The following is a 116734-nucleotide window of genomic DNA, read 5'->3' as shown; positions in this document are numbered from 1 at the left end:
GGTATTCTATAGAAATACATTCTATAGAAGCACCTCTAGACCCACAGGTAGCCCAGGGTGGCATTTTTAGAACTGAGCGAGCAGTTACAGCGGGGGGAGAAAAAAACCCACTAAGGCAGTTTATATGATGTTCATCACTTTCCCTCCAGTTCCTTCTTCCACACTCTTGAAAGCAGGATCTTTATGCACATTAGTATTAAAAATAGCTGTGACTGGGGATATGAAGATCCCAGGGAACAGCAGGAGCAATACGTGTCTCTCCAAGTACCTCTTGTCCTGCCCTTCCCTAAGCTGAATGAGGATGGCCTCTTCAGGGACCCAGCCGAAGCTGCGCCAATCCCAATTAATTCAGAATCCACTTTAGAAGAGCTGGGTGTGCATCCACTACATCTTAGATAAAGCAGTGACTGCTTGTGACAGGCTGCCCTCATACAGAAAATTCTTTTTCAAGGTCAAATGGGGTCTTCCCTAGAAAACGGAGGTGGTAAAAGGGCTTGGAGGGTTCTTCAGAGACAGTTGGAGCTTGTCTCATAAAAGGTTTTATTTATTTCACGCATAAGTTTCTTCCCAAAAATGTTACTCCCTTTGCCATACTTCTGCATTCCCCAGGAGGAAGGTGGGAGAAACCACACCTTTGCAATTCAGAACCAGACCAGGGCCAGGGAAGAGGATGGCAGCAGCCTCGTGTCTCCAGGGGCCAGCAGGCGCAGCCTTGCTGTCAGTCACCAGCGCTTGCCTCCGACAAGCTGCAGTCCTGAGTCCCCTGGGCTTTTGTACAGCAGGTAATTACTGCCTGGGCCCAGGAGAATGGCTCCCTTGATGCTGCAGCGCTCAGAAAATAAGGAGCCCAAGCTCCGCAGTGACATTTATGGGATGGTTGAAGAGGCCCCAGGAGCTCTATACACTGAATGGGGGATTGGGCACACTCAAGACCAAAGCCAAGCCGATCAAGATCAACTGAAAAGTTGTTTTCCTGAACTTTGCGCACTCAACGAGGCACAGGCAGGCTGTACCAGCAGTGCCCAGGTGCCCGGGAAGCCCACTGGACTTCCAGTGAGCAAAAAGACAATGAGCAAAGCCCAGGCTGTGCAGACGAGTTGGTCAGTGCAATATTCGTTCCTAACACACTGGAGTACCAGCAGGAAATACTTACTGGGGTAGTGCGGAGCCATCTTTCAGCAGCAAAGGATTAGGTACAGATAAAAGGCAGATGTGCGCAGATTGCTTCTTAGTAGCTTATTTGGCTAAAATTCAGAGTATGACCCCCCCCAAAAAAAAAAATCAGGAAAAAGCTAATTACGTTTTTCAATATTAAATCTTTATTATATACAAAAATATTTTGTTGGGAATTAACAGAATTTCACAATTTGTACATTAACGTTTTTTATGTTCGGCTGTGTTCGTTGTGAAAATATTAGCTGTGAAAAAGACAATGGGGGTTTTAGAAAACAAGTCACAATTTAAAAATGTCCTATGTATTAGCTGACTTTATCAGTATGAAGTCAGAATGCTAACAAGTCCCGTCTCCTAGGCCTGCTCTACAGTACTGTATTCAAACAACAATTAGGTACTAAATCATCTTCAGGTTTACACTAGAAAGTTTAGCTAACAGTTAAGATTTTTTTTTTTTTTTCAGCTAAAGAGAGAGTATTTTTTTTTTTACAGGAGAGCAGTTTTTGAAGTTTTACAAATACCAAATCCAGTTTAATTTAATACACTGTAGAAGAAAAAAAAAACCCAAACAACAAAACACAAGAGCTTCCCATAGGCAAAAACAGTTTTGAGGAGAAGCAAGGTAAGGAACGGCACGGTGACAGGCTTCTAATACACACGGAAATCCAAACACTTAACCAAGATTTTTACAGTTCTTACCCCAGTGTGGGAGAGCAGCAAATTTTTCTGTATTTTAAAACCTAAGGAAGCGCAGTCCCCCTTTTTACAGCACAGAACACAAGTGCTACACACAGGCCATGTATGATGAGGGCGTGGGGGTGAGGATGCAATGCTCAACATGCATTTTCAACGGGGTTAAAACGCATTTCAACTGTTATCTCCATATATAATTGTGTACAAGACCTAAACCAACAAAAAAATCAGTCAAATATTTTTCTTTGCAGGCAACAATGTTGCTGCTGCCCCCAGAGCTGCACAGAGCAGCCTCACTCATTTTGCTCTGCGGTTTGTATCATGTAAGAGGTCAAAGAACAGAGAAGTTACTTGGGTTTTTGGAAGAGGTTTTACTATGTTGTATGTAACTCTTGGCTACTTACGGAGCGGATCAGCCACGAGGACAGCTAAACGTGCATGGACAAGCATTACCATGGAGCTAGTGACATTAAAAGGAAAAGGATAAATGGGAGAAAGTGTTTCCAGGATTATTCTGACTACAGTAGCCCAGCAGGTTGGCCAGTAAGTATTGCGCATCCAACCACTGCCTTGGCAGCAAAAGGAACTCCATACCCAGCTAGCATGGGAAAGGGTTAAAAGTATCGAGAACAACATTCACATTTACTTCAAGTGTAATTTATTCTACAAAATACAAATATTGTTGAGACCCTGCTGAAAAAAATAAATCTATTTGGAGGTGAAACTGCGTAACAGCCTTCACCGAGTGTTCAGGAGATTAAAGTGTAACATCTTAAAATTCTCCCACCGTGGAGAATGCAGGTAAATTAGCAGATACCATCTGAATTACCTGTGGTACTTAGCCCTAAGTTTTATTCTTCTGCGTGTGTGAGCACACACATGAGTGTGCTTTTAATATGTTTGGAAGCCAAAGCTGCCTCTGACAACTGGTTATTGTACAAGTGTTTTCACTCTTTTTAGTGTCTGTCTTGGGACTGAAAACAGTAAGTTACAGCAGTTGAGAATCCCAGACAATGCCCATCGGTAACCTTGTTAAAAACACATGAAAACCAAAAAAGAGAAATTCAGCAAAAAAAAAAAATAAATAAAATTGGGCCAGGACTTCACCACCTTCAGTAATGACAGTCCACCAGAGAACACAAATGAAAGTACCTTTAGCTACAGCAATCCTTTTAGCGGCCCAGGAGAGGTTTTGTGTAGGGACTGACGGCTGGAGGGCATGAGTTTAAGGCAAGAGGCCTAGCAGACTACAAGTCTTTGTATCCAGTAACCACTACCTAGACGAGGATAAATTGATTTCTCACCACTTTTGCAAAAGTAGTATCATGAAGTTTGGCAAGAACAATACGGTACTTTAGCTCTTCAGAATTTGGGTGAGGCAAGAAACCCTGCATGAAGCAAACAGTCCATATAGATGTTCGCACGACAGATGCACCAGACCTCCACCGGTAGTTGGTCTTAAAGCTGTACCTACAGGCACAACGCGTGACGGGGAATCTACTGCAGTAGGCACTATGGCTGTACTGAGGAACAGCGTCTGCCTCAAGTTCAGTCTGAATGAAGAAGCAAGATCAAGAACGCCCGGGTGGGAAACCAAGGAATAGGAAAAGGAAGTTTGAATTTGTTTATGTTTACAGTAAGAGCTCCCGTAAATACAGGTAATAACCCACATCACCCGATTTCTGGAGCGCTGCTCTACTTGATCACTCCTCCCTGCTCCATAAGCACAGCAGAGGCAAGCTTGGCTCTGAAGGGGACCTAGCCAGGAATTTTCTATTTCAAAGAGGAAAAAAGTTTCCTGTTTCTTATCTAAGTCACCTTCTTCAAAACCAAACCAAACCCAGACGACTTCCTGAACACTGAGCTGCAGGCAATTCGTACAGCAAGTCATTTAGGTACGATTTTAGAAGATGCAATGAGTTAGAACTATACAGAGGATTGGGAAAAAAGTGTCCCATCCAAGTGTCACATCCAAGATGTGACAGTTTATATAAACACAAATTCAGAAGCGATGAGCTGATCTGCCAACACGCTCCACAAGGCTTTGTAAGGCCAAGGACACAGAGCTGCCCCGGCCGCAGAACACAGCACAAGCTACGGATACTGCATCGGTTATAAATTCCATTTCCCTCACTTGCGTCGGTCTTTGATTCTCCTCCAATTTTACCTTCATTTTATATTTGCAGAACATTTTTAAAGACCTTTATAAATCTGTGCAAGATGACATACCCCATTATAATTATCCCACTAAACTTTAATTGAGTGCATGTCGTCACACGATGTAGAGCCTAAAGCAGACCTGCTAGTGTAACATCTAGAGACGGCAAGGTAATCACTTGGGTACACACGCACCAAAGTATTTACATTAAAGTTGAGACTGGTGCACACTTAAGGGAATTTTTTGGTGCATTTAAGGAAATAACTTGTGGCTCTCGGCATACCGACCGTACTTCTATGTATAACTTTTCATTCACAGGGCAACTACAGTGTTTCTTCTATAAGTCTCTATATGTACAGAATTTTACAGCACCTCATGCACTCTCCAAAACAGATAGAAATTACAGATAAATATAGAATTTTTAGATTGAAATATCTGTATATTTAGAAAAATATACATTAGTAAACACAATAAACCAGGTAGAGAAGTGTACCAGTTCTAAAGTCTCACATGCAGGTACATTTCTGGATTAAGTCATGGTAGCTTAGTCATGAGCTAGCAGACGTGAGCATTTTTTGTTTTACCATCCACATACATACATATACACAGACAACTATTTGATAATTTACTTTTCTAAACTACTTACATATTTATCTTGTGATACATACCACATATCTTAAACATTTAGCAGCATCTTCACCTCGCTCAGACACACCTATTGTTATCATTAACAGTCAATGTAAAAAGTTTTCCTGTTAGTATCTGGAAAATGAATGTTTAGTACAGAATGAGAAACACAAAATCCTACTTATTTTAACTCCTCCAAACTACTTCCGACAGCTGTTATCGGAAGTATTTTCACTCACTCAAAACTAGCCGTCCATAGTGTCTTTCTCCCCTAATTGCGTAATGTACAGGTCTCTACCGAACATCTGATGGAGCACAGCCGGACAGGTAGAGACTATCAGTCACCCCTGTGTGTATACTGAAATGGCTCTGTCATTCTAAGAACCTCAAATAATGCTCTTTTAAAAAAAAAAAGTCATTCTCACTTTAGTCATCCTACCAGTTAGTGACAAGCTAAGCAGAATATCTGATGAAAACTGGATTTTGCTGAAAAACAAAACAAAACAAACCCCACCACCACAAAAACAAAACAACCCCTCTCCCCCATCATCAATACCTGCCACTCCGAACTCTCAATTTTCAAGGTTTAATAAACAGATGCAAGGACTGTGCTGTCTGGTTTTGTTTTGCGGGGTTTTTTTCCCTTAGAACCTGAATGCGGACATCCTATTAAACCCCGCAGACATGTTGACACAAATCTGCGTACCACCTAAGCAAGCCATCTTCTCTTACTGCGTCAGAACTGCACTTCTCACTCCCACCTACACTGGCCCCGGCACACGGCCAGCCACGAGGCTCCACCCTGCAAACCGCTTCATTTAAAAACCCTCCCTGTGAACCTGCGGGGAAAGCTGAAGCTTTGGCAAACACACGGCGATTTGGAGATTGGTAACTAGGGGGGCTCTTTTGCCAGTATCCTCTCTGGGATGGAAACAGAAGGAGTAGAGAGGTTTTCCCGACTAAACCTTGGTGCCCAGTTTTCATGTGTTTCATTTGTTTAAGGAAATTTATAGGAAAAAAAAAAAGATGAAAATAAGTGATATGTGCAATATAAAGTACTACGGTGTGGAAACTGAAGAATCTTCTCATTCCAGTCATTAGGGAAGAGTGAGCGCAGCCCACTTTTGGCATCACAAATAGAGTATTTTCTAACTCTTAATGAAAAGGCATCGTATCTGTCCGGACAGCACATCTTACAGCACGTGTAGGTCTCCTATTACACAGTACACAAACACAGTTTAGTCACGTTCGGCATATAGCGCCAACAGCAAATCATTAAAATGGTCGAGCAACAGCTCCGCTATCATTGCTGCTACATACAACACTCCATCCTTTTCTCAGAGCCGCCTCTGAGCGACAGGATCACAGAACGTGGCTCCTGGGAAAGGAAAACGAAAGTCTCACGCTGGTGCCACATTTAAAAGCTCTGCTGAACTTAAAACAAAACCAGAGAAAACGCATCCTGAAAAGTATAACAATAAAACACAGTAGTGGTACAAATTTTCCGTGGAGAATTTCAGACTCCCTCTACAAGACTGAAATCTCAGTATTAAGAGCCACAAAGATTACCTGTGCTATACACAGTTTCGACTAATGTTTTCCACGTACACTGGGATCTCAAGCCCTCCCTGCCCCCTTCCCCCCACAACAACTAACTTTATAGGATTTTTAAAATCACCTGTAGCGTACAGGTTTGTCTGAGACTTACACTTTTCCCTATACTGCATCAACTCCATTTTTCTTTTCCTTGTGCACATGTAAGTCTTTAAGAGCCCCCAAAGCAATACTGTTTTACAGTGCCTAAGCCGCTCTTCCTTCAGAAATAGTTCTGAGGAAGCTGCCTTTTGATAGCATTCCATGTCACACCTTGGTGGTGAAAAAGAATTTGGAAGCCGGGTGCCGGTCACCAGATGGAAGAGGAATTAAACAAATAGATGACTTTGGTTTAGACACCTAACCTGGTAAGTGATGACGCATGTTCCTATGTACAACAGCTGACATTGTAATATCAAATATTGTCACAAAAAGAGCTAGTCTTAGCGACGAGCTATATTTTCCTTTTGTTCTCGTTAAGCAGAAATTTACATCAGCGTAAGTTTTGATCGATGAACTTCAACCTAATACAAATTATATCAATGAGCCTACTAAGGGGAGAATTGTCACTAAACAAAAGGAAATATGTCGTAAAACGAAAACGTATAAACAACACTGCTTTTTAGCAGGAAGCTTCCAATTCACAAGCTATCTAACAAAAAATGCAATTAAAAACAATTAAGAACAAAAAGCACAGAAATTCCATTACATCACACTCATAAGAATACAGCAGTTGATCACACACAAATATCCAAAAAGATAATATAGAACCCAGCTAGATTTCACAGGAAATTAAGCCACAGATCACTACACAAATATCAAACAATGTCCTAAGAAAAGAGAATGCCCGCCCCCATTTTTTTCTTTTTTTTTTTTCCTAAAGCAATGTGTTTTTGCAGGTGTGAATAAATACTCCTAAACATTAAGCGTCACTCTACAAGGCTCCGTGTTACCAGGTTCTCTCTCCGGCTACTTGACCGTTATTCAAATCGCACTGAATTACCTTGCGTACAAGCTCTCTAACGTCAGTACTTCACCTGTACTGGGTGAACTGGTTGGCTCCCAAGAACAGCCTAATAAGCAGCTTGCAAGGGATTGCTTTACGTTGTTTCAAGAGGAACCTACACAGCAGTCGTCTAAATCAAGCGACGTCAAGAATTTGTGAAACATCAAGAATGCACCAACATTAAGCCGAAAGAAGCCGGAGCAATGGAGCTGGGTGTTGGCTGCTGCTTTTAAGATTGAAAATTCTGCTCCCATGAAATTATTATTTTTTTAAGGAAGAAAAAAACCCCAAAAGAAATTAGTGTTCCTTCCTAATAAGACTAATAAGACTTTTGACCAGTTAAACACTGACGTTAACAAGTTTTACAAAAATTGTTTCAAGTATCCTTTTTTTAATCACAGTGAAAATGTAAGACCAAGACGTAAATGTTGAAGTGAATGACTGAAAGTTTCTTAGATGAAAAAGGCAAAGGTACTAAATCAAAACATATAAAAATGCTTAAACGCATTTCCTTCATGTGATATGAATAGAAAGGTTATCTGTAAAAAGTTAGAAAAATTAAAATAAATTACATATTTAAGTACACTTTCCCTTCAACTTTTTTATAAAAATTCAGAACAGTGTACTGTTGAATATACACAGAGTAAAAATGCACAGGTGCCGTAGGTTATCGTTGGTATCTACACAACGTCACGTTAGCATATTTGCTGCAGCTGATTTTATTTGTTACTTAAGCTCCTCTTGAGAAATCTCAATATACCCAGCTAATTGGGACCCACTGTGGCTCCAGCCGCAGTCTCTCGATGGCAGTCTGGAGCTTCTCGAAGGCTTTGTCCAGGTTGTCATTTACAATGGTCAGATCAAAGTAGTGGTTGTAGGCTCTCTGGATCCGAGCACTTTCATCCACGGTTTTTTTCAGATCGGTGTCCTGTTGAAGAGATGTTAAAGATTACTGAGAACAAAAGACTTGTCAAATCCTTACAAATATAGAAGCATCTCTTCGTCACGCACTGCAACTATTTAAAGCTATATAATGAATATATCTTAAAAATAATGAAAGTTTTTTTTTTTTTCTTATGGTAAATCCACAAAAACCATAAGCTAAAATGCATTGAAAGGGCTGAAAATGTTACGTGCTGGGCCAATAATATTAAATATGGCCACCAAATGTTTGCAAATCTTGCAGTTTTCAAGAAAGTCAATAGAAGCACATGAACTTGGGTTGATCTGAACAACGGGCAGTTCATCATTTTGTACGTGCAACTGACGATCCCATCAGAATAAAATGAATTCTTTAGGAACGACTGAGTCAATCAGTTACGTAAATACATTGATGCCCTTTTTTATTTCCATGGAAAGCACCCAAACCCCCAAGAATTTAAATTAGTACGAAATGAAAGACAATGAGAGATACATTTCTAGCAGAACAAAGCTCTAGAATACCCTATTGCTTTCAGAGGCTACATTTCAGCCCTGCTCACCTGCCATCAGCTCCCCATTTGTAAACTACTGCTGCATTATTTCAGTTCTGACATGAGCTGCAAAATATGCAGGAAATTTATGTTCCTACATTATGAAGCCTTCATGAAGTGCTGCCACTGAGCAGTTTTTTTATGTTTCGTTAATCCTACATTCTTAGAAAATGCCTCTCCACTTTTGCACAAAAGCAATTTTTTGTAACCGGTTATGAGATTTGTCCCCTTGACCATATTTATTTTAATATTTTCAAGTCCTGATACAGTTGTCAATACAAAAGCCAAAATGAAAAAGTAAGTCTGCGAACAGCCTTTCCTTCACAGTAAATGAAGGAGACACGCAAATGTAGCACCACAAGAGCCAGAACGTAATACTTTAAACTACATTGGTTCTTCATTTGTTCAGGAAGTACAGGAATATGAAACAGGAAATCACACTCTTTCTACGCATGTGTACAGATATGATTTAGAATCCATAAAGATACAGAAATGCATATTTTAAAAACTAACTATCCTCTTTATTATTCATAAGGACAAGGAAAACAAAGGCAAGGAAGTCCCTTAGGGAACAGATTATTAGGAAATACAGGAATTTACTATTATAGTTGTCTGGACAGTTTTAATCTTGCCTTCTTGTATATGCATCACAAAATTCAAGGTTCATTTGGGGCAGGGAGGAGGAAAAGCCAAGCACCCACAGAGATACTAGAATCTCTAATAGCCAGAATCCATGACTAGATTCTGGACCACATGACGTTCTCTCATGTGGTTAAGAGAATGGGATCTCACAGGTTTTGAAAAGAAAAGAAAAACAAAAAAGACTAAAAATCCCATATTCATTTAGTGGAAATTAACCCACCCCCATTTTATTGCTTTGAATGCCTTATCAGCATTATACAAGGTACTGCTACTATCTAAGCTGTAGCACTCTTGTGAGTTTCCGCAAACCAGGGCTTTTCTCAGATGGGGCAGTTGTGCTGCTGAACACAGAGGACGGGTGTCTTAACTGCTCCGTCTGGCTTTTTTTGCTTTGGTCCTGCAGCTGGGAAGGGTCATGCCCATACAGAAAATGTATAATTTGCTGCGCTGCAGGAAGCATGTCTCATTTCGCTCTGCTACACACTGTGTCTCAGAAAAGGAGAGAAGATCTAATGAATAAAATGTGCCACTTCGTTTTACATGACAAACCCAAGGAACGTAAGGGGCAGAGAAGCTATTCAACACTTCTTCTGGCAGCTCCCAGCCACTCTCACTGCAGCACATGCTTGTGGAAACAAGGCTTAATTGCGTTCTGTGGGGGTTTTTGTGTGTTGGGGTTTTTTAGTTTGTTTGGGTTTTGTCTTTTTTCACTCAGGCTGCAGTATCTTTCCTAAGGATTAGAGATTCCATTTTTAAAGCACACCTATATAAGACAAACCTGAAGAAAACATTTTGAGGGGGAGAGATAGGGAAAGTGAAGGAAAGACATTTACATAAAAGAACAATTCCCACCATCAAATATCTATGCAAATAATCAAAGGTGACACTTCCCAAAGAACACATTAGAAGTAATTTTTGTAATCAACACTTCTCTGTAAGAGGTCTATTTTTAAGAAAGAAGCAATCTGCCTTATATATAGTATTTGATTAACTTCTACTAAGTAATCAGCAAAAGCATTGCCTAACTTTTCTTAGAGACATGAATTTCAGAACAAATTCCATCTAAAATGAAAGTAAAAAAAAAATACATCTAAGAACATCCTGTTCAAAGCAAACTAAACATGAAAAAATCTGCTTACAGTGAGAAGTTTGGTTGTAATTCCAGCATCTACCACAGCCTTGTGCATAGCACGCAAAGTCTCCAACTCTGGCGCAGCAATAAACACTACATAGGGCATGAATTCTGAAGTCCTCAATATTTTCAGGGCCTAGGAGCAAAGAAAAAGAAAAAAACCACATAGTTTGAGAGTGACTCACCACGTGTCCCCATTACTCAAGGGGCACTGCAAAACTAGTCTGTTACAATGGGCAGAAACACATAAGCGAAGATTTTTATTTCTATTTTAGAAACTCCTATGCTGCCTTTTGAAATGCTCAACATCATTCTTTCCTTGGCTAAAAAGATTATTTACTCCTCTGCAAGACTCCTCTTCCATACAGAATCTAAGTTGTTTTTAATTCCATCTTTCTAACTCATTCCAACTCAGTGCCACAAATGCAAGAACCCAGTTAATACTGTAATCTCGAAACCAGATAAGAAGCCTTCAAATGTAAAGGCAGATCTCTGCAACGTTACATTCCTACACTTGTAGTGTAACATTATAAATGATATACCTGTGGATTCACGTCCAAGATGCAGGTCCTTCCTGTCTGAACAACTTCAAGGATGGAATCAATTTTGGTGCCATAAAGATTTCCTTCATATTCTCCATGCTCTAAATATCTGCCAGCTTTGATATCCATCTCCATTTCAGCTCGTGACACAAATCTGTACGCTTGCCCATCCTTTTCATCATCCCTTGGCTTTCGTGAAGTAACTAAACAAAAAAATTAAAATATAAACTGAATGTTTTCTTTTTATATTTGGAATACAAATAGGACACCGGGCTGCCTATGAAGTTAGGGAGAGTATAATACACATTAATATACAACTATAATTGCTCCATATACAGATTAATCAATTGCTGTAGTGCAAGTTTCCAAACTGAGCCCCTCCTGTTCCCTTTATTTTTATTCTTTCCTGTTGCTTACCCACCCATTTGCTTATTTCCTTTCTATTACTCCTTCACACCATATACAATGCTCTTTCATATCTTCTTTTTGATTATTCACTTAATAAAATAGTTATTTAAGTGACTTGGAAATCAAATGGAAATTTAACTCTCAAATGCCAAACGTACTTCCGAAAATGACTGAGCACACATCAAAATCTGCTCCAACCCATCTCCCAGACTTTAGCACACACTTTGCCCTGTTATTCGGGGTAGAATTACCTGAGCTAGCTCTAAAGAAAATCAGCTTAAATATCAGAAGCCCGGCCACCGTAGCACAATTTTAGTGGAGTGCAGCTAATGCTGCCTTCCAGGACAACTTACCCTTTTTAAAGCAAGGTAAATTCACCGCAGAGAGATTAAAGCAAATAATTAAGTAAAACATTAGCAGCTATCTTGGGTATTGGCTAGACTGTGCAGTACAGACATTATTTAAGCAAGAAAGTGAAAATAAATAAAATTTAATAATAAAAAAAATCAGCTTATTACCCACTTTGCTGTCCTATTGTCATATTATCTGCCCACTACTTGCATTTAATTAGATTTGAACTCTAGAATATATTAAACATAAGAGTGAATGGATCCCTTTGTTAATACTTGTATCACCACTTAGTGCCGTATCACCACTTGGTGCAACTTGGTAACACAAGTGGAAAGCATTCTCCCCCTTCCAGTAATTCCTATCAACTTCAGCATTACAGAAAATGCACGTTCCAGGAGAAATGATCTTCTGAAGCCATTAGCAATAAGCGTTATTACTAGAACATCTAGTTTTAGCCAAGATTCTATAGAAAGATGAAAACTATAATTGTTAATACAATACAAATAAATCTTATCAGTTTGAAATAAATTCTGGAGAATGAGCTTTAACAGTTTACAGCAAGAAGATGAGTTCGGCTATCCATGCTGAAGAAAAAGAACACAGCACCATCTGATAGATTAGAGCTCAACACCAAGGACGTGCTTCTCCCCATAGCAAAATGGATCCGATTCAGCCATTTAAAAAACAAAAACAAAAAACCAACCCTCCCCCCACATATTCGTTTGTGAATAACCATGAGAATTTTCTTCTGATCAGAGAAATCGAGCCCAACTAAGATTACTGATTATCCTACTTAAAATCTAAATCTAAAGTAGAGAGGATATTCTATGTACAATAACTATGTACTGCATGCGCATGAGTAGATTGTCAGATTGATAGGTTGGAAAAGTTAATTTTTATGCCTTTGAAGGGTGTTCAAGAGCTCCAAGCGAAAGCATTTTATCACTGCGTTGCATTACTTATATATATTTAAGCATCTATATAGCATTTTAGAGAAACCAGTAATTCTGAGGGCTTTTTAAAAAGGGAATAAAGAATTTTAGAAGTAATAAAAAGTTTCTTACTGTTTTGCCAATATAAAATAATGAGATTCACACAGGGGAGGATTTCTTTAAAAAGTAGCCCTGAGAAGTCAACATTGTTATCAGTCACACATACCAATTCTTAGAGCCCTGGCTGGTTTTGGCGTTAGAGATTCAGCAAATTACAGAAACTGGTTTTCTCATGTTGCACAATTTATCTTTAAGACCTGTCCCTCCTCCCCTATTATCAGATCTACTCCTTGCCCACTGAAAACAGAAAGGCACAGACTGGTTTTGAAACTGTGAAAAGCAGGTTGCAGGAGGAGAATAGTAAGTAGCTAGGGGAGATTTCTCTGGTCAGCAGTCATACTGGGGGGAGTTAAAAAAAATAAAGATCTTGTGAATGAGCAAAGTAACTATGTGGAAGGAAGGCAAGAAAAGAAAACTTCAGTGAGGGAGGAGGTTTTTTCTGAACTTGACAGGGAGAAAAAGATCCTGGGCTTGAGGCTAGATGTATTAAAACATCAGACTATCACACAAATCGTGGAGATCACAAACACTTCAGTTTTACTGGAAGTTTGTTGCTTTTCCCTACATTTCTAATACTGAAGTAACAATTTATAATACCTAGGGTGCTTCTACAGATGGAAAACTAAACAGCAGACCTGAGAAACTCCACTGGCTATTCATCACAGAAGACTACAAGGAAACTTCTAGAATCCCCTCAGTAACTGATGCTGACTTTCACTGAAGAAACATAGCAGACTGAAACACTGCACATGCAAAAATAGCTCTTCTGCAGCATCAGTAACATTTAATTGCTAGTTGCAAATATTTTCACTGTCATCATATGTTAGTTCAGTTGTCTGAGAAGACGAAGAACCTTTTTCTTTTCCCACTCTATACAACTTTTATACTGTGACAAAATTACTCCTACCCTGAATCACTGGGATAAATATCAGGTATTTTCCAGATAATCAGAGACTCACAGCAGGATATTACAATAGGAATGGCGACAAAACTTACATGGCACTGTTGTTCCAAATCTGGTAGGATTCAGTACTATAAACCTGTTCTTCAAACTCCTTCGCCCCACTCCTTGGGCCCCAATTAAGACCAGTGTCTTCCTCTGAAAAGGAGGCATTTTTGCTACTTCCTCATAGATCTGGATTTCATGACGATCAAATTCTATATTGACAAATGTACAAAAATAATAGTTAATACACAGTCAGTACTTTAAGAAAAAAAATTTAAGCAGTCCTGCTATATATCAACACACCACATGTGAATATAAATAGTACTCAAAGGGCATCAAGTCTGATAAAAGCTTTCTTGCTTTAAATTGGTATGGGAATAAACCCCTTCATGGACAGCATAAGGTCAGATTATTACCTTTACTTCAAAGGAGAAAATTTGACATTGAATCAGAATGAGAAAACTGTCATTAACAATTAGTGAGCTTTCACAGAATGGTTGAGGTTGGAAGGGACCTCTGCAAGTCACCTGGTCCAACCCTCCTGCTCAAGGAGGGCTAACTGGAGATGGTTGCCCAGGACCGTGTCCAGATGGCTGTGGAATATCTCCAAGACGGAAGACTCCACAACCTCTCTGGGCAAACTGGGCCAGTGCTCAAGTCACCCTGATGGTGGAAAAAGTGTTTCTTGATGCTCAGAGCGAATCTCCTGCATTGTTGCTTGTTGCCTCTGCTCCCTTCACTGGGCTCCTCTGAAAAGCGCCTGGTTCTTTGCACCCTCCCTTCAGGTATTTATATCCGTTGATGAGAACCCTCCCAAAGCCTTCTCTTCTCCGGACTGAGCAGTCCCAGCTCTCTCAGCCTTTGCTCACAGGAGGGATGTTCCAGTCCCTTCATCATCTTCATGTGTCCATGTATCTCTTGCACTGTGGAGGAGCCCAGTACACTTCAGGTGTGGCCTCACCAGTGCTGAGTAGAGGGGAAGGATCACATCCTTCAGCCTGCTGGCAATAAAGCTTTGACTTTTTTTTTCCTTCTCTTTTAACTCACAGTTTTTCTGACTTCCACCTACCAAAAGATGGACTCAGCACCACCATATCTCCACTGGCCACTATTGCTTTTAAACCATAAAAACCACCTGACCTATCAAATTTATAATCATATATTTTACTGCAAGTCTTTCAGCTCTGGAAACACTAGACTCCGCAAGTTTAGAAGCCTAGAGAACTTTGATTCATATGTAATATTAAGAGATACCTGCATTTCTTGTAGTGAGATACATCATTTTTTTCTTTTTTTTGCTGCTTATCGTTCCGCAGAAAGGCCCTAGAAATAAAAATTGAGACAAACTCATAATTTTTGTTAAACGTATTTTTCCAAGGCTTATTTACATTAACATATTCAATTTAACCTTATTAAATCTACAAGGACTATTGTAGAATTTTATATACTCTATGGCAGAAGATCACATCTATTTTCATACACATCAAATGGTATGGTAAGAATCAAACACAGAGAAAAAGTTAATTTTCCTAGAAAGCTTTGTAAAAAGCAGCAGAAAAATCCATCAAACATGTTTAATTTATTAACTTTCAGTGAATACTATAAAAATATAATTTAAAAGAAAGAGAGCTAATTCTTATGCCTTTCCCACCTCATATAGCTTTTCATCAGCAGGTGGCAAAACTGATTCAGGTATCTGCGAAGACTAAGCATAGACTTTAGCCTTTGTCCTTCAGTCAAAGCCAAAATATAATAATCAGTGTTTCGCAATATTTTGTGTATTCTCACACATTAGTTTTCTAGTATCTGTGAAGGCAGGAAAAGCAAAACAAATGGAGGCAGAGAAGAATCTATGCCTGAAATTCATTAAATCTCACCTGAGTTGTCCCAGTCCCTCCTAACAAAGGCCTTTCTCTTCTCTTCCAAGAACTGGCTAGGAATAAGCCCCGCACTTCCTCCTTCTTTGACATGACTAGCCTGGGGGGGGTGGGTGCAGAAAATCACAGGTTACTTATCAGAAGCATTTTTCTCATCAAGGTGGTGTTGAGTGACTTTCACACTGCCAGAGTTTCTCAATGGTAAGTATTGATGCATTTTACTTTTTTTCTCAGTGGCATGATCTGCATAGCAATACTTGCAACTCACTATATTGGTTTAACTCATTTCATTTTTGCCACCGATCGAGTGTTTAAGATTGATTTCCCCTGGACTCCCACAGGCTACAACTGGAGAATTTGAAAAGCAACACAGAAGACAGAATGCAAGCTAAATGTCAAACTACTCCAGAGTTTTGGAGTGTCTAACTCCTGAAACTAATTAACTCAGCAGTAATAAATTTTCTGTCTTCCCTCACACTTTTTAGTCTCTTTCTGTTATTACTGTCACTGACAAGCAACAGAATTCAGCAACGGTTGTTGATGTATATTCAAGTATTTTTGTTGCTTTTAAAGAAGTCATATATATATTGCCCTCAAGTAACAACTGGCTCACTATTCCTTGTTATCTAGCAAAAGGGTGAGCAATTTAAGGGTAGAAAGGGAAATTAATAGTGCTAAACTCTTTGCCTAGATTGCCACTGCCACTTGCAATTTTGAGTATCTGTCTCAGTTGAGAAACGTTTCTTACAGGACCACTTGTCCCACTTTCAAAGGCACTGGTAATGCTTAATTGCATGTATAAAGTCTTACAAAAAATAAAGATAGGGTAAGACTGGATTACATTTCTACTGAAGGACTGAATATGACCTTAAAGCAGGGTGAACTGTTCATACTTGAAATAGTGCCAAACACTTGGATTATGAACATGCATGTTACAGCTCACAGACATCAACCACCACTGTGGAAATAAAAGATACAGCTTCTCCAAATACCTATGTCTCACCCCTCTTCAAATCCACAGGGTTAACTCCCCTCTCTCTCCTCAACTCTGAGCGCTCAGGACAGGGTCCACTTCTTCCACAGCCACTGCCAGGGAAGGCTTACCACAATTCACAGTCAACCTAAGACTTTCTGCTAGGAATTGTCCACTTAAACTGATTTTAGAATGTCTAGGCTTATGATGTAAGAAGAAAGACAAATAAATAGCAGTAATAGGAAAATGAGTGTTACATATACAATTTATACCATTCAATTTTCTCTAGTATTTCAACCGTTAATATCTAGAAATTAACAGTGTAATATATTGCAGTGTAAATATTTTTTTGCACATCTACTGTTACATGGAAGTAGAACATAATTTAAAGAGTTTATTATTAAGGCAACTAGTGAAACTTTTCAGGTTTATATTTTATTTTTTTAATCTTTTTACCGACCTGCCACCAATTTGGATCTTCCCGGTTTACAATCTGAAGAATTTCTCCTTTAGAAAATTTCAGACCTGCTTCTTTGCATGGGATGAGGTTGTCATTATATGGATTGTAATCAAAATGACACTTCACAAAAACCTGAAATATGTAAAAATTTACAAAGCTTAAACATTATAAAATACGTTCTTACTAATTTATCTGTCAAACTGAAGTAATGTCTTTACCTACAGCATAAAAGGTTTGACACGATCGAAGTTGCATTTGGCGAGTAAAACACAATCTATGGGAAAAACTGGCATATACCAGCTGAGAGAATAGAATAATCAGCAGTGCAAACCTTGGCTCAAGGAGCTTCATGATAAAAATAAAAAAACAGCTGTTCTATTTGGACAATGTATTACAAAACACTCATTTTTGCATTTTGGTATATACAACTCAATTTGTATTCTGACTTTAAATTACTTAAAAATATAAAAAAATCTCAGAATGAGAACACTGTATTCAAGGCTTGTGGAATCTTAAGAATTGATTTCACCATGAACTCAGTGTTTTGAAACAAACAGGATATGCGACTGCTTGGAACTCAATTTTGATGCAGGGGAAGAACCAGTAAGTTGCACCAGCAGACTGGAAACATCTTTGACTTTTTCTCTACCAGGCTGGGGGGCAAAGGAAGCAGCCCACCTGCCCCAAATAGAGCCCATTCCCTCAGCATGTCCTCAATGTAAGCATAGTCTATTATAGTCACGGGCATTGAGACCCACTACCTGAAGGACTGTCTTGTAAGGTGTTTCAAATGCACTGATTTAGAGCAACAAGTTACTTCTGCAGTGGAGAAACCAACTGCCTGCAGCAACAACAAAAGGATAAGCAATAGCCACCATGCAAGTTCCTCCTTAAGTCAGCGAGTTCAAGCTCATCCGTTGAATTCAATGTGTTTCTGAATTCTATGAAACAGATTACTTGGACACTGATCATGATACCAACACATGCAGTTCACTGCAGTTTACTGTGATTGTGACTAGGTCATCAGAGGTCGCAGGATGTCAAAGAAACTGGCTTTATATGTAGTAAACAAATGCTTATCAATCTTAGATACTAATTAGAATTTTTTAAGCAGGCATACTAGGCACGGTATTAATCTTCTGAATAAACCCATTTCCAAAATGTAGTTAAAGGTGAACACAGGTATCTATATTTTATCCATCCTGCTAGCATTAAATACACAAAATAATCAAAACATGTCTAATCCAAAATCTTAAAATAATCTTATGCAATAAAGTACCAAGCAGAAGCACTTTTGATAGAATTGTTAGAAACGTGCTACTGACCTGTTGAGGAATAACAGTATCTCTGTAGCTGGGGAGAATCTTCAGAGTGACACTGCCACTAATATTTTTCAGCAGTTCCTGCAATTCCTTTGGATTGTTTCCAACCTCATGGCCATTCACCTCTTTAATAATGTCACCTACGTGCAGAAGACCTTGTCGATCTATCATTCCGCCATGAAGAATTCGTGCTATTACCAGATCATTGTTCTCAACTCTAAACGTAACACCCTGAAAGAGGTACATGACACCCAGTTTACCATTGTTTGAATTTCAATTTCATTTTACCATTATCTCAGGCAAAGATATACAGCTCTGGGATATTCTATCCACCCCAATGAAAACAGACAGTAATAGTTACTACAGCGTAAGAGTCCTTAATTCACAGATAATCGCCAGGTGACACAAAAGTACTTTCAGACAAGGTTTTCATGCGAGTGAACAATGACTGTATTGTTCTTGACTGCATGCAATACTGTCATTTTCTATCAGGACCAAACAGATGTTGTGTTAGTCAGTTATGCTAGCAAGTCATTCAGCCTAATGACTGCTTATTCACTATCCCATAATTTTTTTAAAGAGAACAGGATGGACAATATACAAGTATCTTCTTATTTCAACCTCTCCATACTGATCCTATCACCCACTAAATGACACAACATTACGGAAATAATTAAAACATAGAAATCAGGCACGCGCAAATGTTTTCACTTGCACTTTTAAATTAAAGACTTACTCATCTTCAATTACTTACCAGTGGTTCTCCTGCTCTTTTGTGAATTCCAAGGATACGAATAGCATCTACTGGAACAATCTGGTTGTTCACTGAAGAATTATTGACTTCTGGGCTAGAAGGAGGAGAATCGTAACATTTTGAAGCCACAATATCATGTGCTTCCAAGAGTGACTGCAAAGGAACAGAAAAAGCCTTTTTTAAAATGATGAAATAACAATTTGCAAAAGGATTTAGTGCTGAATAACCACTGAATCTGCCCTTTTGGGATCAGATCATAAAACTCTTAACTTCACATAGAATGGAGCAAAAACTGACATTCAAGTACTCACATGGACTGATAAGCCTACTGTCCTGGCAAATACGCTCTCTTTTGTAAATACAAATACTTCTCACAGAAGTATAGGAAAAACGTAATGAATGCGTCAGGAATGTGTGATCATGCAGGGAAGAAGATGGAAAAAAGAGTACCTAATATTGCCTTTCACCTACTGAGACAGTATCTGAGCAAATGATTAAAGTAAACAAACAACCCACTGCAAAAAATATGAAGATAACTCATTATTAGATACTTGTGTTTAATGTAACAAAATTTTCCTCCACGGTAATTTGGATAATTACAGGTATGCAAGGATTTCCAGCAATCTGCAAAATGAGTGCTTTCTGCTTGCATAAAGCCAAGGCAGAATTCTATGACCAAATGAATCTAAGTTGACAGAATTAACTTTCTGGAAGACAAGAGCTCGGACCTTACAGTTAATGGTGTTTTCACCAGTCCACATACATAAATACAAAGCAAAAGGAGGAGATCCAAATAAGTATAAACATCTTTGCAAGGCAATGAAATTTAGACTTGATTTTCTCATAAAAATACTTTAAGATTTAAAGAAAAGATTTATAAGACAATACATACAGGTAAAACAAGATCAAACTTGTGAAGTTCTAGACAGTGGAGACTTTCTGTCTTAAAGAGGAAAAGTGGCATCCTATAGCCACCATATGCGGTAGTTCAAGATAAAGGATCCTATAGCACAGAGAGTCTCACTGACAGATACAGAAAGAAGAAAAGAAGCAAATAGAGGAGATGCCTTCTAGGCCTCAAACAACATAGCTTTGTTTCAAACAGTGACCTGATGAGATACGGTCTTAAGTCAGATCACTGACTGGTGTCAAATAAGCAGCTAAAAAGAGAAGACACCATAGGGACCATCACTGATAGCGACATGCACATGCCAGAGGAAGACAGCAAACTACTAGAAAGCAGAGCAAGTGAGCTGAAAACATTTAAACAAATCTGAAAAATTTGCAATGCAGTCTGCTCCATCCTTCTGTAAGCCACCTCTGACCTAAAAGTTATGCAACCTTATTAGTTTAGTGCTAAGCTCAACATGCAAGCCCTCAAAGTGTCACAAACCTGAACAGTCATTTTAATCTGCCCATTACACAATGGCCCTGCTGAGACTTCAAATTGAGGTTAGAAGGAGGTACTAATTCACCGATGCTGCCCCTGCCATTAAGACTGTAAAGACAGCTGCTTATTGTGGCTGCTCTGATACTGTGGACATAAACCAAATCAAATTAAATAGGAAAACCAATCATTTATTAAAATCAAGCAGCTGTCAGATGGTTGCAATTTCTAATTCTTCATTATCCAAGACACATCCAATTCAGAAACCAGGAGAACAGATCTCTCTCTCTGCCAATGTTTGCAAGCAACATCTTTGGATCTTTCTACATTTCCAAAATGAAAACAACTAGCATCAATTACACATTTTAACGCATTACCACTGACAAAACCAAGCAGATACACCAGCATGATACTTCCAGTTTTCTCTTTTGGTCACATGCTAGAACAAATTGTTCCCAAACTTTCTGGCCACAAACCACTAGATTTCTCATGGAGCCTTACACATAACCATGCTTGTAGAGCTACCTGCCCTTAATAGTCATATAATTTATGAATTATAATCTGATCCACAGTCAAAAAAAGACTACTAATCTAAGAGTATGTGTCATCCTTTTCATATTAACACGCTCTGTAAGATTCTTCATTTCTTAAATCTGATCTCATTCCGCATTCTGACTATTTATTCACTCAGTTTTATGGATAAGCATGAATTCTTTCAACTACTACTTAACCATCACAAAATCTTCTACTGGCTATTTACATAACGGCTGAGTCACAGAAGGATTATCAAGGACTATCAACATTTCTGCCCACAATTATAAAAGGTTTCTTTAAGAAAAGTAGTTATTGGTTTCCTAAAAGAAGCCATAGTTAATTTACTACCTTCCCATATCGAACTCTCGGTTCTGAAACTCAGGAATCTATACCAGTTTTACAAGACTGTTTCCAGCCAGCCAGGTCACAGTATATATGGTCCTGAAGAACCCTTAGACAAAGCCACCTGGCAACAGAGGCCATGCGTCTGTATCCACTGCCAGACTACTCTCCAACATTTTATGTCGCTCAGTTACTTTCTTATTTCAGTAATACGGTTGAGTGATCTGAGAAATACATTTGCATGAACTTTACTTGTTTATGGTTTCAGAAAACGTAGTATCTTGTGCTCCTGCAACTCCAGAGCTCCTCTCCAATCTCTCCTTTCCCATACTGGTGCTAGAACACTTATAAAACCACTGCCAAAGTCTGCAAAACAACATGGACTGAATAATCAACAACCATAAAATGGTTCAAAGTTTCCTCCATAAAGCATGTAAACAGGATCAGCTGACTATCCAGGACTGGGTAACTGTAGAGAGGATATCATGGAAAAAACAACAAGGTTTCTGGAATAAGCCATTTAGAAGAACTCTCTGCATATCACAAGAGATATCCCACACAATGGACATACAGTCCTGTGGCAGACAGTACGGCCCCTTTGTGCAAAATACTGTCATAAAGTAATCCATAAATTTAGAATATATTGACTTCTTTACAGTAGTTTTCTGTGGCTATTCTTATTTGACAGTAATTGAAAATGCAGTAAACAGAGAAACATGAAACATCCAAGGCCCGCTACAGTGCTGAAGCCAAGTTCAAAGTCAAAGTTTGTTTTTCCAAAAAAAAATTCTCAGCACAATCTGTATATGTTATTAAGCATTGCCTGCCCTATATGGTAACTTTCTCCAACTGTGATCCAATGGAACAATTAAACTACCACTTGGGGGCAGGAGTTGGGGGGAATACCTAAGAGCAGAACAATCTATGGTCTTGAATTCAGGACTCATTTCCTAACATTTCAGGCCTCAAAAGTACTTAAAATATTTCTGTTCCTTTTTTATGCACTAAATATGTGCTAGTCTTCTCTGATAACACCGTCTAAATATTAGAGCTTAATAAATGGAATACAGGCCCCTAATGTACATGTGAAAAGAATACATTTTTAAAGGCCGTTCTGGAAAAGGCAGGAAATCATTTAAGATCTTAGAGAAATCAGAGGGGCTATTAAGGAGGCATGAACATGTGGGAAAAATAACCCTATAAATTAAGATCCATCTAGGAGAGAACTTAAGATCACTTTCTAAATGAAACATTTTCAAGGTATGATTAGCTGTTATAAAGCTAACTATTAGAAGAAAATATTGGCTGCTTTTCAGATTAAGTATTTTATTGCCAGCAGAATGTAATATTTGGGATGAATGGCTTGCATAATTCTTGGAAAGGTGAAAGTAACTTAACAAGTTCTTCCATAAGCAGCACAAGTGATTCTTCTGCATGTTTAACCCCTCCAGCTGTGTGATACTTTCAACTCCTCCCTCTTCCCTGAAGGCAACGTCTCTTCCCATTCCTCTCTTCTGCTCTCCAGTTACTGTCTGGTAAGACTTCCTATAGCCTTTTCTATGCACTATATGTGCCAGATGGCTCTTTGATACCAACTGGCCTGATGGCTAGCCAGTACTGTGAAACTCAGAAGAACTTAGTATCTTCCACACGTTGACCCCTTAAAAGTTCTGTTAAAACTAAAAAGGGTAAAAAGTAGAAGGGAAGAAAAATATAGGAATGAACGGAGAAATGAGAAAAAGGAGGGAACAGACAGTCAAATGTAATGTATAACCATACATGCACCTGTAGTCCAGAAGCCAGTCCCTCCCCACTGTTCTTCTATAAAAATGTGCAAAAGAAATTAAGTTCTCTAATTCAGTATTTTTGGCACTAAATGATAAATTCAAATAAGCTATAGCACTGATGACTTGTATACCACATTTGATACTTGTACTCCGAGGCAGGTTACAAGTGTAAGATGATGCCTTGATAAAGCGGCACCATTCATTTGTAAAACACAGAATCTGCCTCTAAAACAGTTACATAATAGTGTCCATGAAACTTTAAAAGCGTCAAGTCAAAGTGGCTTGTTTACATATTTACTGAACTGGAGAAAGATGCAAATTACATTTTCTATAATTACAAATGACATTGTATTTTTCCTTCCTTCCTTCCTTCCTTCCTTCCTTTCCTTCCTTCCTTCCAGGTCCCTTCTTGCAGAGTTTGGAACATGCCTCCTCACACCAAATGAGGCAGAAAGATAGCACTTGTCTCCCGTGTATTTAGCTAATTTTCTGTTTCCTTTTCAGAGAGAGAGAGAGAGAGAGAGCGCCTCCTCAAGTGTTAGAAAGAATATTGTATGCATATTTTGGCATGCAAATTTTCCTAGCAGCTCTTCTAGAGAGGTCATAACTACAATATCAGTTAAATAAAAACACTTAATCAAAACTATACTACTCTGGCCTCAGTTGTCTTTGTTGCCTGCCTCCAGCTGGAGAATGGAAGCACAAAATTAAGGGCCAAAACCTACAAATTTTAGGCTTCCAAACTGAATCACATCAGATCTACTTTGAAAAAGTAAGTAGCTAGCTGCTTTTTGCCTGTATGCAGCAGCCAAAACTGGTCATTGTTTCTGCAAATGAGACTCACAACAGGCACTTAAAAATAAAATAAAAAAAAAACCCCAACAACTTAAAGCTGTTTCGGATTTTTTTTCCTCTTCCTTTCACACCTAATTCTTTCTGTACCATCCAGGTTTTGCAGCAAATGAAGTAGGGAGCTCTAGAAATGGCTTACTTCTCTTAAATACCCATGACTCACTCAACAGTATAGTGAAAGCAGCAGCACACAATCTTGTTCATAGCATGCAATAATCATCACATGAATTTTTAAAATGGGTTCCAAGGAAGAGTCAACAAACTGCAAACCAGTAAGTCTGATGTTGATACTAAACAAGTTAGAAGAGTTTCCATAAAAACCAGAATGATTAGCCAAAACAGATCACGGGAAAACATCAACACACTTTATTAAAGGGAAGTCATGAAAGAGTAACCAAGCATGGCAGCAAGGCAGTTACAGTTGATAATATAGATCAATTTCCAAAAGGCCTTTATCAAAGTCTTTTAAAGAAACAAAGCTACTATAGGATAAGCAGTAAGGTTCTCAAGTAGATGAAAATATTGGTTAAAAGACAGAAAAAATAGGGCCAGGAATACAGCATTATTAGTTTTCACAATTCATGTCACCAAGTGCAGACTGGTCAGTATCAGGTACCGATAGAGACCACCCAGAAATGCTAAGGATGAAGCCTTCAGGGAATTGTTATGGAAACTCCAGACATATAGGAAGTAAATGTTTGTCCAAGATTTATAACAGAAACTCCAATGGATTTTAATACAATGAGTTAAGATATTCCTGAGGTGATATCAAAGAATAAAATCATGCTCATTCTTAACCCCACTTGGCTTCTGCTTTACCTTTCATTTGGAGTAAAATCCTACATATTAAAGTTTGCTGCTGTTCAGGTTTTATTTCATTATTATTATTAGATCCATATGCGGACACTGATCCAGTTAAGTTGGTAATATACAGTAAAAAGATGGCACCTGAAAATGAGGCTCCTTGAGTATTCCAACCAATTCTGCAATATTCTCATCTTTATTTACTAAGGGACTGATGTCTTCAAGAATTTCATTCACCAACTCCAGGTTGTTGTCACTGACAGCCTCAAGTTTAGAATCTTCCAGTCGCTCATGAGCCTGTAAGTTTAAATATATGAGACTATACTGTAAATAAGTTTCAATTAGTTCCAATTTATAAACCTTTAAAATAATTTCTTGGTGCAACCTTTAGCAGGAGAGCCAGAAAAATGACATATAGTACAATCTGTATATTTTATCTTTGTAACTGATGAAGGATTTTGCTTAACTACATGACCCAGCAAACTTTATAAGCAGCACCTTTCAGAGATGCTTGTATGTCCTTATTTCCTATAACCTCTATGCTGTATACACCAAATAGTCCTCTCTCAATGATATAGTGCCTCAGACCTTTTCTGCTTCAGAACCCAGTACAAGTGCACCTTCTAGAAGAAGGACAAAAAAGGAACTATGGGATCTGCTCAAAAAAAAAAAAAAAAATCTGCAAGAGAAGCATTTACCCCAGGCTCCTCCCATTCAAACACCTTCAAAACAGCAAATTCTAAAGGAAAGTCTGCATAAGTGACGGAAATGTTAAAGAAAAGTCTGCAGAAAAGGTGGCTAACAGTATCCTGAGCTGCATTAAGAAGAGCACTGCCAGAAGGTCAAGCTCTACTGGGCACTGCTGAGGCCACACCTGGAGTACTGTGTACAATTTTGGACCTACTGGAGAGAGTCCAGTGAAGTGCCACGAAGATCATGAAGGGACTGGAGCACCTCACATTTGAGGAAAGGCTGAGTTGGGACTGCTCAGCCTCAAGAAGAGAAGGCTCAGGGTGGGATCTCATCAGTGGGTATAAATACCCGAAAAAGGACGGAGCCAGGCTCTTTTCAGTGCTTCCTGGTGACAGGGCCGGAGGCAATGGGCTCAAACTGAAACACAGGAGTCTCTGTCTAAACATAATAAAACCCTTTTTTCCACTGCGAGGGTGACTTGAGCACTGGCCCAGTTTGCCCAGAGAGGTTGGAGTCTCCCTCCTTGGAGATATTCAACAGCCATCTGGACACAGTCCTAGGCAACCACCTCCAGGTGACCCTGCTTGGGCAGGGGGTTGCATGCCCTCCAGAGATCCCTTCCAACCTCAACCATTCTGTGATTCTGTGATAACTTTTTATCTCTTTCTAGAGCTACTGCTGCAGACGTAATCCTTTCCTAAACACTGTGGATACTTAAATTCATTGAAAGGTAGGAGCTTTGAGCTGCAAGAGAAACATCTCATTAATCTGAATGCTTCACTTATTTATTACAGGTAGTGCTGTATCATAAAATTAGACAATAACAGGAGGCCAAAAATAACTAAGATTCTCAAAGCACTCAATTAAGAGTTATTTACAACAGCATAGCAACAAGAAATTCAAAAAAGAACAATCACTTTGTCATGTAAAAACACAACAAATAACAGATATATTTGTGAGTTGTGTATATATACTTCTCATATATATAATTTGAAGGTATGCACACATATCTACTTTCTTATTAGCGCTTTAAAGCAGATATTGTAATAAAATTTTGCTAAAGCCAGAAAACTTCATTTCCTGAAATTATCTAAGTATTAACTTCTACTTCATATGTATAAAATGGTATTTCTGCAGGACTGATGATCAAACACTGAAAAGGCTAACTTAACATAGAGAAAGACATTTCAAGCATTCCCAGACACCAACACACACAAACCAAATGACCATGATTACAAAGTCATAAGAAGCTTGGCACCTACACACATTCTACTTAATAAGGGAATGCTATTATATACACACTACATACAATAAACAACATCCTTCTTTTAAAGTTTACTTTTACAGCAAGTGAAAACACAGATCTATTGAATTTTAAACATACTCCAACTGCAAAACCTGTGTAAGATTAGAGAATACAGGTTACCTTCTTTCTCACTTATTTTCTTTAAAATACTACCACTAACAGAGAGTATAATCTAAATACAAATATCCTCACCCTTCACCCAAAAATCCAGGCCATGTATATACTGGGAAACTGGAAGTTTATCAGTCAACAACCTCTGATACTGTAATATGTTGAGGAGTTGCAGGATATGGAGTGGTATGAATAATTAAAAAAAAAAAAGGAATACCTAACTTAGATATTGCAATTATTTTTTTTTTTTTCATTTCAGTTCATCATTTCAGAAAGAGTGATACTGAATTAAGTCTTCTGATTCACTCAATATTTATTACACTTGCCATATGTTCAAATAATAAGGCTTCTGCCTTCAACAGTCTGACATCCTAAACACTGGTCTCAATGTTTATAGATTACTCTCAAGATGCTTCCTTGGTCTGGGTTAGGCATTCAGTTGGTATGCTGTATGCTTTGCTACAATACTAAAAGCAATATTGTGACTGTAGAAAAGAAGATAAAGTTTTGAGGTTCAAAAGAATAGTTAACAATCCAGAAGAAAATTTTGATAAGACAGTTCAGTAGCAAAACTGAGTAAAATTCATGCATGTTGCAAATTCAACAACTGTTTTCAAAAAAGCATAACAATTCTAAAGGCTAGTTAGGATTGAGCATAAACATCAGTAAATGAAGGAAAATGCATTTTACAGTGATTACAGTACTTCCCCTTTCCCCTACCACCCACTAAAGAATGGAAAGGTACAGTAGAAGAACCCTATCTGAAAAAAAAAAAAAATCTGTAATTTCTACTTTGATGCCTTTATTCTAGACAGAAAAAGCGTCAAATGAACTTAACACAATTTTAAATGATTAGCCGAACTTTGTATTGCAAAATATTACAAACTAACTACTATGCTTATTGCATTGACTGAAAAGAAAAAATAAGCTTGTATGGCTCATGGCATGCTTCCCTAAGTTTCTTTTTGTCCTTTTTGGGATACTTTACATAATGATTAGTCTTAATAATTGACTAATAAAGGAAAATGAAAAAGCTTTTACATTTCTGGCCTGGTCTGAAATGAATCTCCTTAAATAATCTGACCATCTCAGGGTCCTGAGAACTGCCTATTCTGTTAAAACTATCTATTCTAACAGAAAAAACAGTTTTATGTATTTTTAAGAGACAAATGGATGCACATGTACTACACATACTTCCTGAAATGTGTTGTTGTTTTGATCTTGTCCTTATTTAGCTCTGCTGGTTAGGACTGAGTTTTTGGGTTTAATTCCGAAATAATTACAAAAGAAAATATGAGTGAGGTCATGCCACATGAACACAATTAAAACCTTTCACATTCTAGATAAAGGAAGTTAATAGTTAAGAGTCTGTTTCCATTACAAGCACGTTTTTACATCTGCTAGTCATTAAACTCCACACAATTGTAATTGGCCATTAACGCAAAAATTCCTGATAGGAAAAAAAATGCTTTGCAATGAACATTTACTTCATGATAAATATTAAATTAAAGGTGACATATGCAGCAGATACAGAAGTTGGAAACAACTCTAAGTAAGAAAACGCTTTTACTTACTCCAGTAAATTTAGTATACAAATCTTTCCCTCTGCAGTCATCTCACTAGCAGATGAGACACATCCATTATTTTTAAGTTTATTACTATGCAATGTCTTCCACTTACAAGCAATTTTTTTGAACAGCTCAACAGAAGTAAATTCTTATATGAATTCTTATGAGAAGTTTTCCTCTCCAGATCTTTATACTGAGCAAAATCCCTGCACAACAATCCTTTAGCTTTACAGAGTATTTCATGCTTGCCCAGAGGGCACTGCTTTCAGATGTCTATTCATATTAAAGAGACAGCTCCATTTAAACTAACTGTTTTTTCCTCATGAAAGGAGATTATTTTTATGAAATAAAATTAAGAAAGAATATAAGCGCTGTGCAATATTGACTGCATCTCCTAGCGACAAGATCAGCTACATTTTAGTTATGGAGTCCAGAGATTTTTTGTAAGTATCACATTACATATTTATAATTGATTGCTACCATCTATTAATAACAGATTTTCATAATGCAAGACCAAAACTAAGGATAGTGCTTGTCTCAGAGAGGTGACAACCAATGGTCACCTAGCATTACTCTGAGATCCAGAAAAGGGCATGGAGAGAATATTTCACTGGGCTGATCAGAACATGGTTTTGAGCCAGAGACAAAACCAAAACTTGTTTATGCCATGGGAGAAAGAAGGTTATTACTCTCACTTTTCACCTTTGGCAAAAATGCTGAAAGTCAGCAGGCATATGGGTTTTGCACACAACAGTGGTCACGAGACTATGTTAAAACCAACTGCTTCTAATTGCAAGTATTTTGACATTTTCTTTATAAATAAAGTTACCACATTATTTCTGGAGTCTCTAAATTTTTCTTCTTCCTCTAGAATCTTCCATAGAACAATAAATCAGCATGTACAGAAATTACATTATATCAAATTTTCACTTTCAAGAACTCCTTCAAGTCTTTTAATAAGACGTACCGTCCATAAAAGCCATTGTTAATAACTCAATCCATACTCAATGTTCACCCAATATTTTAAAAGTGAAAATACTTCCAGATTCTACTCAGAGCAGCAAGTTTAAATACCTTAGCAAGTGATCTTACAATAGGGTTTTCCATAATTCCTTTAAGAAAAATCAGGTCTATTTCTTCAGCGCCTGTTGATGTCGGCAGATCAGTAAGGTTATCCAGAACCTGCTGCATGACTGCTGACAAAACAAAAACAAAAATTAATTACTGACCAAAATAGGCTTGCATAAATAGCAAATGTTCTGCGAAACACAACAATATTAACTTTAGAGATGTTAAGAAGCCAACTACATCTACTGAGAGCAAGTGGACAGAATGCAAAAATAACTTTTTTTTGTTTGCTTGAAAGATGGACATAAAGGATCTATCCAGATCGAGAGGGGTGACAAGTGGTGTTCCTCAGGGATCCATACCAGGACCAGTGCTGTTCAATGCCTTCATCAATGATATATACAGTGGGATGAAGTGCACCCTCAGCAAGTTTGCAGATGACACCAAGCTGAGTGGTGCAATCGACATGCCAGAGGGATGGGATGTCATCCAGAGGGACCTGGACGAGCTAGAGAGGTGGGACCGAGCAGACCTTATGAAGACCAACTAGGCCAAGTGCAAGGTCCTACACAATCCTCAATATCGATACAGGCTGGGGGATGGTGTGATAGAGAGCAGCCCTGCGGAAAAGGACTTGGGGGTGATCGTGTATGAAAAGCTGGACATGAGCCAACAGTGTGTGCTTGCAGCCCAGAAGGCCAATCGCATCCTGGGCTGCATCAAAAGAACCGTGGCCAGCAGATCCAGAGAAGTGATTCTCCCCCTCTACTCTGCTCTCGTGAGACCCCACCTGGAGTACTGTGTCCAGTTCTGGATTTGAGGGCTGGAGCACCTCTCCTACAATGACAGGCTGAGAGAGTTGGGGCTTTTCAGCCCGGAGAAGAGAAGGCTCTGGAGAGACCTCATAGTGGCCTTCCAGTACCTGAAGGGGGCCTACAGGAAAGTTGGGGAGGGGCTGTTTGCAAGGGCAGGTAGCGATAGGACGAGGGGCACTGGTTTTAAACTAGAGCAGGGTAGGTTTAGATTAGACATTAGGAAGAAGTTCTTTACAATGAGGGTGGTGAGACACTGGAACAGGCTGCCCAGAGAGGTGGTGGAGGCGCCATCCCTGGAGACATTCAAGGCCAGGCTTGATGAGGCTCTAGGCAATCTGATCTAGCTAAAGATGTCCCCGTTCACTGTAGGGGGGATGGACAAGATGACCTTTAAAGGTCCCTTCCAACCCAACATATTCTATGATTCTATGGTTCTATACACCAACCAATTATAAATTTTACAGCACTTGTATAGGCAAATGTCACTGTTTTTAAAATAAACACATAGTTCCCAACAATTTTTTTTAACCAAAAATTTGCTTCCAAGGAAACTTTTACCTTGGGGACACTTATGTCCATCCCCAGCCATCCTTTACAACCAGTTCTGACTTACTGCCCTCCAGCACTAAGTGTAGACAGTGCAAATGCTAACAACAACCTGGCACCACATCACACTGCAATGGGAAGTATATCCTACAATGCAAAACCTATCGTGCCTGCCCAGTACCCTCAGTGAAGATTTTCCTGGCTATCTACAGACTCACAGAGAGAACTGCAGCAACTTGGGTGAGAATGATCAATGCTGCCGAAGAAAAAGTCAGAAAATCCTACCACCCCTGCTGCCTTGTCCCATGAAGTCATTGAGGTGAGTGATGAGAATTTATTTTATAACCGTGTGCTTCAGCCCTCACGTTTAAGTTGAGCAGAACAGATCTTTTATGTCAGACAACAGGTTCAGCATGGTCACATATTACAGATTTCCTGTGCATTAGGGCACGTGCGCAGCAACCCTCAGCTGGGATCACATCAGCTAGCCCCAGGCTTGCAGAGATGAACATGTGCCAGTTTAGGCTGAGCACAAAAGGGGGCACCACTGGAGACAGTTATGATGTTCTTCGCGAAGTAAATGGTTGTTCTTTCCCTGTTTTTCAACATATGACTAAATATTCTTATCTTGCAGTATTATCTTAGTAGTACATCGTTCTTGTTTTTAACTGTATTCTTTTAAACTCCTGCCAGGTTATGTGTGCATGCTCAGACAGACACATACACAGATATACTAAAAAAAAAATAAAAATAAAAATCTTCTGTTGAGATCCCCAACAAGCTAAAAAGCATTAGAACAACCACTGTGTACTGCAATACTCCCCATGTTGCAGAGCAGCCTATATATCAAGACAATTAGAAAGCCTATATGCCCCTTCTCCCACACAGGAATTTACCCTTAACTTTCCTCGTTGGTTTATAATGAAAGCTATTATGAAACACTACACAGTAACAGAACAAACAGCATTTCTCAACACCTACTTTCTAATTTCAATTCTCCCTAGAAAATTCCATCCCAATAAAAAAATTTCTGGCCATTCTTTCTGTCAAGTGGAACCAACTTTTCAACAATCAAATCATCTTGTGTGCCACATTTTAACTACAGCAGTGTATGTCAAAAGACTACATTTTTAAAAAATATGTTTCAACCATACTTCTCGCTTTCAAAAAGTAAGTCTTCTGTGAAACCATGAGTAGGAGGGAAAATGACACTTACTTTATGCTTGCAGATTGTGAAGCAATATTATTTCTACTTTATAATAGACAAAGTGCTGTTAGCAATCACACATTACATAAAGTCACCAAATCAACGTGTAAATAGTCCACATCCTCCTCAAACTAGGTATGTCCTATATCTTGACTATTTCAGCTGCAGATGCAACTGCCTTGTTTCACGTTTTCTCAAATCCCAGTTATAGATTCACCACTCTTAATGCAGTCAGTATTTGCAGAAGTAGACATATGTTTCTAGCCAATTTACGTAGTGTACTGGGTGCTGCATAAATGCTGCAAAGTAATAAGCTTTCTTTACATTTTTACATTTCTAAGGGCTATGTAAACTGTTTTAAGGGACTTTAGGTTAGTGCCTTTGTTCTTATAAATAATCTTAGTGCAAATATAAAGCTTCCTTCGAGTCAATGCATGCATCAACTACCAGTTGCAATTCCAGCACTTGATGCTGACCGAGGCATGCATAATAAAGACATTCCTTATATACCACCATGTTAATAAGCTGTTTCTTACATAAGCCTTTCAGAATTCTGCCTATCTTAGAATGATCAAATTAAAAAAAATGAAATCTCTACATAAAAACTTTATTATCAAGGAAAAACTGTTGAAAGCAACATTAAGCTTCACAAGAATGACTTTCAAGCTTCGTGCAGCTAGACAGGGTATTTTCAAATGAATGTCTTATTTAATAAAGGTTTCACAAATCCTAGCATCAAAACTGCTTAAGTATATTTTATCATTCTTGGAAAGCAAGCAAACACCTTTATCAACATGCAGAATTCAAAAAATTCACAAAGGCAGACTTGCATCTCAGGTGATCAAAACCATCTGTTTTCAGAAATAGCTACCTATTGCTGCTGTGCATCTGATGGTTGCCTTCTCTCATGGCACAGCCGTCATGGCAAGAGTCTTCTTAGCTATGAATAGCATTGCCTCAATATTAGGAAGAAAAACAAAAAGGCAGGCATATGTAAGTTGGGATAAGGCACCTTTACACACCCTGGCTTGTTTAAGTTTGAACACAATGTGGGTCTCTATTGCCTCAGTGTAGCTCGTTCCCCATCTTAAGGGGAAGATCTTTCTAAGTAGTTGAATAAAAAAAAATACTGTTAAGTACTCCTTTATTTTAACCAGCTATAAAGTTAAGTAAAAAAAAAATTGCACTAGAGAAAGCTTTAGGAAGCTGCAGCAAAGTCTTTGCGCCTATTACTTAGTACATGGTAACTAGAAACTAGAGCAACGTTTGTATGCTTCTCTATGTTTCACTGCTTTACATTCACCTGGAAAAAAAATTCAGAACATGACCAAATGTTATTTCTCAAAAAGTAATCATGAGCACCTTCCAACAGGAATTATGTCAGCTGGTTTACTTAAAAAGAACAGACAACAATACATGGGTACTTTTTGTGACAGACTAGACTAAGCACCTTAATTTCAGTGTTTCACGTTTATTATGCAAGTCATGGGCCAGCTTCAAACATTTCATGTGAAATGCTAATATTTGCTCACATGTGAAAATAGCTTTGAAAGTCTATGCAACATATTGACCTACATACACCTTAGGTATTCATATGTGTACTTTCAAACAATTTGATTTATCCAAAGACAACTGGAGGGGGAGGGGAAGGACAACACTTTGGTAATTGTATTATAGACCCTCTTTTTACGGATCTATTCAACAGGCTTTTGTTTATTCGTTTCTAGGGAAAAAAAGTCTTATTAAAATACAAACAGCAGGAGATATGTTGTTTCCAGGCTTAATTATAATGATCTTTCAGAATAATGTAGATACTCATGGAATTTCAAGTACCAGTCTTTAAAACAATTTCCTCTTTTTTTTTTTTTTTCCTGGGGCAAAGCCACCTTAGCTCTTTTAGAAAAGTATCTTATCTTTGAGCAGCAGGAATGAAAACTGGAGATGTAAGTACTCACATAGGAAAGTTTTACTTAGAAGATCAGGTCCTATCAAGCGAGAAACAGATGGAACTAAGGAGTTCAGAGACTACCAAATCTAAATACCCCATCAAAAATTGCCTTTTGAGCCTCCCATCTCTTCTCTGGCAAACATGCCCTTGAAATGTTGATAGAGGTTACTCACTGGAAGAAGAAAAAAAAAAAAAAAAAAAGACAAAAAAAACCCAAACCTGTAGAACTTGCATATAAGTCAAGCACACAAGAACTAAGGACTACAGTGACCAACCACACAGCCTGGCAAGCAGTGTATAAACCAGGCTTGTCAGGAGCGCTCCTTATTGTTGGATACTTTGGTCTCCAATAAAAGGCATATGCATACTTTTCCTTCAGTGGAAAATTAATTGGGTCTCTCTTGCGTCTCTTGTCCCATCTTTGAGAGGAAACTGGTAATAACATACTAACGTTGAAAGCTCTAACATGTACCTCTTTCTCTCTCTGAAGAGAGGCTTGCTTCCACACGGAGAGACCCATTTGGGTAAAATTTTACATTCTCATTGCAACACAAAAGGATTTGCTTTCTGAGGACAGCATGAGATAGACGTGGTTGACTACAATGGTTAACAAAACCATCTAGGACCACACACATTACAAGAAACACCTATTAACAACAGCCTCCAGACAGAACAGGAGGAACTGAGCCACAGAAACAGGCTCTCAGTTGAGGCAAAGTGTTGAAGTAATGGGATTATTAGGAAAAAGTGACAACGGAGCCAAGTTTGAGCTGGGACTCTGAAAACAAAAAATCAGATTACAATGGGACACCCTCCACTTCAGCCCCTGGCTTTGGTGACAGGGAACATACATAGAATTAATTTCCACAGTCAATTTTCAAAGAACATCTTCATAACCATGTAAAGCGTAAAGCCTCAAGCTAGACTCAGCAGGAGCATACTGGTCTGCTGTGTACATACACTGAACAATTTAATCCTACCATGCGTATGAGCCCATACTCAGAGAAACTAGTTTGTCATTTGAATCCCATATCAAAAAGAGAGAGAGATGTTAATTGATCTCTATAGCAAACACAGTGCATCCTGAGGCATGAGAATACAGAAATCCTACTTATGAATACAACATTTATTAACCAGAATTAACTCCTTCTAATTCACATATAGCTCTTCAGACAACCAAAGGATGCTTCAAAGGTTTAATCTACATATCGTACCTTACCATAGTAAATTCAGATCAAATAGAAGTAAAAGATACTATGATAACTCTTCTCTTCATGTATTTATAAGAAAAAGACAGGCTTTCACCAAGCTCTCAATTGTGACTCTTCTATTAAATCTGATTTTACTCTTTCTTTCAGTGCCTAATTCTTGTCTACATTAATTCTATGTAAAGGAAAGAGGAAGCATACATTTAAATAAATTTTGCAGATTTGCAGACAGAAGACAAACGTGTCACTCACTGGGGAAAATCAAAGCTTTCCAGAGTGAATACCTTGCACCGAGTTTTTTAGCTCAGTTTCATTTTAATAGTCTCTAGGCTTAAAAACTAATAGGAATTAACAGAAAATTATGTATAATGTATTTAAATAAATAAATGCATATTTATTTCCACATGACCTACTCATCCGGATAGGAAGGTATAATAAATATCTCAAGGACTAGTGGTGAGGCTGGTGCTTCACACAAAGTCTAGAAAATTAGATTAAACTCTTCTTCCATAAACTTTGGAAACAATGTCTTGTGTGATTTAAAATCTTTCCAAGAGGGATATATCCAATAGAAAAGTTTCACAAGACACCGAATATGCATCGACAAAAGAAGATTAATTTGTAACTCATACAGCCCTTAACCAATGACAGCTATTTAAATTTTTTCCATTTGTATTCATGTTCTTAAAAAAAAACGGATTTAATGCAGGCAAAAAAAAAAAAAGAAGTTATTTCGCATCGGCCACTTTTCTCCCCAGTTACAAATGATAACATTTTTGCCAGCCTAGGTGTGAGAAAAGGAGTACCTATGAACAAGTTAGCATTCTGAGCTAGTGCAAACAAGTTCATTCACTAACAGACTATTGACCAAGAATGCACAAAACACTGACAAAGCCCTCTGTTACTACTGTTAGAGTAAGTTTCAGAAACCAGGTTTTAAGATAAAAGTCTCTAGGAAAGCATTATGCAGTAAGCACATACAACATTATGTTAGTGTTGACACAGCAGAGATCACATTTAGGAATACCTCCAGAGAAGCACTGTGAAAGTGATGTACAATTGCAGTTTAGTCCCTCTGCTCCTCTATGCTAAACTACAAAACAGTGACATAGTCCCACATAAGGTATTCCTACGTTGCTTATTGTAGTAGGGTACAATAATATTCGGGCTCTCAAGCACCAGCAGACTTTGCATCTACATCACTGTGAGGTTTTATCCAGGCTATTTGACAAATAACTGCCAAGCAGGGAGTTTTGGGACAATGCAGCTATAGTGCTACTGATAGCCACCTTAACTCAAACATTTCTGGGTGGCAGTCCACTGTAACATCATGTAGGCACATTTTCTAAACAGGACCCCTTCCTCATTCAGTAAATACAATGCATCTCCTCTAGAAAGACTGTAACACTGATTAATGAAGGAAGCTGTTGTCTGCAGCATGCATACTTTACTGACTGCAGAATCAGAGAAATGAACAGTATATATGGAAGCGAAGGAAATAAAGGAAGAAGGAAAAGTCTAGTCGATAAGAATGAATGCTCCTCTGGATATTCAAATTCTACTCAGTGAATTTTTGCAGGTTGAAAAGAAACAAAATAAAAGCTTAGAAATGTTTACTGATTTTTTTTACATCATTTTCTCCAAGTCTCCTGGCAAGCCAAGATCGAGCTATTTTAGCATAACTATAAATAGAAGCTCGAGCAGTCCCTACCCTTATCAAACCTAGCTCAACTACATCTTACATGCCCATTTTTCATGGCTCTCAAGGTCACAAAAGCTATGGGGAAGAACGAACAACTCTTCCCCAGCCCAAACGCTGCAGCCATGCTTCTTTCAGGCTGTGAAGTTTGTCTAAAAAAAGATGAAGCAAAAATTTTCTGATGAACAGATGGACCTCACAGCTGCATCTTTTGGAAAGAAAAGCACTATTTTAAAATTATTTCGGCAAAGATAAAAAGGGAACAAAACATCACATCTCCAAACCCAGCTGAATTAAAAGCTTAAGTCTTATTTAAATTTATATATCATGACCAAGAATAAGATACTGATAAGAGATATACTAAAATCCAGTACTGAGAAAATTGTGTTAGACTTCTCTTTCTTAAAGGATTGTAAAGAAAAAGATCTCCATTGTAAAGTATAAAGGCAATTAACTTAACTTGATGCTCACTAACTAAGCTCGAAGCTTTGAAGATAAGCCTATACAGGTGCTAAATATTACCAAGTTTTCTGATGATTTTTAATTAGAGAAAGACTGCTGCAAGCTTCAGGCACAGATGACGATTAACTGAGGAAGCATACACATGCACACGCACAAATATGCTGAATATGTCTTTTCTGACAGAGAGAAGCTTCTCCTATAATGGTTTAAATTGTACAGGTCTAACCCCACAGCTGAAAGTTCTCTGCAGCAAACAAATGGTAGGACAGCAGAAACCTGCATGGCGATTCCTCTGTTGTAGTCTGAGGCACCTAATGAATTTGCATCTTCATTATGATATTTGTGCCACACTGAAAGAGGCAGCAGGGCTTAAGACGCCTTCTGAAAGGCTCAGGAGATGCAATTATTTAAAAAGAGAATTCACTTTCCCATTTTTCTGCTTAAAGAGTTTTCATGCTCCACTAAAAAAAGTAGCATTTCTTACTGAATTACAGCATATATAACTGTTTGAGAGTAATTGGTTAAAACAAATGATTACTAAAAAGTAAACATTTTGCTCTGAGGGGTACATTCAGGAAAATAATTGGATCAAGTTATGAAAGGTTACCTTAAGTGGGAAGGGTCCCCACAAGGTCTCTAATCCAACCTCATGCTTTAAGAAGGGACAGCTATGAGAGCACACCACGTTGCTCAGCAAAGTCTTGAAAACCTCCCAGGATGGAGAGAGTATATAACTTCTCTTGGCAAACACTTCCACTACTTCCTAACGATGAAGCATCTTCATTATTCCTTACCTACGGCCTGTATTTCTCTTGATTCCATTTATGTCATCTGTCTCTTATCCTCACTGGAACAGGTTGCCCACAGTTGTAGAGTCTCTATCCCTGCAGATATTTAAAACCCAATGGACACAGTCCTGGACAACCTGTTCCAGTTGATCCTGTTTGAGCAGGGGGCTTGGGCCAGATGATCCGAAGAAGCCCCTTCCAACCTCAATGATTATGTGATTCTGTAATTACGTCCTGGCATGCTTCATTCAGATGGAAAGCTTTATTCACTTGTACTACTACTGTTGAACATTGCTATATACCCTTTCACACCATGTAAATACTACCTTTAAACAACTACCGAAAACTCATATTGATCCTATACTGAAAGACAGAAATCTCCACTCTTTCTGTAACATAAAAGGCTCCAGTTTAAACCCATAAACACCATGAGCTCAGTTATGGATGCTTGCACTTCCCCAGGGCGACTCAGGCAACATTGAAAAAGCTATGCTACCAGCGGTCATTTTGAGCTAAATGTAAGAATTTTCACACCATGAAAAAAAAAGAAAAAAAGAAGACCTATGACTCCAAATAATTACTTACTTAATTGATACTACATTGCTAATATGCTGTTTTACAGCTTCTAAATACTATTCATCAGAAACTTAATAACTACAGTAAATCTTTGCTGAACAACTGAACATCACAACTGCCAGTTGCCAAGAAATAAATAAATTTACTTCCACAGTTTCTGAAAACTTTACACATTGCCCTAAATATATGAAAGTATTGCTATAGCAGACTATTTGCATTAGTCTTCCTAAAAGGTAGTACTAAGGAATCAAATTTTGAAACCAGGTCCATTTCCTCTCTAAATTGTGTATTATACAGTTATGATAAGGCACATATTAAAGGAAACCACAACTTTTCCTCTTGCTATTACAAATGTTCATACGTTGCCATTTGGAAGAAATAATCTTTGAGGAGATGTTTGAAAAAAACTTCAAAACATAAGCATATCTCTGCACCTGCCAAGTTGCACAAATATTAAGACCAAATATTCCAGACATTGAAGACATTTTAACAAGTGTTAAAGTAATCCAGAAATCTCAGTCTGTTGGAGGCAGTGGAGGTCAGTGGAAGGAAAAGGAGATCTTCTATACTTTTGAAAGCTTATACCTATAGCCCAGACAAGTAGGGCCGTATATGTAAAAGCTTCCATTGTAGGAAAAAACGTAAGTGTTCCAAGAGAAATTAAAAGCAGTATTGTGCCTCAAATTACAAGCAGCAGTTACATTTGAAATAAAATATGGAAGGAATTTAACGTCAAAGCTTCAACTACCATACAGCACTAACTGGAGTGTGTAAAAGCAAGTCAACTAAAAGCTTTTTAAAAAGGCTGAATTAAATTTTTTTTTTTCGGTAGTGCTCGTTCTTTTCAGCTACAGGTATTAGGAAAGTATGCATTGATGTCACACAAAGACTACTGTATTTTAAATGAATACTAGCATATGCCTCAGGAGAAATTTCAATTTTGGCTAACAAAGACTGTACTCCCTTAGTTCTTCAGCTACTTTAGTAATTCAGGTACTAGAGGATATTTTCAAACCGATTTCTAAAAGAAGGCAAAACACATTCAGTGGATATGCAGTCTAAGATACTACTTTGTACCAAAAGTTTCAGTACAAATTCAACAAGTTTCAGGACGTATCCTGCACTCCACTCAACTTATATAATAGGCTGAACTTACTGGATCACATCAATCATCTTCCCTGGTATTTTGCAAGGAACAGCTGGATGAAGAAACTTAAATTCTCTGCAGTCACACAGGCAATTAATGCCAGTATTTATGAAGTCCAAAATTCCAGCATAACAGGTGCAACAAAGTAAGCACAGCTTTTGAAGTATGCCTTTCTCTGTATCTTTAATTTTTCAGCTCTAATGCACACCCTTCCAAATGAATCAAAGCTTTGTATCTCTGTATTTCTGTCACAGGACTCAAAATTGTTTACCTGTTGAGCGGTCACAGAGTCTGAAGACAGCGTAACTGACTGACAAAATACTAACAACTTAAGTAAAGACAGCAGTTATATACCCAGGAGCAAGTTATACGTAACAAAAAAATAATTCAGGTTATTGTACCACTTTTATTGGTGGAAAAGTTGTGGTGAAGACATGCAGAACCATCTATACAATTTTATCCCATTGATAACTTTGTTTTAAGGCCAATTGGAAATCAATAAAGAAATCTTACTAAATCAGATGCCTTCTTCATACAAGTACTAAGTTTAGACCTGAAAAAAAAAGTAGTCAACACCCTTCCAAAGGGTCTACTTCTAAGAACAGGCACCCCAGCAGCAACAAAATGGAAGGTTCAGCTTCTGTTATGAACATGTTTCTTTAACCATTCACATTTTCATCTAGGCACACTGTGCAGGCATATTTTCAAAGCAGCAAGCTAAAATTCACAATGACTGTAAAGTACTCTACTGTCAGTGTAAATGTCATGGCTCAGACCAATACTTACAGAGCTATTTTGTAATGTGGTTTGGATAGGTCTGCAAACAAGACAAGGTACTTTTAATACACAAAATTGGATACTCTACTGCACAGCAAAATAAAACCACCATGCACCTCCAGAGACCCGTGATGAATTCCATCACTAGAGATCTTGTTGGTTCTACTGGAGTTTGTATCTCAGGGCTGCTTGCATCCTTCCATTTGAAAGCATCTGATCACTCAACAGTATACCAGTAGCAAATCATCAAAAAAATCCACACTTCAGATACCTGTGCGTTTCCTTAAGCTTGGTTAATAAGAAACATACCTGAAACAATTCTTTTGCTCTCTGTTTTTAACCCAAATTATTTACAGCTAGCAAACAATGCCTCAGTTTTCATTCTTCCAAAATAAAGAGGGCAATTTCTCCTCTCCTAAATAATACAGATGATTGGGAAAGAAGCAAGCTTGGTGTAATTCCTGTGTACCTCTTCAAGTCTGCTTGAAATACCTTTTTTTCCAGTATTAACAGTCAGAATTGTGCAAAGTATATCAGACAAGAGGTTCATAAGTGCCTTGCACAACATCATTAATACTTCCCTTTCTACTGACACAGATCATGAGATCTGTTTTGACTTTCTCACAGTTACATCATACTGTCAGCTCAATCTACTGGTCTGTCACAACAGAATATAAAAGATCATTCTGCCTTCTCCAAACATGAAATTTGGAGCTGAACAAAGTGTCCTCTTCCTTAAGTGCAAAACATTACATGTATATTTTGTCCCGCTGCTATTGCTCTAGGCTTCCAATCAGTTTTTGGCACTTTTGTTTTGATCCTCTTTTGCTTCAGTGAAAATGCTTAGAAAATGAATTTCACCAAAACCTACCTTTCATCCAGATACTACTGCTGCTTTTAACACTACCTCCTTCCACAGCTTTAAGTGTAGAAGACACTGAGGAATTATAACAATTAAGAATTTTATGATGAAGGGTTTTGATATCAAGTGAAGTAAAGCCGTACTAGCACGTTCTCAGATTTATTCATAACAACAGCAGAATGCTTTTTTAAATGAAAGCATACAAACATGGCAATTTCAAATTCCGATTGCCCCATTATGATGCACCCACTCCAAAAACTAAATCTATGCCCTTTCAATACATCACACCCATATATTAGCATTTCATGCACGCCCTGTTGCAGATTTCGGTTATCGTGAAGTATTTGTTTCATTATCACTTCCAACCTAAAACATCAGAGTATTTAAATTAGATCTGCATCAATGCAGACATAAAAATACTTTTATTTGAGGTTCTATTACAGATGCCACACAAGCTCAATTCACATGCAGAAGACAAATGCAAGACAGCTTTTTAGAGCGCAAAATAAATTAAAGCACTTTAGAAAAGATTTAGACTATCTCAACACATTATTTAATAAAAAATTAAAGTGATTCTACCCCATTTTTCTAGAAGGAAAAGGACCCACCATGCAAAACTTCCACTGGGAAGTTTTCAGAGTCTACTTAATTTCACTGAAAGTCTTCCTCTGCACCACAACTTACAAGTGAAAAATTTAAGACAGGAGTGAAACTACAAAAATTATAAAATTTAAGTGAAATTGTCTTTGGCCCAGGACCTCAGTTTTCAGTTTCACATGATCACCTAGTACATTTTCCAGAAGTTTCATCTGAAGTTCATTCCTAAACTCTAATGCTCCCACTTCTACTAAACTAATCCCTCTTATGCAAGCACTCCCCATCTCTGCCCAAACAAACTTATTAGGAAGCTGTAAAAACAAGTTGCTAAATTACCAGTGTTAGAGTTCAGGGTGATTTACAATAGAAAAAAAATAAAAAAAATAATGTTTTCTTAACTACCCTTGTCATATGACGCAGTTCTTGTTTACTCTGAGGACACAAGGTAAAGCCTTATCTACAAAGAAAATTTACCAAAACACACTTGGAATGTTAATAGTGATGCAGTGGATAGAAAATGCTTTTTCCAAATTTCTTTGCAGAACAACATTGCTGATGTTTTTAAATGGTGAAAAATGCCACATAAAACCTTAGTATTTTAATACAGAGATGGCAAAACATGATGGCATGTTAAACGCTTACTTGACCTACATGAATGCCCAAAATGCATCTCAGACACTGGTAGGAGATTCTAATCTAAACTTTTCTTTCAATTTAATGCTGTCAAGATTGACACAATTACTTGTTCATTATCCTCAATAGTTACCTTCCTTTAGTCCTTTAAAGGGTATGTTCAAGAATCCTGGAAAAGGAACAAAAACATCACCTCAACACCCAGATTATGAAGGGAACTGAAAAATTCTGTGGAGTAAGTAACACTGCACTTAAGTCTTGCGTTTCACCTCCCAGACTACTTCCCCACAATATGCCATCAGGATGTATTGAGGATCACAAATTCTTAGTTAAAAGTGGGAAATTTAATTTCAGTTTAAGAATATCTGGGCACAGTAACAGGGGTAAAAGTTATTTCTAGTGGTCTTGGGACAGTTCGCATTAAGAACTACACCTTTGTAAGAAAATTACCACTTTGAATATTCACCACCTTCACTTCCAAGTCAGTTTCCAACTTACTGCTATGAACACTGAATGACAATGTTCTGTGTTTTGTAAGGTGGACACAGACACAGAAACTGCAAAGGGTAGTTTCAAACTTCAAAAACAGTATTTTTTTGAAAATGCAAACTTCAAAACAGTATTTTGCACTTGTACCTGTGATGCATAGTGGCAAGTTTGAAATTTTCTACTCTATTTCCTCAGAATACCAAGTTTGGTTTCATTAAATTTTGCCTAAAAACGTCTGAATTTTCAGTCATGTACCCCAACTGAAGCAAAACTTTTAAGTAAAGGCTTACAGTGAATAACTTGCCATCAAATAGTTACAGGTTTTCTAATTAAACAAGTTTTAAACATCTTCATATTCAACTCTTCCTTTGGAAAGTGGGATTCTAGATTACAGAAGCTCAAGGACACATTTGAAACTTCAGAGTAGTAAAAGGGCTGCAGTAAAAGACAGGGCTTTTATTTCATGCTCAGAAATATAATGATCAGCTTTATGTATAAACAAAAATCTTGCTTCCAACAACTATTGACAGCTTCATGCCCAACGTCCAACAAATGTGCTTAAATGAAGTACAGCTTACTACCAGAACTAAAGATTAAGTGGGAATTAGAAACACGTTACATGCCCAGATATAATACGCTAGTATTGTACCAAGCCTGCATCAGATGACACAAAAGCACGCAGAGCCTAATAGCTGCTGTAGTGGAAGGCAGTCATCTCACTTCGGTTTATTTCTCTTCTTTGATAGCAATAACTATTCAGGTACATACTTCCAGTCACTCATATTACACAAATCACTCCCTCAATTATTGTTCCACAAGCCAAGTTCTGCATGTCTTCAGCTCAATTATTTTCCTTTTTTCAAAAGAAATTCTGGAAAATGCAAAGATAGCTCAACTTTTCTTCTTAGACAGTTCACACCACTGCAAAATTTAATCAAAGAATACAGTCTATCAGGGCTTTTTATCATTTTCTGAGATAGGTAAATGGCTCTAATAGCTGAAAGTAGAAATGCTTAAAACTACAACTTTTACTTGTATTTCATTATCTCTTTTATAACATGTTTTCTTGAAAAAATGAGGCCATGATGGAACTTGGCTTTTTGAGTACATCTGAAACATGACAAAGTAAAGAGGGGAAAAAATTAAAGAAATGTTAAGATCTCTTTTTTCCTAGACTCCAATTGCTGGTTCTTAAAAGCAATTCATACATACCCTCATATGCTAACTCTCTTCGCCCCCGTTTATGGTGAAACAATAACAGCCACAGACTCTCTTGGGTTCGACCCAAGTCCTTTGTTCTATTCTTTTCCCCACTGCATAGGGGTCTCAGAGAAAGAGATGGAAGAAGAGAGGAAGATGTTAGTACAAATAGTAGCTGATTGAGCCAAGAACCTCATGGGTTTTGGCAATGGAACCTCTCAGATTTGCACAAGTTTCTAGGCCCAGTTACTTGCGTATCGGTAATCGGAATTACTTGGAAGATAATGCCACCAACAGAAAAGAAGTGGAGAGGACTCGCAAAATAGCCTATTAAAGTCCTCCCATGTACAATCACAAATGGCATGTTAGGGGCCATGATTGTTCTCTATCCCCAGCCTTGGAATTCCACTGTAATAGGTAAATAATTCCATGTTTCAGCTTTTCCACAAGAAGGTTTTACAAAGTCTGGGTCCTGACCTGGAAAAAGTAATTGCTTTGCCGACCATCTTCACCATGGCAGTAAAGAGGACTGTCTCATCACACTAAATGTGTTCTCAGAGCAGTCAGTCCCATCCATAGTAGTTTCTGCTTATTATACTCCCCATTAAAGTCCTCTTTACCAGAAGAGTATTGGGCCTGAGAGATACATAAAAGGAGAGCAATGTACCCTCCTATGGATAAATTGGTTCTTTAGACACAACTAGCTTTAAGACTGCAGAATAATTTAACACGAAGCTACCTTCAAGTTCCCAAGTGAATTTAAAAGGGCAATGATGTCTTTTTCCATATTGTTAAGATACCCAACATTTTCTGGGTATTACAAGGTTAAAAAACATTCACAACATTCAGAACTACTGGCAACAGAGAAAACAAGTACTATCTCACCAGACAGGTCATACAGCACACATAAGGTAATAGGAATCAAATAGATAGTCATTGGCTCATGCAAACTCAGCACTGAAGTCAAATGGCCACATTCTTCCTCATAATTTTGAAAGGTTTGAAAAAAAACAGTCTAAAAATACATTTTCAGAAAATCTAAGTTCCTTTTGATAAAAAGGAAATCAGACTGTTTAGTTGTTTTTCCAAATGATCAGCTATATTTCTTTCAGTTTCCGCTACATTGTTTCTGGAGACATGGCCCTCAGCATACCTGCACACATTCCACTTGTCATGTGGTGCAAGAGCAAGTCTTATAGTCAGGACAGAATCAGTTGGCTGTCTCTCCTCAAAGAGCAGCTGAGATTTTTTTAAGCAGCCCAAGCTTGCACTTCCCTAAATCAACAGATCCTGATAGCTCAGCTACAAGCATCCTACATGCCAGCAAGGTAGCATGCTGGACTTTAGCTTGCTTTTTGGTCTAGTTGGGAAAGGGAAATAGCTTGAGGAAACAGATATAAAGTAAACCACATGCAGGGAGACTGCCAAAACACCTGTCCTTGGACAGATCCAACTGCACACTAACAAAGGTACAAGCTCAGCAGCCTGCTCGTAGCCAGGCAAGCACTCACTGGATTACTGGTCTACCTAGTAGCATTAATCTGCACATAGAGATCCATCAGAAGCATCAGATCTTCATATTGAAACTTCCTTTGGGATACTCAGTTTGGAAAAGACCTTAGCAATAATAATAGCACACTGCTTGGAAAGGTGTCTTTTTATTTTCATTAATATAATATCATTTCCATAAATGAAGCTTACTGATGGCACCAAGTATTCCCCTACAGAAACTTGCCATGGTAGCAAATCACAGAAGCAGGAATTTGTGTTCAATGACTGAAGCAGTTCAAATATGAAAGAAGCTTTCCCAATTGCAGAAATGCTGGCAGACTTTCTGTTTTTCTAAACAGTGTCAGGATTTAAACACCACATCACTTCTCAGCATAAGTTTTCAGACCCAGACAAGCCAACTTTCACATGGAAGGAATCAACACTTGCTTTTTAATACCAGAGAGACTGGTTTGAATGAGATCTTGCCAGTAGTTCAAAAAAGCCATCTCTGTATTTAAAAATTTTAAAAATTCCTTTCTCAAACTAATTACCATCCCCCTTGTCCAGAACAATGAACATCAAGGGCTATGAAGGAAAAAAATACAATCAAGCATGCATCACATTGGCTCAACAGAGGGTTAAATTATGGCTGAAAGAGTAGAGAATTAAATAGTTTAATGATAATATTTTTATATAGATTCTAAGTACTTGAAATTCACAATGCAGTTCCGTAAATTTCACATGTGCTCAAAACTGTGATTTTTCCTGTCCTTAATAAATTAATTGTTAGCATAGTGAGCAAGTTTAAGCAGAGTACACCAATAAGCCTTGTAATTTCCTGGTCTCATGTGCCTGTTATACTTTTCTTGCTCTGACAACACCTGTAAACCCATACTCTGGGTCCACGTAACTCCTCTTGACCTCTATTATACATACATAACTACAAGAAGGGAAAGAAGCGTAGGAAGCAAGTGGACATACATATATCCAAACTTAAGATGGGACATGTGAACTATGATTCAGAAACAGCAATCTGGATTTTCACTATCAGCAATAAACTGAGTTTTGTACCAATGGATTTTACACCTCTTCAGACTCATGAAGTGTCAGTCTTCTCTGTCCTTACAAGTCATGAGTCCAAATTAAATTAAGCATTACCAAATCCACTGACTGCCTCAAGACAAACAACAGAGTTCAGTTATCCTCATACTATTGCTGTGTATGACAAATGTCAAATGAGAATCTCAAGAAACTTATTCGATCTTAACGCCAAGAGTAGTCAATGGCCTATATTCAGTAGTATAACACGTGAAAGAAGAGTCCAAACTTAAATACAAACTGAAAAACATTTTCATCCATTCTGAAGACAGTACTGAGTAACAGCAGGAAACTGTAGAACTCTTCCCCTAAAGGATTCTCACCAAAGACTTACATATAAAGCACTGTCTGTCAGTTTTCCCAGTTCTTCCATCACTCGGCACAGTTCTTGTTCTAGACAGATACCTGAACCTAAACAAGTATCTTTTTGTGAGAAAGGAACATTCATACAATGTTCTATGAGAGCATATGTCAGTTCTCTCTTGATTTAAAGTACCAGGAAGACTATCTTAAGTGCAAGACTTAATAAAATAAATAAATCAGTAAAGTAATTCTGACAGTCTTGCTCTTCAGTTATGGGGCTTTCTAAGAACAGGTGGATACATGTTTTTCTGTATAAGATGACTGAGAAGAAGCGCACAGTGCAGCATAAATTTGTTAGTTCAGCAGAGCTGCAAGACTCTACTGTAAATCTGAAGCATGGAAATATCACTACAACTGCATCTGAGACAGTCTTGCTTTCCCTAAAAATTTTTACTTGAGTCTACAGTGCTAACACTGAAGCCAATACAACACACAGTGTTCTACAATTTTTGAGGAAGGGAAATAGATTCTGTGAAAGACACATACTACAATAAGAGCACCCCCCCCAAACAAACTTACAAACACAGAACTTCTGAAACCTTGTACAAAGATCCCTCTAATAGAAGAACTAGATGCTTTTAATCCTTTGAAGGTTTTTGTTGGATTATATTTTGGGGAGAAGTGGAAAATATATTTTAATGAGTTTAATCACCACTGAGATGCAAAAATTCAAGACGTCAGTGTCAGATTATCTCTCATGGTTTCTTTGCAGTCATCCGTTTTGTACATTTCCACATTACACCAACCATCATAACATGCATACACACATGCACATACACTCCAACATCATTTTTTAAAATACTTAGCCAAAATTTAAATCCTACCACAGACAGAAAAGCTGGTCATCTCTCCAACAAAGAAAGAACAAGAGTAAAGTTTTGTTTGAGGCCCAAAAGCCCTGAACACCTGTTGAACAGTGAACTATTTGGCAATCTATTGAATAAAAGGCAAAAAGAAGTCTGGAAAGCAGGCAACACATTATGATAAAGTTAGAAAAACTAGACACAGCAAAAGAAGGAGCTGAGAAGGAAAAAGAAAAACTGTAAGATGGCTTACAGCATCTTCCAGCTGATGGCCCAGGAACTACACCTGGCCTGTCATTTTTGCATACTAAAAGATAGTGCCTTCACCATGCTGGAAGGGATAGTGTTTACACAGGACTGCCACCTGCTCCACCTGTCTTCACGTATATAGCCTGGCACTTCTACCTGAACGATGACATTATGCTTACTACTCCTTCCTTGATGGGAAAGAGAGGGAGATTCACAAAGCTGAGCAGGTTCAACTTGCTACTTACTCATGGTGCTCCTTTTTCAGCCTACTGCCTAAAAGTTCTTTAGACAATATTACAGAGAAGCAGGATTTGCTAAAATATTACTGAAATGATTTAAGTATGCTGCAAGCAGGTAAGTAGTCCCAGTGACTTCAAAGTTAAGGCATCTGTTAAAGTTGTTTTTTGGGAATTAGACCAGAGAAAAAGAGCAAAAAGGAAGGAAGTGACCTACTTGAATGAAAGACTCATTCTGAGGTTTATATGTTCAGATCCCCTCAAAAGAGGCTGACGAGGTATTTGCATATATTTCCTTAAGTACAAACTGTGAAATACCATATAGTATAACTCTTGATTAAACCATTTTGTTCAAAAAGATTATTCATACCCATATATACTCAAGATTTTTTCCAGTATCCTTCCATTCACTGCTTGTTTCTGTTCACCCAAGAAAGTACTACTCCCGTTTCCTAAGTATACCCAAATGCTTAAAAAACAGAGACTAAAACCAAAACGGCTTCTTAGCTGCATTAAAAGGATAAGTAGTTTGATTAGAAGCTATCTGTGCTATAGACATTCAGAGATCTAACATGTTTAAATTCTATTTTAAAAGATGGCCAGGATCTAGAGTCCTGATGACTCTTCACTTCTTTTGCCATTCTTCATCTTGTTAACTCAGTCAGACCTGCCAATGAACTCCAAAAACTACATGATAAAAGCTTTAACAGGATTCTAATTTTGGTCACAAATAACTAAGTATAGTAATTCTAGCTAATATTAGCTGAGATTTATGATGCATTCAACATCTTCAGATGCACAAGAGTATTTTTGGGCATCACATGAACAGACAATATTCAATGTACACCTGGTAAATTTTACTCCTCTTTTTTCTCCTGTTTCTGTACAAGAAGGATATGAGTGCTGCACTTTATCTCAACTTTCTTCCAAAGGATCTATTCCTTCAGCAAAAGAAAAGACAAGTCTAGACAAGTCTCACCTTCAAGACATCAGAAGATCAAACTATAGCTGGTTTTGAGAATGGAAGTTAGATATGCCATTGTCACTTCTCTCAGCAAGAAGTACCAACAGAGGAAGACCTGCCCTCCTGGTGCAATTTGGGCTAAGAAAAATTGGTCATTTTTTTCTGAGCTCCACTTACTCGTTTTACCCACCAGCACCAAAATCTCTTATCCCAAGAAGAAAGAGCACCGCAACAAGCCTAGATCAAGTTCTTGGTAACAGAACTGCTTTTACTTTTATACACTTCCCAACTTATATCAAACCTGAGAACTTTTACATTCCACTTATTTCAAACTAGGGGTTTTCCAGTGACTACACTTGTTGTTCAAAGGTAATAAGAAAGTCACCTTGAAAAAATATCTTTTGTAAACACTTTTAGAAAACTATATTGGGACACTGCTTCTTTATCACCTCTTCAACTGACTGATGAAGGGACCAATCACAAGAACCTTGACTTTTACCAACAAGTGTGAAAAGATGAAACACTGAAGGGCAAAGGCGAAAGAGCTCTTTATATCTCTCTGAGTCCTCGTCATCACATTCCCAACAGGTAGCAGAAACTATTTCTATAGCACTATGCCTCTATTCTGTATCGCAGTCGCTTCTTGAATTCTGAGATCTCCTATCAAGCTGATTTCACTGACCAAAATACATCTCCTGTTCACCATTAACACAAGATGGTGTAGAAGTCCTGACTCCATCCTTCTTACTTGCATCAGAGGACTGAACCAAGAAGCTTAAAAGTCTTTGGGTAGTACCATAATTTTGGAAGTGTTTTCCAAGTGATACTGAATATAACAAACTGCTAGCTACCTGTAGAATGACTGAAGTGAGTGAAAGATGAGCCAGTTGCTACAATTTGTTCCCAATTATGAGTATAGATATAGGACAATGTGAAGAGGGACTTCGGGAAGAATGTTTTTCAATCACAGCAATCTAAAACAGATCACTGTTTCCTTATTATCTATGCATTTCCACAGATCAGCTGAAGACCTGTTTCCAAGCACAGAATACCATACTGTGAGTCTGACTTGAAAGAGTATTTCTATTGCTAATCTAGAAGTCTTTCCTTCAGCTTCAGATGACCACCTGTTATCAGCACGGACATGTAAGTTCAAAGGGAACTAACCAATCCCAAATTCAAACTATTAAAAGAATGTTTTATTTTAAAAGATGGGCGTTTAAAAGAACGCCCATTACAATGTATCTTTCTGTGTTTATTAAAACCCCACACTGAGGGCAGAAGAACCTTTAAAGCCACACCAAGATCTTGGCCAAGGCTAGGTCAACCTTACACAGGGTGCCTATGTAGGAGATGGGATCAGAAGGAACACGTCACACAGCAGCAGTCAGATTTCTGGAGAGCCGGTAACTATGTAAACAGGCATACAGGCTCCAGTGCTTGGAGACTGAACATCTATTTCTGCTGTTCCATCTGGACCCATCATTAGGCAGGGTGGAGCAATGGCCAACCAAAGAACATTCCGTGGATATCCTGGTCAGTCTGACATGCTTACTAAACTACACATGTGGGTAATCATTAATCTGCTCTATTACAAAGCAAGAACTGCTACCAGTTCAATCTTCACAGTAGTCTACAATGATACACATATCACATCTCAGTTACCAAGCACTCCAGAGAAAATCCATGTCAATTATTTAAAGAAATTAAAGAGTCATTCAGTCCAAGGATGAGTTTCTCATGTTTAATCGAACAGATCTCCAGTGCACAGTAGCAATTTCTATATGAATACTAGTCCATGAAGAATTTGAGACTAGTTTTGAAATGGAAGCATCTTGAATAGTAAAAGCACACAATACAAATTACATAACGCACAAACCTCATTTGGTTCAAAAAGTCTTCAAGATAAACATTAGTTGGATTCTGGGAGATTACCTGTGGAAAATACCATGTATGCTTACTTTTGTTTTATACTTTCCTAGACAGCTTATGGATGCTAGGCTTTTTGTTTACGGACAAGTGTTCTGTTTTTTAAGAGACAGATATACATATGTGTACGTATATATGCAGATGCACTCTTAAGACATATATATAAAATACTATACTTCATTAAAAATGCCTTCTTTTTATTTATGTATACATATATCTATGTATGTATAGTCACGCACACAAACAAAAAATATTTTTTATTAAGAGCTGTTAATGGATAACAACCCTGTTCAGCTCAAACAGGTAATATCTCAACACAGAGCAAGATCACATCAAACAGGAGAAAGGTCCTGATGCAAGGTCTTTCTTCAGTGCAATATTAGGGAGTAGGAATCTTTCCTACAGGTAGCCATACCCACAGATGCTTACCTGTGCCTGTTATTTTAGATGTGTTTATACTGGCTCCCTAGTGACTTGTAGAAAAGCAGAGAAAGATAAAAGGTGGCAAATATGTCATTTTTGTTGTCAACAAGGGGAAAGACTTTCTGGAGATCTTCAGTCTTATGCCTTTAGCATTATCAGTTGTTCTGCTGTCTTAGTTTTCAATCCCCTCTGCAAAGCAATTAGATCTTTTTGGAAGTTGTTAATGTGCAGGCCCAGGGCAATTACATAAGATGTTATTTTAGTCGTGAACAACACATTAAATTTTGGATTCTGCCACTGTTGCAGATTAGCACAATGAAATTCTTCACCAGTTTGTGGCTAATGATGTCTAGGCACTTGGGGACCATGATATGCTTCTTTATCCCTTTCTGAAAGCTGAATTTAAGGCTATCCAGACACTAAATTTTCTGGACGCAGCTCCTCATGAAGAGGCATCCATGCCTTCTGTCTTGAAAATCTGCTCAGAGATAGTGTTAATAGGAGCTCCTGATAGATTCTGAATGGTTTCAGAAGTTGCACTGCATGTTGGAAAAAGGATATGGAATTAGATGGACCTTTGGCCTGACACAATCATAGTTGTTACTGTTTGAAAATACCATATTAAAGAGTACACAAATACTTTCAGGTTTTTAATGGACTCAAGCGTTATGTAGCTAGGCTGCAGGACTTCACTGACAATGAAAGAAACAAGTTTTACCCATTAACGTATGTAACGCTCCTGCACTGTCATACCAGATGACAACTACAGAATTAAAATTAATTGTCTCTACACATATCCTGGCTAGTCTTGTATTCAACACAAACAGGAAGTCATGTCCTGAGACCTCAAAACACCAAAGATTTCCTTCTGCCTATTTCAAAACAGCATTATATTCTCAAACAATGAGGTTCACTTACAAATTCATCTCTGCAGATTTCTTTGATCTAATGCTTAAGTGCATAGCTACTTCTTAAAGTATGTAAATTCCAAATAGGAACAGACCATTATATAAAAGCATTTGCATTTTGGAATTGTGTCCCACCATGGTTCAGAGAATTGCCCTTCCTGCTGAAGTTCATGAAGAAAAGTGGGAAAAACATTTTTTTCACTGTAGTATTTCCCAAGACTAACTCTGCTCCTCTGTTTATATCACACTGACTGGCTTTTTGTCCCAAGATCTTGCAATAGAGGTAAAATGTACTAACTTGTTTTATTCATGCAGCTTACCGCCAAACTGCTTGAAAGGTTTGCAAACCCAGAACTCTGGAAATACAGATTTAACAAAAACACTGCTCTAGCTAGACTTACTTAAATGTCACAACTGAAAGATTTAGTGTGCTTACTCTCTGCTTATTAAGTAAATATTTCCAGTATTTACAAATTAAGAAACTTTGCAACTGAGACTAAGTGGATACAACGTAAGCTCCAGGAGTAGAGCAGATATCTACCTGGAGAAAATAAAGTTACGGGTAAAAAAAAGTTAATGTCAACCTTTAAAATGCAAGTATTCTTAGCTATCCCAGTCTAGTAATAAGGAAGAACAGTAAGCATTAAAAGTGATCTGAATTTTGAAGTAATTACAGAAAAATAAAACTCAATGTATTAACTCTCCCTGGAGGAAAAAACAGAGTAATCTAATTCAAACTAGTCTATGGCTGTCCAGAGAGATTACCTCTGGAAGTACTGTAATTTTATTTGTAAAGTAAAATCACTTTTGCCTGGGGTGTGGAGGCCCAAGGGATTTTTTTAATTTTTTTTTTTCATTTGAAATGTGTAAAAGCTTCATAATGGCATGAATACTGAGGAAATAATTTTGTGTACAAAAGTACACATTCTGTGTAACCGTCTTTTTTGGTGATGCTAAACAGATACGTGTAACCAGTAAGAATACCAGATGTCGAGCATGAATGGTCATATAGTTCCACTTTTCCATATAGTGTCCATACATTCTAAGCTAAGCAGCAGAGTGTTTTTGAACTTCTTGCAAAAGCACCTCCTGACAAATTTGTGTTTAGACTAATCCTTATAATTCTAACGAAAAAATTCCTACTGGTTTTACTGAAAGTTTCTCTGTATAGGTTTTTGCCAGTACCTTACAAATGAGAGTCCTTTAAAAAAAAATAAAACACTATATACTTATGAGCTCTAACTTACTCAGTAGTCCACATAAACTGTTTTAATTCAACATCTCCAGTTAATATCAACTGGACCATTCTGACAGTCTCACTGATACAAAACTGTCTCAAAATAGTTTTGGTGGCTCTATGGAAAAAAACAAGATGTGTGGTCAAACAAGGCCTAACCTTAAATCTTATCTAAAATAAAGGACTTCACTAGGAGCCAGAAGCTCAAGTTTTGAACAGCTAAAAAGAAATAAAGTGAAACAATACCAGAAGCTTGGAATCAGGTATGAAGCATTCACATCTCTTGGAAATTTCACATTACTTACGACAATATATCTTGAGACCTTCCACCTTATTAGGAATCCAGCTGCTGAACAGTTCGCCTTTCTCTTTCCCATTTCCTGTTCATTAGTACCAATGGAAGTACTTCCTTACGAAGACTCCTGTTTAACAGTTTTACTGTTCCTGCTTACAGCTGTCCTGAACTGTAAAAGCATGGAATCTGACCTAAGACTGAGAACTGTATGGTAAACTTGGTAAGAACTACACGTTTCATTCTGCTGCTGTTTAGTTAGTCTGTGCTGTTTGTAGAGCTATTTGACAAGATTTTACACTTAAATGTGTACACTTCAATTCATAGCTAATAAATTCCATTCAGCAGTAAACTTTCATGCTTCCAGGCGACAGCACAAAAAGCCCCAGCAAACAGACTGCAGTGACTTCCCCAAGCAATAGACTACTGGATGGGAGATTTGCTTTTTGATCCAATTACTAGACCAAGATTTCTAGATGTATCAAGTTTTGGGTACAGTGGATTATTTTTTTAAGTGTATTTGGCTACTTACTTGTTGAGTAGCACTGGCTTGTTTATCACTGTATGCAGCTAAGCAAGCAGGCACCCATACAAAAATAGTTGGCTCCTGTCACTCACGCAGAGCAGTAACTCCGACTTCCCCGAGCACTTCCCCCACTTCGATGTCACAGTATCACCACGAGAGGGAGTGTTCGAGCTACGTTTCTTTTGAGAAACAGGAGGGGCTCTGCTTCACACTTTCGTACTTGACACTCGGAACTTGAAAATAATAAAATAAAAAACACTTTTCTACACCTTTGAACAACACACAAAACTTCTTACTCTTCTCGGCAGTGTACACATTCAGTTACTCTCCCATCCCAATAGCAAAATTTCTAACTATGTCTTGATACCTAAAACCTGCATCTTGGGAGCCAGGGGGGACGGGGCGACACACAGACAGACAGATGGATTTTTTTCATACCTAATTATGTTTCAAACTTAAGAGACAATTCAATCGCCAACTCTTCAGTGCTCTCCTACGCCTTTCCTAACATTTCTTTTCGTGTATTTATTGCTTATCCTCCAAACTGCCCAAACGTTTCTGCCTTCTAGCAACGGGAACATGAAACTGACCTGATCCCTGCAGGCAGCAGCAGAAGGATGAGGGTTCTCAACCATCAACCAGAGCAACTCAAGCAGTCATTACCTGTATGTGACCAGCCAATGTTCCAGAGTAGTGCTTAAAACCCAGTAACGCTGGTTACCAGTTTGTCTTGCTTTCCAAAGAACAGTGACTCAAATGTAGTGTGTCCGTTTTATCACTCTTGATCCAAGACACCTATGAGATTATCACAGAGACAACGATGGACAACTCTCACACCACAGGTTCATGCCAAGGTTAAATTTTATCTATGCAGCAAGTGGGCCACCCTGGAGAAAGCTGCAAAAGAATGTAACAAAAATCATAGAGCCAGCCCAAATATCACTAGTGTTTCACCTCATGAATAAGCTTCACTCAAACACTGGTTTAATTGCCACACACAGCAATGTAAACAAAGAGTTTGTCCTCAGCGGGAAGATCACATATGACAAATGCCAATTACATCAAACAACATGCTTCTGGAAGTTGCTCAAATACTACATAGATTAAATTTATAGAAAAGACCTTCACTGATCAGAAATGACCAAATTAAACACTGCCCATCCCATTTTGCTACCACTTACCAAATCTAGTGTAAGCAGCAAAACTGTACCGGTAGATCTGGCAAAAGTGGCTGAATATCTGCATGATTTGCGTTCAGATGACTACCTTACAGTCAAACGCTCCATAAACATTAAATTTCACTTAACAATTTCCCCCGGCCTGCATGTTCTTCACCAATAAATGCATGAACTGAACTTTCAATTGTTAATTACACCTCCTTCTCCTGCACTTCTAGTGACCCCAAAAATGCAAGTGAAGCTGTAAGAAGCAGTATAACTACAGTAAACTTAGTATCATTCAAGCAATTTCCGTCCAGCATCACTGTGCTTTGCTACAGCACAATAGTTCACAATACAGTAAGCCAGAATTGCTTGGAAAGGCAAAATCAACTTTTCGCTCATTTCATTCACTAGACTGCAGTTTGCCTTCCCAGTTTCAGAACTTCTGCTGTATAAGCAGTTTCATCTTGCCAAAAAGACTTCTGTAAACTTCAACAGTGGATCAGGAAAGGCATGGGGTGGAATTTTAATAAGATATGCAAAGGCTGACTTACCAATTGGCCCACTGACTTGTTAAAAAAATAAACCAATGTCACATAAAAAGTTGTTGACATGTTTTACATACAAAACCTCTCACGATAGCTGCATACATATCTCTGAACGTAACATTGATAACTAATGAACGAACATGGAATCAAATATTTTTTAAAAAAAACTTATCAAGGAATGCAGTAACACAATCAGAATGGCTGTTATATTTTTCTTTCATTCCCTTACAGATTTACTTGAGTGCTCCCCTACATTGCATTAGCCTTAAGAAAAAAGCTTTAGCCTGTCTTTTTACCCTCAGTCTATTTACCTTCAATCTACTTTCCTCCATCCTGTGTTTACATATATAAAAAGGTATCACTTTAACTTTTCATTAATGCACATTTGACCAGTGGATGAAGATAAGGCTTTTATTAGAAAACTAAAAACAAACTATTTGAGTAGCCACTCTTACTGCAGAAATAATATTTGAATGCCAACACTACCTCAGCAAAAGAGGCTTAAATGAACTATCTTAAAATAAAAATTTAAATTACTTTTCTTATCTCGTAATTTTCATTATTTCAACTGTATCTTGACAAAATGTTCAGAATCGAAAAGTAAAGGCTTAAGTGTATTTGAAATTAACAGTTGTGTCTCCACCTACTGGAAAAGTGAATTTAACTGAAACAGTAATTTGATCCTTTGAGATTTGGGTAAGCAAAAGCTGTAAGAGCAATGTTTTTGTGTGAGATGCCGAGAATTGGTTTCCTCCTCCCTCAAAAATAAAGTTTGCAGAAACCACTGACATCCCCCGCAGTCAGCAGGGATTTCACAAGGTTCTTACTCTCAAACAGTTACTTGTTAGAATCCAAAACTAGTCAATACTCTTAAAATAACATATCCAAGTAATTTCTTACGTAACATGTGTTGCCGGTAAATCTGAAGTGTTATCTAATTTCATTATCTTTCCACCATGCTTTCATGAGACCTGGACACTAACATTAAAACAAGTGCTTTAAATAACTAACGTGTAAAACTCACAGAATGGTTGCTAATATGAAGCATTCTCAATAGGCAACACCTTTTTTTTTAAGCCAAAGAGACCTTGAAAATAATTAAACAAGAGAGAAAAGTAGAGTTTCAAATTTTCATTTTTATTACTTAATACAGGTTGTGAAATTACTTACCATCATTTTAAAGACTCTAATTAACCCAAAATAGGAATGTAAATGTTTTTATATGAAAAAAACACTTTTAACCTCTAGTTTTCTCTTTTTTGTCTCCATTATTCTTGTAAGAATGACATCAGCTATAACTAAATAATTCAGGCTTGCTTTATTCTTGAAAAAAGCAATTTTTAAGCCACAGGATAGCACACTAACATAACAATTCTTTGTTTATCCCACTGCAAAAGACAACAGTTTTGCTGTAGTATAATCTGAGATCCAATTGCAGATGGCTTTAATGACCATGGAATCGGGTAACACCTTAACTTAAAAATGATCTTAACTCCTTCCCCCAAAACCTGAACTGTTATTCTGACATTTTGTTGAACTTATATTAGAAAGACTTTAGTCACAACCATACTGCGCTATCCAATAACACCTATTAGTCCAGCTATTTGGCACTGCCTAACACATGCTTAAATAAAATCTTAGATCAGTTTTAAGCTCTGAAACATCATCAACTATTTATCCTGTGATAAAAAGTCAAATTGACACCTCCCTGTCAATGAAAACAAAACATCACATTCCTCTAATAGTATCTGTGACCAGCACATCTGTATTTCAGCCTGCCTCTCACCTGTCAGCCTGAACTAAACTCACTTTTCCCCACAACTCTTTGTGAGCTTCTTCTATTGTGGTGGATATGGACAGTAAAACCACTTTCCCTCTCTCAGACTTGCTCTTAACCCTGCCATCATATTCTGCTTCACATTTCCATACAAATAACTCCAATAGTGTCTGTACCACTCCAGTTGCAGGATGCTTTTAAAAAGTTCATTTTTTACCATATGTGCAAGGCCATACCCATTCTAGTTTGCCTCAGCACTGAATTTACATAACATAGACTGTGCACTTCCTACTGGTAGGGTAACTTGCTTGGCTTGTTAAGAAGAGTTAAGTGGAGTTTCTCCCTACACCTCAGCTCCTCAATTGGCTCTCTTCTCCTCAAAAGAACAAACACGAACATCTCATTTAAGGCCAGCTCAAACAAACAAAACAGAAAAAAAAAAAAAGGAGCGGGAGAAAAAGAATAAGCAGGAAAAACCAAGTTCAGGTATATGCAGTGTTGAGAAACATCTGTCCATCCTGTGGTACCCTTTCCTCGTCTAGTAGCGTAACCACTACCTCAGTCAGTTCCCTCAAACCTGGATGAGTCAATTTTTATCCATTTTTACCTTAAACACAGAACAGAACAGGGCATTTTATTTAAACTTGTGTGACTTTTTTAATCCTTTCAAATCTTACAACAGGATAATTCATTCCACATCTGGATGGTGACTGCAACACCTGAAGTACGACCACAAACACTATCACAATCCCAAGTGCATACCTGATCCTTAAGTAAAAAGAAATTCCTCACCCTTTTCTACAGCATAAGAAAAGATTCACTGATCTACAGATCAGCCTCTCCCGCACAGAGGAGCAAGAGACTGGGACAGTCTCATCAAGTCAGAACTTTAAATCACTTATAACTATAGCAGAAAGCATTGTTTTAAAACAGGACACTAAACTTTTTCTAAAACTGCATTCAAACTGTAAGTAATTTCTACAAATAAATACATTTGGAAAAACAGATGATTCAGGGACTGAGTCACTGTACAAAGAGACTCATGCTAAAGACTATATTACCATAATGACAGGCAAAAGAAAGTTTTATCCAGATCACTGACCTTTGTTTCTGCACGTAGAAATACCCAACACACGGACCTAATAGCAAGCTGGAGCTTGATTCTGACTAAGAATCCGAGTGTTTGAGGACAATGCTCTGATCACATCCTTAATAGCTCAAAATAAAGCCTGCCAAATTATTTGCTACATTATCGGTTCTCCTGCTTTTACTGTGGTTAAACGTCAACCAAAAATGCCAAAAGTAGTAAGTTACATTGCCTGGATTTTGGTTTCTTTCTACCTCCCTGAGGTTTGCATACACAGTAATTCAGAAAAAAAGACCAGATTAAATTTTTATGCTTTAAATAAGAAGCGTCCTAAAAATTAGGGTTCTTGCAGACATGCATCCTCTCTATTAGCCTTCATTAAGGCTCCTTCATATTAGCCAGACGTGTTTTCACTACTTCCTTTCTTATTTAAAAAAAAAAAAAACCAAACATATGTGATTAAGCCATGATTTAAGTTAATAGCTTCCATTATTTGTTTAAAGAAAAAAAAAAGCAACAAGAGGTAGTTCAAGAAAGGCCCAATTGCACATATGTTGCAACAGCTTTTCAATCATTTTAGAGACTTCTTGTGTGTAGTTAGCCCACTAATATAGCAGCAGAACAGACACCATTCCACATAGCCCATACAGTACATTTGTCAATAATTTCCATATTAAGTAGTTCTTGACAAGACAGGCTGAAACAGCAGTGATCCATAGGATCTGAAACAAATGCAAGCACACAGAATTCAAAGAAGCTGAATATACACACTTTTAGTTAGATGCTGAAGGTTCCATAAAAAAATAAAAAAACAAAAAAACACCACCACCCCCAAAACCCAACAACAAAGAGAGTAATTAAAACGCACCTAGAAAAGATGAAGAAATAAAAAACTAACAATGGTACCAGCATTATGACACCATGTCTCAGTCCTGCAGATTTTTCACAGCAATATGGGTCTCAGGTAATCTATATAGTGCATTACTTCAAAATAAGGAGAGCAAGATCATAAATTCCAAACATTTCAAGGGAGGGAAGAGGAAATCATAGATTTCTCTGAAGAGTCGTTTAAAAATCATATTAAAATGAGCTCAAACTAGGCTAGACAATTATCAGCACTTTATTTAAATGAGAATTTTCTCTATGGCATTTTCAAGAAGGATTTTGTGACAGATGTTGCATGGTCCAGTCACATGTCGAAGTATTAAAAGCCAACCACCTCAGCAGAAATAAGAGGAAACATTATGATGCTAGCGTCAACTCAACCAGTTTAAGAGACACTATCTGTTCAGAAGCAGCATGCTAAAATTTGTTCAAAGCCTCCTCTAGTCCGACATCTATTTATAGCTGCCCAGCCTCTCTACAATTTCTCACAGCCCCTCCTCCTCTCAAAGCCAAGTCAGGGAAGTTTAATGGATATAATCCTGGGCCTTGTGCCGCAAGATTGTCAGAAGATCTGCAGCTCTCCTCCAGTGTGCCATAAGATCAAGAGAGAATGGTCTAACCAACACAAGAGTCAAACACATGGGATAAATCTTATCTCTCCTCTTTAGGAACAAACTGGTTTTTCCTCTGCCAGTGTGTTGACGGTAATGAACCACATAAGCAACAGAGCCTCAGCAAAAGATACCTGCCTCCTTCCTCATCACAGAGCAAGAGCGTAAGCCAACTGCCTTGGATAGCTTCTGTCTTGGCTTTCAAGTCAGCTTTGACCCCTGGACAGCAGCAATGTCATCCCTGCACCTTCCCACTTTATAATATAATGTTACTACTGTACATTGTACCTTCCCAAAAGAAACTAGGAGGCTGTTGGCTTTTCTTTTCAGTGCAGTTTCTGGTTAACATGCAATATCCACCACCCAGCCATGCATGTGCATGTCTTTATAAAGCACTGATCCAGACAGGCTCCCTTTCACCAGCATCTCCACCAACAGCCGTAGCATCGCAGAAAGGGTGCATACGTTCTCCTGCATACGGAGCAGAACACCACGGGCTGAACTCTGCCACAAGCTTTCCACATCCTTGGTAGCCTCTCCTACCACCTACATCCACTTGCCTGTAGTACTAGTACAGACGCTAAGGAGATGACAGCACTACTGGAAAACTCCTGCCCACCCGATTACAACCACATTTTCTCCTCTTTCCCCAGTCAGAGGCAGACGGAAGGGGAGGGATGACTTCCTCGGGAGGAAAATAAGCAGGGAAAAGCCGGGGCAGAGATCAAGAGAGAAGGAATCACCCCAAAGGGAGAGCAGATAATCCCTGGGAGGCGAGGCTGCGGAGGGGCATAACTGGGGAAGGAGAGACAGGGACAGGGAACCGGGGGGATAATCCGGCAGAGAAGGGGGGAGATAATCCCCTCGGAGGAGGGGGGAGGCGGAGGATCCCGGCGAGGGAGGGGCGGGAAATCTGATAATCTCCAGGAGGAGAGAAAATACCGGGAAGGGGGTGGGGGAAGGAGGGTGGGCGGGTAGATAATCCGGAGCGGCAGATGAAGAGCAAGTCTCCCGGGGACGTATCCGGAGGCGGGAGGAGGAGGGTTAATCCTCGCTCTGGGGGCAAAAAAAAAATCCCTCTTCCCCGACTCCGGCGCTGCCATGTTCGCTCCCCTGCAGGCCCGCCCGGCACCGGTACCTGCGGGCGGCTCGTCCCCCCTCACGCCACACGCACACGGGGCGTCTCAGCTCCCGCCGCCCGGCCCCGGGGCAAGGGGCTCGGCCGGCATCGCTGGAGGACCCCGCCTCCCACCACCATTTCCCCCGCCGGCTTGAAGGGAGGCAGAAGCAAGCGGACGAACCCTCCCTGCCCCCCACCCCCCGTGCACACGCGACCTCCTCGCCGGTGCCGCAACTCACCGGCTGGCACCGGCTCCCGCTCCCCGTCCCCTCCTCAGCGGGCGCCGCTCAGCCCCATCTACGAACTCGTGCGCGCGAGCTGGCGGAGGCAGAGCGCGAGCCAGAGATGCCGCCGCTGCTTCCCCCGCCGGCTCCACCGCTGCCGTTCCTGCCGCTCTGCGCCCGCCTCGGACGCGCGCCGCCGGCGTGGCTGTAGCACGCGCTCCCGCCCCCTGCCTCCCGCCCTCCGCCCCACCAGCGCGCGCGCGCGCGAGCGAGGGCGGGCGGGCGGCCTCCGCCGCGGTGGCGCGCGAGCACCTCCCCCGCCTCCCGGAGCAAACGGCTGGGCGCCTGAGGGGGCGCGCGCCTCCGCCGCCTGTCCCCCTGTATGGCCGCCCGGCGGGACCCGCCCCCGCGGTGTGTGAGGGGGCTGAGTGTGAGAGGGAGCTGTGAGTGTGAGAGGGGCTGAGTGTGAGGGAGAGTTTGAGGGAGGCCATGCATGTGAGGGAAGCTGTGAGTGTGAGGGAGGCTGAGTGTGAGGGAGGTTGTGAGTGCAAGAGAGGCTGAATGTGAGGGAGGCCATGCGTGTGGGAGAGGCTGAGTGTGAGGGCAGCTGTAAGTGGGACACAGGCTGAGTGTGAGAGGCTGTGAGTGTGAAAGAGGCTGAGCTTGTGAGGGAGGCTGAGTGTGAGAGGCTGAGTGTAAGAGAGGCTGTGAGCGTGAGGGAGGCTGAGCGTGAGGGAGGCTGAGCGTGAGGGAGAGTGTGGCGGAAGCTATGTGTGCAAGTGAGGCTGTGCACGTGAGAGGCTGAGTGTGAGGAAGGCTGTGAGTGTGATGGAAGCTGAGTGTGAGTGAAGCTGTGCATATGAGAGAGGATGAGTATGAGGGAGGCTGTGAGGGTGAGAGGCTGAGTGTGTGAGGGAGGCTGTGAGTGTGTAAGTGAGGGTGAGGGAGGCTGTCAGTGTGAGAGGCTGAGTGTGAGGGAGGCCGTGAGTGTGAGGGAGCATGTGTGAGAGCGAACGAGGGCATACGTCTGTGGGAGTGTGTGTGAGAGAGCATATATCTGTGACTGTGACTGTGCATGTCAGGATTTGTGTGAGGGTGAGAGGGTGCCTGCGTGTGGCCACATGTGAAGGGAGAGCGTACAGGTGTGTCAGTGAGTTGGTGTGAAAGGGCACGTGTGTGTTTGCCTAAAAAAAGCCAGTGTTTGTGAGGGCGAGTGTGTTTGTGATGCGGAGCAGTAGTGTCTGCGAGAGTGTACGTATGCGTGTGAAAGAACATGAACTTGTGCATGTCCCCGTAGTCTGGAGCGTGGGGCACATGCATTCCCTGGCTGGAATTGGTGTCCGTGTTTGCCAGGGCAGGTTTCGACTCTCCTTGGTCCAAGTCAGGAGGGACAAGCCAGCGTTTCACTTGGCGCTGCCTGTTCAGTCACCAAGCGTGAGAAGCACTGGCAAAGGATAAGTCAAATATTTCAAACGGGAAAGCAGGGGAGGGGGGAATTTCCCCTAATACCAATAACCTTCTAGACCACTGAGATGGAAACAACACTGAAAAACTGATTTTCCTGATCACTGTTTAAACATTTCATTTGTTTTGAACAGTGATAATAGACAAGCTTTCGCTGTTTGCTTCTGGTTGATTTTGCGGAGACTCTCACCTCTCGATACTCTTGGATTTAATGACATTTGAGTTGCAAACATTAAGTCAGTCTTGCACTCACTGAAGCTGGAGTATCTCAGGGTAAAATTTGCCCCAGAAAAGAAAATGTTCGTACCCAAAGCAATGCTTCATTCCTGAGCTTGTTTCCATTCGCTTTTTCCTTCCCTTACCGGATTTCCAAAAATTTTTAAATCTAAGTCTACAGTTCAACTGTAATCTACTTAATTATGCTGTTTTAAGAATACATGATAGCCTGCTGTGACATATGGTAACCCTTAATAATAACCTGGCTGCAATTCACACTGGCTTTTGCTTTGGGAGCCATTGGGGAGAAGGAAAGCCAGAACTATGTGGGGGTAGGGTTTGAACAGAAAATCCAGTAGGTATCGATTTTCATTTTAGCAGGTTCAGATTGTGCTTTCCTACCGAAAGAATAAACTGATTTTTATGCAACCAAAGGTATCAAAAGAAGCGGCATATATATGAAGGGCGTAATTAAAGAAATTGTGGAACAGCAGCCAGCAGGTGAAAAACTTGTCTCAGATTGACCAATAAAGATGCATCAAGTAAATAAGATCTTGCTATCCTCATTTTAGGAAACCAGCATGTAAAATTCCTTTAGGAATTATTTTTACTTACTCTTCAAATTACGGTAGCTACCAAAGGCTCTGCTCAGAAAAGAGTAACTGTGCCGAGAGCTTCACAAGCACATGGAATTATGCATCCCTGGGTCCAAAGAGCTTACAACTCTCCTGTGTTTTCTCAGTAAAAAAGTCCAAATTAAACATATTTTTGGTAATTTTCTTCACAAGCAATTATATTTTCCTTATTAAACTGAAAGGAAACTTAACGCATCATGAGGGATTCTAAGCTAAGTAATGACGAACCACCCTTTCGGTGTTCGAACACTTGCGGCTACAATGGAAAAACTGACAGGCGTAGAAAATCCTCACACCCCAAAAAATAACTCCAGATCCTTCTGTCCTTTGCCCCTCATTTATTTTTTGTGATGTTCTAATGGAAAACCTTTTGAACCAGAGCCACAAAATGTGTAACTGTCATCTCGTCCTGTATTTCACAACTCAACATCTTGTTGACTTCTTCTCTTACAGTCCCTGCGTTTGAGGAGGCTGAGCATTATTCTATTAAGGAGAAAGGGTTGCAGCAATTTATGTTGGCATCTTTCATGATATCCTGACTTTACCTTTGTGGCCAACGAAAGAAAATCCCTTCACTGCAAAACTTAGAGGCTCCTTGTTACGGTTCAACTCAAAGCCTGAATCCAAACCTGTGAAACATGAGAGCCCGTTTTTGGCTGTGGCAGAAATATCTAAACACAAAGTACTTTGACTGCTCCACAGCCTTTTGAATGTCTTCCATGCTGGCCTCTGCAGCTGCCATTTGGCTATTAAAGCCCTTTAGGGAATGTGTCCCAAATGCTCGCACACCATTTCTTGCCCACTACTTAATCCATCTGACCTGTTAGGGTTAAGGAGAAAACAGAGATGTATTGTTTTAGAGAAGAATTTAGAAATTGATGTTTACCCTCTGGCAAGAATTATCCTATCCTTTTGGCTTTTTACCACTTACATTCACATGCCGTTCGTAACGAAAATCCCCTGTCCAAGGATGGTCATTAGGACCCTGATGGTGCAGTTCAATCTGATAGCTTTGCATCATTCCTGCAGCGCAAAACGACTGTAAATCTCCCTTATCCATTTAACAGGCAATTACTGCACTTCAGCCAAGCCTCACCCTGTTCCCAGTTTAGGGCAGAGAAGACGGGGACCTAGCCAGGGCTGACTTATGCCCCAGCAATTTCTGGCTAGTGATCATGGTCAGCCAGCCATAAATTAGAATAGTGCCAAAGCCGAGTTGCTTTATGCCAGGGATTATCTCAGTCTCTGTCTAGCCACAGGATTCAGGGAGCATAAAGACTGTATGGTGGGTCAGACCCAGCCCTCACACTTTTGGCCAGATTGATTAGTATTCACTTGAACGGGAGTTTATGACTTTATAAAGCTTTGAACTCTGCCTTTGATGATACAGATCTCACTCAAGCGAAAGGTTTCTTTTCCTATGAAGTCTGATTCTCCTCTCTGTAGAACCACAGAGACTAGGCTTCTAATGTTGTGATAGTTCTCTGCTGGTGCTACAACATGGTAGAGGTCTTTCTCCAGGGTCTTTTGCTAGGGCTCCTGCCCTGATATAGAGGGGTAGATGAGCAGACGCTCCAGTGTACAAAATGTGGGAAGGGGGATGATGTGGTTTTCAGTCCCCTTACAGTTTTGGGTATACAACTGGGAAACAAAACCTCTAATCACCACCAGCACTGCCACATTTGCTTATTACTGGAGGAATGATCTGCTGGCTGGTGTCGACTATGCCAAATTTTTCTTTGTCTTATACTCTGCAGAATTCTGGGTCTGAATTCTGAATTCTTTGTTACTGTTCCGATGACTATTTTAATGACAAAATGAACAGATGTACACCCAGAAGAGCTTCTTCTTCAAGTAAATTCCCCTTTTTATATTTAATTGTTGTGCGGAACTGATGTTGAGCACTTAGAGTGAAGGACTTTGAGACAGTACATTTTTTTAATGACGTTTTAAGTTGGCATACTCCGCAAGTCCAGTGTTCTGTGTACTTTAGTTTACCAAAGTCTAACTCGGATAATCAGTTGTTGTGATCAGTCTTCAGACAGCTGGAATTCTAGATGCCTTCTTTATTTGATAACCCCTAAAATATGCTCTCTTCATCACCTGAAAAATTACAGACAATAAAGCATCAGCTTCTTTGCTGTGTTTATCACTATTTGGGAATTTTAAGAAGATTATTTGTTTATATATCCACTGGCATACATATAAAAGATCCACTGGCATACAAGATCATCGTCATCAAAACAGTGAGATATTTATGGAAGTTCTTTGTGCCAAAGAAATGGTATACAGTGTGATTTCATGTCTCTACACAAAAAGTCATTCAAGATCTTCAAAAAGATCCAGCAAAGACAGCAAAATCTATAAGAAAATGCATGATTTTCCAAACTATCCCAGAGGAACTCATTAAAAGATCACATGATGATTACAAATATTGAAGGCAAAATAAAAACAACTTTCTTTTGGAGGGGGCGGGGCTTGTGATCAAAACCACAATAATTAGGAGAATGTTGATTTACATGGAAAGGCAACATGAAAGAATAAAAGGAGACAGTACATACAGAGTTAAAAGGCTATACGTCTAATTCCTATGCTATTTTCATCACTGAGGTCTGTTTGCGTGTGGAATTCAACTCCACAGGAGAAGATAATCAAGACAAATAGTATGGCTTTATTTTTAAAAGGGGTGGATAATTTCATGGCAGCTTACAACATTGGTAACTGGGCAAGCTAAGATAATAAGGCTAATCAAATCTCATGCTTCACAGCACTAGTTCCCTGCGGGGTCAGGAAAAATCTTTCCACTATATACAACACTATACAATTAGCAAGGTTATTATTGGGGAGCAGAGGTACAGCCTTCTAAAGCAACAAGCTTTTACCATTGCCAGAGAACAGAGGCTGTACTTAGCCTCTGTAGTCAGGATACAGAGACTACAGAGATAGAGAAAAGAGCGTTATTTTCTTATGCCACTTCTGCTCCTCTTCACTGTCAGAGTTTTAGAATTTCAATACTTGGGTCTGTTAAAAATAAAAAAATAAAAAAAAAAAATCCCCTGAACATGATCACCTAAGTGCATTACTGTGTGAAATCCATCAAAAACTCTTACACCTGTAACTGGTAGCCCAGTTCAAAAATAGCTGTCACTGACTGAACACAGGAATGGTATTGATTAAGCTGTTGCAGGTTGCAAGTGCACATTGCCCTCTGGTTAGGTCAGTTACATTACAGAATTTGCTTCTCCGTAGTGGTTTAGACAGGAAGACGTAGTCCCAAATGATGATCAGCTCTTAGCTAGGAGCTGAAATGGCATGTATTTGGAATATTTAGTTTTGGAAGTACTGTTCATTTTCTTTAATTGCCTGAACATATTGTTGTAGGTGTTCTGTGTGTATACTTGAATTTTATTTTCCATCAGTGTGTGCATCAGAGAAATGATATTAGCTGCAATTGAAAATATTTAACTATTTTTTCTGCAAAATTTATGGTCTGTATGTGAATGTGATACTCTTTACAAGTTGGTGGGTTTTTTTCTTACGAGGCGGAGGAAGCGCAGTAGCAGAACAACATCCTTTGAAAACCTATATTACGAAAAGAACTCTGTTTCTATGAGCTATACCTCAAATATAAAGAGTAGGCATTTCCTCGACCCCTAATTTAAAGATATTTATTTTAATTGTACTAATTCTTTTCAGGTGACCTATTCTTTTCCCCTGTGCACAACCTATGTGCATTTTCAACTCTCAGCCCACGTACTGTTCAGAGCAGGAAAAAAAACAAAACCCCACCTCACCTCCTTCTTGAAATTTGGGTTAAATGACAAGAAAATCTAAAAACATGAGAGAAGCTTACGTCAAGATAATTTAAAGATTTCTTCACAGGCGCAAAAGTGCTAATCTTCCTTATATAAAGAAGATTCAGCCCCTTTCTTTTGCTAGACTGCATGGCCATAGGCTATAGAATGTTCTGCTAAACGAAGCTGTATTAAAAATAAAATTTTTGTTTACTCCTCAGGTCTCAGTAACAACTTCAGTAAAGATTCTACTGTCTACAGTATCCTTCTGAATACAGAGTTAGGCACAAAAGATTCACAGAGCTGCACAATGAAAATGCGGCTCTGTTATCGAATGGGGAAAATGATTTAGTGACAACAGACATAGCTATGTTTTAGGTACTCAATGCCTTCTTTCCCTCATTCTTCACCAGTAAGGTCTCACGGGCCTCTGCAAGGAGGAAGAAAAGTACCATCAGCGGATGAAAATCATGACAGGGATTACTTGCAAGAACTCAGCTCATATAAATCCATGGGACCAGATGGGCTGCATCTGAGAGAGCTGAGAGGACTGGCTGATGTTCTTACAAGGCTGCTCTCTACTAGCTTTGAAAGGTTACAGAGATCAAATGAGGTCCTTGACAATGGAAGAAAGGCAAATATTGCACCCATTTTCAGAAAAGGCCAACAGGATGATTTGGTAAACTACAGGAGGGACAGCCTCACTTAGGTTCCTGGGAAAATCCTGGAGCAAGTCCTCTTGGAACACATTTCTAGGTGACTGGTGAAGAAGGTGACTGGAAAAAGTCAGCATGGATTTACAAAGAGTAAATTATGCCTTACCAAGCTGAATGTGTTTCTATGGTAAAATGACTGGATGTGTGGATGAAGGGAGAGCCATGGATGTCGAGATTTAAGCAAGGCTTAAAAAGCTTAATAAATACAGCAAAGTTTTTGACACTAACTCTCACAATGTCCTTTCACCCAGGTTCCCACTTTTCAGTCCGCATGAGCGGAAAACCAGATGGATTGGATGGTCAGGCCCAGAGGGCAGCAATTAATGAACCATGCTCTACCCAGAGGCCAGTAGCAAGAGTAACAAGTGGAGTACAACAGAGGTCTCTGTCCTGGAAACTGTCCTGTTTAATGTCCTTAACAGTGACCTGGAGGAGGTGACAGAGTGATGGTTGCTCAACGGATTTGCAGATGAGACCAGGTTGGGGGTGCAGTTAACATGCTGGTGGGGAGGGCTGCCATGCAAAAAGACCTTGACATGCTGGAGGAACGTGCCAACAGAGACCTCATGAAATTCAGCAAGGACAAATGCTGAGTCCTGAACCAGAGATGACTAACCTCTTGCACTGATCCGGGCTGGGGGGAAACGTGTCTGCCTGGCTGGGCAGCAGCTGTTCTGAAAAGGCCCAGAGGTATTGGTAGACAGTGAGCTGAACATGAGCCAGGGGTGTCCTCTGTCAGCAAAGAAGACCAACAGCAACCCAGTCTCTATTAATATAGGAGGAAAGTCAGTATGTTATTGCCCCCTGTTACTTGGTGCGTGTTAGACCACATTCAAATACTACCTCCAGTTTTGGGACCCACAGTACAAGAAAGACATTGAATAAATTGAAGCAAGTTCAGCAGGGGACCACCAGGATGGTTGGGGGCTGGGCCACTTGGCCAGTGAGAGGAGGCTGAGGGAACTGGGCTTGTTCAGTCTGGAGCAGAGATGGCTTTGAGGGGGACACAACAGCAACCTGGCAGTGCCTACGAGGAGATTATTGGGAAGATGGAGCCAGGCTCCTCAGTGGTGCCTGACTGAAGGATGAGAAACAAAAGACATGGATGGAATCAAGAGAAATTCAGGCTGTAGTTAAAGAAAACCTTTTTCAGTGGAAGCAGTTGCCAAGAGTTGTACAGTCTCCATCCTGGGAGGTTTTCAAGATCCATCTGGGTAAGCCCTGAGCAACATGGTGTGCTCTCATAGCTGTCCTATCTTGGACCAAGAAGTTGGACTAGAGACATCCTGGGGTCCCTTCCTACCTGATTTACTCAACGATTCAGTGACTCAATGAGTTCACAATTTTTATACAAAACATGGGGAAAAGGAACTATATCTGCAGGGAGAGGTGACAGTTCTGACATATATGGTTTATCCAATATAACGATAAATCTTAAATTATACTGGGAGCATGGATCATAATCCAAGCTACAACTACCCAGCTGTGCTATAATAAGTTGGCTATAGTTCCATACTCCCTTGTTTGCTCTCCTTTTGGCCTCAGCAACCGTGCACTCTTGGCTGCACAGCTTTAGGAGGAAGGCTTGCATGTTTTGAAGTCTTTTTTTGGCCACCAGAAATTTTCTTAGTTTTTTCCCTTTCCATAGCCTCCTTCCCAGAGGAGATGCCCAGAATGAAAGAGAAACCACAGCAAAATTCTGAAAATAATACTTACCAGATCTCTTGACAAGGTACTCATATCTGAAAATAATTTCTTGAGAGAAAATGCAGAAATTCCCTTATTTCACCATCTTGTCTTCAGTCCAGACACACAAAGATGAAATTCCAGAAAAATAAAATACAGACATTCTCATTTTCCCTAAGGTTTCCTTTGCATTGTTAAAATTATGTCACTTACACCCACTTCAAAATTCTTTTACACTATGTGATGGCTGTAAAGGGATCCTAGTTTAAACAAAAATCAAGTCCCAAGAAATCTTCGTCACGTTCAATAAAATCAGAGTACCAATGCAAAGAATTTTAATTAAAAACTTCAAATAAACTCAAGGGAATCAAATAATTTGTGAACCTAAGCATACCAGAAAAGCCATGGCTCAGCGGCCTACATGAGTAGGCTCAGCTCATTTCCTAACAGTGTTCTCCACCTTACAAAAAGTGTTGCCAGAGAGACTCTGTGTCCTCATGCTTCAAGGCAAAATTAATAGTCAGCTAAGGTCAGGAAGAACCATCCCTTACAACAGCAAAATGAGCAGTATTAGCAGCTTAAGATTGCAAGGCCCTTTTCCCTAAGCTGCTGTTGTGACTCTGGCTACAAAAGACAGCTCCTTCCCCGAACTTTTTGGCTGCAAATCTTTCCAAGACAAAATATATTGCCATTCATGTCTCCAGCTCAATGGGGTGCCAGCAAAAAATTGCATTGCCACTGAAAATCTAGTAGAAGATAACCATTGTTAGTAGCAAGCATTGCTGCCTGTTCTCTGCTATCTGCCATGGCAAATTCATTTAAAGAAACCCACAAGTCACTCTGGCGAAGATGACAGCAGCATCAGAGGACACTTTTCTGCCTGAATGAGGAAATAAAAAAATAGTGAAGACAAAATATGAGATGGTTTTAAAAGGTACATGGATTGGAAAGGGGAATAAAGGGAAAACCAAATGCTGATTAGCTATTTCACTTTTTAGAAAGGACTCATTTTACTTACAACTACATTTAGGGATCAAATTCTTATTTTAGATGAATACGATATCATGGGAAGAGTAGTAAAGGAATTATTCTACCAATATTGATCTTACATAACTTCTGGTTCCTTTTCCTCTTTAATTTTCAAATGCTTTTAAGACTGTAATGTGTAATTTTAAGATTTGAGCCCCTTTGTCCCAAAAGTATTTGAAAGAAATCCAATTATGGCCACTACAGCAAGCCAGGCTTTAAAAAAATAAAATTGCTTGTAGGCACATGTAACTCAACTTCTCCATTTAAAGTCTAATTACTTATACTGCATGGTCTAAACAGACCCCCAAACTGTACTTTTTGTTCCTGCAGTTAATTTATTTCACAAATTTGATAATCATTTGAGAAAAGTTGGCTTGCAAGAATGATGGTATTCTTTTGTTCTGAGTTTTATGTCCAGTCAAAACACCACTTTTGCTGTGGAGTGCATTTTGGAAAGCCAGGGAAAATTGGGCCTCCTGAACCTCTTTGTGCAAGTTCTTCTGGGGCAAGGGGATGGTTACAATACAGATGTATGGAGCTGTACAATACAAATCTGTCTGTGGGAGCTACTGACAAAGCGCTCATTTCCTTTGCCTCAGACAAATTTCTGGCAGAGGAGGCAACCGGGAACAAAGCTGACTAAACATGGGGCAGCACCTGCCAAAGGGGAGGTACAGGCAGGCTAGTTACTTTATGTTTCTCACAGGACAAAGGCTGTTGGCAGGGTTGAATTTCTGGTTATTGGTTAAACTCTCTCATGCAAGATACTATTTTTGCATATTACCTAGGAACTGTGGTAGAATTTCCATCATCATCAGTTTTTGAGAACCTTCAGAGTATCACAAGTATGGTTCATCCTGCCTTGACACAGGGACAGGGACAGTTTGACTTTTGAGGTCCTTTACATTCCTAGTTTTCTGTCATTTATAGAGGATAATTTATAAACCACATAGAAATTATGTTTATCCAGTATTTTACATTGCATTGGATGATTTTAAAGAAGCTGTAATATATAAAGGAGCTATCCTTTTTATGGTATTTATCAACTGTACACCTTTTTCCTTATTGTTTTTCAGACTTATTTATTTACATTTAAGCTCCGTAAGGGAAGAATTATCTCCATTCTGTGTCTGAACAGTACCTAATCTGTTAAAACTCCAGTTCTTGTTGGTCCCCAGTCACTCCTGTGAATAAAACTACTAAAAATAGTAAATTATGTTTCACAGTTTTCAGCAACATTACATACAGGGTCCTCTTTTTCATTTTGACTTCAGATTTTAGGAGACCCTCTCCTAGGTGTTGTGGTGCAATTTTGTGTGTTTCAAAAACTGTGTACCAACCACAGGGTTTCCTTTCAACTTCTTGAAGATTTTACTAAAAATCAAATGGTGTGAAATTTAGGACTTTTTTTAAAGCAATATTTAGAAGCAGCAATGTCTGAAATCCATAGCTGAGTTAGTTCCGTCAGACAAGGGTAAAAGTCCTCTTTCTTTTTTTTAACAGACTGCCAGTGACTTTTAATAGCACTTCCTTCCTACCTGTCTTTTTGTTTCTCATTAAAGAAAAAAAATAATTGAATACATCTTCAATCAAAATTGAAAGTTGGTAGCAGTAGTTTCCCAGGCATAAGACTCCTCAAAGCAAATCTAGATAATAGTGGTAACTATGTACAACCTAGTAATGTATTGGACTTCAGCCTGACCAAGACCAAATTACTTTATAAACTCACACGCATGTTATGCGGAGATACTATTTAGTCTACCAGTCATATACTGGAATCTGGAGGGGGGAAGGGAGAAGGAAAGAGGAGATGCCATTGATATTTAACAGTGCACAGCTGTTTCAGAAAAAAAAAAATTAAAAAGTAAAAAAAGTATTCAGCTGTAGATTGGATTTATGAAAGTGGTGCACAAAATTTGGCCAGGTCACAAGGCCATATTATTTCTTCTAATCACAACCAGGGATCAAGTTTCTGAATTTATATCTTATCTAGATTCCTATCTGTGTCTGAAGTATGCAAGACATGGCTCAAAGGCGGGGCGAAAGTGACTAATAGCATGGCCAGGTGCAACCACTCTATAGATGCAAAGGCATACATAGCCATATGCTGCTTCCATATCATGCGATCTCAAAAGCATGCTGTACCCACTGGTACCATTGCAGACGCTACAGCTGCACTGTTTCTGGTTATCTGCACTGATTTTGAGTCTGTTTTGAGCTAGACGCAACTTCTCTTGTCCCAATACAGGACAGAATACAGTTCACTAAGCAGCAGGTGCAGGCTCCAGGACTAGACTTTCAGTTCATTGCTGCTGCTGGGGGAGATGCATCCACTCTCCAATCACCAGCATCATTGCTCATGAGAGCTCAAGTTTCCAGATGTACCCCACACCGCTACTGGTAAGGCCAGCAGCTGAGGTTGCGTGAGAGCTAATAGGATCGTTCCTTAAGCTGGAAATAAATTGGGATCCTCAAAAATGTCAAAATCAGGCTTAAAACACCAAACACTGAATGCAGGTATCAGCTGTTAAAAAACTTGAAATAAGCACTTAGAAGTTTCATATCTGAGGTTCCCCGTTCTTAGCCTGATGGTGAAGACTTACCTCTGCCTCTTACAGCAAACACAGCCCTTTGCGCAGGAGCCGTGTCCTTCATAGCAACAGTCTCAGGAGTAAGACCTACCTTAGAAAGAAAGGGATGTCAAATCATCATAGGGGATCTGGCATAAATTAGTCCTTGCAGGGTTAGAGAAGTGTTTCTGTGTTGAACCAAAAGCCAGTGTTGGCAGTCCCTACTGGGGATACATCCTGTTGCTGCGAAGTGCAGCTGTCTGTCTGCTCTCTTCCACTCACAGAAACAGAAGGGAACATATGGTTTTGTACACCTATTTTCCAGAGCATGACCTTTTTTCCTCTGCATAAGGGAAAAGGAGTGTTTAGAAAACCCTACCTTTTAGTGGTATATTAATCACCATGTGCAAATTCGCAATCATCTGAACTAAACACTTGAGTTTGATTTTTATTTAACAGAAATCTTAGCCCAACAGGTATGATTTATGATTATCACTTACATTTCCAGTGTACTAGATTAAAATGACAGCTTTAAAAAATCATCAGAGTGCACTGGAAGCCCTCTCCTTTTATTACAATCTATTTTTCCCTAAATAGGAATATGAATTCATTGAAATATATTTCATTAAAATGGATGTTTATTGATAAATAGTAGAGAACCATATTATTATAGGAATATCAGGCATGTATTAATTGACAATTCGTACAGTTCTTGGTTGTCTGAAGTTACGCAACCTTGAGCTTCTTGAAGCACATGAGGTGCATTTTAATAGACCATTAAAACATGGCATGTTGTGTCTTACTGCAATATATTATGGAGTGAAACAAGCTACACTGAGAACATATTGACTGTTTTTAGCTTGAAAAATGGATGAGAACACTGTGTTCCATACATGTTGGGAGAACCAGAAAATTGTGGCATTTCTCCCCAATAACACAGAACTTTATGGAAAGATGTGAGTCATACTGGGTAGGAATCTGTTGCCTAAACTAAGACATTTTTGACGCTGCAGGCAGCCTGCATGGTGTCCAGCTGTCTCTCCAGAAGGTGCCAGCCTCTTCTAGATCTCTCTTCATCTTCACTGTCATTTCTATGCAGATGTCTTACATGCTTTATGTCATCTGAAGGACTTCAAATGCCTACTTGTTGGCATGTGGATGACTACCATTGCAACCTCTGCCTCCCATAACAAACCTGCTAGACCAGTACATAAATACTTCAGCCATGACCTATGGATAGCCATGCATAAGGATAGATAGGTGGATAGGTAAGCTCTCTGCAGCACAATTTTCCAGACTTTCCGTGGAGCTTTGCTCTTGAGGCATCCTGGTTCTTCCAAGGCAATAGGAAATAGGTAATAGACCTGTTCTCAACGCAGTTGTCTCAGCTGAGACAGCTGATGCATTTCTCACCAAGAGCTTTTACTGCCTCAAAGATTTATTCATGCAAGGCCTTCTCAATGAGCTCTTTGGCTTTTCCTCAGAAGAGGATGAGCTAAAGAAAATTGCCAACTAACACCTCATGAAGCTTCTCAAGTATCTGTGTCCTCTCTATGAATATCTAACAAGGACAGGAGCTTCAACCCAATGCGTTGAGATTTCCTCTTCCTGTCACAATTCAGGCAGTGTTAGGAGAGCTCAGAATGAGTTGCCACTACTGCTGCAGATACTGGAAAGCTCTTAGACAAGAACAGATTAATTTAGAAATGTTCTGAATTTACCTGCTATTCTAGTCGTCTAGGTACATTTTTTCCTCTTGTAGCGTATAAACTTTTAACAGCAGAGTGTTGTCTATATTTGTGCCTAGTACCTTATCAGATCTTAATAAACACATAATAATAAACGATCCCAAACTGGTATGCAGTGATAACTTACAAATATGGCAATGCTTTTGGGTGTTGTAGTGCATTAAAAAAAGATTACATTAGTGCTTCAAAACCAGAGTGAAGTAAATAAGCTATGACAGTATAAAGAAGTGTTGGAGAGAATGGAATCAAGTTAGTAAAAGAGCTTCTCTGTTTATTCAGAACAGAGTTTGATGTGCTAACTGTTAGACATTAACATATTATCTTGATGGATTTTGTACCTACACACTTAAACATCACAGATGAAAAAGCCTTGAAAATAGTGCATTGTAATATAAGCGTCACTTATTAAAAATGTATGGGCAAAATAGATTGTATTTTTCATCGTCCTCACATTCTTGTCATTGTTCTCACAGTGAAAATCACAAATTCTGTTTTGAAGCTGAATATGAATTGCAATTGTCATTAAATGTGGGTGTTTACAGATGTTATTAATTGAGAAAATAGTACGCTGTTCTCAACAAGAGAATGCTTCATTTATACTCTGGAGATCTGAAAGCTACCCTAGGAGAGGAGATCACTTAGCAGCTTTTGAGACGTGGAGAACATGGCACATGAAGAACATTATCTGTCTCTTACCTTTTTTTTATTAATAGCCTAAAACAGTTTTTACTGGGTTTCAAATGTCTTTTATCAAATTTCACCAATAAGTTTGGCAGCCAAAACAAGGATCTAATCCTTCTGAATTTTTAATGACTGTTACAAAGTGTTGAAAACAGGCAATGTCCAAGGTAGATTATGGAATGGACAGCAGCCAAAAGCTTCTACATCTTGCGTCCCCCTTCTAGTTCTGCTAGTGGCCTAACACCACCAGCTTTCATCAATTTCAGTATGAGATTCAAACTCCATTCATCTCTCGGGATTAGAAAATTTATTTCCAGCAGAAATGTTTTATGCAAAATACATCTGCTCCTGTAAAAAAAAAAATCCTATTTAAAAGGTATTTTACTCCAGATTTTTTTTGTTTGAACTACTTTGTGTCGTGGAAATCAGAATCAGCTCTTTCAAGTTATGATAGGAAACTGAAGGCAGGATTGGCCTGTAATTATCTTGCTCATTCCAAAATAATCTGAATCTTAATAACATACAATTGACTCTTCTCTTTCAGGAATCAAAATACAGGCTATTAGGAGAGATGTTCCATTAAAGCAAGTGTGTTTGTAGATGATCCTCTATACATTTCGGTAGCACCAAATAGTATTGCTATGACTAACACACATACCAAGATGTCCCTTACCTTTTTTTTCTAATACGTGTTTTTTACTGTGTCTTACTACTTTTTGAAAGACAAATAGAAAGGCAAAAAGGTGCCTATATAAAAATAACCAAAAGAGTAAAAAACCAACACCGCATGCCAAGCTGTATTGCTCATATCTGCACTGCTTCACACTGCAAAACCACTTTCCTGCATTGTGGTGTCTTATAAATATGTGTTTGACAGCTCAGTAGCGAAGTATATTCCCACTTTGGGTGGAACATCACAATTCTGTAGGATGTTGGTTCATTGTGAGTTCGTCCAGTTGGCAAGTTAATTAATGTCAATCAACTAGAAGAATTATAAATATCTTCATACACCACACTCTTCCTTTTGCTTCTTCAGCCCTACTACGTATGATGGTTTTGACCTGGGCATGATCATTATGTTAGCTTGAATTGTGTCTTGCTTAAATTGATCGTTTAAACCGTTAACCCTTGCTTATCATGGCAGCTTGTTACTGAAGAGCATCTCAAAGCACAATACTTTGTGGCTCAGCAGGGGCTTGCAGGCAGATGGTGACTGCTTTTGTGCTGGAAAATGCTTGAAAAATCACACAACAAAATGCTTTAACTAAGATTCCAACTTAGTCATGTCGTATTTCTTACAGGATTCTTCGACAATGTTTCCCAAACTGGGGTCTGATGGACGTTGTCAGGAAAAGGCTCTACTGGCTTTGCAAAATACTGGAAAAAATGTGATTGCACCAAACCACTGTTTTTCTCAGATGAGATGGCAGCTGCTCAGTGCTCATAGGGCTGGACAGGGAAAAGCACTGCAATCATGTTTGCGCAGCAGCACTGCAAAGGTTTTTTATTTGCATTCGACAGTTTGCAGATCCCTGATCCATACAAACATCTGCAGACGACGTGTACAGCAACTCTCATTCTATGCCCCTGAGGGACTAGGTGCCAGCTGACAGCTCTAGGACTGTACCCCTGACCTCAGTCAGGCTTGGGCTTAAATTCGGCTTGGCTGAAAGTGGACGTGTAAGTCTTCCCGCAACCTGTCTGAGAACTTAGATCAACAACAGTTTTCAGTAAGCTTTTCCAGTCGGGCCCTTTCAGCTTTCCTCTCAACAAGCTGGTGTCTTCCTGGTGCCTCTCTTATTTTAATGTCAAATACCGAGCGCTGCTCATGTCCCCGTAAAGCAGCTAGAGACACCTGGGCAAGGGATGTAAGCATGTGGTGTGAAAGACTCGTGTGTGGCCAGAGCATTTCCAATCAATCAGTCCCAGGTGCCTGCATGCTCTCTGTTCACTGCTGCAAATCCTTTCCAAGGAAACCCTCTGCCCCCACACCGAGTTTAGGAGCTCAAGTATTTACCACAGAGAACGGCCTCCCACTCTCTGGGCCAAGTTCGGGAAAGACAGGCATTTCAATGCCTCAGTTTAATTATGCACGTTTTTTATTGGCTCCCACATTTTTCCATTGATTGTATGTCAGAACCTAATTTAACAGTAGTGGAGTGACAGAGAACAGAGGGCACCCAGTGGCTTAAGGCGCTTACGTTGTTTTCCTAAAATATCCTGATTCATGCTGATATTTTTTTTTCTCTCTAAGGAATGGGAAAATGGACATTAAAATCAGAACTAAACATTTTGACACGTGAAGTCAAGGAGAGTTTTGCCATCAGCTTCAGTGCAGCATGATTAAAGTGTAGCTGGCCAGCTGCTAACAAGGTAAAAACATGGCTGTGTGTTAATACATTTTCATGACATCCGGATGTGTACATTTCCAAGCCCAGGAAAGGGCAGCCTTGCTAATCTGAATTACAGTGTGTCTTTTCTAAGTTGACAGAAGTGCCACTCTTGCTCCTACTCTTTAATATGGGGCAGATCCTGTCACCTGCCAGGAGGACACCTATTCCATATATTCCACTGTTTATTTGAAATATTTATGTAGCATAAGTAGGGAAGAGCTTTGTCAATACAAAACCATAATAAACAGAAACATTCAAGTCTGAAGATGCACATTCTAGGTGTCATGGTTTAACCCCAGCCAGCAAATAGGACCATGTAGCCTTTTGCTCACTCCCGGTTCCCCTCCAAGAAAGGGTAGGGAGAAGAGGGAGAAAAGGAGAGAAAAAGGAAAAACAACTTGTGGGCTGAGATAAAGACAGTTTAATAGAACAATAATGGAAAAGGATAATAATATAAAATAATAATAATAATATATACAAGACACAAGTTGCTCTCACCAGCTGGTGAATTAGTTGCCCAGCCTAACCCGAGCAGAGATCATGGATTCGCCCCCCGGCCCTGGCCAACCCCCCATTTATGTACCAAGCATGACATCTATGGTATGGATTATTCCATTAGCCATTCTATTGTTCTGTCTATGCTCCTTCTCCTCTTCTATGGAAAGCTGAAAAAAGTCCTTTCCTAGTATAAACATCACTTAGCAACAACTAAAGCAATATGCATTATTGACATTCCTTTCACACCAAATCTGAAAACACAACAACCACTAGAAAGAAAATTAACTCTAGCTCAGCTGAAACCAGAACACAAGGGAAAAGCCTAGGTTTCCTATGAAGAGAGTTTCACAGGGCAACTGAAGTCAAATTATTAGGAATTTGAATGAAGGAAGAGTTTCTCTCACTAAACTAGAGACTACTCTGGTCCTGCAAGCCAGCCAGCATCTAATGGGGCACCAGGTGCATAACTTTCCCACTGGAAAAAAAACCAGATTCTTTCATGTCCTGAAGTTAAGATTCTTTCATTTGTATATAGACTGTTGTATCACTGTTTTTGGTGCCTTACAGGAAGATGGGTCATTAGGAGAAACTTGAACGTGGAGAAGGCTTGACACTCTGGAATGGGGAGGATAGGAATAATAAAAATAATGAATATGGGTGAGGAGATGGGAGGAGAAGGCAGAAGAGATGACTAGAGTATTGACATTGCCTGCGACTGACAGCCTCAGGAAAACTAATTAGGGCTGAGGAAGCCAATGAATTCCATATGAGAAAATGGAGTTTGAATATTAATAGGCTCTGCTCCATTATTGTCCAATTGTAAATCCACTAAATTTGAAGGAGCTTAAAGTTTGGGAAAACACATTTTGTCAGTCTTGTGACATGATGAATAATGCAAGGATTAGGAGATAGTACTTTTTGCAAGGGTCCAAACCCATGTGTATACTGGGGCTTAGCACGTAGCTAATGCACGATTGAAGTCCCACTTAAATAATTTCTTTTTTGAGGGTTTCCATGAAACTTAAATGGTGAACTGGGCTCTCTTTCTGCATAAGCTTGGCAGTGTCACTCAGTATTTACCGTCAGACAAGGAAAAAGTGTTACACAGTGTATTTTTCATTTGTTTTGCTATTATGCTGTTTTAAGAATAATGATTTGCTATTGCTTGGCTCTGTGATTCATTTGATTGTTTTCCCTCATTTCAAGATGAATCGTAGTTTTTAATCTGTTTGCTGTCATCTCTCATTTCACTGAAGCACACATATTGCTCTTATTGCCATGCAAATAGGTGCTATATAAATAAAACGTATTATTATGATCATCAAAGTAAAAGAACCCAGAGTCATCTGTTACACAGTGTGCTCTTTGCCAGACTCGGTGCTCGTGCTCACAGTCCGTCTCTCCACTTCTGCTGGCAGTGCTCTGGGGAGGCAGCGTTTCTGAGCCGTACCGACTGAGAAGCACCAGGGCAAAAGAGTAAATGGAAGTAATGGGGCAGATTTACCACCGATACTTCCACAGAATTACAACTTACTTTCTCAGGCAGAAACCAGCGATAAGAATACAGCTGTGAGTTTTGAGCTCATCATACCTCAGAGGAACGGAGACAGCGGATTAGCACCTGGGTGGGAAGCCTCCCAGGAGCACCTGTAGGCACAGTCTGACAACCGTATTCCCATGTCTCTCTCGTGCACTTACCTGCTGGATGCTCTCTTGTCTCAGCTGCCTCCCAGAGGAGTTAAAGCAGCAAGTGCAGAGGCACAAAAGCAACCCCCATCTGCTTTTGCCCAGCTTTCCTTCAGTCAGGCAGTGTGTAGAGAAGCATGGATGGGGATATGGGAAGCACTTCTGGGGTGGGTACAGCTTGAAAGGGCTATAGGTCCTCCTAGTCTTACTGACAGTATTGCCGTAGTATAGTGAGGGTTTTTGTTTTGATGTTTGAATTGTAAAGTGAACTTCTGGAGATATAAATGCAACGGCCAGACATTTCTTGCTTTGCTCAGAAGGACAAGGACACCTGAAGTTCACTCCAGAATGACATCTGCTTGAAGATAAGAAACCTCAAGGAAAATGTGGATGTGTTGGGGAAGGAAAGGAAGAGATCTTACTTGCATTCTATTAATTGAGTTGTTCTGCTATAAAACAGAATATACATTGTCCTAAACTAGGCCAAAAAGTTAAATGTGTTTCCTGGATGCCTGGGTTAAAAGGGCTGATCTATATTGTTTCCAAGTAGACAGTGATGCATTGTGTTCTCTGGACTCCTGAGAGAGGTTAGTTAGCCTGCATTGGTCACAACTTGCTGCTGCCACTTTCTGTGCTGGCATGTAAAGTACCTAGGGGGTCTAGATTTCCTAATTATTCGCGTTCTTAGTGCAAGCCAAGACTAGTCATATTTTACAATGTTCCTGAGGGAATAAATATATTCAGCCTGTTGAAGCTGAATGCTCTCTAGTTTCTGGAAGGTTCTTTTATTATCTGTCCCAGCCACCAGCTGGGGTATCTGTGATCTGCCTCCATTGTACTTCTGCTAGGCATCCTGAGGATGTCTGGACGCAGGGTCTACACCAGGGAGGTTGCAGATGCATTATGGGGCTATCTCAGAGTGGGAAGACAAGCCTGGCTGGGGGTGGAGACATAGGGAGGAGGAAACTGCCAGACTGCTGTAGCTCTTCATGGGAGGGAAATGTTATTTTAAGGTTTAGGACAGGGCACATGGAGGATTTTAAAGGCCAGTATATATTGTACTGGGCAGGGGAGCGTGGAAGGGAGGACAGCTGCTTAAGGAGAACTCATGGGATACAGTGGCAGGGGAATGGTTGACTCTGAAAGAGGAAGTAGGAGCAGCAGGAGCAAGGTTGAGACGTCTGGAAAAAAGCAATGCTTGAGAGCATAGAGACTACAACGTATTCATGCAGTGCCCTTTAACACTGACCTATACAGCTACACCATACCACAGTCTCCCCTTTCCTTGTAGGACTCTAAAAGTTGCTGGTGGCACCATTAGGCAGGGAGAAGACCTGGTATCACACATCATGTCAGCAGCAGTGGCAACCAGTAGCATGCAACGTGTTTGCAGAGTAAATACAATGTGGAAGACTCCTCATTTGAGTGTATCAGAGGCTGACAAGAAGTGTATGGCGCAGATAAATCAAGTGACAAATGCCCTCACACACCCTTGTGGTAGTCCAAAGGGGCACGGGAAGCTGCAGAGCTTGAGCTGCTGGGTGGACATGTTTGATGTGGGCCTGAAGCAAGCTCTGCACGTGAGGCACAGCAGCACGGACACAACTGTGCGAAGCCAATTGGCATGGAGAATTTCAGCCTTAATGCTCACTGCTCCAAGCACCATGGCTGTCACTCCCCACCGAGCGGCTCTCCCCACTAAGGCTGGGGGACACTGACCCTAGGCATTGGGTAAGAAACAACCCATCTTTGTCAGGGCTTCCTAACCATATCAGTGGCCTCATTTCTTCATCCTAAAACCTCTGCGGCTCAAGGATGGCAAATTACCAACGCTGAGATCCACCTCAGAGATAAACCTCTGCTCTTCTGGTGCATTTCTGTTTTGGTATCTGCTGAATCCCTGGAGACACATTGTATGATAAGCTACAGCAGAAATAATAGTGTACTTTTAGTACTGACAGCTTTTTTCACCTGGCTGGCAAGCCATCCCTATACACCTCTGGATTTGTGCAGGAGGGTCAGAAGTGAAAGCTGCCAACTGACTTCCTTGACAGCCTTGTTCTCAGTTACCGTGTCCCAGTGTCCCCCAACATCAGCCTTGTACCAGTTTTTACAAGTGATCCTCTTTTTAATCCAATTTTTTGTAGCCACACTCGGGGGTTGTCGTAACTCCACTAGTTAATGGATATCAGCTCCACAGCACTTTCTGCACCTTCTGCCTTCCTCGTCTCCATGCTCTGCCTCCCGGCGATCAGAGGGCAGTGGCTTTTTCCTGGCAATCTCTGCTCAGCAAGGAAGGGGTATCCCCAGGACTGCCATTTTAAGTACGGGAATGCCAAGATGCCTATCTTACTGGTGTGGAGCTTGATTCATGCCAGGAGCATTCTGCAAAATTACTGAATTTCATTGATATGCAAAGGAAGCAGTGGAAAAAGTTGTGGCTTCCCTCATCCTAACAAGAAACTTTTCCCTCATAAGTAAGATACCAGGTCTTTTCTGTGAGCAATACCACTACCCCTTTTGATGGGACCTTTGAACACAACCAGGCAACATTTGATGCAAGGCAAAAACGTGATGCAAGAGCACAAAAAAAATGGCTCTGGATGTATTGCTGATCTAGACAAACTGCTGCTGACTCATTGCCAGCTCATGCAGAAGACAATCATAGAAATTTACAATTTTAGCTGTTTCCTGCTTAAGTACAAAAACTGGAGTCTTACACATCCACTGAGGTGTGGTGTACAATGTCAAGGGACAGGTCAGCGCAGCGCCCAGCTGCTGAGGACATGCTAGACATTTATGCTGGCCTGAAGTAACACTTCATGTCTCAGGAAAACCACCTTACATGCCGCAGGAATTGTCTGGGGACTCGCTTTCTGAGGTTGGACTGGGCTTTTTTTTATAAAAACTGGTATTTTTCATTTTGGCTATCAAGGAATTGAAGCAAACATCAACAAGAAATATTGAGGTCGTCTCAGAAACAGCTCACAAGAAGGAACGCTGGGCAAGGAGGATTTGTGGTAGAAGTTATCTGATACAGACAACGCAAATACCCCTGCAATTGGCTGTACCGCTCCAGAGCCAAGTGGCTTGAGCTTGATGGATCCATATGGACTGTGAGGGCAAACCCTGGGCTTGTGTCTGTGCTTGGATTTTTCTACCAGGAAACCAGGATCCAAGCCAGAGACAGAGGATGAAACAAAATTGCGGACAGCTATACACAAGCAGGGAATGTGGTCGGGGACGTGCAGCCATAGCACCAAATGAACATGATGGTGTGGGTGCAGCTTCTGGTTACCTCAACCGCTGTGAAACATGGGTCTTGCTGAAAAGATAAGGAGGATTAGGCAAGGGAAACAGCTAGTTAGCCCTGAACTGAACAACAGGGAAAGAGGACCTTCTTCTGTCACTTCACAGATAATCCCACCTCATGATGAATAGGGTTATTTGACAGTGTGAAGTCCCTTCCAAAATTTCCATTCATAAGAAGTTATTATCAGTACGGCTGAAGATCCTTTCTTACCAACAAACGTGGAAGAAAAAGGGGAAAAATTATCTGATGTTGTTAAATTTTGCTTACCACTGAATCTCAAAGACAACTTCGAAACAGCCGTGTTCTGACCTCCATAACAACTTGCTCAAGAACAAGGATATCCATCATGAAATAGATGCTCTAAAAAAATCCCTCTGCGGAACTTCAGCTACTTCAGCTGAGCAGTGCAGCCTATCTATATCTCAGTAACATCTGGTATATGTGTTTGTTGCTCAGCTTTAGTTTGTAAATATGTTTGCTCTTAGTGCCATGTGTTAATATAATTTTCCTTGTATGGGTGGATTATTTTCCACTGTGTGGCATAGTTAAGAATTTCCCATTTGTAACAACATATCTTAGCAGTTTTGTCAAAATATATACAATCGTTAAAAGCTAATAGGTAACTGATATTAAATTGCACTGAATGTTGGTATGTTTTAGATTTAAGTAATCTTGAGTAGGGGCTATTGATTTTACTGAGCTGTGAATGTTCAGCACTTCTGAGACCCGGGTCCATAAAGTGGTGTTTTTATAACTGTGCAAACTAATAGCCTTAATGCCTAAGAATTGTCCTTTCCTCTCTTGAAAATAACAATCACATTCTTATTGTGACTCTTACACGCCCTGCAGATTTGCTTGCCAAAAGACCAGGGCAAAGGACTACAATCTCTAGCATACCAACATTTAAAAATAGCATGACAACACCAGTCTGTACATACTCTGTCTTCATCACATCAGAGACTGAAACTTCCTGGCAATTGGAGAAAAAGCCATTAATACTCATAGCCTTTTATTAGCCAAGCCAGATTTGTTTTAATTTTCCTCTGGCAATAGCAGTAGCTCCATCAGACTGCACAAGCAGCTACACCTGAGCAGAATCCAAAAAGGACACCTTGCTTCCACTACAGAAATGTTAACTCTTCCACAGTAGCTGTGAAAGAGCTCCAGGTGCTTCAGTGCTAGGGGAGTCCTCCTGACAGTCACACAGCTAAAACTGACTGTTACTCACGATACAACCATTATTTCAGTCAACATAATTGTACATGAGAAGACTCACCTAAGCTGCACCACACACCACTGCTGAAAAGCTTGTAGTGCTTTTCAGAGGCAGACATTCCTAGTTTATTCTGCTCAGGAGAGAAGACGCAACGCAATCTCCAAATGCAAAATTTATTGGTGGTATGAAATCAGGTGTTTGTGGAGAAACCAATAATATCATGAGGTAATAATTTGGTTCTGATTAAGCCCATTTCTACGTGATTGATTTTTGCAGTCTGAAGTGTCTCCCCCAAAAAGTGGCTTTTGTGCTGCTTTTCGAAGCTGTGAGTTTGCAAAATCGTTCGGGCTCTCCCTCTTGCAGTCAGTTCACCTGAACCGTTGGGTGATGGTGACTCCCCTGACATTTCCCTTCTGAAAGTGATGGCAGAGCTACCTTTAACCAGTCGTTCCCCCCACCAACACCACCTATTTTTGTATTCTGTTCTCATCTCAATTCTAGCGAGAATCGTGCATTGCAAACTAAATAGGGGAAAAAATGCAGTACTATCTGTGTTTGCTTTTATTTTGTTCGTAGTCCAACCATGCATCTTAAAAACTTTGAGCTTTTGGATTCGTTTGAAGCCAGCACATTAAGGTTCGTTTATACTTAAAAAATATATATGTCGAAGTTGTTGTCTTTGAGAGCATCTGATTGTTATTCTTTGACAGAGCTGTCACTAGAGGGTCCATTTTGAGCTCATTCATTGAAAGCCGTGGCAGCAACAGCAGCCAGCCTTAGCTCAGTTCTGCCTCCAGAGATTTGCAGAGAAGCTATTTGGAGTTTATCACACAGTTTTGCAAAACACTACAGCCTTGGCAAGCTGTCATAAAGAGCCTCTCATTCCAACTAGGCTCGTTTACAAGTAGTATTTTATTACTCTCTGCTCTGTTTTACCCTGCACCTTGCAAAATCTTTCTTCGCCTCTTTTACTCTGTTGATAGATTAAAAAATTCTGAAATACGACTCCAAAAAATGCTTGGTATTTTTAATGCATTTATAATTCAAGAGTTATCCAGCTCCACTCAGACCGGAGCTCTTTGATGCTAAGCTGTTCCCTGTCCCAAGCCCCCCTGGCCAGGGCCTGCAGACGAAAGCCTTATCCTGAGCAGAGCCACTTCCCAAAGGCACTCTGCAGCCCTGCGACAAGTTCCCACCCGTGACTGTGCCATTTGCTGACAGTCAGCTGCTTCCATCTGCTCTTTTCATAAGAGAATTATTAACTTTAGCACCAAAAGACACTGGTGCCTGAAAAGCAATTCATTTTTTCATCCCATGAGGAGGATATCAGATCGAATAAAAAAGTCCACAAGGCCAATTTCACCCCTGTACCTTGCCCTGTGTATGTTGGCTCTGCCACAAATCTGTCTCCCAGGGGAACTCCGCTGGGAGCCGGCACAGCAGCTCCATGCCACCCTTTCCTCGGCATAGCGTGACAAGGGATTTGAGGGTGTTTCGGGTAAGAAGTTCAAATTTGGGGTTGTATCAGACTTGTCATCTTAAATACACTAATCTGCGTCAATAGAAACCTAGGTGTGCCCTCCCCACCAACTCCTGGCACTCCAAGCAGCAGTGCTGCCAAATCTCACAATTTTATCTCAGGGCATATAAACATTTGGTGCTTTTCCCAAAGTCTCAGCTCCTCGAGTCAAGTGATTATGTGCGCACACCAGCTTGCAAAGGTGAAGAGCCAAGTTCTTGCCACCACTCTGCCCTTTCCAGCAGAGCTAAAATGTCATGGGAAGAGAAGAAAAATGCCCTATTTGACAGGTAAAATGTAGTGGATGGTACAGTCTTGCAAGGCAGGTGCACACTGCAAGCTCATCGCTGAGGCTCTGAGCCACATCCACGAGGAGCAGGGATATAAATGAAGGAGCTGGGTTTGTGCAGCTGCCCAGCCCCCGAGGATGTTCTGATTTTGGCTCCATGTTGATGCAAACCCATCCCACAGCACTGCGTTTTACAACTGGGAGAGAAAAGCAGCTGCCACCTTAAAGTTGCTAGTTTGCACAAGACTGCCTGCTAGCTAAACTTCCCTCCCTTCCACCAACTTACAGTTAACTCCTGCTCTGTTTTCCTGTGACTCTTAATCCTCAGAGGCGGTGTGTCCTGACATACTTTTCTGGTCGAGAAGGAACTGTCTTCTCCCTATACATCAGTTTCATTAGTCATATGAATTCCGTATGAAACTTAAAAATCATTGGCCTGCATGGGATTCTTGTACCTGTTTAGTGGCAGTAATTCCGGTGATTTTTCTCCTCCACTTCTTGTTCGTCCACATTAGTGGGTGACAGCCTGTAACAAATGCATTCGTACCTGGCAGATAGTATTTATTAGCACAAATTCCAGCTCTTTCATGAGGTAATTAATACCAAACATTTCTATCATTTCATAAGATCATAATTCTGAGAACCATTTTTTAACCCATGTAAACAATGATGATTTACAGTTTTGCAGATATGTGACTGTAACCACCTCCTCTTTCTTATGCATTAGGCTCTGTTTGTTGTAAAATGAAGTTTTCTCAAAATCTGGTCTATAAAGCAGAGGCAACCCACATCATGGCTTTATTTTTCCTCCAAGACTTTCTCATACTTAAAATAGTAGCTCCATTTGAAACCACGTATTTGTGTCTCTGATGTCTGTTGATATAGCAGCAATTTCATGGTTTCCAGCAATAAGTTTTCTGGATGACCACACTGAGAGTTTTACACCTCTTTTGGTCAGAGGAACTCAATTTCCTCCTCCAGCCCAGCCCGGTCTTTCCCACGTTTGCATTCTCTTTCCCAAGGTAAGCCTTGTTTCCATGTAGCTTGAAGAATCTGGCAGGTAGGTCTGCTCTTTCGAATTGCTTTTATGACACAAGGGAAAAAAAAAAAGTTAAGAGTATCATATTTGTGGTTGGGAGCAATGCAGTGCAGTGGTACACACTTTCTTCTGGCACCCCCATTGCGGCAAACCCCGTGGGTGCATCTCTCTTCTGCGGGGATGCACAAATCCTTAGTGGAGGGGTGTTGGGGACAGGCACCGGGGACCCTGAGACTGTTTCACGAGCGGAGGCTGACAGGGATTTCAGACGACGGCTGCAGGCGCAGGTAGGAAGGCGGAAGACCCCCCGCCTCTTTCATGCGGAGTATTGAAGCGCTCATCATACAGCAGCTTTTGATCACTACCCACTTTGGACGAGAGCCAGAAGCAATGACGTAGAGATGAAAGCTTCTGTATCCCAAAAGCAATCCTCTAAGCCATCAAAGTCCCTCTAAAGCTCTGACTGTTTGCTAGCTGAAGACTTTCAGGTTGGTTATGTAGCAAGGATAAGAGTGAAAACGCTCCTATAGAGAACAGCAGCAGTCTTTTTTATTTTGGATGCTCAGGCTCTTTCCTTTCCAAGTATTTATTTATTTTTTTGTTTGTTTATTTTTGCTGTACCACTGCCCTTTGAGAGATTCATGCCCACTCTATAGTAAGGGGGATGTGGCTGGCTTAACTTCTAAAAATGAGCTACCTGGCCTACCTATTTTGTTGGTTCAAAGGAGTCTTATTAATATAGACTGTTCTATTTAAATTACATGTTTATGCTGCTTGAGTTTAGGGACTTACATTAGCTTTAATTCTTACACTGGAATAAGCAGTAAAATAAAGCTGAAAAACATCCAGTGCTGCCAGGGTCACATTTTTCATCTGAACTGCTAAGGGGATATTAAGCGTGCTTTGGCTTTTTTCAATAAATTGTGATTTCTCCTTCTCCCAAAGTCAACGGAGGAGGAGTATTATGTGTTTGTTTCTTCCATCTCTTCATAAAACTCAATGTGTTTTACAGTCTTTGGTACAGGGGGCCTAAGTCTGCAAAGCACTTACGCACGTACAAAAAAAAATAATCCTCGGAGCAACTCCCAAAAGCAGCCGATTAAAATCAGACTGATTTAAGAGGCAGAGAATATTCTGATCTCCCTGATTTTAATCAGCCTGTTTCAGGAGATGGCCCCGACGCTCTGTGTTATTTTCAAATGCTTGATCCCTGTGCTACATGAATTTGCCATTACAGCAGGGTCGGTGAAGTGCTATCTCTGCTGAGATCAATGGGAGTTTTGCTGCTGACTTCAGTGGAGTCATGATTCACCAGTGATATAGCTGGGGTTTATCTACTTCTGATTTGACTGCTGCAGCATTCCCACGTTTCTCATACACACTGAGCATGGATATTTACACTTATTTGCCATCTGTGGACATCATTGGCTTTTGCCAGATAATCCCAATGCAAACACTAAGTTTAACCATTTAACCATTACAAAGACTAAATTTAAAATGATTCTGTTAGTGAGGGCATAACACGCAAATATCTGTACCACCATTTGGTTCCTGAGCAGATGAGTCTTTGTGAAGAGATTTGATGATCTGTATGAAGGCCATTAAAATCACTGTGCAGGACTTGAGTGAAACAGAACAGCTCACGGATCTGGGCTCTTATGCAATGATTTAAGTTTGCAGAGCAAAAGGCACCCAGGAGCTCTCTATCAAAATTTCAGATGCATATTTTTCCTTAATCACAGAAATATTGAAATAGAATCACACTCCTTAATACTCTTGAGACCAGATTACAATGTTTAAAAGATGCCTCTCTCTATGCATGCCTAGAAACATGTCGATTCACTGCATGCTGGAGAAAGGAACCATGCAGCTTGCTGCTAAACATCGTTCTCTGATCTGGACTGCTTCTCAGTTGAATCAGGCTGATATTACATGCCGTGTAGCTGGTAGAACTGGTCCAGTTCCCTGGTGTGATAGTTCAGAGGGTTTAAAGAAATAATCCTATACTGGAAAACATACAAAGATATAAAAAAATTAATTTACAGTTTAAAAGTACAAGAATCATAAATAGAATTAAATTTATTAATAGACTCATTTGGCTACATTCACAGCAATGTGCAAAACCATTAAAAGTTCCAAGTCAAATTCTAAATAGAAAGTTGAGGGTGGCTCTTCATTTAATTTAAAAGCATTTTTTTTTAACTAAGAGACTTAACTGTATTGTGGGCGGTGTGCTTCTACTGCTGAATAATTTCTGAACGTCAGAGCCCTCAGCACTTCAAAAAAAGGTGATCAGCACCTCAAAGAACATGGACCTAACTCTAGCAAGCAAGAGAATTTTGATCATTTAATGTTAATGAAAAACAAATTTCCAGTAAAGATTAGGCATGCTAATGAAATTCATTCTAGTGGCCGTGGATTTATGCTCTATTTATTATTTTTTATTCAAGCAATTGCAATTACCTAAAGAGAAATGGAAATTCATACACAAGTTATTAGTTTGAGTTGTTAAAAAAAAACCTTAAGAAGTCCATAAATCTCTTTGAAATTTCCTTTAACTTCAGATTCCTATCGAGGAAAGTATTTTAATGAGGAAATGAAAGTGTAAGTACGTCATATCTGAAGTTTTAATTGAGTTTGTTGACAATACTCTAATAGCAGCAGCAGCGGAGCGCAAGCAAGGACTTTGAAACAAAGGCAATGAGCCAGCCAGTTGCTGAATGGCAGCTTACGTGCAATTGAATATAAAATCATATAGAATATTTTCTCCTAGTTTCCATTAATAAGAAAGTGTGTGTGTGAGAGAGAGAGTGCATGCGTGTGTGTGCATATGTGTATTTTCAGCATGAGACTGAGAGTCTGGGACCTGCAACCACAGCTGAACAAGTCCGGATGAGTTTGTGGTCTTGATTCAGCTCTTGCTAATATTTACTTTCCAAGAGTCACACAAAAGGGATCGTCCAATTCAAGCTGCACCTATGGAGACGGTAGGAAGTTGGTGGGGAGAAGGCAGCTGCCTGTGCTCTGGTGGCTCAAAAGCAGTGTCTCCAGGCAGACACCCACATTACCAAACTTGCACTCATCTGTACCATACCCTAAGGTCAGAGCCTGCTTTTGACAATGTTTGCTTTAACTATTTGTTCAGGATTTTTTTCATTTGCCAAATTAAATGAGTACATTAGCTAGTGCCCCGATCATCTGCTAGTAGGATATGATGTCAATGGGGTAAGGCACCCAGCTAAAAGTGCTATTCAAAAGGGCACATTCAGCCACGCTTTTCTCATCACCCAGAAGAAAGAAATCTGAAAAACATGGCACACTATCTCTGAACATCGCCAGTGGTACTTCTCGTGTACACACAGCCAGGATCAAAATATCAAATCATTTACAAATATAAACACTACTAACCAGTTGACTTACAGCTCAGTCAAAGAGGAATCACAGTTTTCTCGTGATTCCAAGTCTCATGTAAAATATCAGCTGCTTCTGGCTTCAGAGTAAATATGTGCTTTTGTTATCAGGCACCTGACATTTGCAGGATGAATCCTATGTGAATTTTAAAATAGAGAATGAAAGTGAAAATCCTTCTCATCTGATGAAAGGTAAACTGAGTAATTCCTGGGAAGATTACGATTTTCTGCTTCTGAAAAGAAGCACTTGTGTATTGTCAGGGCAACTTAATTGTCCGTTTCCAGCAGAAAACAAGAAATGAACACTACAAAGCTCTGTTCGTGTCACCAATGCAGATCACAAATCTTTTCCATAGAATTGGACATTGCTGAGATTATTCAGAAACAGACTTTAGTATAGGAAGAAATAAGATCTCTTTGAAATATCACGTTAAAAGCTTCCAGTCCTACACAAGATACCCTAGAGGAAATGAAAAGTAGCAATTCCCCAATTCATTTGATTTTTAAAGCAGAACTGCAATGATTATTTCAATTCCTTTTGTATTCCTGTCCTGAGAGATAGAAAATGTTTCTGGGTAAACAGGTAGGAGGAAAACTAGATAGCATGTAAATCCTGTTTCGAAGACCTCATGAATTTTACCTCATCGCCACCACAGGTCTGAAACCATTGCCCATCCTTGGCACAACAGAAGGAACAACTGATTGAAATTGCACTTCTGTGGGATGGGGAGATAAAAGACTTACAGAGGAAAAATGTTAGCAGTTCCCTGATGATGTGACTCCACTGGAGTTAAGCCAGCAGAGAACATGGCCATTTTTCCTCACAAAAATAATCTATTCCTGTAGAAAAATTCCTACCACACACAAGACACCATGTTTTTAGGAGACAGGGGCACCTCATTTTACATGAGTAAAATTTGTGTTAGGGACTGTATTTTTTGGTACCGTGGAAGTTCACTTTTTGTCATTTCAGTTCCATATTCAACCAGAAGGATAGTAACTACAATTAAACAGAATCAGATTATGTTTTGCTGTTATTTACCAATAAAATTGGTGTTGTATTAATGCAAGACTTGCGCATTGCAAAAACTTAAGCCTCAGTGACCTGAGGTTAATATTCGTGTATTTAGATTGTTGTCAGTTCCCAGGATGTAAGAAAAGCCTGAGGTTTATCAAGGTCGTTAGAGTAATCATAGGAGGCTGCTGTTAGAAACGCTGAGTTGAGCTTGAACTGTCAATCACTTCTAAAAGTAATGTACATATATAAACAAGGTTATCAGGTGACCATGAAATGTCTTTTGTCATCAGCTAGCGAGAGCTTCAAGAGCTACAGGCTCTTGAAGTGGCAAAACTCTTGGAGGCTGGGTCAGAGGAAGGGCTCAGAAAGCCCTGCTGCTTCCCTAGAGTGGACTGAAGAGAAATGTCTATATTCCTGGCTGCTTCTGCGGCAAAGGTTGTTCTGGGGTTGGTTTTTTTGGCTGGCATCGTTCTTTAGAAGTGCTTATGTTAACAGAAGAGAGAGTCGCGGTGGGAAATCCAAGCTGCTGCCTTCTTAGCAGAAACTTTAATGCAGCCATGCAGCTTCATGAGGAAGGGGGGACATCATTGTTCAAATAGTATCAGATATAAAGCTTCATACAGAGAAAGCTTTTGTTCCGGTTGGCTCACTTGTCAATGTATTAATAAAGGTGAAAAAACCAAAGAAATACTAGAAAAATAAGTGGAGGAAAAAAATACTTGGACTTCTTTTGCTGAAGTACAGTACTACAAGCCTCAGTATCGAACTGTTCCCTCTGACTTTCAGTGGGAGGGATGAAAACCTGACATAATCTGGGGCAACAGCAGGGACCATAATTCTTCCATAGCACTGTCCCTCCATCAGCTGGATACGAAATAAGACGCCCCGAGGTATTTCAGTGGGCCTGGGGTAATCAGTGAGGCAGGAGGGACAGATCAGGAGACCAACTCCTGTCCATAGCGCTGTCCTCAGCCGACCCCAGGGATTTCCGACTGAAAATCAGAGCTACAGCTAAAGCTGCTTGACACAGAATTAACTCTCCCAGGGCCTCCTCTTTGCTTCTGCAGAGCTGCCATGGAAAAAAGTATCTGAGTTGGACTGTGTGCTCCCCACGGGGTCGTGCTGTGAGGAAGACTAGAAAGACGGAAGAGAAGTGTGAAAGGGGAATCCCTTAAAAGATCCATCTTGCAGCCCCATAGGGTACAGTCTGAGAGAAAGTCCATAGTTTAAACTAGTACAAATATCATATATCTCCCATATTTTGCCCACAGGAATAACAATGGTCTGCAGCAAAAAGCAGCGGGAATTCTGCTTCGTCTTTCATGCTAGTGTGTTTGGATAGGATAAAAAATAAACTTTGAGTTTCATCACCTTTTCAGACTTCAAACATATATATAGCACTGCTTTCTCTCCCTTATAATTGCAAGCAGAAGAAGGTGTTTTATCTGTTATAACCAATTTAGCACCACTCAATAGCATAACAATGATTTCCTCCTCAATCATTTTATCATCTTACTTTTTAGGTGCAATTCATTTTTTCTTAGATTTGATAATTTAACATGCACATATCTCTCCAGTGGAGACTGGTAACAGGAACTTTTACATCTAGAATAATGCAAAATTGCTCCAAACTCTGCACCAAGACGTGAGAGACACCCCCATGGTGTGGAGCCCCTGGAATTTCCTCGGATCACCTCTGCAGCACTCCCTAACCCTAGGTCCCTCCTGGCAACCCAACCTCACAGGCTTCCCAGGCTCAAGGGCCTCCTCCCAGGCAAGAGCAGCTGGTCCTACGGTGTCTGTCATCAACGAGATTGCAGGTGGACAGGCATTTCTCGAGGTTGGATGGGGAATATAGCATTTCAGAACAGAAAAAGGAGCCCTTCCCAGAACCCCAGCAAGCCAAGAGGTGTCGAGGAACCACAGGCAGCCGACCCCTTAGCTGAATGTTTTCTCCCCTTTGCAGAGAGATGGATGTTTTCTGCCCTGTGAACAAGCCGACAGCTATTTACCAGTAGCTCAGTACAGTGCTGGACCTCCAGTTAATCGCAGTGTGTTAACCCCAGATCATCCCGGAGCTGCCTCAGCAGTTACAAGGGGTTAACCTTCGCCCATGGAGCTCTAGTTTGAACTAGTTAAAATTTGCAATCAGTAACGTAACAGCACAAATTCTTCCGCTGACGCAGAATGAAGAACTTCCAAGGGATGTTGAGCAAATCATGGGTTAGACATTGCCCTGGAAACACCCCTGGAGCTCCCTTCATGTGCTGCATTTTTTTTCCCTCCTGAAAAAGAGGTTTCTGCAAGCCATGCAAACTCATGAATTCAGCATGTGATTCCAGAGCAGTATGCAGCTCTTCTCTTGCCACATACACAGACACTGTTTTTAGTGCACATCATCACATAGTGATTAATGGCAACATGGCATTTACTCCAGGGAACGCAGCCAGCTTAAACATGAAAACCCACATTGACTCAGATGGACAGACAGGCATATAAACTTTATTTATTTTGTCAGCCAAGTAAGCAAACTGTAAAAATAAGAATACAAAAATCTGCTCTCATGTTTGCTTTACTCAGGGACAAAGTGATTTAACAGAATTACCAACCATGATTTTTTCTGAACAGGGTTACAGATAGTAGCCTGTTACCGCCGCTGTAGCTAAGCTGCGCTCGGCACAGTACCAGACGCAAGAGAGAGAAAAGAGAGAGGGACTTTCCGCCGCCTCTTTATTCCTTTCTTCTGGTGTTCTCCAGGGATACCATAAAGATATTAGCCTCAGGAACAACCTCAGTTATGGTCAAACCTAAGGGGCTGCTGCTACAGCAAGGGGTCACTGGCCTGTAGTAGCATTTACATCATGCTGCCTCCTCCTCGCCCGGCTGCTCAGCGGCGAGAGCTGTCACTCGGGGTCCTGCTGGGATGGAAAGGCACCTCAGGAGACCAGTTAAGGTGCTTTATGGCCCTTTCTGTTACGCTGGAATTGCAGAAGTGCTATATATATTGTGAGACTAACGTTCTGGTCTGATATTTGTATTCTGTATATATTTTATCTTTCATAGCCATCAGAGACTCTGTCAGATGACAAACTGGCTCTCCAGATACTAAAGGTTTAGTGCCACTGATACAAACAAATGAAAAGCAGAAAGGTTTGTGCTATAAATATGAAACACAGAGTGCAATTGAATTAGGTTATTTTTACATCTTAGATTAAAATGGCCCTTTCTTCTTAATTTTTCTGATTTTAGCTTAAATCTTTCAAGGTCAGTGCTTCTCTGGGGTAGTTTTGTGTTGTCTGATACACCCTTTCCTGATTTTCTCAATGGTGTTCCTCAAAAGGATATTCTCCTAACCTTTTTGTCTTCTTTAATACAGGATTTTTTCCCCTGAAATTGCGTCAAGAAAAGGAGATAAATCTCTTATAAAAAGTGCTGCTTTTTTTAGAGAAAGGTTGCTTTCTGTCAGAATCACTCCATGTAGCATGGCATTATAATTCAGTTTTGCTAGCCAGCTAGAAGAAGGAACATTCGTGAATAGAGTTGGAAGGACAGGAGAAGAGAAACCAGAAGGCTGATGCCATTCAAACACACTACTCTCTGTAGCCTTTTTGTGATCATTTTCCACTACTCTGCTGGACTAGATGGGAGTCTATAAAATAGACTATAAAATATATATAAAATATATTAATATTTATGTACTTAATATATAAAACTTAGTTAAAGTCTTTTTGATGGAACACAAAATCCTCCATTTATTTAGTTTACATGAGTTTACATGAACATAAAGAAAGGAAGAACACATACAACATACTAGTTTCATGCTGGGAGGGAGGGGGAATCCTTCGTTTTCATCACCAGAAATATTTTAAAACTGGCTGTCTGTCCATGGCTGAATTTTAAAATACTAGAAATCCAAGGGAGTCGAGGACAAATATAAAACCCCTTACATGATTCCGGTATGTCCTTGCCTTGATCCATGCAAGTTTTTGTCCATCTTGGATAATTTTGCTGGTTCAATGTTTTAAATCAAGACCATGTAAGAATAACCAAACTATCATGCTGTGTTACATTTCTTTATAAAAACACTGCCATACTTCTTAGTAATGAGCCCAAGATAATAGGAAACAATAATGAGCTCTTTCAAAATATAAACCCCATATTCTGTTGCAATATTATCAGAAAGCCGAATTTCTCACTAATACATTATGGACTTCTCAGCTATTTGCATGCAGCAAGGGTATTAGAATGATAGTATTTTAAAAATAGACTCACATAACATTTTTTAGTGTAATCAAGCATGGATGAGGCCCATCTGTCATATCTAGTCTGTATGACTAATTGTTAGTGGTCTCTAATTGAAATTTAGATTTATTAAATAAACAGAGATGCCATTAAGAATGCACTAATTCAATATGTGGAGGAGGGAGGGCAGGATATGAAACTGGGCAGTGGCTTCTGAGCATTGTTTATGTTTATACATATTCAGATTAATATGTTCCCATCTACTACCAGGTCAATCCCTCTGCAAGGCACATCAGAGCAGGCTGGCAGATGTCTAAATCACGGCAAATATTCCCCTCCTCGTTTTTCCACACTTCAAAGCAGGTTGTGAATGGAAGATGGGCTTAGGCTTTTTAGAGGTTTATATTTTCTAGAAGCTCCTAGGGAAAACAAAAAAGGTTCCTTGTTGTCATTATAAAATATGGTAAGCCCCAAAAGGTGACCTATGGTTTTATGTGCACCACAACAGTGGCCAAGGCCAGCAGAGTGTCAAAGAATCTGTATGTAGACAGCAGACAGATCTGTTTTACAGACCTAAGATGAAATCCTAGCCAGATTGATGGCAAAACTGACATTAACTTCAAAAGAGTAAGGATTTCACTCCTCGGAAGTGAAATGTATTTCTGTGATGTGCTAAGCATCCTCAGCTGGCATCAGGTACGCTCATCGAGGAAGGAGGTTGCTCAACCCCTGAAAAATTGAGTTCTTCATCCCTAGAAAGCAAAGCAACTTCTTCATGCTCCATGAGGAAGTGTTTTCAGAATGAGTATATGGCTAATTTTTCTTTAGCGGAATAAATAACCACTGAACATACACAGATGTCATCACCAGATGCAATTTCTCAGTTGGTGTCATTGTAGAAGCTAGAAGCAGAAAAATCACCAGTGAGCTCTGCGTTGCTTTATTTTTGCCTTACATTGTCACTTATTTTAGCAACTCCATATTTTCTCTGCTAATCTGTTTTATTATGGAGGTGTTTTAGCTGTCTGTTTGGAAAATAAGCCTGAGCACTAGATTTAATCCCGAAGATAGAAGATCATGCCTTCTGTGAGAGCCTGTAATTCTTTAGCGACTGCAGCATCGGCATGTCGGGTATGTGCATGGGCAAGAAGTGGGGGATATTTTTTAGCAGCTAGTAGCTTGATCCCGCAGCCTCCTGAGCAGCTTTAAATTGCAAGCACTATCCTGAGAACTGAGGGCACTCAGTGCCCTGCAGGGACTGCCAAGGATTTCACAGAACTGGCACTTTCAAAAGAGTGCAGCTCTGTGTGTTTTCAGAGATGAATTTTGGGACTTCTGCCACACAGAGGTTTTTTTCCTGAGTTTTTTCTTGTTGTTTTGAAAGAGCTCCTTTTTTTTTTTAACAAGAACTAAACCAAATCCACTCCAAGTAAAAAATGCTCCTTTAAATAGATAACCACTTACAGCAGATGTACCAGAGAGCAGTGTCAGAAAAAGGCTGGAAATGCTAGGGCTATTAACATAAGAGGTCAAATCAGACACTGCTCTTGGATTCAGCAGAGCCTCCAAAAACAGTTTATGACCAGAAAGGTCTCGCTTTTGCCTAGGTATGTCTCTTTTGCTCCTCAGCTCTGCCTTGACCCTGTTTATACTGGCTGTGGCAGAGCTGCTTTCCACAGCACGCTTGTAATTAGGGTAGGAAATTTTGTGGGGCTGTTAGGAGACTGGAAGCAATTCTCACACGGAAATAAGCACGACCAAGGGCAATGTTTTGGAGAAAAAAATAGTATATGAATATGGATGTCGTGGTTGCTCAGTTGAGAGGAATGAGGAGCCACTGTGGGAAGAGAAGTCAGATCCTATCTTTGTCTAAAACATTAATGCCCCGGTTCTGACTGCTAAACATAGAGCAGGATCCACAGTCGTTGCATTACCCATAATTATAATGATCATGCCTCTATGGCCACAGCTTAAAAGGATAGTTTTATATTCTACTAAACATTCCCACTGTTGATGAGAAATGTTCTTCTTTAAGTGTGAGCAACGTTGTCCCTAAAGCTCAGTTATTGCATCAGGTGAAACGACGGATAAATCCTGCGCCCGTTCCCACCTAAGAACATAACTGGAGAAGGAAAGAGCAGCATGGGCTCTTGCTGAAGAGGAAGCACATCAAACAACTTCATTTTCCTGCTCATACCACTCAAGGCTGCAACACCTCTTTGTTTTACGGTCTAGCAGGCATTTCCCCCACTTTGCAGGGGGACGCGCAGCCTTGCTTTCGGTGCAGAGCTGATAGGAGGCGTTGCTCTTGCGCAGGATTGCTGAAGTGTCGCATTTGTTATTCTGACTGGAAGAGAAAAACTCTACTGTTTCGAGTAATCCTCTGTGCATCCTTCACTGCATACTTCTCGTTGGTTTCCTATTTTATACAGTTGATGATACATTTTCTGTGTAAGCCAGTGTCACTAATGTTAGCAGTCTAAGTCTGGTCTTCATTATTCTTTTGTCCCTTTTCCAAAAACTGATTTTCTCTCCTTGGCTCTTTATCACTTTTATGGTGACTTGCTCATACTTTGAGTCCTAGGATTTTGCTTACTTTATGCTGGCAAACCCTTCTTGTGGCTTGCTGCAAATTGCAAATTATCAAAACAACCTAATATTTCAGAAAACTGTGTGGGATGAACAGAGGGAAGGAAAGACTTTGTGTTTCTTTGTTTTAAAACCCCAGTCTCCTGCCTGCTTCTACTGTCTCACTCTTCCATCAGGCTCTGCCACCCTAAACCCGAGGTGGACTATTTTAAAAACCTTCCAAGCGACTCGGGAGCAAAACTTAAGGAGCTTGAGAAACTTGAGCTGCTAATTTACAACAATGTTTGAAAACGTTACTGTCGGCCTCAAAGAACCCGCGACTTTAGCTGCTGTCCCGGTGTCAGCTCATGCGATCCCCCGCAGCGGGTACGTGCTAATGCCTTTCGTTTCGCTGAGCTGTGTGCCACAAAATCCCCCCTCCTCTGCCTGCTCTCGCTGCAGGATCCATTCCCTCTCACCAATCCCCAAGCGGAGGCCAAATTCGTCTTCCCAGTTCTGCAGACTACATGCTCAGCTCTGTAATCTGGCATCACGCTGCTGACTCAAAATCAGAAAAGACAGAAAAAAACGCAATGCTTTGGACTGAACGGTCATGCAATATTGATGCGGTGCTCAGGGTTGGGAAGGATCTTTTGCTTTACGCCTCAGTCCCTGAAATGTAACTGAGATCTGTTGCATCAGTAAGCCATGAATGAACTCTCTGATACTTTTTTGTAGCTATTTTAAGTCCTTTTTCCCAAAAGCCCAAGCCTGGTTTGCTTTGTCCAAGCCACCTGCTGGGAAGTTGGGTGCCTTGCAGCTTCTCGGCTTTGCAGCCTGTCAATCAGTGTTCGCTGTCACAGGACATCAACATCTTTAGATCTGGTAAATAAAAATGAGGTCAAGCCTATAACGTTTTCCGCTGAGTGAAAATACATAAATGTTGCCACTGTGATTAAACTCTCACTTTTCTCCGCTTGTCTTAGGGATTTATTGCTTAGACGCAAGCTTATCTGAATCATAACTCGTTCAGTTTTGTACCTATGCCTCCTAGTTTTTATCCAATTATTTCAGCTCTCCGGTTTCGTAAACTTTTATTTCTTAGGCTGTGCCCCTTCCCATCAGGAAATGTCTTCTGGGGTCAGTTTTGAAAGCAATGCACTATGATTTAGCCTCACGCCTGCCATTAATGTCAGTGGGAATCAGGCTGCTAAACCTCTGAATGCTGTCTTTAAAATGTACCCCATAGTATTTGAGCTCTCACTGCATTTACAAGCATTTCTTTATAAGATATCTCACGTCAGACACATACATGCTAGCAGACTGGCCAATGAAAGTACACTTTTTTTCTTCTTTCTTAATTGAACTGGCAGAGGAGATGAATGAAAGCCCGGGGGGAGCGCAAATAAAAGGGTCAGGGTCAGACAAAGAAGGTTAATGCTTTCTGCAGAATCTCATCACAGGACTTAGTAGTGCTCCGGCACAACTGCGGAGGAGATTATGCGGCTTGGTCAGCAGCGTACACAGGACAGCAACATCAACACTGAGCTAATTAAATGAACACAAATTACGGCAGCTTTCAGGATCAACAATTCTCCTTGTAGCGCGTGTTTAAAACTGATTTTAGATGTTACCAGAATGAGCAGCTCCACATAAGATAAAGCACAAGTTGTTTACAGAACTGCCTACTATTTCCTTACATCTCTCCTCCACCAGTCTACACAGAGTTTGCGTATGAAAATTTACATAAAGCCTTCAGTCGGCCTTGCTAATGTTTCCGTAATGATCAGCCTGCTCAGACATCCTGTCCCTCTGCCAGGGAAAATTGAATGAGGGAAAAATACTGAATCAGAGAAATGTTTTCAAAGCTTTACATGGCATTTGCTAGCATCCCAATAATCAGCTCTGTAACTGTGCATTTTATTAAAATCCCACATGTTTATTTGAGCTGCTGGAATCATTCTGCTTAATTAACAGAAGAGAGGGAGGCGAGGCCCTGCCTTAAATTTACACGCCCAGATCCAAATCTTGTAAATTCCTGTGCACACATTTAATTTTATCCACCTGAATAGCCCCTCAGGGGCCAGAGCTACCCAGCTGTGTCATTACGGAGGGGTGCTCCACTGACAGAGATTCACACTGAAGTACCTGCAGGCTCCTGAAAACGCCCCAGGTGCATCTAAGTTCCCAAATTGGGATGCACTTGGCTCCACTGGTATTTCTGCAGCTTTTGTGATGCTGGTGTGAATGGGTGCCCTCTTGTAGCACCTGCAGTCATGGGAGGTACACTTGATGCTTGGACAAAGCCAGGGAAGGAAACTAAGGTCAGTGGGATCATTCGGACAAGAAAGCCTATTTAGGCAGCCACAGTCTCCATGTGGAGAAAGCAACCATCAGAAAGGGAGAGGACTTTATGAGGTGCCTTGATCAGCTCCTAGGGAGTGCTGCAGAAGACCAGATGGTTGTGGTCCATGTGGATAGCAATACTGTAGGCAAGGCAAGGCAAGGAGAGGGGAGAGTGGGAGAGAGGTGATGCAAGGTGGTAGAGGCAAAGCTGAGGCTCTGAGGTGCTGACAACCAGGATTCCTACAGTAGCTGCTTCTGAAATGCTCCTGGTACCCACGCGCTACCAGGGAAAGAGAGGCAGAAAGGCAGAACATTTAATGCCTGGCTAAGATTTAAGATAAAGGAACAGGCACGCGTAGTCCAAGGGAAGGCATCAGCATAACAGACATCAGAAACACACTGGAAAGAGGACAGCAAGTGAGACACTGTAATACCAAATATTCAGCAAGCTTATAGTAGGCCGTGCTAGAATCAATAAAATTAACAAATTAACCACATCAGTATGAAACATAAAATCTGTCTGGACTGAAATTCCAGGCCTAGATAGGAAGACTGTAGTGTCATCGCTATAGCACGAGGAGAACGTTGTGTGTGATACTGACTCTGCGGCCAGGATGTCGACACCGGCTGGACTATATGGGGGAATTCCAAGACGCCAGAGAGGCAGGAAAGGCAATATCAAATGTCAGGCTTCAATTATTTCCATGCAAACTGGCCAGATATTGCACAAGGATGTAATGTGAAACAGTCGATAATTATTTCGTGGAGGAACTGGTTAGGGATATTGATTGGAAAACAGGCAATTCTGGAATTGGCTTGGAGGAGAAACATATAAATGAGGAATTTTGTTTAAAAGAAGCAAAATGGGACAACAAAGAAAATTAATTCTTTCCTGCAGGCAAGGAGTCTGCTAAAGGACACTGTGCTGAAAGCACAAGGCCAGTGCACATTATTCATCGAGTACGCTTGAAAATGGGCAGTACATGGTAGCTTTGCAAGACAGCAAGATAAGGGAGGTTATTAGACGAGTAACTGCAAATCCTTCAAACAGCTAAAGTTGGACCCAAGTGAATAAGTTAGAAAGTAACAGACACTCTGGAAGATCACATGAACAAAAACAATTAGACAGCCAAAAAGGAGTTTGATGAGTTTCTAGCAAAAGGAACCAAAACTAGCTATAAATCTTTTTTCCTGCACATCAGGAGCAGGAAGCCTGCCAGAATAATCTGCCGAGTCCCTTGATTACCAGAGTTCTAAGGAAGCACTCAGAGAAAATAAAGCTATTAGAGAAACTAAATGAATCCTTTACATCATTTTGTTCACTGTAGGTGAGTAGATTCCCATGTCAGAAACCTTTCTGGGATGAGGTGGCCCTCATCAGCAACTCTGTCTGAAATAGCCATGCCCAGGAATTGGGTCTGGGAACACTGTAACAAAATGAACAGCAACTGGTTGCCAAAAACCAGATGATATCACCCAGGAGTTTCAATAAACCTGAAGGACGAAATCACTAAATGACTAATAGTAGATTATAACTCTGTGCTTAAAACTCCCTTGATATCCAGAGTGCTTATCAAATATCAAACACCAGGCCAACTTTTTTAGAAAGGTTCCAGGGGAGATGTGAGAAAGAGCAGACCTGAAAGTCTGAAATCTGCACTAGGCAAATTAGTAGAAAATGTAACGAAGAACAAAATTCATTGACACTTCAATAAATTTGATTTACTTGGGAAGAGTCACCATGACCTTTGCCAATTTTACGTACTGGAGTTGTTTGATGAGATCAACGAACTTATAGATAAGAGCAATTGAGCTGATATAGTCTACTTGGATCTCCAAAGGCTTTCAGCAAATTTGTCCCTTGAGTCCCCACTACAGGCTTTTAAGGGAATGAAGGAGTTACTTCATGAGAAGGAAAGCCATTGCATGATAAAAAGATTTTAAAAAGACAGGAAACAGAGGAGGGGACCAGAGAAATTCTGCAGGGCTGCATAGAGCAACACTTGCTGTCAGGGTATTCATAAGCAACCTGGAAAAGAGGGTGAACAGAGAGGAGAGAAAGTTTGTTGGCAACAGCAAAATATTTATGCTGTTAAGGACAAGGACTGGCTTTATGAGTAATACTTTAGCAGTACTTTATGAGACTTAATGACTAGACAATAAAATGGTAAAGGAGATGCAGTGCAGATAAATATAAAGTGATACGTAGCGGAGGAAAACAATTATCCTTTCATAACTGAAATGACATGCTGTGAGCTAACCGTTAGCACTCAGGAGCAAGATCTTGGGGCCTATTTGACAGCTCCCATGAATATGCCGGCTCAGCACTCAGTAGTGGTCAAAAAACCCAAATAAAATATTAGGGCTTACTAGGATAGGAAAAAAGAATGGAAGAGGGAAGAACATTATGCCAGTGTGTCAACTCATGACTGACCCATATTGTGAAAAGTCTGTGTGGTTTCAGGACTTCTCATGTCAGAAAGGGTGCAGTAAAATCAGAGAAAATCCAGAGGAAAGCAACAAGTATGATCAGCTTCGATATCTGATCAGCAACAGAAAGCTTCAGTACAGCCAATGACTTTACCAGGACAGGGTCCTCCAGCCTGGAAGAGAAACAACCTAATGAAAGAAGTCTACAGCATGAAGATGGTGAGACAGTGAGGATGCTCAAAAATCAGCCACTTGCTGTCTTCTCTAACACAAAGGCTTGGGAAGGGGGAGGAAGGGTTAATACAAAGTTACAAGGAGCCACAGTGAATTCAGGGGACATGGGAGAAGCTCACAGATGGGAAAACCTTTGGAAGTTAGTGAATACAGAGAAACCACATCTATCTCAGAAGTTCCTGGTAGAGAACAGCTTGGGATTGGGCAAGTACCATTTTGGGTACATCTGGGGGAAATGCCATATATGCTCATCCTGCCCTTATTCTTCACTAGGCATCCCCTTACAGCCGCTGTTGGAGAGAGGGTGCCGGGCGAGCTCAGCCTTTGGTTTGGCTGGGTGCGGTCATTTGTGTGCTTTTATGCTATCAGCTACGCGCACACACAGAGTGTTTAGCCCCATCCTAGGCTGGGCTTTACTGTGAGGTATCCCACACCAGGAGGAGAATACCCTGCACCACACACACAAGCTCACACAACCGCATGTCCATCCCTGACTATGTACCTCCTCCGTCTTTCCCTTCCACAGTCCCCTGCCCCATGCTGCAGTGTGCTGGCCTCCTCCCCCAGGTAGATGGTGGCTTGGGGGTCCCTCTCTTCTTCCAGCAGCTAACAGCCTGCCTAGGAGTGCAGGGTGGTCCTTCTTACCCGGGGACACAACGAGTCCACCCAAAGGTTGCTGAGCGTGGAGGATAAACATGTAATAAAACCCAGAAATAACATACTGTTGTCAAGTATAAAAAGCTTTCCTTACTGTGCAGCAAGCTGTACCGGCCTCACCCAGAGGCTGCTGGCAAGCATTAAGCCTTGAAAGCCAGCCCGCTAGTCACAGCCCAGTCCATGGGGTGCTCATCCCATCAGAAGGTTTAAAACAGCAATAGAAAATGTTTGTGTACAGGCATAAGCCCCTTTGTGGGGCCCAGACCGACTACTCCAAGTCTACAGTTAGAAATTATCTCTAGATCAATGCATCATTGCTTTTTTAAGGCCAGCTCAGACCAGTCCCAGGCTCAGCCTTTTGAATCTACTCCACCTTTCTACTTTGTTTCTCTTTGGTCTTATAGAGTGCAGCTTGAGTACTTGAAGTTCTTTATTAGCACTATCTTATATCTTATCGTAACAAGTCCTGAGGACATCAGAGCTCCACACCCTGCAAAGATTTATTTAAAACTTAAACTTAAATCGAGCCAAACTGTTTCATTTTAAAAAAAAAAGAAAAATATATTATTCGTTTTTCAATAGAAAGAGATACTGAAATGCACAAGACTAGTTCCTCTGGGATTTCCATTCTTCCTGGAAGCAAAAAGTATTGGAACTCACACGGGAACGCCTGTTCATATGAAATCCTGAGCTTCATTTTCAGTCTCAAGTGGTTAAAACTAGTTATGAAGTGGTTCAGATTAGCAGCCATGCTTGGGGTACTTATCTAATTGACCAAAGCTTGGTGAGCTTTTGGTGTTCCCTCATCAGTGATACCACTCTGCAGTACTAAGATTGTAGCTCAGTAATCATAGATTTCATTAAACTGAAAAGTACTTTGTTTTTTATGGTTGGTTTTTTTCTCCAAAAGGATGAAATCTTCCCACACATGAAACAAAACCGATGACATTAAGGATTAGACCTGATCTAACATCAGTTACTGAGGTTTTGTATCTACATCCTCCTAAAGTACCTGAAAAGAGCCTATGTCCAAAACCAGATAGCAAACTTTTCGGAAACGGTTATTTGGCAGCTCCATCTCTCAGGCTGAAGGACTTTTCCCTCTTGCTAAAACAATACTTCCGATTTAGAGCCCTGCAGCTGGTTGAACTACAGCCTCTCCGAAGAGAGTGGATGAGAGGGCATAAATACACTCCAGCAGTTGCAACATGGCTCTGAGCCCTGGAGAGAGAGAGCTTATTTCCACTACCTGGCTGCCAAAAGCCTCTCTCCTGTCAAAACACAACAGATGAATTCACAAATTCCAGATTTACGTTCCCTCACATTTGTGGGCAGGTGATCAACTGCAATCATCCTGCAAAAGGCTAAATAATAACCACTGTGGCAGCCAACTCCTGAGCTAAGTATCCTTGAGCTCTCTTCTGTTGCAGCCTTCTCTTCTCACGTTAGTAATCAAGTGGGCTGAGTAAGAGGCTTTGTGACAACAGAATTAACTTCTGTGAGGCCATAGCAGCTTCCTGTCCCTCCGTGCCCAAGGCATCAGAGGTGGCTTTTTGCCTTACTTCCTCCTAGAAACCTGGCAGAGGGAGGAGAAGGGTTCTTCTTGCTCTTAGGGTTGAAGATAGTCCTCTGGATAGAGATTTCTTTTGCTCTCACCTTTGCCAAGACTATGGATGCTGCTGGCAGTGGTGGTGATGTTAAAGGGACTGTATTTTAATAGCAATGGATTATTTTTTTTAAACTGAAATAAATATATTCTTTTTGTGAAAGAAGATATGCCCTTAATGGAAATGTTAAATATTTCATTAAACTCTGAGCATACCAAGCCCACAAAATATTCTTTTCTCTTTAACTTTTCAACCAAATAAAAAGATAAGATTATAAGTTAAAATAAAATTAAGTCATATATCAGGTGTATTCTCTGGTCAGTTTTTCAGAAACAAATTGCTCCTTTCCTTCAAATGATGGGGGAAAGCTATGATTTTTAGCTCATGCATGTTTAATGGGTTGTAGGTTGCTCTGACTACAAGCATAAGTTCCTGAGGTTTTTTTCACAATATGCCTCATTTACTTCTCTTCATAAAGTGAGAAGTAAGAACTTCTCATTAATCATCTTCACATTTAAAAGCATGTTATAAATATTGTCATGCCAAAAGCTTCCTTCTGGAAGTTGTGTCTTTCTTAAATCAGTCTTTAGGTTTAATATTCCTTTCATTCCCCTTCCCTAAAAGTGCATTCATAGTTCGAAAATGCTAAGAAGAAAATTGCTCCTTCAGAGGGAAAAGTGTGCGCATTTTTCTCTTTCCCTGAAAAATCAATTACACGGCGGTACCTTCCAAGTGTTGCTCTTGCTGTTTCCCTTGGTGAAGCTCCCACCTATTTCAGGCTTTTACACCCCTTCTGCCAAACCGAGACAGGCACCAGGAGGGATCCTGCCATTCATGGTTCTATTTGCTGCGATGTCTGCCAGGTTTTGCTCTTGCTTTTCTTCCTTGAAGAAGCTCCGGGGTACTTCAGGCTTTTATGTTCCTCCTACCAGAAGGGCAACTCAGAAATGTCAGCTTTCAGGCAAAAGCCTTTGGCTGAAAACTTGGGTGGGTTGGGTTTTGCCTGCAAAAGCCCATCTGTCAGGGGGTTAATTCCGATGTGAAACACACATTTTTCATCACTTCCTTCTGTAAAAACAGAATGTGTTTTATGGCCACGCATATCGATTCACATTTTAAAAGACTTTATTATAGAAGATTTGTTATATTGTCTGTTGGTTGAAATTCTTCCATAGAATATCAGCCATGGGCAAACTGGGTGCTTGATCACTGCTTATTAGAAATGCAAGAGATTAGATAATGGGGTATCTGGAGAGGAAGAAAATAGCTAAATGCAATTATTTTAATTCTTTCAATTTCTTTCACCCCCACTTCCTATTGAGCAGTTCCTGACTACAGGAAATGAAATTCTTATCTGTAAATTGGTTTCTACGAAACAGATTTCCATACATCATTGGATATGTTGGCTTATTTTGCTTTTATATCAGGAAAAGATCTGCATTAAGTTTTGCACCTGCAGCAAAAAAGTCCTTCTGGGTGCTGTGTGAAAAGCAGCCCATGACCGGGAAGAGGATTTTTTTATCTGAGATCATCTCATCTGAAAGGCGGGGAGAAAAGATAGTGAGATTGGTTTGAGAGCCTGATTTGCGGAATCCAGTTACAGGTGAGATGTTCCCCCTGCCTTAATTCAGGTGTTTAATTGTGACCATGATGATGATTATCCTGTGTTCATCAGGCAGCCAAAGTCCCCCTGAATTCAAAGCGCTCCAGGCAAACAAAAGATGCAGTCAAGGTCAGTGTAATTTTACCATGTGACAATAGTAGGCAAAGGTAAGTTGCTTTCTCCTATTTCAATCTAAATGCTAAGTGCCCCAAGCACTCAAAATTTATATGTAGTCTCTGCCGAAGGGGTGCCAACAAGGAGAGCGAGCACGTTGCGACTCAGCCAAGAAGCAGTGCCCAGGAAAGGAGCAAGCGTTACGCATTCCTCACAGGGAATGGCTTGATGCTGCTCCACCTGTTCAGCCCTTGCATGAACACTAAATTCCACTGCAAATCCAAAAAGCACCCAATGTTTGCATTTTCCGTAATATGCAGAAGAACCACAACTGGCTGGAATGGGCCCCTGTTGAATACCTTTGGATATTTGATATCCTTTCCCTATCAAATATCTCAGGGAAAATGTAAAAGTTAAATATCTCGTTTACTCAAGTTCTAACACTGCAGGCTGAGGGCAGGGCTGGCAGCTTTGTTTGGGCTAGCTGGTACAGACTGGAGCATGCTGACATCTCCCCATTTGAGTTAATTGTTATTGATTTTTTTTTCCAAAAGTCAGTGCACACATGTAATACAATACACAGCCAATCAAAAGACCAATTTCAACAGCTGAATAAAACAGAGAATATAATCTAGAAGAAATAAATGTAACCAGGAACCATGAGAGATTGTTATAGAGAGATAGATACGTCCATATCTAGAGTCAGGTGAATTTGCATATAGCTAAACACAACTAAGGGGAAAATTTCAGTGGAATGTAGGCAAGGGGGAGGTGAGCTGTGTCATTCCTTCCTTGGGAGGAGCTGCTGCAGCAAGGGGAAGCCGGAAGGTGCAGTGTTCTTATATGGGATTCCGGGCCAGGAGCTATGAACGTGCCATCATGGGTACAGCAAAGCTGGACCACAGCCACAGAGCAGCAAACTTGTACGTATTATTAATCACACATTTAAATGCATCAAGCCATGTGAAAGTCTGCTTATGTGGTACTAAACCCAGGTAAAACTGAAACATGCCTTTGACTAATGAAAGCAGGACACTGGGGCTATTTCCTCCCTGCCAGGCTGCTCAGCCTCTGCTTCCCAAGCAGCCAGGTCCCCTGACAGTGCTGCTGTATTTTTCATTATGATGTTCTGCACATGCAGTTTTACATAAAAACATATTACTTTGTCCCTGAGGCTTTTGCTCTTCCCAGGCTTTTATTTGCTCCGTCTTTTTTCTCTTTCTAAAACTAGACGTGGCCTTCCATTCCCCTTCCTCTGCTCATTTTTTTTTCCCTCCCTCCCTCCACTGCCCCTCTTTTTAATAAGATTTGTGTTTTGTTTCTGTGACCCATCCTACACCATTTGACCCAAGTGTTTCACAATCTTTTAATAAATCTATGCTCACAACATGTAGAGATATTTCCCCTATTTGACAGAGGAGAAGCTAAGGTGTTTCAAGGTTTGGGTGTTTAGACACGGAGAAAGCTGAATCCAGTGAGGAGGTAACTGCCTCATTTCTTTCATGGTCCTGGGTCTCAGTGGTTTCCTTGGGAGTATAACAAAGCATCCTGGGACAGGATTGGCTGCTCCAAAAGGATATATATTTTGTGTCCCTAAAAATAGTCAAATAGTCACAAAACAAAATTCTAACAAAATAGTCCGTTACCCTGCACAGTCTTCTCTCCCAGGGAGAGAGAAGCCAGCCTCATGGGACAGAAGATAGTCATATCTCTAAAGGTGTTACAGAAAGGCTCTCGCTGCCCAGGTGAAATAAGAATGTCAAGGAATTAGATGCCAAGCCACCCCCTCATTTATGTCAAACCTCCTGTCATGTTGCAGAAGGGGATGCAGGCACAAGGGAAGCAAAGAGATGTCATGCCTTAGAGTATGATCTTTCGAGAGCAGTCTGTTCAGTTTTTATTCTACATGAAATTTTGACAGAAGTGAGGTGATAGATTTGATACACTCGGGTGTTCAGGTAGATGCTGAATACTGTGTTTGATCACCTGTTTATGATTACTATTTTTTTTTTTGTTCTTTCTGAATCTATACACAGGAGGGAGAAAAAACATATTTTCAATGGGTAGCAGTTGAAAGGAAGAGAAATATTGCATATCTCAGTGAAAGAGACAGGAAGGTCCTGATGCTTAACAATAGATGCTCCCTGCATAGCTTGGATCTTGCTTTTCTTACACATACAAAGCTCACGGTAAGATTTGTGCGTGCAAAGAAAAGAAACCTCCAAATGCAGCTGCACTGCATTGTATGGATTCTTCAGGGTCCCAAGGGGCAGCCTTATCTTCTCAGTAACAAATCATTGCCCAGGTGCTAGAATACATTTGTGGGAATGAGACCCAGCTCCTTAAATCTCAAGCAAAAATAGGCTCCTTCCCAGGAGTGGAGAGTTTTGTCTCTCAGGAAGTCCTGGAGCATGAGGGACAACCCATTAGCAAGGAGGGAATTACTGACTGGTCTGAAGGAGCAATGGGGAGGGGGAAAGAAGGTTTATTTCATTTTTTTTTTATTCATTGAGCTCTCTTAGCCTGGATCTGTGTGTTTGTGTGTGGACTAAAGCATGATAGACAGCCTTTTATTGGCATGGCTTTTGTATCTAGTAACATCCTTGTTGGAGACATGGACAGTGGGACTAAGTGCACCCTCAGCAAGTTGGCCAATGACACCAAGCTGTGTGGCGCAATTGACATGCTGGAGGGAAGGGATACCATCCAGAAGGACCTGGACAGGCTGGAGAGGTGGGCCCATGTGAACCTCATGAAGTTCAACAAGGCCAAGGGTAATGTTCTGCATGTGGGTTGGGGCAATCCCAAGCACAAATACAGGCTGGGCAGAGAATGGCTTGAGAGCAGCCTTGAGGAGAAGGACTTGGAGTGTTGGTTGATGAGAAGCTAAATATGAGCCAGCAATGGGCGCTCGCAGCCCAGAAAGCCAACTGTATTCTGGGCTGCATCAAAAGAAGTGTGGCCAGCAGCTCGAGGGAGTTGATTCTGCCCCTCTACTCCACTCCGGTGAGACCCCACCTGGAGTACCGCTCTGGAGCCCCCAACATAAGAAGGACTTGAGCAGCCTGGTCTAGTGGGCGGTGTCCCTGCCCGTGACAGGGGGGTTGGAATTAGATGATCCTTGGATCCCTTAAGGTCCCTTCCAACCCAAACCATTCTATGATTCTATGACATGGATCTGTTGGAGTGAGTCCAGAGGAGGGCCACAAAGATGATCAGAGGGCTGGAGCACCTGTGCTATAAGGGCAGGCTGAGACAGTTGAGGTTGCTCAGCCTGGAGAAGAGAAGGCTCCGAGGAGACCTTACAGTGGCCTTCCAGCACCTGAAAGAGGCCTACAAGAAAGCTGGGGAGGGACTTTTTACAACAGCATGTAGTGATAGGATGAGGGGTAATGGCTTCAGACTGGAAGAGGGTAGATTTAGATTAGATATTAGGAGGAAACTCTTTACTCTGAGGGTGATGACACTGGAACAGGTTGCCCAGAGAAGTTGTGGATGCCCCATTCCTCAAATTGTTCAAGGCCAGGTTGGATGGGGTTGGATGAGCAACATAGTGTGGTGGAATGTGTCCCTGCCTATGGTGGGTAGGTAGGAATTAGGTGATCTTCAAGGTCCCTTCCAACTCTAGTCAGTCTATGATTCTATTCTATGATTCTATGATTTGGTGTCTGTGGTTGGCAGGAGACGAGATCCACGCACAAACATTACATTATTCTTACACTTGGCTTGAATATCTGTCCCCAAAACTACTGCATAACAAACCAAATCCCTTGCTAAATATACTAGAATTTATTTTAAAAGCAGTGCAATTTCACTGCATAACATTCCCTAATGGGATGAGTTGCTTAAGTTACTTGTTGCTTTAATACCTGCAGCCACAGATGGGCTGAAGGAGGCCTCGGTGGAAGAATTCAGAAGGGACTCTCAGAAGCTGTTGGCACGTACAGTGATAACAAGGTGACAGTATTTTCAGAATTGACCTTGTTTCCATCATTTAAAAGAAATCCTCCCTATGATAAAGAGATTTTTAGGAGATCTCTGTATCAGACAATTACATTGTAATGGAGATAAGCATGCAACAAATGCCGTCACCTGCTGTGAGTCAGATGGATCTCGCATGAAAATCAAGATGCTTGGGCTGCAAAACCATCCAGGTTGTCCTGGACAACTGCATTTGTATTTTCCTTGCAACTTTATGAATATTTTAATAGGAGGACAAGATGATCCGCTTCAGTCTGTGTGAGAGCCTCTGTCACCGAGGCAGTGGGGGCCATGCTGCATGGCCTCTCACCCCACAGGGGCAAGGGAGCCGCTTTCTCCCCACACCACCCCGCAAAGGCCATGGTCTTCACATCGGCCGGAGCCTGACTCATGTCCTACGTATTGGGAGAAAGGGTCACAAAGTCACGGTGACACGTCTATCCAATTACACAAAAAACACAGCACAGAAGGCACTGGGCAACCTTTGTACCTGTGATATGGAAAAATAGCCACGCAAGGACACCTCGTAGCTTAACAACCTGCTGTACCCAGAGATGGATTGTGAGCCTGGGCAAAGGTGCATGGACGGGGCATGGTCTTATTCTTCTGCCACAGGCTCCCGCCGTGCTGTGGGTGCATCTTTCATCCTGTCTGCACCTTGATTTTCCAGCCGTAAAATAGGACAGTGCTTCTTCCCTACCTCCCAGGCATGTTGAGAGGATAAACACCCTGAAGAGATCATAGCTATTCAGACACTGCGGTGGTTGTGGGGGACAGTGGGAACATAGCGGCACCAGAGATAGAAACCGGTGGGCACAGATGTCTGTGTGTGTTATCCCGTGGGCTGGTTACTCACCCCATGTGTTCAGACTCGATAGACACACACAAATTGAACACAAGCTGTTTGGTTATCTGCCCCACAGTGGCTTTTACAGAAACCAGTTGCATAACCTACCTAGATAAGGGTAACACATAAGGCGGCTTCTCAGCTTTTTTTTAAAGTATAACTTGAAGTGAGAGAATGAAGTTCTCCTTGAATATTTTTGCTTTACTCCCTTTCATGTATTTCCTATTTAAAAAGCAAGGCTTGTTTTTTATTTTCATAAAATAAATTATGTACTCCCTCTAGTGTCAGAAATTGTATATGGGCATAAACCACGTTTGATCAAATGTTGCTATAAATGCTAAAGTAAGGTTCAATTTCATGTCTCCTCATTTCAAGGTTAATAAGTTATAGTGGTATGTAGAATTAACAACAGTCCTACATGCTGCTGTTCTGCCTCCTCAGCACTGCAGCCATAGCAAAGAAATATATTATTAAACAGTGAAATAAAATAAGTACTTGTGTTATTTATAAAGCCAGGTCTCTGATTAAAGCTTTTTGCCACCCCCTTTAATTCCAGTTCCAAACTGCCGTTTTGAAAGGGCACATCTGAAAAGCCAAATTGTGCAACAGAAATGTGCCAAAGGGAAGAGGCTAGAATCAGAGGAAAATCCAGGGAAGGACTATTGAAATTCAGCACAGAAGGAAAACGGAGTCTCCTCAGTGCCTTGGGATCGGTCATGGTTTCACGGGCTTTCCCAGATCTTCTTTTACCGTAAGTTGTGAGCATCTGGAGCATGGGTCTTAGAGCTCTTGGAGTACCCAGGGCAGTTCCTCAGGGCAGAAAGCCCACTGGGTTGAACCCTTCAACCGCACAAAGTGCTCAGTGCATCGCTGCTTCTGCTCAAGGAGGGACAAAGGCTGTCACACATCAGGGGTCCCATGCTCCCCTACCCAGCTTTTTTGAAGCATCATTGCTATGTTTTTTCCAAAAAGTCTGGGGGAAGGAGCGTCTTCTGTTGCACACAGGAGAGCGCTGCTGGCTTCCAACAGCAACATATTGACCAGGATATAGGATGTCCTCTATGGGTTTCTTTTCCGAGGCTGTTTTTAAATCATGGGTAGAGGTAACACCCTCTGTTTTCCACTAATTGGAAAAAATGAATGTTCCTGGCAGCTGGCCACCTGCAGAGACTCTGGCCTTCCTGCCAAGCAAGGTCGCAGAAATGCATAGCTTGGTGGGGCGAGCAGTGGCAGGTGGAAATGGAAAGCAGAGGAGGGATCCCAGCTCCAGGGGAGGCTCAGTCCCCATGTCTGGCCCTGGCGAGCGTTTTCATGCTGAAGTGCCTAAAGGCAAGGACGCGAATACTGAGGCCATGAGTTTGGATGTCAGCAGCTGCTGACCGCTCATAAACAAAGCTCCTTTCCTCCAGCCACCTGACCGCTGATTATACGCGTCTAATTTTATCCAGCCAGTTTGAAAGAACTATCATTACTCCTTGCCTAATCCTCCCTCTAAACATCCTGTGCCGGACTGGCAGGCTGTGCCCGTGGGCTGCGCAGGGGAGGCAGCACGCATGCACGGCGCGAGAGCAAAGATGCAGGGGACAGGGATGGACGTCGCATCCTCGGGATGGACTGTGGCCCCCAGGCAGGTCTGGAGGAGGTCCAGGAGGTGCATCAGCACTCACCTGTGATCCATATCTATCCAGATCTCAGCAGCTTCCATGCCTGGTCTTAGGGAAGTAAAAAAAACCAGCAGGCCTCAATGCTGCTGATTTCCTAAAAATATACTATTTTTCCTAAAAATATACTATTTTTCCTAAAAATACATTCTGTGCCCCGAAAATTGTGCCATAACATGGCCAGCCAACCTTTGTACCAAAAATATACTCAGCACTATGCTGTGCATCCCCCTCCACACACCATGGGGAGTGTCACCAGCCATTTAAGGGAAAGGGGAATACAACCATTTGTCCTTTTCCTTTTCATGGCGAGAGGCCAGCCAAAGCTGGACTACTAGAAAATCTTTTGAAAGCCTGGAAAACAATGCTACAATTTGGCCTGTTCAGATGAGCGTCTGTAGGGCCAGATCATCCTGTCTCTTCTTCACCCGTTTGCTGCATCCAGGTAAGGCGTAGGGCCAGGCAGCAAGCAGAGATCACCACCAGCTGGGGGTCCACCGCCTCTTTGGTGACCTTCTGGTTCTCCAAACCTAGCTCGCATGTCTCAGCTGTTTTCTGCTTTGGATCATTACCATCTCCTTCCCCTCAAAACAAGATTAATTATTTAAAGGCACTGGATATTGTACTGCTGACGGGAAGCTGGTGCTCTGTAGAGCAGCCTGGGGTACCCACTCCTGCCCACCTTCAGCCGAGCGGTTAGCCTCAGTCAGGACCTCACAGCTGTCTCCTTTAAAAACAGAAATAATATGAGCGAGCTTCTTTGAAGCCATTGTGTTTCTTTACAAATCGCCTGCAAATCCTTTCCCTGAACAGGGGAACAAGGAGGCGTTTCTTTGCTACACCCCCAACTCACTTTCAGCCAGCACTTGGCCCAAAAGCTTTCTCTCAGTTTTTTTTCATTTCCCTCGGGGTTATGCTTCCACTGGTTATTTAAGCGGCATCCAGTGCCACCTCAGTGTGTGCCTTTTCAAGTCATAGAATCATAGAATCATAGGGTTGGAAGGGA

General features: G+C 40.4%; 1 protein-coding gene across 2 annotated transcripts; it reads right to left on the bottom strand.

Annotated features, from left to right (window-relative positions):
* Nucleotides 1-1347: 1347 nt before the first annotated feature.
* PALS2 (protein associated with LIN7 2, MAGUK p55 family member) lies at nucleotides 1348-62802 on the bottom strand. 2 transcript variants are annotated; one of them, XM_063325028.1, is made up of 12 exons: nucleotides 62534-62802; nucleotides 29640-29761; nucleotides 25032-25184; nucleotides 19182-19334; nucleotides 18431-18658; nucleotides 17106-17237; nucleotides 15673-15772; nucleotides 15050-15118; nucleotides 13846-14007; nucleotides 11039-11241; nucleotides 10504-10632; nucleotides 1348-8178 (listed from the first exon to the last, which is right to left on the bottom strand). In XM_063325028.1, exons 2-12 carry the CDS (start codon nucleotides 29754-29756, stop codon nucleotides 8002-8004), a joined length of 1623 nt encoding a protein of 540 aa, XP_063181098.1. In that variant the 5' UTR covers nucleotides 29757-29761; nucleotides 62534-62802; the 3' UTR covers nucleotides 1348-8001. The 2 variants fall into 2 exon arrangements, with proteins under 2 accessions (XP_063181098.1, XP_063181097.1); XM_063325027.1 differs by having other exon boundaries at nucleotides 29640-29758; nucleotides 62534-62801.
* Nucleotides 62803-116734: the final 53932 nt, after the last annotated feature.

This window comes from Chroicocephalus ridibundus, chromosome 2 (genome assembly GCF_963924245.1).
Source record: "Chroicocephalus ridibundus chromosome 2, bChrRid1.1, whole genome shotgun sequence".
Classification (NCBI taxonomy): Eukaryota; Metazoa; Chordata; class Aves; order Charadriiformes; family Laridae; genus Chroicocephalus; species Chroicocephalus ridibundus.
This window is presented reverse-complemented; position numbering and strand designations above follow the sequence as displayed.

Coding starts and splice junctions, on each gene's coding strand:
- PALS2 (XM_063325028.1), bottom strand. CDS start 29,756: ATGCAGCAGGTTCTGGATAACCTTACTGATCTGCCGACATCAACAGGC. Junction 18,659..19,181: donor AAAGAGCAGGAGAACCACTG/GTAAGTAATTGA, acceptor TACCTCTTTCAG/GGTGTTACGTTTAGAGTTGA. Junction 8,179..10,503: donor TTACAACCAAACTTCTCACT/GTAAGCAGATTT, acceptor TCTCTTCAACAG/GACACCGATCTGAAAAAAAC.